The sequence below is a fragment of the Budorcas taxicolor genome, chromosome 5 (genome assembly GCF_023091745.1).
Source record: "Budorcas taxicolor isolate Tak-1 chromosome 5, Takin1.1, whole genome shotgun sequence".
NCBI classification, from domain to species: Eukaryota; Metazoa; Chordata; class Mammalia; order Artiodactyla; family Bovidae; genus Budorcas; species Budorcas taxicolor.
Window position 1 is genome coordinate 28893142 of NC_068914.1, and position 144179 is coordinate 29037320.

Here is a 144179-nt window from a genome sequence, read left to right on the forward strand (position 1 = left end):
GACCATACTGGGACCAGGCACCTCACCATTAGACCATTCTTCCAGACAGACACTGTTCACTCACTCCTATCCTCTGTGTGGGGCTATTCGACAGATTGCCAACATCCTTGACTTCTAGTTCCTATCTCCTCATCTTAGCCACAAGGAAGCTGTGTGATGCATTGGCAAATATCCTGTACAAAATCCAGATATACTTAATTATGCCAGGTGGCCAGTCCAGTCACCCTTTCACAGGAGAGGATGAACAGCTAGGTACATGGCCTGTTCCTTGGTGAAGCTTCTGGAGCCCAGCTGGGAGCCTCACCATAATTGATTTTAGGCTCCCTGATAACCACCTACCTCCCCCTTTTGCTGTTTTTTTTTCACCCATTATATTTTATTTTATTTATTTATTTATTTATTTTTAGTTTATTTTGCTTTACAGTACTGTATTGGTTTTGCCATACATGGACATGAATCAGCCACGGGCATACATGAGTTACCGCCCCCCTTTTGAAAATCAGGTCTCCATGTGCTGCTCCTGTGCGGTGTCTACACCTCTCCTGCTTCCCTCAGCACCTCAAAGACGGACAGACAGCAACGGTTTAGCAGATTTCATCTGCGGCAAGGATATCGGCTTACTCAGTGTCCCTAGAACCTACTACAGTAACTAGAACTTCAGAGGCATCCTATTTTTAGGAATCTAAACACTCAAAATTTGGTGTTTTGGTTGTTCTATTCATGCTTTAAAACTCTGAAATAAGAATTTTATACATATATATGTATATGCATATGTCTGAAGATAAATTCTTTTTATGCTGCATTAGAATCCTGAATTGACCAAAACAACACTCCTCCATCCGACCACATGCCACACCTGCTGAACACCCTTCTCAGTTTCCTTCTTGTGGCTGTAGATGGTATTTTCTGGAAATTCACCTGGAGACATAATGGGGTGCTAGTTTTCCTGCTGGGACTCAGATGGAGCCAAATTTGAATTGTTTGGTGCGAAGGAGGGAGAGCAAAAGTGTGAGGGCCTGAAGGACCATGAGAAGAAGGTGATTCGGGATATGGAGGAAGAGAAAGGGAGAGGGGTCTCCAGCTCAGTCCCTTGAGGGCCCCCCTTTCTGTGCCCCCACAACTGGAGTCCCTCTGTTCCCTCCTTTTCCCCTCTAGGGCCGAATTCTCTCAGAACCTGGCCCCTCTTCTGCTAGCATAATCTAACCTGCACCTCTCCCTTCATCAGCCCCTGAAATTTAAGCCAGAAGGAAAAGAGAATTTCAGGAGAAACAGCTTCTAAAGACAAAGCAGTAGATGATGACGGCCAAATCTCACATTTCAATAAAACCCTGGCCACTGAGATAATTCGAAAGAATTATAGGAATGCCAACATTATTTCTTTGCCCCAAGACTGCCATCATTTCTAAGGGATGAAGAAAAAGTAGGACAAAGTTCCCACCAGTGACAACCCTTGAAGGCATCTAGAATACATTCTCTTCTCTCATCTTTTCCCTCTTAGCAACAGTGTAGTCTATCATTTCCATTTCAAAGTCACAGACAAAGAAAACAGAAATCTTACAAGTCTGTTCTCTTTCTCATCTATCCACATAACCATCCCCTCTAAGCTGCGGGTTCATCTTTTACTGGAACATTCTGCTCCTTGAACTTAAAGAACAACGTGTGTGTCCTGAGTTTTTTTTAATTGACCTCAGATCATTTGGGGGTTTTCTTTTGTATCGATCACTCCCTTGCCCGCACGACTCATCACCAGAATCTTCCCCAATCCACTTCTTAGCGTTCCAGCCTCCCATCACTAGTTGTTCCCTTCTCAGAGGAACTGACTTCCCTAATCCGCACATCTGAAGCTATGACACCATGTTGCTCCGTCTCCTCTTACCATGCTTTATTTTTCTTAAAAGCCTGACTGCAGCCTAGAATTAAAGATGTGCTTAATTTGTTTTCTTTCTCCCCTACTAGAACATCAGCCCTATAAGAACAAGGATGTGCTTTGGTCCACATCTGTGTCCCAGGGCCTGGAACACTGCTGCTATTTGCGAGTTTCTCAGTAAACAGATGCTTAATGAACAAAGCAATAAATGGATTATTTAAAGTAGAGATGCAGAGACACTGGAAAGAATGTCATATAAAAACCACATCAGAATGATGTGCAACTGTATATGGTAGAAACTGCTTGTTTTAAAGTGACTTTTGTTTTATTTTTTAGATAATATAATCGGAGCTTCTCTGTTTACCTGAAAGCCATCTCATAGACAAGTTAAAAATGTGGAAAGGTAAAATTTTTAAGAAATTACTCATAATCCTAATACCATAAAAACTGACATTAAGAGCTTTGGGGTTTGTTTCGAATTTTTGCAACCTTTTCAATCTTTTTAAGATATTTTCCCTTTGAAATTTTTATGCTATAGAGTTCTTCTAATCTGTCCCCTGAATTTTTAAAAATCTGTTCTCATAAATTTGCCATATTTCTCTGATTTTTTTTCAGAATTTTTATCCCCATCAGTTTTTAAAACTCTTATTTCTATTGTTCTTTAAGATTCTTATTATTTCCTATGAGTTAGAACTTGATTCATTAACTTGATTCATTTTTTTTTAAATATCAGCTCCCCCATTCATTTCCTCAAATCTTTGGACAATGAAATTGCCAAGAAGGTACATCAGTGACCTATCTGATGTCCTGAGTTTAGCTGAAAATGAATTCCAGGACAGTTCGTTACAGACAACATCAACACATATTTCATGAAACATTCATTTCATTTAGTCTTAAAACATTATTCTACCATTGTGGATATACTGTAAGAATTAAGGTAATGGAAAAATACTGAAAAGAGACTTCCTAATAAATCTATATTCATTCATTCAACAATTTTGAGGCCCTATTATGTACCAAACACTGTTTGAAGCACCTGATACACCAAAATGGAAGCAAAGAATATACTACTTAGGAAAACCACACCAACTAATTCTTATTCAAATATTTATTGAACACCTATAATGTGCAGGCACTATGCTAGGCATATAAGCATGGAAATATCATAATATCAATGATCAGACACACTTGGGTTTAAATCTCAATTACATTCTAGCTTATAAACTGCTGAATAATTTACCCAGAAACTGGGAACAAAAACACACACTTAAAGGACTACTATTAGGCTTGAGAAATTAAATCATCCAAGATACTGGTGATACAAAGATGAGCAAAATAAATTCCCTTTTCTCTAGATACTTGAAGTCTAGTAGATAAGATACATAAAACATAAGCATCTTGATATTTTTTATTTGTTGAACAAAGTCAAATCTAATACAGGACAAAATGTGTTACTGTCATACAGTTCTTTTCTACAGAATGGTAAGTTTCTTTATACACCTCCTAAGATAATGTCTTTTGAGTAATGGAATACTCAACAAATGTTAAATGGATGAACAAACAGATGTTTTATAAGTGGCTCTTTCACAATATCATCCAAAACTCATGAAATTTTCTCAAGAATATCCACTTCCAAAAAACCTCATTTAGTATTATTTAAATTCTCCTTTAAGAGTTAGAAATGAAAGTATATTACTTTCTGCTTATAAAGTAGGATTACAAAAGATACTGTCCTTAATTTTTCAAGCTTTATATCGAGACGGTTGAAGGACCCAGGGGTACTTTAAGTTATATCTCCCATGTGGAAATCACAAGCTGATTTTTTGGTCTTCAAATCAGTGACGCTTCTTTTGTCTAGAAATAAGGATCTATTTGGCAACTTTGGAAATGTTTGCACATTTTCCTCCATACACACTGACTTTGTTAAAAAAGACGGAAGGAGCCGGGGTTGCAGGTTTCTGGAACACTGAAAGCTAAAAGTATAAACAGTGACTAACATGTTAGTCATAATAAGCAGCTGTTCCTTAACAGGACAAGAAAAAACAGGTTTAAAATTCCACAGGAACATCAGTATAGACAAAATACAGAACTTTTTATCAGCCGAGAGGGACTCTAAATTGGGTGACCATAAAAGAGCATGTGATGTAAAGATTTGGGGGGGGGGAATTATACAGCTATCCTTGAAGTAATTTTAATTAGCTTTTCATTAAGCTTTCCTTAATAAAAGTGAGGCAGACAAATGATTTTCCAAGGTCTTAACTTTCTAGCAGGTTTGAGACTTCGCTTATTTTCCATGTGTCCCCTAGGGGGCAGCAGTGGCCCAAAACACAGGAAAGGATTTTCTCTCTCAGCCTCTGGTGATAACCTCCACTCCAGTCTCTTAAACATCTGCCACTGATCTACCTGCTGTATGCAAGCTGGCAGTGGTATGTTTATTTCTGAATACCTAACTAGTAAAATCATTAAACACTACAAAAGGACACTGCATGAAGTATACTTTTAAAGAGACTGAAAGTACATTATATGAAGATTGTATTTCATGTTTGTGTGTATTACTTCACACATACACACACACACACACACCCTAGTTGGTCCTTTTTATGCATTTTTCGTGCATTTCTAGAGTAGAGAAGGGCATGAGACAGTTGGAGGAAAAATGAAATGGGCCAAGGCAAAGAAATCAAAGTTTTTTCTTTCAGCTGGTTTGAAACAATCCAGAGTTATTACTGAATGCCTATCCATCCATCCATTCATTCATTCAGGATTCACCTATTAGGTGCTGCATTTGGCAGTGTGTGGAACAAAGAAACTCCTATAAGGAGCTTATAATTAAGAAAGTGATGCTCAATCACATTATCCAGAGAAGGACAACACAGGAGTATACCCAGCTAGCAGCAATGTGCCATAAGAATCTGCTTCTCTGACACATGGATTTCTTTTGAATGCGTATGAACACCTTGCCTGGTCCAACAGAGCCCATAACTTTCTATTTAAAAGGTGACGACCAACCACCTGAAGCTACCTAAATGGGAAAGGAGAGCCTGAGTGTGCGTTTCTCTAATGCTGAGGTTTTCTCTTTTAGTTAATGCTGCTTGTTTAAATATTTTATTCTGCTCATAGACATTTTTATGCAAAGGGTGCAGCTTTCAAAAGAGCCTTTTTGCAAGACTGCCCTAAAAGCCTCTTGTCATGCTTGTGAATTTATCTTCTGGAAGATAAAAATCTTTTTTTTTTAATTGTATTCGGATTATTTGCTAATTAAACCTCTCTATTCACTTTCATTTTATAAAACTGGGAGCAAGATGTGTGTAAAGAAAAAGATTAACAAATGCCAGAATTGTAAATCAGTAAATATTTGCTGAGCCATTTGGGTTTTTTTGTATGGAGCAGTGGGTAACAAAAACGGTCTACCTGTATGACAGTGAGTGGCGGAGGACATTCCTGCCATTCAAGCCAAGTAGTGTGGTTTATGTGGTTGCTTGTTTACACAGGCTGCTTTGGCTGAAAACTACATGTATTTGCAATACTTTCTGGGGGACTTCTGCCATCACATTTGTATCCATGGTCTGCACTACAATCAAAGACCTTGAGACATTAGAAAATAGACTTCCAATCCTAACGATATGCCTGACGGTCTAACTAGCCATTTATGATGGTCCAATCCTAGATTAGGAATGATGTATTTGTTTAAATACACAGAAACTGGTGGGCAGTTTAAGTGATACTGCCCTGCAGAGGTCAAGTAACAGAATCATAGTATTGTCAGTATACAGGTTATGCTCAGGATGCCAGGACCAAGCCAGGAAGGGGACAAAATTGTTACAAGTGGACCAGAAACCATAGTGTATTTTAAATTATCTCTATTTGGCCATAATGGACCAAGCCATCTGTTATTTCCAGGGCTACAAAGAATAATATTAAATCTGTATCAAAGGACAGATAAGCATCTAAATATTTGTCAAGTGGAACAAAACAGAAAATTAGGATTGCAAAAGACCTAGACATTTACACTAGATATTTTATGAGGGGAAAAAAATACACTATGTAATTTGCTTCTTCCTGAGGATATGGAAATTTCCCCTGAAGGGTAGAAAACAATGTTTGTAGAAAGAGTATGTTTAAAAGCCAATTTGGCCTCCTGACTTTGTTTTGCATTTGTGGATTGAGATAAGCCTATGAAATTATGAAATGTCTGCTGTTAAATGTTAATCATTCTTCTATCCCCTACCACTTCTGTGTTCTTATATTTAAAAGGAAAATATAACCAGTGCGCATATTTTGATACATTATCTGTTATAGAAAAGTGCCTCTTTTTCTGTTGAGAAGGGTTATTTTGAAGGTCAGAGATAGGTGATTTTAATATCAGTTCCAACAAGAGCTGCAGAGATCACTAACTGCATATAATTCATCAGCAGATGTTTTCAACCACGTGGCTCATTTTGAAAGTTTCTACTCAGGACAGTCCTAGCACTGGGTCTCAGGAAGAGAAAAAAATGGCCACTTCCTTTAAAAATATAAACAACCATTACATTTAATAGCACTGTAATAACATAAATAGAATAACCTATCTGACTTAGAATTTATAGCTTTATTAAAAGCACTTCCGGGGGTTATGAACTGGGAGATTGGGCTTGACATATATACACCACTGATATATATAAAACAGATAACTAATAAGACTTCTATAGAGCTCAGGGAACTCTACTCAGTGCTCCGTGGTGACCTAAATGGGAAGGAAATACCCCAAAAAAGAGGGGATATATGTATACATACAGCTGATATACTTTGCTGTACAGTAAAAAATTAACATAATATTATAAAGCAACTACACTGTATAAATACAGACTCCACCGTCTGACTCTCAACACTGTGGCCATGATGAAGACCGCATCTTCCCAAGGCAATAATAATAATTTCAAAGGTATTAGAGGTGGGGAGTTGGGGGTAGCTAAGCTTCCAGCCCTTCCCAGGAGGCCACAGAGCACGCATTCCCGCTCTAGTCACTGGAAGTTCTTCATGACGTGGGCTGCAACCGCCCATAAATAAGAAAGTGTCTGATGGATGATGGGGACATGGTCCAAAATACTAACATCATATAAAGCTCTCTCATGAATATTTCCAGTTTGAATACTTGGTCTAACTGAATAGTTCAAACTCAGAAAGATTCTGTGAATATGACTTTCGGAAAAAAGCAGTCCTTTATTTGATACAATATGTTATGTTACAAATGCAGATCATTAAATTTCCTGTTCTCTAAGCAGGGTACTTTGTCCTCTGAACAGCTTATTTACAACCAGTGAAAGTCACATGCCTGACTGTAGACATCAGACTCTGTCTGGATTACTTACATAAACATACTATTTGATTAAATTCAGCACCATAATCAATAGGGGGTTCTGGTATCTCATTAATTACATTCTATGGAAACTGTATGGACGCATCATTTAATTAGATTTCTCACTTAGTACTTATCTGAGTATAGGAAATGTCATCATAGTTTTTTTACACATGGTAATGAAATCACTGGTACATTACCAAGATTAAATCATGAAAGAGTATCTATCCTTCTGTTCTCCTTTCTGCTAAAATTACCCAAGCTTTTTACAGTACCCTACCTGTGATGGGCAGGACATGCAGAATTTCAAAGCTTTCCACAACACTTACCAATCTCCCTGTCAGAAAAAAATTAGTATTTCCAGTCTGTTAATCATTACGGCATTTTAGAATCTAATAGCTAATTCTTAGAACATTAACAACATCTATCTTTATTTTGTATTCGGTATGTACAGTGAATGTGTTCAGTGTTCCACTTACATGATCTTATTTAATATTCAGAGAAACACATTGAGGTTTCTGTCCATTATACAGATGGAGAAAATGAGGCACAGGTCACACAGATGGTAAAGCTGGAGCTAGGACTGAAATCCAGATCTGATTCACACTGAGACCCATCAAGTCTAATACACTTATTTCACAGATGCAGAAACCACAAGCCCAGAGAGGTAATCTGTCTTTCCAAAGGGCACACAGCTGGGTAGTGGCAGACAAAACTAGGATTCAGGTTTCTACCTGTTACCTTTATTGCCAGGAGCCATCACTATAGGCCTGAGCTACTCAGCTTTTGATCTTGTTTCATTCCTATTGTGGCACAGAACAGCCAGGTTCAGACATGTAAGCAATATCCGTTAGCACTGCTGCCTGTGATGTATAGAGCAATCACATTTTTAATGGACTCTGTCTGAGTCCTTCCTTGTCTACATAGCTGTTAAAGAGGTCTGGAGTTAACTTATTCCTCACTTAAAGTCAGCATTTGGCACAGTTCCTCCAGTGGTAGAGCTGGATGTCTGTGGATTTCACATTCTCCTATATCCCTGAAAACTTTTCCTAGAGAAAGTCATACCGTAGCGCCCTGTTCCAGGACTGAGAACCCTGACTGCTTCACAAAGAGCCTTCGACTCGGAACAGCACAGATCTGGACAGGTTTTTTCCTTGCTTTAAATACTCAGATGGAATTTCGATCACGAGAGAGTGTTAAATTTCATCATTTGTCTTATCTGCATCTATTAGATATGGTTTGCTATTCTACTAATGTAGGTTACATTATTGAGTTTTAAATAGTAAACCAACCTTGCATTCCTGATCATTTGGTCTTGATGTATCATCCTTTGTTAAGTTGCTGGATTTGCTAATACTTCGTTCAGGATATATGGGTCTATGCTCATGACACCCTTGTCATGTTTTGTCATATTATGCTGGCCCGACCTTGGTCCAAGTGGTGGTCACATAGATATTTACATACATTAAAATTCACTGAACTTAGGATGTTAAGACTTCTTGCTGTGTGTTAATTGTACTTCATTTAAGTACAGTTTTTTTAAATTGTTAAGATGGCTTTACCTTGTCCTCAAGCCATGCTGATGAAAATGGCCTTCAAGGCTTCTGACTGCTTGGACAGGCAGGTAACCTTCGTTACTCCACTTTGCACCATGGCTACGTAAGACTATGCTTAGTTACTCTAAACTATCATATTCCTTAACACTGTCAGAATTTTGCTAACGTTCTTTCCTAAGCACAGAAGGACTCCTCCAGACTGCTCTTTCTCTACCTGGGAGAATTCCTTGCATCTTTCAATGCTTAACACAAATGCCATTCCTTGTAGGACACTTGCTAGAAAATTCTGACCCCTCCACAGTCACTGAAAGATGTTGATCCCTTCTCTATGCTGGTATTGTGCTAGGCACACATCATTCTAACACACAAAACCAATCCTGTGAGTGAGTGTTTGTCTCCTCCATTAGGCTAAGTGCTTTTCTGAGTCACTTCTCATCTTTGGGTACCCAGGGCCTAACAATCAACAGGAATACTTGGCAAATGCTGAAAGAATGAATGCTTCCTTCAACACACAGTTGGGGGAAGGGAAAGAATAGAACATGGTAAAGTTGTTACCATTTTACAAAACCAATAATCAAATCAAGGTATGTCCCCTCCAAAACAATTTTGGGAGAAATGGAAAAGATCTGGTATAATTATGTCAATGTATTGTTACATTAAAAATTAATTCAATGGAATTTCCCTGGTAGTCACTATATAAGACTCCCTTCTTCTACTGAAGGGGGCCCAGGGTTCAGTTTGTGGCAGGGATCCCTGGTTGGGAAGCTAAGCTCTCAGATGCCATGCAGCATGGTCCCCCCCAAAATTTAGCTCAAAACTTGGAGGCTTAAAACAACTGTCTCACTTATTGGCTCCCAGTGCTGCAGCTTAGGCAGGGCTCTGTGGAGACCCCTGCATGTTTGGGAGGTTGTTCAGCTGGTGATGAAGAATCCACTTCCAAGATGGCTTCATTCAGCTGGCTGGCAATATGCTGCTGGCTGTCAGCTGAGAGCTTAGCTGACGCTGTCTTCTGCTGCTGCTGCTAAGTCGCTTCAGTCATGTCCGACTCTGTGCGACCCCCCAGACAGCAGCCCACCAGGCTCCCCTGTCCCTGGGATTCTCCAGGCAAGAACACCGGAGTGGTTGCCATTTCTTTCTCCAATGCATCAAAGTGAAAAGTGAAGTCGCTCAGTCGTGTCCGACTCTTAGCGACCCCATGGACTTCAGCCTACCAGGCTCCTCCGTCCATGGGATCTTCCAGGCAAGAGTACTGGAGTGGGGTGCCATTGCCTTCTCCCGACGCTGTCTTCAAGGGCCTAGCTATTTATCCATGGGAACTCTCCACATGGCTAGGTTAGGCTTCTTTTAAGAATGGCAGTCCCAGTGTAGTCCAACTTTGTACATTCTAAGTACTTTCCTTCTAAGTACACAAGCAGAAGCTGCCAAGTTTTAAGACTTGGGCGCAGAAGAGGTACAGCTTCTCTTCAACCACATTCTATTGGCTAATACAGGTCACAAGGCCAGCCTCTTCCAGGAGGGACCTCCCCCAGGCAGAGAAGTGTGGTTCATCGGGGACCACCAAATTAACATGCTACCACTGTGAAGATGTTACCACATTAATTTTAAAAATGAAGTCACTTTTATTATAAATTCTTACTCTTTCCTGTTGATGATTGATCTTGTGGTTTTTTTTTTTACTTTAGAAGTTTGTATCTACACAACCTTTTAATCCAGTTATGCTTCAGTTCAGTTCAGTTGCTCAGTCATGTCTGACTCTTTGTGACCCCATGAATCACAGCACACCAGGCCTCCCTGTCCATCAGCAACTCCCGGAGTTCACTCAGACTCACGTCCATCGAGTCGGTGATGCCATCCAGCCATCTCATCCTCTGTCATCCCCTTCTCCTCCTGCCCCCAATCCCTCCCAGCATCAGAGTCTTTTCCAATGAGTCAACTCTTCCCATGAGGTGGCCAAAGTACTGGAGTTTCAGCTTTAGCATCATTCTTTCCAAAGAACACCCAGGACTGATCTCCTTTAGAATGGACTGGTTGGATCTCCTTGCAGTTCAAGGGACTCTGAACAGTCTTCTCCAACACCACAGTTCAAATGCATCAATTCTTCGGTGCTCAGCCTTCTTCACAGTCCACCTCTCACATCCATACATGACCACAGGAAAAACCATAGCCTTGACTAGACTGACCTTTGTTGGCAAAGTAATATCTCTGCTTCTCAATATGCTATCTATGTTGGTCATAACTTTCCTTCCAAGGAGTAAGCATCTTTTAATTTCATGGCTGCAGTCACCATCTGCAGTGATTCTGGAACCCCCAAAAATAAAGTCTGACACTGTTTCCACTGTTTCCCCATCTATCTGCCATGAAGTGATGGGACCAGATGCCATGATCTTCGTTTTCTGAATGTTGAGCTTTAAGCCAACTTTCTTACTCTCCTCTTTCATTAAGAGGCTTTTTAGTTCCTCTTCACTTTCTGCCATAAGGGTGGTGTCATCTGCATATCTGAGGTTATTGATATTTCTCCCAGCAATCTTGATTCCAGCTTGTGCTTCTTCCAGTCCAGCGTTTCTCATGATGTACTCTGCATATCAGTTAAATAAGCAGGGTGACAATATACAGCCTTGACATACTCCTTTTCCTCTTTGGAACCAGTCTGTTGTTCCATGTCCAGTTCTAACTGTTGCTTCCTGACCTGCATATAAGTTTCTCAAGAGGCAGGTCAGGTACTCTGGTATTCCCATCTCTTTCAGAATTTTCCACAGTTTATTGTGATCCACACAGTCAAAGGCTTTGGCATAGTCAATAAAACAGAAATAGACATTTTTCTGGAACTCTCTTGCTTTTTCCATGATCCAGTGGATGTTGGTAATTTGATCTCTGGTTCCTCTGCCTTTTCTAAAACCAGCTTGAACATCTGGAAGTTCACGGTTCATGTATTGCTGAAGCCTGGCTTGGAGACTTTTGAGCATTACTCTACTAGTGTGTGAGATGAGTGCAATTGTGCGGTAGTTTGAGCATTCTTTGGCATTGCCTTTCTCTCGAATAGGAATGAAAACTGACCTTTTCCAGTCCTATGACCACTGCTGAGTTTTCCAAATTTGCTGGCATATTGAGTGCAGCACTTTCACAGCATCATCTTTCAGGATTTGAAAGAGCTCCACTGGAATTCCATCACCTCCACTAGCTTTGTTCATAGTGATGCTTTCTAAGGCCCACTTGACTTCACATTCCAGGGTGTCAGTTATGCTTACTCATCAAATAAAAAGAAAAAATTTAGCTCCTCCGACCTATATAATATCAAGTTCCCAAACCCTTTTAAAACTAAAACCCTTTGGGTTTCTTTTGCAAGAGACTAGCTCAGAAACTTTGATTTCTGAGGGAAATAATTGTTATTATATAGTGGACAAATCTTCAGAAAATTTACAGTCATATCAGTGTTCTTTCTAACACACGGTGCTTAAAACTGAAATATTTGCGGCTTCAACTTGATCCTTACAAAAATGGTATCAAGTCAAGTTCCCTATGATTTCTTCATTTAGAGGTGCTTGACTTTCCCACCTCCCTAAATTTGGCATTAGCCTTCTTGTGCTTTTAACCACATGTTCTGAGGACCCAATTACTGACTTTATAATCTGATTAATGGTGGGGTCTGTGTCTGTCCTGACAGAGAAAATACACTCACAAGTAATGTCTGCTCACAGGAAGTCCTTCCCCTTTGCAGCAGTATTATATAGTGGTTATGAATTTGGATTTGAATTTAGACTTAGAATTTTAGTCCTTGAACTCCCCGTTCTAAGGATATGCTCTTACACAAATGACTTAACTCTCTATTCCTTGGCTTTCCCATTTGTACAATGGAGGGGACAATAGTATCTCACAGGGTTGCCACGAAGATGACATGATATGAGAAAGCTTGCAGAAGCACTGAACAGTGTGTTAGGCATGGAGGGAACATTCAGCACATGTTGTAATTGTTGTTATTATTATTACCAGTGGAAAAGTTGTTAATACTCTTTGAGGTTTCCAGAATAGACTGCAAAGTGTGAGATTATTCTAAAATCTTGGGTTCCCTCCCCACACCACGCTACATATTCTGTAGACCTGCTTTTTTAGTGTTCTCACTATTAATTAGCCTTTGATTCAGGTTAGTTTTTAGGATGGGAGAAAGAGCGAATGTGAGTTGACCCCTAAGGCTTAGTGGTGCTTACACCATTGCACCTAATTGTTTGGGAACAGTTGTAGTCACTCGGAAGAGGATTATCAGCCTACTAACAGATGAAGTCCAACGGAAAATTTGTAGACTCCCATGATAGTTATTTCAATGTGTTAATTGATCAAAATTAATGCCTAAAAATGGCTACAAATTTAATAACATGTTTAAACAAAAACAGTTTAACTTGTCAACCATGATAGTACATATTAATTTTCAAAATAGTCACATTCCTTTGCAAACAACCAATAAGCTCAGTGTAGACATGGGTTTCTGTTTTCTTTGCAGTCAAACACTGAACGCTTTAGAGTATCTGTCACTAACAAGTTATAGACAACAAATTTAGATGAAAATGCTTACTAATACTGGGTCAGCTGCCACCAAGCTACATTAACTAATTACAGTGTTTTGTAATCAGTATTGCTGGTATATACCAAACTGGCATTTTAAATGAATGCATTTGTGCTGTGTAATGATAGTTGGCAATTATCTATGGTTTGGAGTAACCCAGGACGGTTACTCCTTGAATAATTGACCACAGTGACCCACATGTCTACCCAATCAGGAAGAAGCCTCCGTGCTGTTTGGAATGACTGACCCATGCAGTACACTGTTGTGGTTTTATTAACTGTGATGTTCACAAGTGTGTTCAACAACACTGTGGATTGTTGATAGTATTCTAGGACCACAAGAAGAGATCCTGGTTAAATAAGCACAGGCAGCGCAACAGAGAGTATTTCCTTCTGAGAAAGGCACAACTAACTTTCACCTATAAATGCCCTGGGAAGTCTTGCAATAAGAAAAATAACTTCCCTTAAGGAGAAGATTAAATATAAAGTAGTTCTCCAACTTACTTTAACATTTATAAAGAAAGGACTATTTCCCTTTTTAACAGACTTTCATTTAGGGTTGGTCCAACAGAATAAACTTTGCAAAATGCTACTTGACTAATTCATTTATATCTCCTTCTGTTTATTTGTAAATTCACAACTGGATAATTCCAAAAATGCTTCTGTCAGTTTTCCTTCAATTTAGTTTTGCTCCCCTCTCCTCACCCTGTCTGATCCACTAAATTGCCAGATTTAGCAAATGGAAATACAGGATACCCAGCTACATGTGAATTTCAGACAATAAATACTTTTAAAATATGCCCTAAATTGCATGGGACAGGTGAATGTAACTGAGTGTCCTATATTTTATCTAGCAACCCTGACCCCCAAGCCAAATGAGAGCCATCAGTAACTAATGAAACTGTCAGCTTAATTTAGTAATAAGTAAATGGAAAGAATTCATTCAGTGTTTGTTGAATATTTTTTTTTTAATCTTTCATAATAAGAGAAGTGTAAAGTGCTTTTGGAGGTCACTAGGTCTCTGGTCTTTTTGTAATAATTTCAACATGCAAAGTGTATACACTCTGGACTGCCATGAACTTTGGTACTCCAGGCTGAGGCTTTCAATTCAGAGATAAGGAAACTGGCCCTGGGAGAAGTGACTTGACTTGCCCAAGGAAATTCTCCCATAAAGAGTTGTCAACAGCCAGTCTTGAGTCCTCATTACCTAACTCTCAAGCCAGGGGTCTGAACTCCCAACCAGGTTGTCTTCTCTGTTGAACACTCTAGTTGATAGGACTAGAAAATACCAATTCCAAAAATTAAAAAAAAAAAGGTGATGAACAGGTTAATAAGTGTTCTAAATAACAGAGTTAGCTAAGTTTACCATTTTAACTGATAAAAATCAAAATAAAACTGAATACATCAAAATACATTTAAAGCTTAAATTATACTGAACATAAATTTTTATCATTCAGAAGGCACTCAAGTATCTCTCAATATCTCAGCCCTCCATTTTTTGTATAATATGCCAAGAGTCCAAATATAAAGAAAATTTTCAGGCATCTTTTAGGTGCCTGTGTGTTTCTATTTGTAAACTATTGTTCAGGGTATATACGCTTTTTTCCCATCGATTTGCCACATAAAATGTATTACTAGGGAGAAACATCAAACCTAGCAAAAATCAAACAATACAAAACTCTTGCTAATAACAGCAAGTTGTGATGAGTTCATTTCCATAGAAAGCAGAAGAACTATTTACATGCACAGATGGTATATCATATTTAATATTAAAAAGAAGTATTACTCGGACTGAGGTATTAAAGCATGCTGCACCATGCCCAACACATAGTGGTTGCTACCTAAATATTAACTAGAATCATTACAGATTAAAAAGTCAGGTGGTCATCCCTAGAGAATGTCATACTGAGTGAGCTAAGTCAGACAGAAAAGGAGAAATATCATATGACATCCCTTCTATGTGGAATCTAAAAAGAAATGATACAAATAAACTTATAAAACAGAAAGAGACTCACAGACTTAGAAAATGACCTTAATGGTTGCCGCGGGGAAGGGAGAGTTAGGGACTTTGGGAAGGTCATGTACACACTGCTGTATTTACAATGGATAACAAACGAAGACCTACTGTATAGCTCGTGGAACTCTGCTCAATGTTACGTGCCAGCCTGAATGGGAAGGGGGTCTGGGGAGAATGGATACATACACATGTATGGCTGAGACCCTTGGCTGTTCACCTGGAAATGGCACAACATTCTTAACTGGCTGTGCCCTAATAAAAAATGCTTTGGTGTTAAAAAAAGGGAAAAAAAGTCATGTGGTCATGGATTCAACTAGAACTTATCATACTAAGGGAAGTAAGTCAGAAAAAACAGACAGATATCATATGGTGTCACTTATTTGTGGAATCTAAAATATGACACAGATGAATCTATCTATTAAACAGAAATAGAACCAGGGACATACAAGACAGACTAAGGGCTGCCAAGGGGGAGAGAGGCGGGAGAGCGATGGAATAGGAGGCCGGGGTTAGCAGACGCAAATGGCTACATATAGAATGGATAACAACAAGGCCCTGCTGAATAGCACAGGGACCTGTGTTCAATATCGTGTGATAAACCATAATGGAAGAGTATGAAAAAGAATGTAAATGTATACACGTGTATAATTGCCTTACTTTGCTGTACAGCAATAATTGACATCATAATTCAACTATATTCCATTAAAAAATAAATTTAACAAGATAATTATCAGTATCTCAGAAAACAAGCCAGGTGGTTATCACAGTACTTATGATTATTATTCATCCACCCTAGTACCTTACTTATTATACTTTACTCTTTACGAAACAGTTGTATGGTCTCAAAGTTCCCTTTTGTGAATGATCAATGTAATGTGGGCTGTGGTGACTGTGGAATAAATAAAGCCATAAAGGGTAATTTTCCCTTAAAACTGAGGTTTAGCCTTAAGTCACATACATGCTTTGCAGATAGGACTAACTAGAAGAAACGATAACTAAGGAACCTTGTGAACGTTTTATCATTCAGCTTTGTTACAAACCATTTACTATGGGCTTTCTCACCCACAGCGCTACTCAAAGACTGTGGGAACAAACACACTATACTTTCACCAAAACTCCAGGCTCCTTTAAAGTTGATCTGGTGAAAGGAAGTGAGATTTTTGTCTCTGACCCCAGGAGTTATCAGCTCATGTTTACAAGCTAAGGGACTGGTCTCCTTCAATGTCGATCCTGAACATCTTTAACTGCTTATATCACTTACATGTGATGCAGTTAACTACTTGTTCAAAAAGGCGAGTTTACCAAGTAGTAAATCATAGGTCCCGTTAAATATTACGATGAATATAAATATTGACCGAGCTAAGGAGAGACTGCAGTCGTGTGCATGGAGACACGTTCTTGACTTCAGAGGAAGGAGTCAGGTCCTCGGTGCTTTTAGATAAGGAACCATTATGAAAGTAGAGTACTGACAAGAAGAGAAAGCCTCACAATTCAGCTGTATTTCTGGGGACTGACTGGTAGGTCTCCTTCCAGGTCACTGGTGTTTCTAAAACAAAGAAACTGTATTCCTTTTAAAGTAGAATAAATCCATGATTTACATGGAGAAGGAAATAGCAACCCACTCCAGCATTCTTGCCTGGAGAATCCCATGGACAAGAGGAGCCTGGCAGGCTCCAGTCCATGGGGTTGCAAGAGTTGGACACGACTCAGCAACTAAACCACCACCACCATCACCCGTGATTTAAGTGTTCAGTTCAGTTCAGTCACTCAGTCGTGTCCGACTCTTTGCGACCCCATGAATCACAGCACACCAGGCCTCCCTGTCCATCACCAACTCCTGGAGTTCACCCAAACTCATGTGCATCAAGTCGGTGATGCCATCCAGCCATCTCATCCTCTGTCGTCCCCTTCTCCTCCTGCCCCTAATCCCTCCCAGCACCACAGTCTTTTCCAGTGAGTCAGCTCTTCGCATGAGGTAGTCAAAGTATTGGAGTTTCAGCTTCAGCATCAGTTCTTCCAATGAACACCCAGGACTGGTCTCCTTTAGGATGGACTGGTTGGATCTCCTTGCAGTCCAAGGGACTCTCAAGTCTTCTCCAACACCACAGTTCAAAAGCATCAATTCTTTGGCGCTCAGCTTTCTCCACAGTCCAACTCTCACATCCATACATGACCACAGGAAAAACCATAGCCATGACTAGACGGACCTTTGTTGGCAAAGTAATATCTCTGCTTTTAAATATGCTACCTAGGTTGGTCATAACTTTCCTTCCAAGGAGTAAGCATCTTTTAATTTCATGGCTACAGTCACCATCTGCAGTGATTTTGGAGCCCCAAACAATAAAGTCTGACACTGTTTCCACTGTTTCCCCATCTATTTCCCATGAAGTGATGGGACCAGATGCCATGATTTTCGTTTTGTGAATGTTGAGCTTTAAGCCAACTTTTTCACTCTCCTCTTTCACTTTTATCAAGAGGCTTTTCAGGTCCTCTTCACTTTCTGCCATAAGGGTGGTGTCATCTGCATATCTGAGGATATTGATATTTCTCTCAGCAATCTTGATTCCAGCTTGTGTACTTATATACTAAATTTCAAAGTATTTACTTTCATGTGGTCAGAAGGTCAGGGTTAGCATTCTGGGTTAGAATTCAGGTTCCTCATCTGCTAACAGAGAGCAAGTCACCCTCTAATAAACTTCACTTGTTTCCCTCATAGCTTAGTTGGTAAAGAATCTGCCTGCAATGCAGGATGACCCTGGTTTGATTCCTGGGTTGGTAAGATCCCCTGGAGAAGGGAAAGGCTACCCACTCCAGTGTTCTGGCCTGGAGAATTGCATGGACTGTATAGTCCTTGGGTCACAAAGAGTCGGACACGACTGAGCGACTTTCGCTCTCACTTTTCCCACCTCTCATATTTGAGATAATAATTCTCAAGGTGTCATGAAGATTAAATGACATGTATATTAGAGATGCTCAGTAAGAAGAAAAATGTGACAGGAACAAAGGCAGAATTAGTTTTCTGAAATGGGTTTTGTGTGTGCATGTGCAGTCCATCTATTTTTCTAGTTTCTGTATGTAGTTTAGCACACTTCTATCGTGCTGCGATTCATGGGGTCGCAAAGAGTCGGACACGACTGAGCGACTGAACTGAACTGATAGGGAGGATGGGGTGGGGAGGAAATGCAGCAAAGCAAAAAAACTCAAATCTCAAAAATTTTCTGCCTTATGGGGAGAAGTCGGTGGAGGCTATTCTGTATAATACTTACAGTCAGCCTTGGGGGCTGAGTTATGGGAATGATACAGTTCCTATATGACTGATCTTTGTACTCCCAAATGCAAGCATGCCCTGTGCTGCATAGGATTTTTAAATGGCTTCAGGATGAGTCATTTTACACTTACCAGCGTGTAGAGAGTTTCACATTTTACAAGACATTTTCCACAGACGTTATTTCATTTAGTCTCAACAACTCTTTAGAAAGTGATTATTCTCATCCTCATTTTACACATGGAAATTTGAAATGCAATAGGAGCTAGCACAGAATTATAGGACTAGTTAGTGGGATGGCAAAAATACAATTCCATTTTCCTACTCTCTCCCTGCTCTATGCTCCTCTTAATGTGTTTCGGTTTGAGGTTTTTTTCTTTTATTTTTTAACTAGTGTCATGAATAGAAACAGTTTTGTATTTTTGGCATGACACAGTTGGTCAGGCAAGATAGCCTTAAAAATGCCACGACACATAAATGTTGTCATTTACTTGTAATCAGGTAAAATTGAAGCCTGATATTAACACCTTTTGTAATATGAGGAACATAGCTTCTTCTGGACAAATGTCCATTTCACATGCAGATTTTTCCCCAGTACAGAATTCTATTTTTTTTAATCAAAAATAATGTGTATTAGACTGTTTTTCTTCTTTTAGAGGTGTGATATACATGTTTCACAATTAGCAGCTCTGTACTAAACAAAGCCAGACAGAGGCCCATAAAAGCTGTCTACCTCCTCTCACAGATGCTGAGCTAGACCGGTGAACAGTCGTCATCTTGGTAAGAGAGACTGTGACAAGAAGATGAATGCAGCAACAATTGCAGAGCTCACAAAAATCATGTTTTCATCAAACTTGACCCACCAACAGAAAACCTAATGAAGGAATCCCCACAGAAAGGATGTTATGCAAACCTGCACAAATACATTTAAGATGCTATAGGCAAAGAATACTTCTTTGTCTATTTCCAACACATGGCCTATATCCACTGTTGCCCAGTCACAAAAGGAACTCTAATGCAAAAAAATTTCCACCTTCAGAGAACTGACAACTAAAAGCACACTGTATTTAAAGCTTCTATCTTTAGATGGGTAACAAAGGAAATGCCAAGACTGGACCCACTAGAAACCGCATCAAGGTCAACAGCAATAACCAGACTACAAACTCAAGACTGGGAGTTAATTTACACTTGTAGCTTTCAGGTAAAGAACATTTCCTTTAGTTGATTCCCACAGCCAAGACTAACTCGGATTTCTCTAGAAGATAGGAACTTCGAAGACCATAAGAGCAGGTATGATTCACAGCGGAGATCAATTCCCAATTAGTCAAAACTCCATACAGCTGGGCTCTGAGGCTAAAGGGTCTGCTCCCTACCCAGCTGAAAGTGATTCGGGCAAAGCCTGCCTGCGGTACTGGGGAAAGGGATTCCCGATGCAAGGTTATTCCATGTGGATATCAAAGACAAGAGAAATGAGGAGGGGGCCCCGAATGGAATGCTGAACAGCGTCAGGCCCCAGAGGAGTCTGACATCTGGGAGAAGCCCCTACTCCAGCGGAAGTACTAGAGATCCAGAAAACAAGTTTCAGGAGAAACAAAGGGTCTTTGGAGGGTCAGGTCATTTACTTTCCCATTAATGAAGAGCCCCGAACAGGGTCTGTCTTACCTTTCTGCCACCAGTCGCTGAAGAGGCACACACCCTCCTGCCTGCTCCGTCAAGACTGACCCCACTGCCTGGAGGTGGGAGCCATAGCCGTGGTCGTTCCGGAAAAGCCAGCGTGCAAGACAATTTGGATAAAGTCATCCCTAAGCCAATGCTTAAGTCCAGTGCCCATGGGTCTTAGTTGGTTCTCTAGGCTAGATGCATTTCTTCAAAAGCCAGCATACCCCCTTTACTACATCTCCAGTCACCTGATCTGTACAGTACCACAAAGGTGTTGGCTGTTCCCCTGTTAACTCCGGGAATCTGCTCCGGCAACTGTTTTTCATTATCTTTCTACCAAACTCCTTAAAATAGGTGCATGTCTTCAAACACTGGTAGTGCTTGTCCATGAAATTTGCTGCCTAACACCTGGAACTTGCCATCCAGGATGACATCCTTTAAACAGCCAAGTACAACACCCCATTCTGCATCCAAGGAGAAGGCGATGGATGGTCCGCACAAATCAAGCCTCACTCAAGCTTCTTGCAGCCTTAGCTGCATCCCTGGCTCGGATTGCCGGAAGTGGCCTCTGCGCCTGCACGGAGGCGGGGCCTCGACTAGTTCGGCGGTGGCCACGTGCCAGCCAGATTCTGCAGGTCCGTTACGGACAGATGAGGCACAGGTTTATTAAATCATAGGGAAAGACCCTCTCTAAAGGAGTTTTATGTAAGTACTTCAGAATACTTAATGTAAATACCTGAGAAGATTCTCTAAAATGAATGGCAGTAGAAATGTTGGATGCTAGTGACTGGATTGAAAATGGTGTTATCTTGAAGGAGTATTTATTTTGCAGTTTGAAAGTTCTGTGATCCCAGAATATACTTTTGCGGGAAAAAAAAAAAAAAAAAAACCTCTTAAAACACAATAGTTTAAAAAATCCAGTTATAAAGTAGGCCAAAGAGATGAATAGATATTTCCGCAAAAAAAGATATAATGGCATATGAGAGGAGGTTCAGTATCATTCAGTTCAGTTCAGTCGCTCAGTCCTATCCGACTGTTTGCGACCCCATGGACTGCAGCACACCAGGCTTTCCTGTCCATCACCAACTCCCGGAGCTTGCTCAAACTCATGTCCATCCAGTCCATGATGCCATCCAACCATCTCATCCTCTATCCTCCCCTTCTCCTCCTGCCTTCAATCTTCCCAGCATCAAGGTCTTTTTCAATGAGTCAGTTCTTCAGTATCATTAGTCATTAGGGAAATCCAGATTAAAACCACCATAATTTGTCTGTAGAAAGCTATTGAACAAATGAAATTTTTTTAATAGTAATAATACCAAATACTGATGAGAACACGGAGGAACTAGATTTCTCATACATTACTAGTGGGAACATAAAATGGTACAGGCACACTGGAACACAGTTAGACAGTTTTTTAGCATATGACCCAGCAATGGCATTCTTGGGCATTCATCCCAAAGAAATAAAAACTTAAGTTCACACACATACCTACAAAACCATGTTTACAGAAGCATTACTCTTACTGGCAAAACTGAAGCTACTCAAAAAAGTCCTTCAACAGGACAACAGATGAACAAATTCTGGTATAGCTATCCAACAGAAATTTACTCAGCATTAAAATGAAGTACTGATATATGCTACACCCCGAATGAACCTCAACAGCATTTTGCCTAGTAAAAAAGAATTCATTCAATCTCAAAACATTATCTACTGTATGCTCTCATTAATACAAGCCTCAAAATGACAAAATTCTAGACATGGAGAACAGATTAGTGGTTGGTGGAAGAATGCAAATACCAAGACTTAGCATGATGCTGTTCTATGGTATGAAACATCTCTGTATCTTGACTGTGAGAATTTTTTTAATCCTGTGACTTTGGCAAATAATTACCATAAAAGGTAGTCAAAAGTTTTTATACCACTTTTGTGCAGTAGAAACCTGAATGTTTAAAGACATAGTGTTCATTTAATTATACTTAAGTACCAATTTTTACTGGAAAAGATCAGTTTTCATTCCAATCCCAAAGAAAGGCAATGACATAGAATGCTCAAACTACTGCACAATTGCACTCATCTCATACGCTAGTAAAGTAATGCTCCAAATTCTCCAAGCCACGCTTCAACAGTACGTGAACCGTGACCATCCATATGTTCAAGATGGTTTTAGAAAAGGCAGAGGAATCAGATCAAATTGCCAACATGCATTGGATTATCAAAAAAGCAAGAGTTCCAGAAAAACATCTATTTCTGCTTTATTGACCAAAGCCTTTGACTGTGTGATCACCGTCAACTGTGGAAAAGTCTGTGGAAAAGAGATGGGAATACCAGACCACCTAACCTGCCTATTGGGAAATCTGTATGCAGGTCAGGAAGCAACAGTTAGAACTGGACTTGGAACAGACTGGTTCCAAATAGGGAAAGGAGTAGGTCAAGGCTGTATATTGTCACCCTGCTTATTTAACTTATATGCAGAGTACATCATGAGAGATGCTGGCTGGGTGAAGCACAGGCTGGAATCAAGAGGGTGGGAGAAATATCAATAACTTCAGATATGCAGATGATACCACCCTGGCAGAAAGTGAAGAAGAACAAATGAGCCTCTTGATGAAAGTGAAAGTAGAGAGTGAAAAACTTGGTTTAAAGCTCAACATTCAGAAAACAAAGATCATGGCATCTGGTCCCATCACTTCATGGCAAATAGATGGGGAAACAATGGAAACAGTAAGAGACTTTATTTTGGGGGGCTCCAAAAGCACTGCAGATGGTGACTGCAGCCATGAAATTAAAAGATGCTTACTCCTTGGAAGAAAAGTTATGACCAGTCTAGACAGCATATTAAAAAACAGAGACATTACTTTGCCAACAAAGGTCAGTCTAGTCAAGGCTATGGTTTTTCCAGTGGTGATGTATGGATGTGAGAGTTGGATAAAGAAAGCTGAGTGCCGGAGAATTGATGCTTTTGAACTGTGGTGTTGGAGAAGATTCTTGAGAGTCCCTTGGACAGCAAGGAGATCCAACCAGTCCATCCTAAAGGAGACCAGTCCTGAATATTCATTGGAAGGACTGATGTTGAAGCTGAAACTCCAATATTTTAGCCACCTAATGCAAAGAACTGACTCATTTGAAAAGACCCTGATGCATGGGATCACAAAGAGTTGGATACAACTGAGTGTCTGAACTGACTGACTGACCTGCTGCTTAAACATGCCGTTTAACTGTTTAATTCATAACTGAGGAAATGAAAGAAATTAAGAAAAAGCAGGATGTCAAAAGGCCAGTTAGTGATATAATAATGCCTTAGCATAATCTGACCAAGGTGCAAATGCAACTGTCAAAATTTCAGAAAAGTACTTACTTCTATGTGCCTCAGTTTTATCATCTTTAAAATGGTTATGTTAATTATGGCATCTACCTCATCAACTAGTGTGAGGCTTAATTGAGAAAATGTGTTTGAAACCTGGCCTAGCCCATTGCCTGCCAGATGTAAAGGCCGTAATACATGTTGATTCCTATTTCTTTTGAGTTTCTATACTATTTCTCATCTCCCATTGCAGTCTGATGAGAAATGGCTTGCACTAAAGAAGAGTGATTGCTAGGAGTGAACAGGGTTAATTAAATTTTCCTAAGAAATATGTTACTGAAAAAAAAGGTATATTGATTAAACCTTTCAAAATAGTCACTTTTAAATAGATTAAGCAAAGTCTGTTTTGTGCCAAGTAAATGATCACCCCCTCATGGGTCTGTCTTGAGGTTCTTAGAGTAGACCCCCATAATCTGACTTTTCATTGTCCTCTCTTCTGGGTATTAAAGATTAGAGACTAATAATTCTATTTTCAAAGACAGTTCAGTGAGGATGGCTTAAAAAAGAAGGTTGCCCTTAATACCTTTCCTTGTAAAAACATTGAATGTCACTATATTCTAGGGTCTCTGGGGAATTCAGAGAGCACCAGGCAAGACTTGGTCTCCAAAGGGAATATAAACTAGTGGGGAAGATTAGGAACATCCAGTGTAGTAAAACTCATCCGGGGAGTCCATGGTTTCTTAGAGGAAACTGAGGTAGGAGAAGTGTCTTTGCATTTATAACCTTTTTGATGTTCTGTTTCTTGAGGGATAACACAGATACAGTCTTTGCAGCAGAATATGGGTCCTTCTTTCCCAGCTCTGTAAATCTATTACCTGAGAACTCCTTGAGGACTAAAAACACATTGTTGCCATCTTTGTATCCCCAGCCCTTAGGACACAGATAGCCTCCTCAATAAAGGTTTATCAAATGAATGAGGGCTTCCCAGGTGACACAGTGGTAAAGAATCCGCCTGCCAATGCAGGAGACACAGGAAACATAGGAAATGCAAGAGATTCAGGTTCGATCCCTGGGTCAGGAAATTCCCCTGGAGTAGGAAATGGCAACCCACTCCAGTATTCTTGCCTGAAAAATTCCAAGGACAGAGGAGCCTGGCTGGCTACAGTCCATGGGGTAGCAAAGAGTCTGACACGATTGAGCGCAGCACAGCACGAATGAATAAACCCTTTAACCTTAGCTGCACACATCAATACCTTTACCCCCTAATTGCTTCTTTAGAGGATGGGAATAAGATGGTTTAAAACACACTAATTTTAATAGCTGACTGAAAGAAAGTGCCCTGGGGACCAGCACCGGGTTGGTTGTGTTCATTGTCACCTCCTTAGAGCTTCACAGATCACCTGACATTCTGTAGGAAATAGACATCTTTTATGTGCACGCATGAAAGCTGCCCCTGGTCCGTCCTCAGAGCTCACAGCCTGGAAGAGTAAGAAGTTCAGCAGGGTATCCAAGAATTCTGACAACCCACAAGCGGTCAGAAGTCAATATCACTTCCTCACTCAGCCATTTGTAGAAGGTTGTAAATCTCCTCCTTACTCGGGTCCGGGGCAGCCGGTGCGACCTTACGCCCCTTGCGGGGTCCCCACGAGCCAAGTCACAGAGGAAGTCGAGCCGGGCAGCACGTGCAGCGCCCAGGGGAGGAGGAGGCTGGGCTAACGCAGCTCTTAGTCAGCAGCTGGGCTCGGTTTTGAAACAAAAGCCAATGTCCTCCCTTGGAGTCCGCGGCCGGTCAGCTCCTGGGGGGAAGAGAGCCATGCTGCCCAGCCGGTTAGTGGCCCAACTTACTTTTCCAGAGCCTGGGACAAAGGGCCAGCAGTTGTATGCGAATGGGTGGGGTGCTGGGGACAGAGGACGTGGGGAGGGCGGGGGCTACAGCTCGCTCTGCCCCTCCCCTCCCGGCCACTAGCAAGCAGGGCTGGGGTCTCCCAGGCTCGGCACACGTTAGCCCCCGGCAGGCCACCTCCGAGCCCGCCCCCACCCACCTCCACCCACCTCCACCCCCAGGGTCTGCGTAAAAACGAAGGCACCTCTTGCAACCCGCACCCTAGCGCACAGACACACCAGGCCCGGGTTTCATGAATGAAATCCAATCGTGCGGATATAAATAGCCGCGAAGGCTGCTAACGTCACAGAGCAAGCGGCGGTCGCCACCGCGGCGGAGCTGGGTGCCGAGCGCTCTCCATTCCGCCCGGCCGGCCAGCCTGGGAGCCGGGCGGGGGCGGGAGGAAAGGGGGAGGGCTGGGGGACGGAAAGGGGCGAGCCCCTCTGGTCCGGCACCGGGAAGAGCTGCCGCCGCGGCGCGGGGCGAGCCCAAGAGGCGAGGCAGAGCCATGCTGCCTTTGTGCAAAGTTGGGCGGCGGGCGGCGCGCCGCGCGCAGGGGCCCGGCACACCCGCGACCGCGCGCAGTCGTGGCTGCTGCTGAGTGGCGGGGACCACCCCCCACCCCAGCTCCCCCAGCCCTTGAAGGCGGAGAGAGCTCGCGTCTCGCTCGGCTTCAGGGTAGGTTCTGTGTCGTGAGTGCGCTATGCTGTGAAACTTCTCCGAGCAGCCGCCGCGGAGCCCCCCCCACCCCACCCCGCCCCGGCCCCGGCGGGTGGCCTATGGGGGCCCCGGGCCGCGCCACGCGGCCGGCCGCGTCCCGAGCAAGAGTCGTGGGACCGAGCTGCCCTGGGAGCCGCCCTCGCCTTCTCTGCGAGGCCGGGAACCCTCCCATCAGAGGCCAGCAGAAGCGATTTCTAGGAGCGCCTGCACAGCCGCACCCCTAACTTGGAGCTGAGAAAATGCACAACAGGGCACCCTTAGAAGGAGGGCTGCGCCAGGGAGGGGGTGGGGGACGTGCCGCGCCGACCACAAGGCTCTTTCCTTCGAAGGTGGTGGGGAGCCAGAGGAACCGCACAGGGGGAGACACTAACCCCTTTGGCGCTTGCACCCCCAAGAGTTGACCGGTCAGCCCACAGTTTGGCGCTCCCCACCCCCAGCCCGGTGTCTATGGAGTCTGTTGTGAGTTGCTGTGGCAACAGTAGGAACTGCCTTGAGGGGCTTGCAAAACACCTTACCTAGTCTCTGCGTGCTCAGGTTTTGGGGAGAAAAACAGGGTGGGGTGGAAGGGTGGGGTGGGAGGAAGCTGTGCAGACAAGGGAATCCAACCCCCTCGACAAAAAAAGAAGTGGAAGGAAGGCTCAACGACGTAAGAATGTATCATTTGATCCTGCTGTTAGTTCTGCCGTTTCTACCCTCAGCAGTATCAAACATCTCAACTGAGGAGCAATGTCAATATTTAGACTTGGACAAGCCAGAAAGTTAGAAGGGAGTGCCAAGCGCAGGGTTTTGACTTGGCTTTGCACGTCAGCACACAAGCTGTGCCTTTCTAGCTGACTGTACACATTTGCTGGGGGGTGGGGGGAATGCATGAAGATTAATATACACACAAAGGCGCTCAGACCTAGGAAGAGGAGAAGAGGCTCTTTGACTTTGAACTCCCTCTCCCCAGCCTGTGCTGTTCCCGAAGCTTTGTTGAACCCCAGCCAGATTCTCAACTAGAGGTTTCACTAGTTTGGGGCTCCCCCAGCACCCATGGGAGCAGTGCTGCGTATTTACACTGTACAGCATATCCCCTCTAAACTGCAAAAGTATGTTACCAGTAGTTTTCATCTCTGTGTAACTGTGTTCTCACTATCAGCAGATATAAATAGCCAATAGGCTGTGTTTGATTTCAGCAAACAGCTAGGCTTTATAACAAAACGCTGATAAGTTTGTTTTAAAACACTCTTCAGAAATTTGAAATTATATTTCATTTCTGATAACTCTGTGGACGCCTGAGAGAGTCACTGTTTGCTGAAAGAGAAACACAAGCTCTTTTCGATATAAATAATGTCTGCATACCACTCCACAGGTGGAGTAGGCAGCAAATTATTATTCAAGTAAGTTTTCTCTGAGATTCTTGGATAGCATTTGGACTTGTTAGTGGGAAAGGAATTTAACTTGTTCTTCACAGTGTGGAAGACTTTGAAAAATCATTAGGAAGCAATGCAATCATAGTATTCTAAGCTTGCACACTGTTCAACCAAATTTAGAAAGTAGTGTGACTTTAAGTACATAGGGTTGTATGTGGTTACAGAGGTAGAAACAGAAACACAGGCAGTTTGATGTTGGTACAACAGCATAGCTTATTAGCTATGCAAATACAATCAAATAGAAAAAAACAACAGAATCATTTGGACTTATGATAATATGGCCTAAAAATGCTATTTTGGAGGAATAGTAGATCCATTTCCTTTCCTTCTGTATTGTAAAATCCCTGAAAGGTTTTCCTTGTTTCTATTCATGGTTTTGTGGCTAACTGCTTTTTTTTTTTTTAGTATCATTGCCAAATGCTCAGAAATATATTTTCAGAAATGCTACAAAAAGTTCACCTAGCTATTTCAGGATGTATATGGCCCCAAGAAATGCCATTTTAACACTGACACTTGGAAAAAATAAAGCAGGTTCTGCTCTTTGGTGGGTGGGGTAGAGAGGAAAACAATGCATGTTCAAAATGTCAGTGGCGCCCCATGTGCTCCAAGCGAGCAAGTATTACAGAGCAATACTTTATAAGGCACTTCTCTCTTTTGTGTAGGTAAGTCCAGCTGTGAGCAGGGGGTTCTGTTCTTCACTTCCAGCAAGCCAGGTCAGTGTCTTTGTGCAAACCCGTGACCATAGATTGCTGACATATTCTGTCTGATTCTGAGCATGCATTTCAGAACAACTTACTTGGTCATTTGTCTTAGAATGAGTTGTCTTTGTCATATTTTTTTTTTTATTGACTCAGTTACGAATATCACAATTTCCATGATTATTAAAATTATTTTATTTACTCTGTGAGTAAAAATAGCACTAAAATGGGCCTTGAATCAGTTTGTTCTTTATAAGACTTTTCTCTTTCATGTTGGGGACCCAAGTCATGCCAGGAAAAGCTGAAGATACAGGGGATTTGCATGCTTGATCATTGCAATTTTATATCTGTCCTAATCTTAGCAGTCTAGAGCAGAAAGAAAATTGATACACTAATGACTGATATTTTTGAGCTTGAATCAAAATTCAGGTAATATGCTGCATTCCTTACACTTACGTTCTCATTCTGCAAAAAAAAAAAAAAAAATATTCCTGTGAGGTGTAACACTTCTCTTGGTCTCCAGAGGACAAGGTGAGGAATTGAAAGTTCAGAGAGGTCAGGTAATAGGTTCAGTTCCTGCTTCTAGTAAATGGAAGAAATTATATTTTTTAAAGTTATGTCTTAATCCAAAACCTAAATTCTCTAGTTGGAAAAATCTTGTCCAATAGAGAAACTGGGACCAAAGAAGTTTAAGTGACTTGCCTAAGATAACTTGGTAATTATAGCTTATGTAGTAAAATTCAATGACAAAGGTGTTACAAAAGTATAAATTCCATTCTCTTTAAGTAAAACAGCAAAATATTAAGTATTTGTGTGTACTTTATGGCATGGCCCTGTCAAAAATTTAAGATTTTTACTATGGGGGTCTCCAGTTTTAAGGATCTTACAAATAGATTTTAAAAGACAAGATATTAAACAATCATGCAGGAAAAGTGAGAACATAAATCAAGATAATGCATGCCTGAACTGAGGGTCAATGGTACATTCACAAATTCACCGTTTTCTATCCTGTGGGACTACTTTGCAATTCCATGTATGGATAGGGAAAATTTTCCAAGCACATTTTTGTCTAGATAGATAATAAAAGGGTAAGAGTTTAGAGAAAGATAGAGTGTAGAATTTCAAACCAACAGGGAGAGATTATGCATTCATCTAGAACTGCTAAATTACAGTATCTCAAACTTGAGGTGTTATTGCTTGAAAAGCATTGAAACAAAATTGTAAGCTGTCTGAATCTTCACAGCATCACTAAGAAAGCATTACAACATGACCTGGTGCTTAAGAGTACTGGATTCCTTCTGCAACCTCAGTTTGTCTGAAATGTGCCACATAGATATATTTGGATACCTAGTAAATAAATGCCAATGTAAGTCCTGAAAATGGCCAATATTTAAAGGTTAAACAGGACGTTTTCCATTTTTGCCAGGGTTGACAACCTTCTCTTTTCCCCTCTTTCTTCCTCCACCCTTACTTTTTGTAGAATAATGGGTAAGTTGTTAATCCTTCTCAGAGAGTATTATATAAAGGGATAATAAAAAGTAAAATGGGAATAAATTACCAAAGAAAACCTTACTGTATCTTCTTTTTTAATGTACTGATACCCCCAACCCAAGCTAATAACCCTAAAAGCTTAATTAGTTAAAAGATACTTTTAAGTGTTTAAAGGATTATTATAAGCTGTCCTATAACAGCTTTGTCCTATAAAAGTTGTTATATAATGTATCATTACGAAATAGATCATAATAGCTCTATTAGACTGGGAAGCCCCCTTATAGGTTAAGACCTCATTATCAACTGATATTTGCTTAGCTGTGACAATGGTATGTTGTAAATTATCCATATAACAACTATAAACCTATAATTGCTTAAAGAGTAAAATTATACTCTGAATCATATAATGTTAGCACCAAAAGAGGCCTTAGAATGAGTATGGTATCTCTAAGAGTAATTTAATTAGCAACCATTTGTTCGCTTTTTTGAACTTCAGAGGCTTTGATTACTATGCTTGACCTCTCTCAAAACACACCTGGAAATACATGAAATTCTGCTGTTTTTCACTCAAGAAATGTACCTGTAGAAAACAGGAATTTTTTTTTTTCTTTACTCTTCTTATTGGTCTTCCTTTTTCCTTTAAGAAAACAGGCAGCTCAGTCTCATTCTTTGAAGGCCTTACTCTGGCTTCACCTAATAGGGTTCAAAGAGTACAGATTATTTGAATCTGGTTCTTGTTTTCATCTTCTTTTCTCTACCCAGGCTCCCCACCAACATCTCGACACCGAAACAAAATTTGGAGAGGGAAGGAAAGATAAGTCACAAAAAGTGAGGTGTATATAGAAAGGGGAAGGGGGTGGGAGTGTGTGATTCATGGGGGAGGGGAGGAGAAAAGGAGAGCTTTGCCTGGAAAGGCAAGAGGCAGTCACCCAAACAGATGGGATGTGTATGGACAGGTTATTGATATGTCAGAATAAAAATTGTTTAGGGTTTTTTTGGGGCGTTGGGGGAGGCTGGAATTTATAAACAAAGTGAAGTCACCTCCTCCTAGAATCTTTTGTTCCTCGTACACATTGGACAGAAACTGAGAAATGGGCAAATAAAGACACTAAAATGTGAGTATGACAGCCACTCTTTGATGTCCCAGGACACACCTGCCCTCAGATACTGCCAGCAGCTGTCCCATCAAGCACATCAACATGTCTGATAAGGTTTAATCAACTAAGGATGAATTAGAAAGTTTTACAAAGAAGGAAACCAGATGGATGCCTTCAGGTCCACAAGTGTGATTACATTTCTCCTCTCTGCACCTGACGTTATTTATTGCATAGACACAGGTTAATGGCAAGTCCCCAGTGCTAATGGGGTTACAATCTCAGTCTCCATCCCTCTGTGGAGAAATTTCCGTGGAACTGTTTGTCACCCAACCTAGTCCAGACCCCTAAGGACTGCTGAAAAAACAATAACCAGTACTTCCATCATGCTGCTTCTAGACGCCAGACACTTGATTGTACTACAGATACTATTATTTATAAATTCCAATTTTATAGAAGCAAAAAGGAAACTCAGGTATATTAAGTCGAGAACTAATTGGAAGTAGAGCTTGGATTTGTACCGAGATCTAATAATCTGAATATATATTTGATTTAAGTATATAATGGGGGGGAAGCACTTTAAAATATTCAGTTCCAGGTTATTCTTGCAGATTGTAAAAGAAGTAATTATTCTTGTAGGGTTCTTTTTTTAATTGTATGTGTCTTGTTTTGTGTTTGGTAGCTTGAACCACACAGCAGCGTTGCCTGTACAGATTGTTAATTCTTCAGGGCATCTCTAATATATTTTGATGGAAGTCACACTAGTAAACAGTTGAGTCATGGAGGTTGAATCCTGAACCAGAGAGGTTCTTAAACAATCTACCATCCAGAGAAGCAGTGCAGCTCACCCACTCTTCCAGTTCGTAAGTGACGCAGCTGGGGCTGAACCCAGGTTTCCAAAGCCCAGTCCAGGGCTCAGTTCTTTTATGTAACACTGCCTGAAACATGGCACACTTTCTAAAGCCTCCAACTTAGCCAAAATTGCAGCTATCAAATTTGAAATATATCTGAAACCTAACATACATCCAGAAATGGGTTACAAGGGGATTCCAGCAGTGTAAAAGTATGGTGGGTCCTAGGAGAGACCTTTCCTATCTTCACGGACACCAATACAGACCAGTCTCCTTGTATTCAAAACTTAACTACCCCATACTCTGATCCCTTTCAAGCTGTTTTTGTTGAGATGCCTGTTTTCATCAACTATGGAGATTTTTAATTTTGTCTATGCATTTCTGGCTTTTTATTAATCATGGGACGTGGGTGACATATTTCTTTGGAGCTCATTTTGCTCATCTGTAAAATGGAGACAAAATCACCTCCATCAGAGGATTATGAGAATGCTATGAAATCACACATGTAAAACAGGTATTAGGGGGTCTTCCCTGATGGTCCAGTGGCTAAGACTCCGTGCTCCCCCAATGCAAGGTCTACCAGTTCTATCCCTGGTCAGGGAACTAGGTTTCACAGGCTGCAACTAAGAGTTCACAGGCTGCAAGTAAAGATCCCACATGCCACAACTCAGACCTGGTACAGCCAAACAAATAAATGATTAAAAAACACACAAAAAACAGGTGTTCAACAAGGGTGAGTTTTCTTCTTAGCCTTGCTAAAGTATGTCAAGAGAAAATGTTACAACACATTAGGGCATCCATATCATTTTGCTGCTAAATGTTCTGGAGTCATCTGAAGTCTGACACTGCAAGGGATCATTATAATGACCTTTTTTCTTGGGTGAAAACGGGCCCAGTTGTGTCCCTGAGTACCAGTAGCCTGGTCACAATTAAATTTGTCTTCTTCATACTCTAGGGTTGCTGAGGTTTGCATGAATTACTTTACTGCTTCAGTTTCTGCCTCAAGCTCCTCTGGGAGATACCTGGCTCTCATGTCCTTTCAGACATTTTTTTTTATCTACTAAGGTGTTTTCCATGTAGACCTTTGCATCTGAAAGCAGCTACTGTGTTTTCAGCCAAATAACTAAAATATTTTCGGAGATAAGTGTTGCCAGTAAAACATTTTTGCTTTCAATTTCAAAACAAGTGAGACTTTCCTCCCATCATTTCAATTAACTGTAGTAGTGAATCTTTCCTGGGCATTGACCGTCTTTTCTCTCTGTCGCAGGTTGCTAACTGATATGTTGATGGGAAAAACATGAGCACTGCAATGTCCCCCTTTCACCCTCAGCACTTGATAGCTACCGTGGCCTAAATTACATCTCTGGGAAATGTTTCATCACACTCCTCTCTCCAGCTGCCACACTTTGTCATGTGGCACTTGCTGCCCTGTTTTGGGTTTTTGGATCCAAGTCTTTGGCAACAGTTCTTATTATATATCCATGGAGGAAAGCTCCTGATAAGATTTTTTTTCTTACTTGTACTTTTTCCCCCTTTTCTAAAATGAATCATCCAAGTGGCCTAGAATAGCCTTTACTTTCCTAGTGGCTCAGTTTCCCTTTTCAGTGTTGGACAAATGTGTGTTGCAAGACATATGTCCTCTTCAGGTTAGTTATTGAGTCACTAAGTCGTGTCAGACTCTTTGTGACCCCATGGACTGTAGCACACCAGGATTCCCTGTTCTTCACTCTTCAAGTGTAGGGTTAGCCATTAGGTGTTTTCCCCAGTGCTGTCCTTCATTCGGTATGAGCTGCTTAGAGATCACCAACTGCTAGATTGCTACTAGTCTCAAACCAGTTATGTGAGTTTCCCTTCATAGCAGGGAGTTTATTGTTAAAGCAATGCTTCCCAAAATTTAATGTGCATAAAAATCACCTGGGCATCTTAATAAAATGCAGATTCTGATTCAGAAGTTCTAGAGTGAGGCCTAAGATTATGCGTTTCCCAGGGGTACCTCACTGATGCCAGTGCTACTGGTCTGAGGATCATATTTTAAGTAGGGAAATATACTGTACTTTGTAAAGTATAGTCATTATCTTATGCTGAAACTCCTTCCTTGGAGGCTCCCATCTTATTTTGTTTTCTTCTTTCTTAAATTATATTGAGTCATAGAATCTTAAACGTGAAAGGTTTGTGCTGGTAAATCAACCTGCACTCTGGAAGAGAAAAAGAGTGCATTTATGTGCAAACATAAGTTGATTATAAATTTTGCTGACATAAAGAATGGGTGTAGCATACTATTTATAAATAATAATAAAGAATACTCTCTGTTGTAAACTCCGTTTAGCTAATTGGGTCTCATAAAACACTGGTTTTGAGAACTCATCTATCCATGGTCTACCTATGGTACAGTTGATGAGCGCAATTCCCATGTAAATGTTGGCCAGTATTTTTCCTTATGTTAATGAATACGACAAAACTGGAGTAACAAAGGTATATGTCAGACTGTATTCATTCATCAAAGATATGAATGACTTCTTTGCTGAGCCAAATAATAGCTTTTAAATACTGTAAGGATATTTCCTTAAATGGATTATTCATAATATAACAGCTATATACATTACACCCTTTTAAGTTTAATCTGCATTATTAGCATTTTAAAGTCATTTTCTTACGTCACGGTGACAGAAAAGTAAAGCAAGACCTGATGTGGAGTGGTTGCCCGTTTCACTGGTGTAAATACTTCCACCATGGCCAATTTGAAACCACCACTGTGACTGAGTGTGGAGTTGGAAAGAGATGGCAGAGTAGCACATCGTTGTTGTTTAGTTACTAAGTCGTGTCAACTCATTTGTGACTCCATGGATCATAGCCTGCCAGGCTCATCTGTCCATGGGCTTTCCCAGGCAAGAATACTGGAGTGGGTTGCCATATCCTCCTCCAGGGGATCTTTCTGATCCAGGGATTGAACCCACATCTCTTGCAGCTCAGGCGAATTCTTTACTGCTAAACCAGCGGGGAAGCCCACAGTAGCACATGGTCATATAGTATTTCCATTATACAGAGAAAACTGGAATAAATAACCCCAAAATATACTTTGGCCACCTGATGCAAAAAGCTGACTCATTGGAAAAGACCCTGATGCTGGGAAAAATTGAGGGCAAGAGGAGAAGTGAGCAACAGAGGATGAGATTGTTGGCTGCCATCACTGACTTAACAGACATGAGTTTGAGCAAACTCTGGGGGATTGTGAAGGACAGGGAAGCCTGGCACGCTGCAGTCCATGGGGTCACAAAGAGTCTAACACGACTTAGGGACTGAACAACAGCAACAAACTTCAAAATACAGGTAGTAGTAAAATATAGTAGAATAAACACAAAGCGGTAAGTTTTGAGTATTTAGTTACCTTTGTTTTAATATAATTTATTTAATTGAAACTTTATATAATTAATATTCAGTACTGACCCTATCTTAACAGGCTTGCAAAAGTCCTGAAAATTTAACAGTTGGTTCATGGACCAGTAGAGACTGGCACAATATCAGAAGCAGATCATCTGGTCCAATGATTCTCAACCTTTGCTATACATTGAATACTCCCAGGAATTTTATAACCTGTAGTCTTAGTTATTCATGTTAGGGCCCAGGAATCTGAGTTTTAAACTTTTTTATTGAACTGTATCTTGTTTAAACAAAAATACATGAATCATAACTATATAACTTAAGGAATTCAGTTCAGTTCAGTTCAGTCGCTCAGTCGTGTCTGACTCTTTGCGACCCCATGAATCGCAGCACACCAGGCCTCCCTGTCCATCACCAACTCCCGGAGTTCACTCAGACTCACATCCATCGAGTCAGTGGTGCCATCCAGCCATTTCATCCTCTGTCGTCCCCTTCTCCTCCTGCCCCCAATCCCTCCCAGCATCAGTCTTTTCCAATGAGTCAGCTTTTCGCATGAGGTAGCCAAAGTAATGGAGTTTCAGCTTTAGCATCATTCCCTCCAAAGAAATCCCAGGGCTGATCTCCTTCAGAATGGACTGGTTGGATCTCCTTGCAGTCCAAGGGACTCTCAAGAGTCTTCTCCAACACCACAGTTCAAAAGCATCAATTCTTCGGCGCTCAGCCTTCTTCACAGTCCAACCTCACATCCATACATGACCACTGGAAAAACCATAGCCTTGACTAGACAGACCTTCGTTGGCAAAGTAATGTCTCCGCTTTTCAATATGCTATCTAGGTTGGTCATAATTTTCCTTCCAAAGAGTAAGCGTCTTTTAATTTCATGGCTACAATCACCATCTGCAGTGATTTTGGAGCCCAAAAAAGTAAAGTCTGACACTGTTTCCATTTAGCAGCACCCAAAATCCCATCTTAAGCCCCTGTTCAGTCACTGTCTAACTGAGGCAACCACTGTCTTCACTTCTAATGCCATGGATTAGTTTTGCCTGATTGTCAACTTTTATACAAATGAAATCTCTTTTGTGTCTGGCCTCTTTCAATATTGTGTTTGTAAGATTCATTATAATTGTATGCAGCTGTAGTTCATCCCTTTTTAACAGTGTATAATATTCCATTGTGTGGATAGACCTCAATTTATTATTTCTTTATCCATTGTACTGTCAGTGGTTTGTTTCCAGATGTTGGCTATTACGAGTAGTGCTGCCAAGGACATTCTTGTGCAGGCAGCAGTATTTGAAACAAAACAAATGCCCCCAGTCATTCTGATAAGCAGCTGATTTCTTGACTGCCTTCTCTACAATTCCCTCTTCTGCCTTTGATTTTTCATATGATGTGATTAAGTCTATTGGTTCTTTCCTGAGAATGTACTTTTAATACCTTAAGTCATGAAACTGTGTGCTTCCATTCATTATAGCATGTTTTCCTGGATCTTTTCAATGTAGATTCACCATCACCCCCCTTTCATCAAGACATCTGCTCTTGGGCGCTTTAAATAGGGATGAGATTTGGCCTCACATCAATAGCGTGGAGGAATAATAGACATGGTGGAGATGGAGCCAAGGCTAAATTTGGCAGCCAATCATTAAGGCTCCTGGAAAGAGGCTTCAAGGAAGGGAAATTGTTTCCCTTTGTGTGTATCAAACAAAAATCAACAGTAAACCTTTGGAATATTTCAGATTCTAGATTTTTTAAAAATTGGTTTATTTGAAGTGGACCAGGGACTCTCTTCTGACATGAGAACGGATATCTCTCAACGTCTCATGACTTGAGCTGGAAAGAGAACAGAAGGAGATTTTCCCATGGGCTTGTCCCCTGCACCTAGTGTGCAGCCGGGGTAGCTCTGCTGCATTGTTCTAGGCTGAGTGGCTGTGTATTTATGTGTTTGCATCTATTGAGATGTTAGTTCTTTTGACAGAAGTCAAGAGAGCTGAATGACCAGAAGCCCCAAGATGATACTGTTGATCAGCGGGATGGGTGCTTAGAATGGAAAGACAGGTGCTGGGAGCAGCAAGGCTGTTTCCTACCATATGAAAGGCACGTCACATACAGCTTTTACGATATATAGAGAGAAAGTAAAGAACAGACACTAATTTCACATAATGGAACAAGAGAGTGTATTCCCACACACATAAATATTGTAGTCCTTCATTTTCCTACCTCCCCACCCTCACATTTTCGTAAAATGACTGTTATAAAATAACAAACCTGTTCATTATTGAAAAGATGGGATGTGTAGATAAGAAAAAAGAAAATCAATTCTAATCCTCGTTGACATCAATATTTTAGTGTATCTATATCCCAAATATTTCTCTGTATATTTAGGTACATAATTTTTAAGGAAGGGTGTTACTCATGAGCCTCTAACTATAACAATAAATGTACTCCTATAATTTTACAGTTTTAACTACGCTATACTTTTCCGGTATGTGTACACTTTTTAAAAATTCCTCCCTTGTGGTCGGGTTTCTAAAATTGTTTCCAATATTTTGTTTCCACAGTAATATGATAAACACTCCTTGAATGGAATCTTATTGTAATCCTAAGTATTTTTCTAGGAAAAAAGTCTGATAATCAGATGAATGTTATGGACATTTAAAAGTTTTCTGAGCCATTATCCAAAAGTTATCATTATCTAAAATAATGGTACCGTCCTCCACTCCCACAAACAGCGCTTCATCCTGCTTTTAATAAATGTACAATCTTTCATGTCATCATTCCCACCAAGAGTTGGAGGATACGGGAACATGTCCTGAAAACATTGAATACTAGCGAGAATCTACACATTGCTGGCAGTCAATAACCCTGAATAAAAATAAGATATTTTAATAGTTTTTTGTCCACCAGCATTTTTGCATTTTATGGTCTAACTTTGTTAGGAATCCTGGTTTGGGGAGGGGGGAGGCTGGTGGAAAAAAAACTATTTTCTTCATTTGCCTGAATGAGCGCAGAAGCTAATCCTCACTGACATATTATAGTCTCATAAATGATTAAGTGCAATTGTTTGACTGTCATCATATCTGAAAGTGTTGCAGCAGGTGATCTCTCTGGCAGTACAGATGCTAACCCAAGTGACATCTTTAGAGAGCACTTTGAATGAACAACTTATGACAGCGGAGTGTACAGACTTCTTCTATGTGAGGATGGGTTTTTAAGCACATCTGGTCTGCAGACTGATACCAGCTTTCTCAAATAGCATTTGGTGTCTGTTGAAAGGCTTGAGCAATATTTTAATTATTCATTCTTGACAAAGCTTCCTCCAGCCCTTAGCTAAGGCTCACCCGGATGAGGACTACAGGCCCTCCAATGTGAAAACAATGTGTAGAGTCTTCTGTTGCTTTATTTCTTTTTAACTTTAAAAAAGGTAGATTGAAGTATCACATGCATAGAGAAATGTGTACAGATTACAAGTGTACAGTTTGATGAATTACCCTTACTTAATATGACCTAGCTGCAGTCAGCTTTGATCGAGCTATATCCCTTGTGACTGAAAATAAGTAGAATTTGCCTACAAGTAGAGATTATAACATTAAATTCACTCATTGAGTGTGCATCAGTATTTGTATGTTTGTGATTTGCAGGTACGCAAATATACAACATGCATACAAGCAAATTTGGAACTTCTTTTTCTTAATGAGTATTAAGCTCAGTTATGCTACATCTATACAAATTAAAATAACTGCAGTTGATTGCCACAGAATAGTTTACATGCTTAGTTTCTAAAAATTACTCATTTCAGTTACCATAAGTATTCCTTTGAACATTCAGAATTTAAAAGCCAAGAATTTTTCATCTTCTCTCTGAGATAGAATTGTATGTATTGGTCCTGGTTACCCACAGCTGTCTCTTTGGGTTCAATTTCTGTGTCTGATGTTCAGCAAGATATCATTTATATTCCTACGTTCTTCTTAGTTGAGAGCTTCAGTTAGAAAAAAAAAAAAAACAGGTTTAACAGGCTCACTGTGATTTTTATTTATTTTTATTTTTTTTGTCACTGTGATTTTTAAATGCATGATTTTGAAAAACAATTTATGCATCACCAAAAATCATTTTTTATTATGATTGGAGTGTACCGGGGTATTTTTAGTAGAATTAACAACCAGAAGTAGGATTTCCTGGTGGTCTGGTGGTTAAGACTCTGCACTCCCAATGCAGGGGGCCTGGGTTCGATCCCCGGTCAGGGAACTAGATTCTATATCCGCAACTAAAGATCCCACATGCAGCAAGAAAGATACTGTGTGCCACAATTAAGACCCAGTGCAGCCAATAATTTAAAACAAAAATAAAGTTATACATATGTAATCATTACCTTTTTAAAACCTAAAATAGTTTTTCCATTAAAGAATTAATACATCTAAGAATAATATTCAGTCACAAAAAGGAATGAAGTACTAGCACATGGATGAACTTGAAAACATGAAGCTGAATAGAAGACAGACACAGAAGGCCATATATTGTATGGTTCCATTTATAAGAAATGTCCAGAGTAGGAAAATCCATAGTGACAGGAAGTAAATTTCTGTTTTCCAGAGCTGGAGGGAGGAGGGAATGAGAATGTCTGCTAATTGGCACAAGGTGTCTTTTGGGGGTGATGAAAATGTTCTAAAATTAAATAGTGGGAAGAGCTGTACAACTTTGAGAATATAATAAAAACCTCTGAATTGCACACTTTCAAAGGGTGAATTTTATGGCACATCAATATTATCTCAGTTCAGTTCAGTTCAATTGCTCAGTAGTGTCCGACTCTTTGCGACCCCATGAATGGCAGCACACCAGGCCTCCCTGTCCATCGCCAACTCCTGGAGTTCACTCAAACTCATGTCAGTCGAGTCGGTGATGCCATCCAGCCATCTCATCCTCTGTCGTCCCCTTCTCATCCTGCCCTCAATCCCTCCAAGCATCAGAGTCTTTTCCAATGTGTCAACTCTTCGCATGAGGTGGCCAATGTACTGGAGTTTCAGCTTCAACATCATTCCTTCCAAAGAACACCCAGGACTGATCTCCTTTAGAATGGACTGGTTGGATCTCCATACAGTCCAAGGGACTCTGAAGAGTCTTCTCCAACACCACAGTTCAAAAGCATCAATTCTTTGGCGCTCAGCTTTCTTCACAGTCCAACTCTCACATCCATACATGACCACTGGAAAAACCATAGCCTTGACTAGATGGACCTTTGTTGGCAAAGTAATGTCTCTGCTTTTCAATATGCTATCTCAGTTTACCACAAAGAGGTAATACATATGCACTGTAGAAAATTTGGAAACTAGGAAATTAGAAAACTAGCAACAGGTTATAGCCCGATTCAGTTCAGTCACTCAGTTGTGTCCAGCTCTTTGCAACCCCATGGACTGCAGCACGCCAGGCTTCCCTGTCCATCACCAACTCCCAGAGTTTGCTCAAACTCATGTCCATCGAGTCGGTGATGCCATCCAACTATCTCATCCTCTGTCATCCCCTTCTCCTCTTGCCTTCAATCTTTCCCAGCATCAAGGTCTTTTTCCAGTTCTTCACACCACGTGGCCAAAGTATTGGAGCTTCAGCTTCAGCATCATTTCTTCCAATGAATATTCAGGACTGATTTTCTTTAGGATGGACTGGTTTGATCCCTTGCAGTCCAAGGGACTCTCAAGAGTCTTCTCCAGCACCACAGTTCAAAAGCATCAATTCTTCAGCACTCAGCTTTATAGCCCAACTCTCATATCCACACATGACTACTGGAAAAACCATAGATTGACTAGACAGACCTTTGTCAGCCAAGTTATGTCTCTGCTTTTTCATATGCTGTCTAGGTTGGTCATAGCTTTTCTTCCAAGGAGCAAGCGTTTTTTAATTTCATGGCTGCAGTCACCATCTGCAGGGATTTTGGAGCCCAAGAAATAAAGTCTGTCACTGTTTCTCCATCTATTTGCCATGAAGTGATGGGACCAAAAGCCACGATCTTAGTTTTCTGAATGTTGAATTTTAAGCCAAACTTTTCACTCTCCTCTTTCACTTTCGTCAAGAGGCTCTTTAGTTCTTCGCTTTCTGCCATAGGGGTGGTGTCATCTGCATTTATAAGGTTATTGATACTTCTCCTGGCAGTCTTGATTCCAGCTTGTGCTTCATCCAGCCCGGCATTTCACATGATGTACTCTGCATATAAGTTAAATAAGCAGGGTGACAATATACAGCCTCAACATAGTCCTTTCCAATTTGGAACCAGTCTGTTGTTCCATGTCCAGTTCTAACTGTTGCTTCTTGACCTGCATACAGATTTCTCAAGAGGCAGGTTAGGTGGTCTGGTATTCCCATCTCTTTAAGAATTTTCCGCAGGGACACAATTATTAAATTTTAAGTATTCACATATTAATATACAAAAGAAGGACGGGTCCCCAAGGAATATCCATTCCACTGGTTGAAAGGAATACACATGAGAGAAACAAAGAGCAATGATCAGCCCTGTGAGGGGGATGAAGCAACACCTGAAGGGACAAGATCTGAGGTCCCGAAAGGCAAAAAGATAGATTTGAGCTCTTCAGGGAAACAGTCCACAGAGACTTATTAGAAGTTTTGCTTCAAGATGCCTGATAAACTACATAAATCACAACTCTGTATTCCTAAATACCCCTATTGTTTTCCCAGCTTAGTGAAAGTCACATTTTTGTTTCTTTTAGATGTGTCAGTGTGCTTAGGGTGAGAGAATGATGAGCCTCAATTTTAATTGTTACACATATTTGTTTATTTTATGTAGTTTTCATCAACTGTATTTCAGATGATGACCTTGTACTTTCCCCTCAGTGGTGTAACATTAGCACTTCTATTATTGTAAACAGAATTTTAAATAATGACAGTCTTAATAGATAAGACTGACTGAGGGTTCTCTTGATGGCTGGCATAGTGATTAAAATATTTTACAAGCATTGTCTAATTTCATCTTTACAACAGTTCATTGAAGGAGGTAATTATCCCCAGTTTACAGATAAGGAAATAGAGACTTAGCTTAAGTACTTTGCCCAAGACCACATATGAAGAACCTGAACTAACTATTCCCCCTCTTGTCATAGATTTAGGTGGTTGGCAGTTTTTCCTTATTCTTAATAAAGATGTGATAGTCCTGTTTGCTTTTAAAACCTTTTTCCATTTATAAAGTTATTGCCTCAGATGGGTATTTTTTTTAATTTCCAAGTTTATTTTTTCTTATTGTCTTGCTGTCATAAAACCTTTCCTCTTAACTTTTCTATTTATTTCTTTGTGGCTAGAGAATTTGATTGATATAACATGTTTGGGGGAATATTTGTCCTTATGATCAGTCTCTACAGAGTCAGTTTTGTAAATGTGCTAAGAACACTTGAAAAGAAAGCACTCTCTCATAGATTTGTTAAAATGTGGGTTATCTGTTAACTCAGTCCCACTTTTTATGCTATTCAAGTCTTCCATTTATTACTTTTACTTTTGCTTTCTTCATATGATACCGATTCCGATTTGTCATCTCATGTGTCAGTTATTTGCATTGATTTCTTCTTATCATTACAGAGCTTATCTTGTTATTACATGCCTTTTAGTATATGAAGTTCATTATTGCTGCTGTGCTTTTACTATGCATTGCCCCTTTTAACCTTTTAATTATCTTTTACAGATAATTTTTCTATATAAGTTTGAAACCAAAATCTAAATAAGTGTAGACTGGGCTTATATTCCCATTTGGTTTTGGTTTCCACAGTTCTTTAAAACTGAAATGCCCATTAAAAAAATTTTTTTTTTAATTATCTCTGAGTGTTTTGGCAAGTATCTTTGAGCAGTTTAATTCCTTGAAGCATTTTGCCCCCTGAGTCTTTGCTGTCTAAAAATAACTATATGTTACCTTCACATCAGTATTAATTTGACCTGATTCAGAAATGTGTTAGTCTGTCCTTTTTCTTTGAAAGCTGTATATGTGTTTTCCTATTACGTTAAAATAACATTGGTGAAGTGTATGGTCATCTGTATTGTTACACCTTGATAGAAGTGTTTTTGGACATTAGTTTTAGAACTTGTTTTGCTAAGATATTTAGAGGATTCTTGTTGTTGTTCAGTCACCCAGTCGTGTCTGACTGTTTGCAACCCCGTGGACGGTAGCACTCCAGGCCTCCCTGTCCCTCAGTGTTTCCCGGAGTTTGTCCAAGTTCATGTTCATTGCATCGGTGATGCCGTCCAGCCATCTCTTTCTCTGACACCCTCTTCTTCCCTCAATCTTTCCCAGCATCAGGGACTTTTTCAGTGAATTGTCTGTTTTCATCAGATGACCAAAATACTGAAGCTGCAGCATCAGTCTTTCCAGTGAATATTCAGAGTTGATCTCCCTTAAGATTGACTGGTTTGATCTCCTTGCTGTCCAAGGGACTTTCAGGAGTCTTCTCCAGCACCATAGTCCAAAGGCATCAATTCTTTGATGCTCTGCCTTCTTTATCATCCAGCTCTCACAAACATATGTGACCACTGAGAAGACCGTAGCCTTGACTATACAGACCTTTGTCAGCAGAGTAAGGTCTCTGTATTTCAATACAATGTCTAGGTTTCTCATTGCTTTCCTGCCCAGAAGCAATGGTCTTCTGATTTCATGGCTGCAGTCACCATCCGCAGTGATTTGGGAGTTCAAGAAGAGGAAATCTGTCACTGCTTCCACCTTTTCCCCTTCTATTTGCCTTGCAGTACTGGGGCTGAATTCCATGATCTTAGTTTTTTTAATATTTAGTCTTAAGCCAGCTCTTTCACACTCTTCCTTCACCCTCATCAAGAGGCTCTTTAGTTCCTCTTCACTTTCTACTGTTAGAGTGGTATTATCCACGTATCTGAGGTTGTTGATGTACAATTGTATAGTAATCTGACAATTATTATACAGTTATTTTTTGCTGAAGAATGTATACACTTGGAGTCTTCTTTTAGTCTTCTTTTTCTCCTCTGTGTCCCCACTACACCCTCCTTTTAGTATTAGGAAAATTTTGTTCTACTAAGTCACATTTTGCAACCTTATTTCTTCAAGAACCCTACTGTCTAAGAGATTGCTTTTCAGCGGTTAACGTCTTATCTAATGTCTTCTGTTACAACATTTTCAGATGGCCTTCCATCTATATGTAGAGTTTCTTATGTTTACCCTCTACCTCACTAGTTCATTTTACCACCTTTTCAAGGCTGCTATTGACTGTTGCCAGTGGTTTGTGGAGAAGGAAATGGCACCCACTCCAGCACTCTTGCCTGGAGAATCCCATGGACAGAGGAGCCTGGTAGGCTACAGTCCATGGGGTCACTAAGAGTCGGACACGACTGAGCGACTTCCCTTTCACTTTTCACTTTCATGCATTGGAGAAGGAAATGGCAACCCATTCCGGTATTCTTGCCTGAAGAATCCCAGGGACAGAGGAGCCTGGTGGGCTGCTGTCCATGGGGTCGCACAGAGTCGGGCACGACTTGAAGCAACTTAGCAGCAGCAGCAGCAATGTGGTTTTGAATGTGGCTATCCTGTATTTCAGGCTTCCCAGGTAACTCAGTGGTAAAGACTTCCTGCCAATGCAAGAGATATAGATTCAATCCCTGGGTCAAGAAGATCCCCTGGAGAAGGAAATGGTGAGCCACTCCAGTATTCCTGCCTGGGAAATCCCATGGACAGAGGAGCCTGGGGGGCTACAGTCCATGGAATCACAAAAGAGTCGGACACAGCTTAGCGACTAAACAACAAATCCTGTATTTAATTTATGCACAGCCTTTACTTATCCTGTCCTATTGCCTACTTACAGCCTCATCTGCTGTTAGTATACCTGCATTGTCTTTTTTGGCATGATCAAATATATGGATAGGATTTTTTAAAATTTTTCTTCTGCTTCTTAGAACATATCTACTTCAGTAGACAACTTTTCTGTCTTTAGCTAATTACTTGCACCTTTCTATGTGTAGGCTTTTAATAGACCACACGTTGAATGATCTCTGTGTACTCCATATTAAAAAGGATTTGTGCTAGCCAAAGATTGAAGTATATTTGAACATTCCAAATGCTTGGATAAACTTAAATTTGTCAGAGACCAAAACAGAGCTCTATAGAGACCCAGGAACCCACCCAGCCCCTAGCAGACAAGTAAAGCTACTCAGTTTGGTTTGGGTTGAAAAAATTTAGTGGGGTGAGCTAGGACTTCGGTGAGGAATGTCACCACTGAAGGTACACCGACGTTCAGCCTTAGGGATGGTACCCCCTCACCCCACTCCCTCTGGCTTCAACCTCTCAAGATCAATCACTTCCATTTGCAGTGTCAAAACGGAAACTGCCTGGTTGAGCAGGCTGGAGGAAACAGAAACCAGTCTACCCCACGCTCAGTGCTGTCTCCCTGCCCATCCTCGGGAAGGGGCAGTGATATTGCAGCCTGCTGCTGCTGCTGCTAAGTTGCTTCAGTCGTGGCCGACTCTGTGTGACCCCATAGACAGCAGCCCACCAGGCTCCCCCATCCCTGGGATTCTCCAGGCAAGAACACTGGAGTGGGTTGCCATTTCCTTCTCCAATGCATGAAAGTGAAAACTGAAAGTGAAGTCGCTCAGTCGTGTCCGACTCCCAGTGACCCCATAGACTGCAGCCCACCAGGCTCCTCCATCCATGGGATTTTCCAGGCAAGAGTACTGGAGTGGGTTGCCATTGCCTTCTCCAATTGCAGCCCGCCGGTTTCACAATGACTCTCCAGCAGCTCTGCTATCTCCTCTTTCCACCCTGTCCCAGTGAGTCCAGCTTACGTCACTCCAGATCACAGGCATCTGTGGCAAAGAGCATCCTGCTTCCCTCCAGGCCGTAGAAATGGGCAATCTGTTGGTCTTCAGCGACCTTCTCATTTGGCTCCATGGAGGTGAATCAGGGCAGAGATCTTTCCAGTTTCTGGTGTATGGTTATTCCTTATTCTTAGTTTCTGGCACTGTTTTGGAGTCTGCTCTCTATACAGAATAAGGTTAATTCTAGTGGGACCTGGGTAAAGGGGGATCCAAAGCATCTGATCGTTCGTAGCTAACTTGTACTTGAAGTCCAGCTAATTGCCTTGTGTGACGTGGCTCTTGTAGACATAGATTGAACTCTGTCTTCCAGACTAATTTTCATATCAGTTCTAAATCTTTCTCCCTATGTAGCGGCTGCATATACCTCCCTTCTCTCCTTCTTTTCTAGCCCAGCCGTAACTCACCGAAAAGAGTTGATATTCCCTTGAATTAGGATGCCAAAGTCTAAAAATGGATGAGAACTTTATGAGACCCTTATATGTAAATATTACCAAGATTCACAAATTGACTCTAGGCACTAGAACACAGTGAAAGACCACATTCCTTTATTTTTCTAAATCAGATTCAGCCCTAAGCCACTCCTGTTTGCCTGTATTTGGGCTCCTCCCTACCCCCTGCCTTCCCATTTGGTGGAGGGGCCTAGACCTTGGCCCCTGGTGGTTCCCATGGTTACTGATGCTCTTCCTGCTGGGGTAGCCGTGGCTGGTGCAGTGCCATCTGTCAGAGGCTGCTCTCGTGATGGGCCTCACAGATGTCCCTCAACGTGTTCCTCTGCAGGCTTAGCCACACGCTGCAGCTTCCGAGGCCACAGGCTTAATGATCAGTCACCAGAGACAGCCAAGTGCCAGGTCTCTGCCAGCCCCATGTGGAGGGTTTCCTAAGGAAGCTGGAGTAAGTGTTTTTGTGTATATAACTGAACAAATATTTATGGCAGGCCATGTATGGCCCAGGCACCGTGAAAAGATCTGAGGATTCAAAGGTGATTAACAGTCTCTGTTGTCAAAGGTGCATAACCTTGATGAGATGGAAACGGGACACATATAAGGCTCATTGTCAATGCTGCAGAGGAAGTGAAGTGAACTCACTCAGTCGTGTCTGACTCTTTGTGACACCATGGACTGTAGCCCACCAGGCTCCTCTGTCCATAGGATTTTCCAGGCAAGAATACTAGAGTGGGCTGCCATTTCCTTCTCCAGGAGATATTCCTGACCCAGGGATTGAACCCGGGTCTCCCGCATTGTAGGCAGACGCTTTACTGTCTGAGCCACCAGGGAAGTCCCTAAGGAAAATTTGATAAATACCATAGGAGACAGGAGAAAAGGAGAATGTGCTAAGTGCAACTGTTTCCAAAATGGACTTCAATCTCTGCTTTGCTCCATCTCCACCGATTCCATCCTGGTCACAGCCACCATTTTTCCCTCTTGGAGAACACAGGAGCGTCCTGGCTGGGTGTCTGCCACTGTTCAGAACCCAACCCCATGCTCTCCACACGGCAGTTTCAATGATACTAGTGATACTTTTTATTTAGTTTTTCAACTATTTATTTATCTGTCTGTGCCAGGTCTTAGTTGCCCCATGTGGGACCTAGTTCCCCAACCAGGAGTCAGACTCGGACCCCCTGCATTGCGAGTCTTTGCCACTGGACCACCAGAGGAGTCCCTGGTGGTACTTTTTCAAAAAGCCAATAAGAACCTGTTACTCCTCTGCTGAAAACCCTTCGGTAGCTTCTCAGTGCACTGAGAATGAAATCCAAACTCCTGACTGTGGCCTCAAGGGTCATGTATCATCTGAGCCCTGCCCTGTCTGCCCAGCAGCCTTCCCTCTTCCCAGTTCCCTCCACTCAACTTCTCCACCCATTTGCTATTTTATGACCAGGCCCTTCTGATTGTTTAGAGAGGAGCAGGGGCCTCCTCCTGGAGGCCTCCCACCCATCGTTTTCTCCCATAACACCTTTTGTTTTCCCTGAAAGAGTTTTACCGAATGTACAGTGGTATCCCCCTATTCAGCGATCTCTCCCTACCTGATTGTGAGGTCCCTGCGGCCAGCACCCACCCTGGCCTGTCTACTGGTGTGCACCTGTAGACCTGGCACTCACTAAGTACAGCCTCTATTTCTTTAACCAAGACAGCCCAAGGCCTACAAAATATTTCAGTGGATGGATCAAGGGCACAAGAAATAATGGCATAATCAACATTGTCAAAGGCCATGCTACACGGCATATTTGTAGGCAAAAGTAGGCTGGAATGTCTCAGACATGGCACACACTTTACTTAGGGTGATTTTGAATCCTACCCTGGAATTTGTATGCATATTTTAAGCTGTTTTCAATCATTGCTTTTTTTTAATTGAGACAGTTGTTATTAAGGGCAGTCAGTAGAAGTAGTAGTTTATTTCTAATCCTGGCCCACTTCCTCACTGACATGGAGCTTCAAAAACTGAGAGCGTGATGTGGCATAGGTCATTACAGGGCTCTGCTGAGAAGGAGTGAATGTTTTAAAAAGTATCTCTGTATTATTTGTATTCCTAAAGTTCTCTGCAGTGCTCTTTTTGTTACTTAATCTCTTTTTTGTTTTGATCAAAACTTTCAATTGAATAAATATTGCTGACTGGAATGATGAAAGGCAATATTATCCTGGAGATATATTTTAGTGAACTTTTGATTTAAAGAAGCCCAGCCCAGCTCTGACTGTCTCTTTCCCAGGTCTGGACCTATTTTCTGTTCCAGCTGAGATGTTTATATAATGCATAAGGCTGCTCCTGCCTGACTAGGACTGGTGATTAAGAGCTCAGGATAATGAAATCTGCACAGTTGAAACTTGGCTGTTGGCTATAGCTATTATGCAACTCTTAACATTTCCCTTTTGTTTCTGCCAATAATATAAAATTCTCAATCTTTCTTTCAGAGCTAACTCTCCAAAGACGCTCAAATTTGTTCCACTAGGATTTTTAATGGACCAAGTTAAATTATTTCTTAAAGTTCAGAGTATATGCTTTTCTAAAGGACAAGAAAATTTAGTGGCTGTGCACTTGCCCTGTTCAAACTGTCAATAACAGATGAATGGAGCTTGAAGTACAAAGGCCCCGCTAAGGTCTTAGATTTCCGTCTTTAAGCAGACTGCTCATCCGGCCTTGATTGCAGTAGCAAATATAACAAGAGACACGGCAAAAGTGACAGTAAGAGGCAGCATATTCTAATAATGGGGTGACGTGGAGCAATTAGGAGATGCTTAGTGAGCATCTTGGACAAATGGTCAACCTTTCCCTGCCCATCCTCTCTAAGATCTGAATTTCTAGTGTTACAAGAGAATTGCACCCTTCAGTTCAGTTCAGTCGCTCAATCGTGTCCGACTCTTTGCGACTCCATGAATTGCAGCACGCCAGGCCTCCCTGTCCATCACCAACTCCCGGAGTTCACTCAAACTCACGTCCATTGAGTCAGTGATGCCATTGCACCCTTACCCGAATTCAAATAGTGACCCTATACTAATGTGCACCCATTTGGAACAAGAAGGACTATCTTGGGTTTTATGGGCCACAGCACCACAAATTACTCAGTTATGGAGACAAGATTCTGATAGTCATCTAGCTGTCATGTAATTGGGGAAGTGAATGTGCCTGACTCTTCCTGAGAACCTGTTTCTTAAGAATAGGACACTATGTAGACCATCATCTCAAGGACTCAAGGTGAGGGGTAGGGACACCCCCACAGGAAGGAAAACACTTTGAAAAGGAGCCTAGGGCAGCTAAGGTCATGTTAGGCTGCATCTCTCTTTCGCCTGTGGTTAGCCCTGGAAGAATCACAAGTATATTGGGGACCCATGGACCAGAGAAAGCAGACAGCTTTATAGAAGAGGGACATTGTATGCACATATATTGCAACCACTTCAGTGTATGGCATTGGGTTGGCCAAAAGTTTTGTTTGGGTTTTTCTATAAGATGTTATGGAAAAAATCTGAATGAACTTTTTGGCCAATCTATTAGTACCCCAAGAAACACCTGATGATTCATTCATTCAGTGCACAAGATGGGCACTTCGATGTTACAACCTCAGGAAAAAGATAAAAAGGTCACAAACCACCATTCAGTGATTTGCTAATATAAGAAAAAATGAGTGAAAGAGAAACAGAGTATTTGTGTTTTCGATTGCTTCTCCTAAAATCATTTATTGATACAGAGGAGAAAGAAATTTAGTCTGTGGGGAGGTGGGGCAATAGGAAAACTTTTTAGAGGAGGTAATATCTGAGTTGGGCTTCCCAAGTGGTGCTAGTGGTAAAGAACCTGCCTGCCAATGCAGGAGACATAAGAGATGTGGGTTGGATCCCTGGGTCGGGAAGAGCCCCTGGAGGAGGCCATGGCAACCGACTCTAGTATTCTTGCCTGAAGAATCCCATGGACAGAGGAGCCTGGAGGGCTACAGTCAGTAGGGTTGCAAAGGGTTGGGCACGACTGAAGTGACTTCGCACAATATCTGAGTAAGACTTGGGGGAATGAATAGAATTCACCAGGCAGATGAGGGAGAGTAGAGGTACAAACAGTGTGTAGAATTCTGAGAGTCATTTTGTGTAGCTAAAGCAAGCTGTGTTAGGTCCCTATTGCTGCTGTAACAAATTACTGAAGGTTAAATGTCTTAAACCAATAGATTTATTATCTTACAATCCTAGAGGTCAGAAGAGTGAAATGGGTCTCACGGTGGTTAAGTCAAAATGTTCCTGCTGGAGGCTCTAGGGAAAAATCTCTTTCCTTACCTGTTCCACCTTCTGAAGATTACCTGTATTTCTTGGCTTAAGGCCCTTCCCTCTATCTTCAAAGTCATCTTCTATTTCTCTCTGATTCTGACCTTTTGCCTCCTTATTTCACCTGTGAAGGAAGCTTGTGATTGCACTGGGCCTACCCAGCTAACCCAGGATAATCTCCTTATAGTAAGGTCAGCTGATTAGCAACCTTAATTCCATCTGCTACCCTGATCCCCACATGCCATGTAACAGAACATATTCATTCATAGCTCCCAGAGATGTCAACCATAGACATCTTTGATGAACCATTATTCTGCCTACTATGCACGTAGTACAGAAAGTTGAGGGTGATGGTGTAGGAAAGAGTTGCCTTGATTCATCAACCCTAGATAGAAAAGATCATCCCAAAGGGGCCTATAATTAAGTATATATTAATTATATATATAGGGTATATATATGGGCTTCCCTGGTGGCTCAGTGGTAAAGAATTCACCTGCCAATGCAGGAGATGTGGGTTTGATCCCTGGGTCAGGGAGATCCTCTAGAGAAGGAAATGGCAACCCATTCCAGTATTCTTGCCTGGAAAATCCCGTGGACAGAGGAGCCTTGTGGGCCACTGTCCAGGGGGTTACAAAAGAGTCAGACACAACTTAGCAACTAAACAACAACAAACAGCTCTATATGTGGTATCTTTTCAAGGGAGAAGTCAAGGTTCTGGAGGTCTTCCCAAAGTAGGATGTGCATCTTTCAGTTAACTAGTGCTATGTAACAAACCACCCCAAAACTTGGTGGCTTAAACAACAGTTTATTACTTGTTATGATTCTGTAGGCTGGCCAGGTGATTCATCAGTTGGTTTCACCCAGGTTCACTCATAAACCAACATTCAGCTGGAAGGTTGGCTGGCCTAGAAGGTCCAAGAGGACCTCACATTATGTGTCCTCTGGTGATGGCCAACAGCCAAACTGCCTCGGCCTTCCTCACTGAGTTCTTATCTTCTGCTAGGCAGGCCTCAAGACCTTGCCCCATCAGCATGCAGGACCTGTGGAGGCCTTGATTCCAAAACTCACACAGCATCCCATTCATCACGTTCTTTTGAGCTGGGCCAGGAAGTCACCTATTTAAGAGGTAGGGAAATAGATTCCAGCTCTTCATGGCAGTTGCTGCTGCAGCCATATTTCACACAGCACAGGCTGTAAAGATGGGGGGTTTTGCTCTGAGAGCAGAATCTCGAGATTGGAGACTTCGGAGGTAAAACGTTTCTGGATGATGACAGTATCCGGCACATGGCTAAAAGCTATGCATGGCTCAAGTACAGTGTGCTGAATATCTCTGTCACTGGAGAAGTGAAGAAGCTGTGAGGCTGGGTCTGGGCTGCATCCTCCTGTGCACACAAGAAGACCAAATTGCTGGTGAATGTGGAAGAGCGAGGTAAAGTCCAGTACATGACAGTGATAATGGCAAGGGGCAGATAGCCAAGCAAGGTGGGATAATCGATAGGCAGAAGATCAAGACCACGCTGTGCCAAGTCAGCCTCGTGGAGGGAGGCTCGTGTGCAGAGCAGTAGCTCACTGAGTCCTTCACTTCCCAACCTCCACAATGTCTTATTCATGGACCAGTTTTTTTAAAATGTTGAAATCGAGTTGATTTACAATGTTGTGTTAGTGTTATACAGCAAGTGATTCACTTATACATATATATATGTATTCTTCTTCAGATTATTTTCCATTTTAAGTTATTACAAGATATTGAATATAGTTCCCCGTGCTATACAGTAGGTCCTTGTTGTTTATCAGTTCTATATATAGTCATGTGTATCTGTTAATCCCAAACTCCTATCTTATCCCTTCCTCCCACCTTTCCCTTTGGGTTCCCATAAGTTTGTTTTGCATAGCTGTGAGTCTGTTTCAGTTTTGTAAAGAAGTTCATTTATATCATTTTTTTAGATTCTAGGTAGAAGTGGTATCGTGATACCTGTCCTCTCTGTTGACTGACTTCAGTTAGTACGATGATCTCTAGGTCCATCCATGTTGTTGCAAATGGCATTATATCATTCTTTTTGACAGCTAAGTAATATTCCATTGTGAGACTATGTGTGTGTGTGTGCATGCACCTATACACACACTTCGTTATACCCATTCATCTGCTGATAGACACAACTTACGTTGCTTCCACGTCTTGGCTACTGAAAATAGTGCTGCCATGAACATTGGGGGTGCCCATATCTTTTCAACTTAGAGTTTTCATCTTTTTGAGATATATGCCCAGAATTGGGATTGCTGGATCATATGATAACTCTGTTTTTAGTCTTTTTTAGGAAACTCCATACTGTTTTCCATAGGGATTGCATCAGTTTACATTCCCACCAGTAGTGTAGGAGGGTTCATCCTCTCTAGTATTTATTATATGTAGACTTTTGATGACGGCCATTCTGACTGGTGTGAGTTGATACCTCATTGTAGTTTGCATTTACATTTTTCTAATAATTAGTGACGTTGAACATCTTTTCATAGGCCTTTTGGTCACCTGTATATCTTCTTTGGAGAAGTGTCTGTTTAGATATTCTGCCCATTTTTTTTTATTTTTTTTAATATATATTGAGCTGTATGAGCTGTTTGTGTATTTTGGAAATTTGTCCCATGTCGATCACATCATTTGCAGATAATTTCTCTTAATCCATAGATTGTCTTTTTGGTTTGTTTATGGTTTCCTTTGCTGTGCAAAAGCTTGTAAGTTAGTTTAGACCTCATTTGTTTATTTTTGTTTTTATTTCTTTTGCCTTGGGAAACTGACCTAGGAAAACATTGCTATGATTTATGTCAGAGAATGTATTGCCTATGTTTTCTTCTAGAAGTTTTATGGTGTCCTGTCTTATATTTAAGTCTTTAAGCCATTTTGAGCTCATTTTAGCGTGTGGATGAGGGACTGTTCCTTTTTATTTATTTATTTTTGGCTGCCCTGGGTCTTCACTGCTGCATGGGCTTTCTCTAGTTGCAGCGAGTGGGAGCACCTCTTAACTGCAGTGCACAAGCTTCTCACTAAGATAGCTTCTCTTGTTGCAGATCAAGGCTCCAGGATGTGCCAGCTTTGCATGGGCTCAGTAGTTGTGGCACAGGGCTTAGTTGCTGCACAGCGTGTGGAATCTTCCTAGACCGGGGACTGGACCTGTGTCCCCTGTGTTGGCAGGTGGATTCTTCTTTTTATGGGGACTGTAGCAAATGTTTTATGTTTTCAAATTTTACTTTTAACTGGAAGCTAATTGCTTGACAATATTGTATCGGTTTCTGCCATACAACAAGGTAAATCAGTCATAAGTATACATATGTTCCCTCCCTCTTGAAAGTCCCTCCCAACCCCGACCCGATCCCACTCCTGTAGGTCATCACAGAACACCAGGTTGAGCTCTCTGTGTTATACAGCAACTTCCCACTAGCTATCTCCTTTACATATGGCAGCATATATGTTTCAATGCTATTCTCTCAATTCACTCCATCCCCTCCTTACCCCACTGTGTCCACAAGTCTGATCTTTATGTCTGCATCTCTGTTCCTGCCCTGAAAATAGGTTCATCAATAACCATTTTTCTAGATTCATACATATGTGTTAATATATGATATTTGTTTTTCTCTTTCTGACTTACTTCACTCTGTATAACAGGCTCTAGGTTCATCCACCTCAGTAGAACTGAATCAAATTCATTCCTTTTTATGGTTGAGTAATATTCCATTGTATATACATACCACAATTTCTTTATCCATTCCTCTGTCGATGGACATCTGGGTTATTTCTATGTCCTGCTGCTACTGCTGCTAAGTTGCTACAGTCGTGTCCGACTCCGTGTGACCCCAGAGACGGCAGCCCACCAGGCTCCTCCATCCCTGGGATTCTCTAGGCAAGAATACTGGAGTGGGTTGCCATTTCCTTCTCAAGTGCATGAAAGTGAAAAGTGAATGTGAAGTTGCTCAATTGTGTCCAACTCCTAGCGACCCCATGGACTGCAGCCTACCAGGCTCCTCCATCCATGGGATTTGCCAGGCAAGAGTACCAGAGTGGGTTGCCATTGCCTTACTGGTAGATGGATTCTGAACCACTGGATCACCAGGGAAGTCTGAGGGAGTATTCTAATTTCACTGACTTACATGTGGCTCTTGCAGCTTTCCCAACAGCACTTGCCAGAGAGACTGTCTTTTCTCCATTGTATATTTTTGCCTCCTTTGTCAAAGATTGACTGTAGGTTTGTGGGTTTATTACAAGGCTCTCTATTCTACAGAGAATAGAGCTTTTTGTGCCAGTACCACACTACTTTGATTACTGTAGCTTTGTAGTATTATCTAAAGTCTGGGAAGGATATGCCTCCATCTTTGTTCTTTTTCCTCAGTTGCTTTGGCAATTCTGGGTCTTTTGTGGCTCTGTATAAATGTTAGGATTATTTGCTCTAGTTATGTGAAAAATTTGATAGGGATTGCAATAAATCCATAGTTTGCTTTGGATGGTATGGCCATTTTAACAGTGTTAATTTTTTCAATGCCAAGTCCATGGGCTATCTTTCCATTTCTTTTCAGTCATCTTCAGGTTCCTTTATCAATATTTTACAGTTCTCAGAGTGTAAGTCTTTCACCTCCTTTGTCAGGTTTATTCCTAGGTTTTGTTTTGTTGTTTTGGGGGGCATTTTTTTTTTTTTTTTTGGACATGATGTTAAAAGTGATTTTTTTAAACTTTCTTTTATTTCATTGTTACTGTAAAGAAATGCAACAGATATATGTATATTAATCTTGTATCCTGCTACTTTGCTGAATTTGTTTATTAATTTTAATAGTTTTTGTGTGGAATCTTTTAGATTTTCATATAGAATGGCATGTTATTTACATATAATGACAATTTTACCGCTTCCCTTCCACTATGGACACTTCTTTCTTTCTTTCTTTCTTTTTGTTGCTGTTGTCTGATTACTATAGCTAGGACTTCTAATACTGTGTTAACTAAAAGTGGTGAGAGTTGGCATCCTTCTCTTGTTCCAAATTTTAGTGGGAAGGCTTTCAGTTCTTCACCATTGAGTATTATGTTGGCTGTGAGTTTGTCATAAATAGCTTTTGTTATGTTGAGATATACCCACTTTTCTGAGAGTTTTTATCACGAGTGGATATTGAATTTTATCAGTTGCTTTTTCTGCATCTATTGAGGTGATCTTTTGACTTTTGTCTTTTCTATTGTTGATGTGATATAACACATTGATTTTACATATGCTGAACCATCCTTGTGACCCTAGGATGAATCCAGCTTGGTCATGTTGTAAGTAAGATCCTTTTTTGTGCTTTTATATTCAGTTTGCTAATATTTTGTTGAGGATTTTTGCATCTGTATCCATCAAGGACATTGGCCTGTCATTTTTTGGTAGTGTCTTTGGTGATTGTGGCTTCATAGAATGACTTTGGGAGTGTTCCCTCCCCTTTAGTGTTTTGGAAGAGTTTGAGATGCTTTGGTGTAAGCTCTTCTCTATATGTTTGGTAGAATTCCCTAGTGAAGCCATCCAGTCCTGGACTTCTGTTTGCAAGGAATTTTTTTTAAATTACAGATTCTATTTCACTTTTGGTCAGTTCAGATTTTCTGTATCTTCTTGATTCAGTTTTGGTGGGCTGTATGTTTCTATAAACTTGTCCATTTCTTCTAGGTTCTCCAGTTTGTTGGCTTACAATTGTTTGTAGTAGTCTCTTATTTTTTTTGTATTTCTGTGGTAACATGTTATTTCTCCTCTCGCATTTATCACTTACTTGTTTTAAAATAAACTTTTTTAATTGAAAGGTAATTGCTTTACATAATTTTGTTGTTTTCTGTCAAACAGAAACATGAATCAGCCATAGGTATACATATGTCCCCTCCCTCTTGAAATAAACTTTTTACTTCAAAAAAGGGTATAAGTAGATTTTTCAGATAGCGTTGTAACTATCAGCCTTCATGCCCTGAAGAGTCGGTGAAAGTATGAAATCAGTTTCGAGTAGGTTTAATCTCACTCAAGACCTACTTGAAATTGATTTCATTCCTGGGTTGGGAAGATCCGCCGGAGAAGGGATAGGCTACCCGCTCCAGTATGCTTGGGCTTCCCTGGTGGCTCAGATGGTAAAGAATCTGCCTACAGTCCATGGGGTCACGAAGAATTGGACACTACTGAGCAACTTTAACTTTCCCTTTTTTACGGAGCTGCCATGGTATCAGTCTCAATTCTTCCCAGCTGTTCTTTTCCTTTTGATACCTTCCTAGCCTCCTCAGATATAGATCTAAAGACAAAAGAGACCAGCTGAATTTATGGTGGTGAGATTTATTAACAATGTTAAATGAATATTTATTACTCTCTTCCCAGGTAAATAAAAACCAGAAACCAGATAGTCATTATCCACATGGTCCTTAGAGCTCATTCAACCATAAGAGTGCTGGATATGGATAAATTTGAGCCCATAACAAGCAAAGAATGATACAATCACATATTTTTATAATTATAATATTTGTTTAGGTATAACAGATGAATAATTGGTTTACAAAAATAGCATGAGTTTACATCTTTGACTGTGATTTCATACTCTTAAAGTACTTTTTAGATTGCTGCTAAATAAATTCCTACCCAAGAGGAAAGACTTGAAACCTCAGATTTTGGAAATCCAGCATGCTCTTCCTGGAAATGCCCCATGTAGAGTGCGTGATCTGGGCTGAGAGCATTTAATGCCGCCTGCCTTTCACTTTCCTTACATGTTGTCCCCTTGGCGCAGAGTTCAGCACCTTTGGCAGTCACTTTGATTTTGTGCAGACTGTTAGAGATTAGAGGACCAACGGATGTTATTATCACCTTTGACCCAGAAATTCTTTTTAGGACCGTGCATGAGATGTGTCTATAAATAAGTAATGATATTTTTGTAACCATGGCCTTAATATAAAGCTAGGAGGGCTTCTGCCCCCCTCAAAGTCATCTTCTATAAAAGCTGTGCAGCTATTCCACCAGAGCTGCCATGATTCAAGTTATTTGGGGGACTCCTCTTTGGGGTTGCTATCAAAGGAAGTTTACAAGCCAACAAGAAAACCAGTTTTAGACTTTTTGTGTCATGTCCAAATTTTTACTAAATCTAAACATTCTTCCAAATTTAATGGTTTGGCTTTATTTGACTTTTATCTACCTAAAGAAAGTGAAAGTGTTGGTCGCTCAATCATGTCCAAATCTTTGAGACTCCCCATGGACTATAGCCCACCAGGCTCCTCTTGTGCATGGAATTTTCCAGGCAAGGATACTGTTGCCACTCCCTTCTCCAGAGAATTTTCCTTACTCAGGGATCAAACCCAGGTCTCCTGCATTGCAGGCAGATTCTTTACCATCTGAGCCCATTTTATCTGTCTAAAAGAGTAAAATTCACTCAAAAAAGTAAAGTTTGAGTGTCATATAGGACCTTCAAAATGATAGACCTTAGGTTTCAGAGTTGTGAGTCTCCAAATGGAACCTGTTTTTTTCTGACACAGGCTATCCCATGGTAATACCACTAGAAGCTTGTCCAAGACTGTTATGAAGTGCTACCATTTTTATTCTAGAATCTAGAAATGCTGCATGAGAAGATCTGTAACCTAGCTTTCCAACTCAATTACCCTTTAGCTACCTGTGACCGCCTCTCCTCCCCTTCCCCACCCAGAACTTTTACTGCCTTCTGTTTATCAGGTCAGCTGTGCTCCATTTTGTATTTAGGTTCTTAAGTTTTCAATAAATTATCTTTAATTGCTCTACTAAAGCGTATCCTTTTTATAGGTCTTAAGTTCATGATTTTTGCATCTAATTCTGGTCTTCCACCTGACTCAGTTTTGTTGTCATCTGTAAGTGTCCATTTCAGCATCATGATTGTAATTTGGGAAGCATCAGTGTGTCGGGTATTACACCAGCGGCTGAGAACCTCAGTTCACCTAATGCTCATGACATTAGGAAATCAGGGTTCTGTAATTCCCGCTTAACAGATGAGGAAGCTGAGGCACAGATGGTGCAGATAACTTGCCTAAAATCACATAAAATGGCCAGAAAGAGGGGAGACAAGGACTCAAACTCCCATGCACCCAAAGCAGGATTTCCCAGCTCCCCCACTGTAGTATTTGGGGCTGAATAATTCTTTGTTGCAGGGGCCGTCCTGTGCGTTGTAGTATGTTTAGCAGCATCTCTGGCCTCTGCCTACCTGAAGCCGATAGCACCTCCCTCCACCCCATTGGGATAACTAAAAATGCCTCCAGACATTGCCAGATGTTCTAGGGCCAGTATTTAAAAATCACTGGAAACATGGCAAGTCAGGCTTTTGCCATGTTATACTGATAAAAGTCACAGAATTTTAAGGCTGAATTTTAAAAAGATTGATTTTTGCAGTCATCACACCTGGATAATCATCAGAATTGGAGATGTTTAAAGACTTTCATTTCCCACCCAAGACCTTCAAAAAATCAGCATTTTACTGCTGGGGGACAGGTATCTATTTTAAGTCTCTTCACAGTGTAGGCTCAGACCTTAACCTCACCACACATCTTTTCCTTGAATCACTCCATTCTGTTCCTGCCAAATAATTCTCCATCCTCGGGTTTAACACCTCCTGTGATGCTGTTATCCATGTTCAGATGGTCCTAACTGTGTAAAAGCACTGTTCTTAACATTGTTCCTTCTATACCTTTTATCTAATATTATCCAAATTATCCTTTGTCCTCTCCTTCTATACCTTTATCTCATGTTATCTAAATTATCATTTTTCTTACATCAAATGAATTAAACATATACTGAGTCCCAGTTATGTATCAGGCCCCACTCTGAACATTTTTTTTAATTTATTTTTTATTGAAGGATAATTGCTTTACAGAATTTTGTTGTTTTCTATCAAACCTCAACATGAATCAGCCATAGGTGTACATATATTGCCTCCCTTTTGAACCTCCCTCCCATCTCCTGCCCCATGCCACCCCTCTAGATTGATACAGAGGCCCTGTTTGAGTTTCCTGAGCAATACAGTGAATTCCTATTTTACATATGGTAATATAAGTTTCCATCTTATTCTTTCCATATATCTCACCCTCTCCTCCCCTCTCCGCATGTCCATAATTCTATTTTCTATGTTTGTTTGTCCATTGTTGCCCGTAAATAAACTCTTCAGTACCATTTTTCTAGATTCCATAAATGTGCATTAGAATATGATATTTATCTTTCTCTTTCTAACTCACTTCACTCTGTATAACAGGTTCTAGGTTCATTCACCTCATTAGAACTGATTCAAATGCATTCCTTTTTATGGCTGAGTAATATTCCATTGTGTATATGTACCACAACTTCTTTATCCATTCATCTGTCAATGGACATCTAGGTTGCTTCCATCTTCTAGCTCTTGTAAATAGTGCTGCAGTGAACAATGGGATACATGTGTCTCTTTCAATTTTGGTTTCCTCAGGGTATATGCCTAGGAGTGGGATTGCTGGGTCATATGGTGGTTTTATTCCTAGTTTTTTAAGGAATCTCCATCCATATTCCATAGGGGCTGTATCAGTTTACATCCACACCAACAGTGCAAGAGTGTTCCCTTTTCTCCACACCCTCTATTGTTTGTAGACTTTTTGATGATGGCCATTCTGACCGGTGTGAGGTGATATCTCATTGTATTTTGATTTACATTTCTCTAATAATGAGTGATGTTGAACATCTTTTCATGCGTTTGTTAGCCATCTGTATGTCTTCTTTGGAGAAATGTCTGGTTAGGTCTTTTTGATTGGGTTGTTTGTTCTTCTGGCAGAATGGTATGAGCTGCTTGCATATTTTGGAAATTAATCCTTTGTCAGTTGTTTCATTTGCTATTATTTTCTCCCATTCTGAGGGTTGTCTTTTCACCTTGCTTATAGTTTCCTTTGCTGTGCAAAAGCTTTTACATTTAATCAGGTCCCACTTGTTTACTTTTGTTTTTATTTCCGTTACTCTGCGAGGTGGGTCATAGAAGATCTTGCTCTGATTGAGCATTTTTATAACCATGGCTGTTAAGACCATTATGAACTCATTTTTAAAAATTACCATCTAACTAGTTTTCTCAGTCTAACAACAGACTTACTCAAAAGAGCAATCACAGTACATTAACATCTTGCATGGTTGGCCACCCGTCCAGCTGATGCAGGGAAGCAGTCCACGCTGCAGTTTGTGGGGGCTCCTGTTTGGGGGAAGCAGGGCTGCCAGCAGCTTTCCCTCTGCCTCTTCACTCCTCACCCAGCAACCCTCTTTAAACCTTTTTTGATGGTTTCAGAACTATTACAAAATAGTGTGCATGCTAAGTCACTTCATTTGTGTCTGACTCTTTGAGACAGTATGGACTGGAGCCCACCAGACTCCTCTGTCCATGGGAATCTCCAGGCAAGAATACTGGAGCAGGTTGCCACACTCTCCTCCTGTCCCAAGGATCGGATCCGCGTCTCTTGCATCTCCTGCATTGGGAAGGAGGGTTCTTTACCCCTAGCACCACCTGGGAAGCTGTCTCCAAGGTAGCTCCTCATCTTAATAAAATCATCCTCTACCATATGCTCCAGATTCTTCTCAGGAAGAAAGAATTTTTTTTTTAATTCTGCTTTATAGTGCTTCTCTTAAGAAGATATTTTTAATGAATTTGATTAATAAAAATTCCTGAATGAATATAAATACAATTTCAATAAGATATCAAAATTCACACAGTTCACTCTTCTTTAAAGTCAGATAGTCTTTTCTGCTTGCACTTTAGATCCTCCCCTGAGTCACCAGGATAGTTTAGAACCTATAGGATTTTTTTTTAATTAATTTATTTTTTATTGAAGGATAATTGCTGTATAGAATTTTGCTGTTTACTGTCAAAAAGAGATCTTGGATCTTTGGAAGATTGTAATGGACATTATTGCAAAGGCTGGTTATGCCAGAATGTATAAGGTTAAACCTGCAGGTGCCCAGTTCTTTAGGGGGTCAACATGAGTAGCTAGTGAATTTAGATTATATGCCAGCAGCCCTGACTCGCCTGGATGGAGCTCCAGTAGTCAGATTGTGTTTAGAGAAAACCAAGGAGAAAATAACACGTTAACCGGGATAAACCGTTTGGGGTCAAAATAACAATCTGGTGTTTTTGTACTTGTGTGAGATATAAAAAGAAAAGTTGAGTTTCAGTTCGGCTTCGTAGGAACTTCCAAACTTCTGGCTTAGGCTCGGGCACCTCCATAAGAGCGCCTGGGCCAAGGGAAAACTGCCTGACTCCTTCCCATCTTTGATTGCTCTGGAGAACCCTGATGTCTCAAATGTGGTATCCCCTGTCTTCTTCCAGAGTTTTATAAATGGACGCTGACATGGACTACGAAAGACCCAACGTGGAAACCATCAAGTGCGTGGTTGTGGGAGACAATGCCGTGGGGAAGACACGCTTGATCTGTGCCAGAGCATGTAATACAACGCTGACACAGTACCAGCTGCTGGCTACCCACGTCCCCACCGTGTGGGCCATTGACCAGTACCGAGTCTGCCAGGAGGTGAGAGATGGGGTTTCTTTAGAGTCCTAAGGACACGTCAGTGCTGTCGCCAGTCTGATTTTGATTTATTTGGAAGATATGTTTATTTATTTGATTTTTTTTAATTGAAGTCTAGTTGATTTACAGTGTTGTGTTACTTCCTGCTATAGAGCAAAGAGATTCAGTTATATATATATATGTTGACATTTTTTATATTCTTTTCCATTATGGCTTGTTGTAGGCTATAGAATATACCCAGATTTTTAAAAAGCAGAGGAAGAACTTAACTTAAGGGTTCAAGACAGAACTCCCCTTTTTCATGCAGCAAGAGAAAACAAAAGGAGAAAGCTGATTTGGTGTATGGCTCTGGTATCCTGAGTGAGGGTTTTTAGGGCACATGGTTCCAGGAAGAAAAGTAGGACTTAGCTAAGTCCTGTTAGCTGGAAGGAGAAAACTAAATGCAAGTGAATCTCGGGGGCTTTGAGGGCTGATGGGCTAGGCATTCTTCCCCTGGGGAACTTCTGATTGACAGCAAATTGGTGCCCTCTCTCTCCTGCAGGTCTTGGAACGTTCCCGGGATGTCGTTGATGAAGTGAGCGTTTCTCTCAGGCTTTGGGACACTTTTGGAGATCATCACAAAGACAGGCGTTTTGCATATGGCAGGTAAACCAAGACCAGTGCAGTTCAGTCCAACTTGAATACAATTTCCTCTCCCCATCCCATCTCTGCTTCATGAATCAACAAAAACCACATCATATGGCCTTGAAATGTGTTGGTTTCTGCACTGTGTCTTAAAAAAGAAGGAAAAAAAAAAGGCATTGTTTCCTGATGTCAAGAAAAGCAGTCTTCATAGCCACTAGGTTCCTCCCAGGAAATACTTTATTTAAAACAACCAGTGCTAGTTAAATTGAATGTCTGCTTGATGAGGATTTTGTTGTATGTGCCAACCTTGGGCTGCTTTGATTGTTTCCCTGAATAATACTTTATTTGCCTGCTCTTAAAATGTTTTAAGTTTATTTAGCAGCTGGCCACCCCTCTTCAGAAGGTCTCTTTGGTCTTTTGATGACCATTCTACAGAGTCTGATGTTACTTGCTTTGGGCTTTGCTGTCTGAAAAGTCTGTTATCTTTATTTGAAGGTCATTTTTTAAAAGAAACAAAAATATCTCTGAAATCATTCACAAAGGTACATTTCCAAAATCAACTGAAGCATTAATGCCTATTTTTCATTAAAAAAAAAAAAATAAAGAGGAGGAAAAAATCCACTAAAGGAAAGATAAATCTAGAAGGACAGTAATATGAGTGGGGACAAGGTCAAAGAACCGTAAAATATTTAGCAACTTCTCCGTGTCACCATAACTCCGTCGGCATCTCCAGGGCTCCAGCTGTTTTAAAGTCCCTCTCAGTGCATCTGTTATAACTGTCAAAATCCAGATGAGGAAGAGATTTCCTTACCTCTTACTCATAAGTAAAGGCATGTCTTTTTAAGTTTAGAATTTAGATCTTTTTAAACATAAAACATCATGCTACCTTACAGGATTGCATTAGTTAGATATCCCCAAACACTGAGTTTACTCCTTGGTATTGAGATAAGCATTTCTGAAAGGACCTCTCTTTCTTCAAGCCTGTAGCTTTCATAAGCCTCTGAACTCATACTGGCACTTACCCAAGTGGTCTGGAATACTGAAAAAACTGCTAAAAGGGTTTGCCCTACTCCTTTCACTCATTCACCCACTGAAATAATCTGCAGTTTAGGCCAGTTTATTCAAGGGGAGAAAGAAGTATATAGAAGTAAAAGTTTGATTTTAATGTCCCCTTGAACAGAAACTTTTGAACTTAATATCCAGCATAGATAATACATTCCTTCTTGAGTTTCCTAGTTTGTTTTTCTTTGCTTTATGTGATGTTCTTGATTCTTATCTTAGTTGCCATTTGGGTTTTTGTCTGTTATCTCATTATTATACACACACAAAAATAATAATCAATGAACCTGCTTTATAAGTACTATGCTGTCAGATTTTATAATACCTGTGGTTTTAAGGAAGCATAATTAAATGATGACTGGAAGCAAAGTACGAATAAATACATAGATTTCAAAGGACTGTTTGTACCCCAGCTTCTAAAAAGGTATGGTGAATGAAAATGAACTTACTGAGATACTGGGTTTAGCTTCTATAGGCAATCTCGACAGCTCAGTGGCTTATTGCCACTTGAAATTTATGTATTTGAGGTGATGAATTTTAACTTCACTCCACCATGTAAAACTGGTCTTTTGGTAATATAAGGGCTACTTCATTACCATGTGAGGTTCCTGCTTAGGGTTGACTCAATGGCACAGTGACCTTCATAGATCTGATATCGACAAGCATCTACACTGGGCCTCATCCAGCTTCCTGATATATCTGGGGTCACTTTACATGTCATGCCTGTGCTTGGTCACTCCCAACAAAAATAAGCTGGTCTCCCATGTGACCCTGTCAGTACACAGTGCATTGTTCTGCTCCTTTATCTGTAGTGTTTAGTTCCATCAACTGTAACCCATCCACTGCCCCCTTTGCTGGAAACAGGACGTGCTTTCCAAGCCAAGTCTGATTCCTTGAGCAACACGGAGGGACTCAGGAAACCCTCCCATGCTTCTGGCTAAGCTCTTCATGGGCCTCACTTTATGTGCATGTTTGTGCCTTGTATCTCCTCTCTCTTTTCCTATTCTCCACAGCCTCTAGGCTTCCTGCCACAGACCCTGCCACTGGTCAAGAACAGAAAGCAGAGCTGTTCTGCCCCAGATTACAGAATCTCTGCGTAAACACTAAATATGTCGTACCATGTTGACGCAGCACCAAAAAATTGCATCTTATGGCCAGGTCTGACAGTAGAAGCCTCTTTTGCTCAGCACAGGGCCCTGACCACTGTATTTCGTTGCTGTGCAAGGGCTGTTTTAATTTCTGTGTAGCTTCCATTTTTAGCTCCCTATCATTTGCGCAGGAGAAAAATCATAATTACAGTTTCTGACATTCCATTTGGTTTGCAGACCTGTTTTTTGACTGGTGTTTCTACTATACTTAGTGTGAATTACACGTCGGTGGGATGTGATATATTCCTTAGACTTGGAAATGTATTTGGAGCCCTTTAAAAATAACTCATTTGATGCTTAGGGTGACGGTGAGAGAAAGCAGATTCATACCAAGATGCCTTAGGCCTCGCCTTTAGTTTCCTTTGCTTCTTGGCACCAAGCTGGTCAACAAGTTACCACTTCAAGCCTTCTTTGGCCTAAACAAGTTCTAGTTTGCAGAGTGGGCCTGGGTGGTGTCAGTCTGCTGACTTGAATTTGCAATTTTCCTAGTGTGGTATAACTACAACCAGAATGTCATAGCTCTTATTATGACTTCAAGGTAACTAGTCAACTAATTTTTTTAGCCAATTACATTAATAGCTCTAATTCATCAAAGCCCTACAGTGTGTCAGTCAAAATATTAGGTGCTTTGCCAGCACTAGTTTAGTTAATCCTTCCAGGAACTCTGGGAGGCAGAGATTATCTCCAGGTCACAGTTGAAGAGGGAGTTGAATTCTTTTCTCATAACCTGCCCAATTGTGAGTTTCAAAACCAGATTCAAATTCAGCTCTGCCTGAGTCCTGGCTCCCACTCTTTCCATTGTGATAAGCTACATCGACCTCATTTTAAACAGAATGAAACTGAAATCACCCCCCTCTCCAACACACACACACACGCTGATGGGCTGGGTATTCTTTTGCTCTTTGTATTTTTACAATGGCTAGAATGAGAAGAGATCTCAAAAAATCATCTGGCCGATCCCTTTTCTCCAGGAAGGGAGATCACCCATCCGAGAAAAAGGTAGTGATAGGAGTCCTTCTACTGGACGGACATGAAAGGCAGCAGAGTAGCATCAGTATCCTGACCCTTATCTAACATGTTTGAAAGCTTTCAAACCCTCCTTCTCTGGAGCGAATGACTCCATCCTCTAGTAGCCTTTCTTCTTCCCACTGTCTACTTTCTACCCACTTCTGGATGAACTTTGGAAGCTCTTTCCTGGATCTTTTAAAATGTCAAGATCAAAACTGTACATCATAACCATGACTGTAATCAGCTGCTCTTTTTTGGCAAGAAAAGAAAAAAGGCTCTTTTTAAAGGGATATCACTCAAGAGTTTTCCCTTAGAAATATTATAAGGAAGTACTCACACTTAGGTGCCTGGTACTGAAATGCAGGCAAGTAGGGTGGGCTCTACCTTCAACAGGATGCCTAGGCCCCCTCTATAGTCACACACACATAAATAATTACCAATATTATTGTTCTCTTTCCTTGAAAACCTTCACCATTGCTCTGTCTTGGGGTCAGATAACCTTTAAACACACAAAGCTTATGGGGCTGGAGGTGGTGATAACAGCAGGTACAATTTAATAAGAGCTCCCCACAAGCCAGGTCTGTGCTCTGCGTATCTTGTTGCCATGTCATTCTTGCGGTGACCCTGTAAAGTAGGCTCATTTCACAGCTGAGCTAGCAAGCACAGAAAGGGGCCAAGGTCAGAGGGGTAGGAAAGAGTGGTACTCAACTTTTCCTGGTAGTTCTGTCTGGCTCCAAACCCTGTTTCCTCCCTTTCCCCCAGGCTGTAGTGGCTGCTGCTGATGATTGATGACCAACTTTACATTTATTCTCAGTCCAGTCTAATTATCGCATTATTCTCTGTGGACATGGAAGACTAGTGTTCACCATCTCTCCCCAGCTGTAACTAATATTCTGTTGTTCCTCTTAAGTTCTTTAATATGTAGCTAATAACTTAATTCTCTTTATTACATCAGTGAGTGGCTAAACAGGAGTCCTTTCATTTCCAGGAAAAAGCCTACATCCAAGCACACTCTCCCAGAGTGAGTGGGACCCTTGAGTACTTTGTTTGGCATGCTTTCTCCCCACAGCTGAACACAGGCATGCAGAATCACTGTATTTGCCCTTACACCAAAGAGTTTCCAGGCATATTTTCAGTCCATTTGGAACTCATTTATTATACAGATTGTTCTTACACACTGATTTTTCTCAAGTGTTTTTTAGGCCCAGTGAGAAGTACAGTACGTGTTTTAAATAATAACATCAATCAGAGCGATGGTTTCTGTTTGTCTGTTGAGATAAGATGGCTCTAGTTTCACACTGAAGGCCAGGTAATGAGATACAGCATTAATGTATCCCATCTTGAATGCTTGGTTGAGGCCCTTTAAAAAAATTCAGAACTGTGGGTGACCAGTGTTTATGTCTTTGTCTGGGATTGTCTGTACTTGTGGTTAAAGGCAAGGGAAAAAGTAAGAAACAACTCATGTGCCTCGATAAAGTATTTTTGAAGTAGCTCTCATTGTCCGTGGCATATTCTAATTGCTGGGCCAGAACTAACATTCTAATGATGATTTCAGTATGGCAAACAGCCTGTTGGACAGAGAAACATATCCAGTCAAGGCAGACCGGGGCCAGGGCAAGGGTGAGGCATGTAAGGCACTCACCTTGGGTGTAAAATGTAAATAATAATAAAGGTCAGATCACTGTTAACTGATCTTCTCTTTCTGTCTCAGGCTCAGCATGGCAAATGTTACTGGTCCTGACTTTATTTAAAATTTTTGTATTTTGTTCATCATGGATTTTTTTTTAACCTTAATTTTTATTTTTGGAAAAATATGGGTCATCTGGATTACTGAGGTTTGGGGTACCTCTTCAAATTTTTCACCTGAGGCTAGTGCTTCACTCTTTACCCAAGTCCTGACCCTGAAGATGGACTTTATAAATGGATAACAAAGCAGCAAAGGGAGGAAAGTTACCGGTGTGTATACTTTATAGAAAAGTCATCTAAACCACACTTCTAAATGTGTGGTCTAGAGGGATCTCGGAAAATTACTGCAGCTTGTCTCCCAAAGAGAGTTAGTCCTGCTGTGAAATAAAGGACTAGACTAAGACTAGCCTGGGTTATAGAAAATGGTAGAAAGACATTAGAAGAGCAGCTAGTTGGACCAAGGGAGGGGAATAGTTATTCCCTAAGAGTTTAGACTAAAACTGCTAGTTCCTGTAGGCTTCCCAGGTGGCGCAGTAGTAAAGAATCCACCTGCCAGTACAGGAGACACAAGTGAAGCTGGCTTTATTCCAGGGTTGGGAAGACCCCCCAGGTGAGGAAATGGCTGCCCGCTCCAGCATTCTTGCCTGGAAAATTCCCTGGACAGAGGAGCCTGGCAGGCTACAGTCCACGGGGTCGCAGAAAATCGGGCACGAATGGACCACTGAGCACTCAGCACAGCTGGCACTCGCGCTTTAGTGTGCCGAAGCCGCTGGCTATCTGATGTCAGAGATCTGGGGAGAGGTGAGTCAGCAGGCTTTAGCCAGTACCTGAGTGATGAGAAGGAAGCTACGCTTTGGTAAACACTGCCACAGAAATATCATAATGCTCTTTACCTCAGCCAAATGGGAAGAATCTTACGAAGATTAGAGAGAGAAATTTTGAGTGAAGGAAACCAGGGGGAAAAGAGCACACATTGTGTGTGATTCCATTGCTGTAAAATTCCAGAAAATGGCGTGTAATCTATAGTGACAAAAAAATCAATCACTGGTTGCCTGGGAAAGAGGGGGCAGGGAAAAATGGATTACCAAAGGACACTTTGGGGGTGACAGAAATGTTTATTTTCTTGATGGAGATGACAGACTCAGGAGTGTATACCTATGTCAAAACTAATCACATTGAGCACTTTAAGTATACAAAGCTTCTGTGTGCTAAGTCACTTCATTTGTGTCCGAATATTTGTGACCCTATGGACTGTAGCCCACCAGTCTCCACTGTCCATGGGATTCTCCAAGCAGGAATCCTGGAGTTGGTTGCCATTTCCTCCTCCAGGAGGTCTTCCCAACCCAGGGATCAAACACATCTCTTATGACTGCTGCACCGGCAGGCGGATTATTTACCATGAGCACTCCCTGGTGGCTCAGACGGTAAAGCGTCTGCCTGCAATGCGGGAGCTGCTGCTAAGTCTCTTCAGTCGTGTCCAACTCTGCGCGACCCCAGAGAGGGCCGCCCACCAGGCTCCCCCATCCCTGGGACTCTCCAGGCAAGAGCACTGGAGTGGGTTGCCATTGCCTTCTCGAGCAATGCGGGAGACCCGGGTTCAATTCCTGGGTGGGGAAGATCCCCTGGAGAAGGAAATGGCAATCCACTCCAGCACTCTCCCTTGGAAAATCCCATGCACGGAGGAGCCTGATAGGCTACAGTCCATGGGGTCTCACAGTCAGACACGACTGAGCGACTTCACTTTCACTTTCACCAACCACCTGGGAAGCCCCATCCAGAGTTTAGTGTATTTCAATTGTAGCTCAGTAATTTTTTTCAGATAAAATATTTTTATGGGAATCGAAGTAGTCTATGGTATGTGAGGAAATTTTCATGGCTGACAATATATGTTTTGATTATTTATAGAACTTAAACTTAGTTCTCATTGAAAATATAAATGATTTGTATGAACTTTAGCGGGGAAAAATATAAGACCAGATTCTTAATAGCTGAATATAGGAAATGAGATAGTTCTGGCACCTCCAAGCTAATGTTGTCCCCAAACCAGGCCGGACCCCTTTTCCCAGGGATAGAACCGTCAACTGTGTGGATCATAATCCAACCAAGAGGTCTGTGTCTTTGACTTTGATTCTGTAGCTTTTTTCTGAGAAGGTACGTTTGTCCAGGTACCCTATAATAACCAAATAAAGTATACCACGTTCCCTGAAAGTTTTCCATTTCTCCATCAAATAGTAACAATTTTGTCTATCATGGTCAGTTCTTTCTGGAACCAGAGAATGGTGTAAGGCCAAGTGAAAAAGGAGGGGGTATAGTCAGCTGCACCTTCAGAACTCCCCCTTTCTGCCAGATCTGTGAATTTGTAAATTGGGCGGGGCGGGGGGGATGCCTTTTCTGAATGAGTATTCTTAAACAGAGAATTGCATGTATTAACACTAATGTTTTTCCAACTATAGTTTGTTTCTCCTCTGGGTATCATTTCCAAGCTCTTTATAAGAATTATTTTAAAATATAATTGTATACTTACCTTTTTAATCCATTTATCCATAGAGGAGGGCATTAAGTAAAACAATTGAAGGTGGATTATTACGGCTTTGTGCTAATCCAAAACAGAAAAATATGTTAGACTAAATGTATACAAGTAATTTAAAATTTTTAATGTAGTAGAAACATATGGATTCTGTACTGAAGCACTCAAGCACAGGATTGCAGTGATGCCAGATCACCCGGCACACAGAAGATACGTCTGTATCACCCCAACCGACTGTCCCCCACTGTCCTTCCTGCTCTGAGCTGGTACATCTTGTATTGTAACCAGAAGACAAAATATCAGAGGAGCTGGGATTCCTGTGCCCAACCCAGTACTGTGCCCAGGATGAAAATGTCCTTGGGAAACAGCAGTGCCAGATGAGATAGGAACAGGGCTTGACTGATGACTGGGGTCACTTGTGTTCCAGGACCTGGAAGGATGCTGGCTGCTGCCCAAACACTGGTCACATGGCTGGGAAAAATGGTCCTTTGTGGTTGAGCCCAGGAAAACATTTGTGGACCCAAAAGATCCCACAGACTTATGAATAATGAGGCTGCTGAGCTGGGTAAAGAGATGAGGAGCGTATGTGCTGTTCAACACATTAACGTCATGTGTTCTGCCTTCTTTTTACCTTTTCTCTGTTACTACTTAATAACTGCAAGCTCGACATGTTGGGTCAAATACAGCTAAGTGTGTTGCCTGCTCATCATGGACAAAGAGAAAACAAAAAGTTTGTGATGTTTCTAATACCAGAATCTTCCAATGAAAAAAATGTATTTCAGCCTGCACAGTTTTCCCACATAAAATAGGTGGTAAGAAGAAAGAGACTGCTGAGTAATTCTGCAGTATCTTCAGAGGATAATTCTATTACCATCTTTCAGCAGTTCCATATCAATGAGCTGATAAGCCAAAGGGAAAGATCTCTTCTTGAGAATGTCCTGCCATTCTTATTACAGGATAAGAGTGTCCTGCCATTCAATATACAGGATATATATTTGGTGACTTTTGAAACCATAAACCATATTTGTCTGACAATAATTGGGACTTTATGGTTTACAAACCACTTTCACAGATATTTTTCTTGGTGAATCTTAACAGCAGTCATTATCAGCAACTTTTAATATTGACCATTTATCAGATTTCTAAAATTATTCCACTACTTTGATCTTTCCCCAGAACAGTTACCCCCAGTCTAGAAAATACAGTTAGAAGGATAAAGTACTGAATTACCAAAAAATAAAAAAAATTAGCAAAAATCTCTTTTAAATTCATCACCTTGGTTATCTTTTTATTTCAGTGCTTTTGGAGATTGGGGGAGTTGGTGTGCCTTTTAAAAAAACAAGATGGCCTATGAAGTGGAGGATGTTATCCTAACCCTTAATTCTGTGAAAGTAAGCCAGAATTAATCCTGAAAATAACCTGCCCATTTCTTTATATTTCCTTTTTGCTTCTGGATATAATCTTAATTCCTAGAAGAGATCATTAATCCATTTTTATTCTGGAATTATGAAAGTATCCAATTAGGTGGGACAAATAGATTTTTAAGATAAATTCAAATAATTTAAAAATATATATTTAGTGGATAAGCTCTGCTATAGACCAGAGATGACGATATACAGCTGTTGCACGCTTGATCGTGTCTGACTCTTTGTGACCCTACAGACCGTAGCCCACCAGACTCCTTTGTCCATGGGATTTTCCTGGCAAGAATACTGGCATAGCATGGGATGCCATTTCCTCCTCTAGATTATACAGTTATCTTTCAGCAGTAATTGTCTAAAGAAATATAATAGCTCACATATCATTTTTTTATTAAAAGTTAAACATACCCTCTAACTGAATTATTTTAGGCCTAAATTTCTTTTAGATTTTGAGTCTGCAGACATACTTGCATCTACATCCTTCATAATCTGCAAGGCTTTTCTACTTGATAAGCAGTCACTGAGGGCCTCTTTTGTTACAAACACTGTGTTGTGTACCGTGAAAGAGACAAAACAGAATCCCTAAAGATGAAACTAAGAGCAGTGGGGAAAGCCAACAGCAGAAAGAGTTACAATACAGGGTTAAAATGCTGAACTAAAGATGTCAGTACCAGGAACAGGGAAGAAAGAATTGCTCAGAGCAAAAATTCCAGCATCATTCTCAACTCCTTTTGCTCATGTCCCATACCTGCTCCATCAGCAGACCCCAGTGACTCTACCTTCCACACATTTAACGAACGCGCCCACCTCTTTCCACCTGTACTGCTCCCAGGACAAAGTCACCATCCTCTCTCTCTGGATGATTATTTTTTTTAACTGTCCTCTCCTACTGTCTTGTGCCTTCTGACAACCCACTCTTCACCACTGTTTAGGAGTTATTACAGCAGTAGGGTGATCCTGTTAAAACATACATTTTTTCATTCAACTCAAAACCCCTAATCACCTACCAGTTCACTCAGAGTAACAGCCATACACCCATGAGGCCCTCCGTATCTCAGACAGCATTGCCTCTCTGCTCAGTTCCTGCTATTTTCCCCCCTCAGCTTGAGGGAAATACCACAGGAATGTCCTGCCTCAGGACCTTTGCCTTAGATGCTTTCTCTTCCAGTGTTCTTCCCTCAAGATATCAACATGTCAGCTCCTTCACTTCCTTCAGGTCTTTACTGAGACATCACCTTTTCAGTAAGGCCCTCCATCGCCACCTCATTTCAACAGCAACTTCTGCTTTCCGGTATTTCTGTCCCCAGTACCCTGCCCACTTTCCTGCAAGCACTGTCACTATCTAGCATACTAAACATTCTGCCTATGTTTCTTGCTCATTGTCTCTGTTCTCTGGTAGAATATAAGCGTGACACAGATAAGCATGCTGAGGACAGTGATTTGTGTCTTTAATCGCTGTGTCCCCAGTGTCTGGAAGGGCACCTGCCACGTAGGAGGATATCAGTTAATATTTCTGGGAGAAATGATTGAATGATTGCTTATTGATACTGGACAAGTGACTTGGCAGGTCCTGTGCCTTTATCATTTTACAGAGGCCTGGGGCGAGGCCTGGGTAAAAGTGGTGGGACAGTCTTGCTAGTTTACACAGTTTGGTTTCAGAAGTGTCAAGAAGTTTAATCCCAGAGCCCTCCCATCTGGCAGTCTGGCTGACATGTAGGTGCCATTAGGTGTGCAGCTAGCCTTGCTCTTAGGAGAAAATGTCCACCTTCGTGAAGGAAGGCAGCTCCTCAGTCATGCAGCTTCAGAGCAAGCCAGAGAGAAATGAGAATGAGGAGAAGTAGGCAAGGAATTTATTCCTGCAATTGCACCTTCTCCTTTAAGGAAGCCTTTTCTGTATCTGTTTCCTGCTTTCATTGACCAGGAGGTAAATGAGCTTGCTTACGCTGTTTCTTTTAATCACTTACTTGTGCTTCACACTGCTTCGTATGCATTCAGCTTGTTCTGATCATTGTGTGAGGTGTAAGAATGCAGACGGTCTCTAACTTACAATGGTCTAACTTATAATTTTTCTGTTTTATGATGGTGCAAGAGTAATACACATTCAGTAGAAAACATACTTTGAATTCTGATCTTTTCCCCAGGTTGGCTATTTCCAAGTACTAGCCCTGCTCCCAGTCAGCTACACAGTCAACAGGGTAAACAGTTGATACATTTACAACCATTCTGTACCCAGACAAGCATTCTTCACATTCAGCACAGTATTCAGTATACAATATTCGGCCTTTTTGTTCATTGATGTTCCCCAACTGTACGCTAATGTAAATGTTCTGAGCACATCTAGGGTAGGCTCAACAAAGCTATGGAGAAGGCGATGGCACCCCACTCCAGTACTCTTGCCTGGAAAATCCCATGGACGGAGAAGCCTGGTAGGCTGTAGTCCATGGGGTCGCGAAGAGTCGGACACGACTGAGCGACTTCACTTTCACTCTTCACTTTCATGCATTGGAGAAGGAAATGGCAACCCACTCCAGTGTTCTTGCCTTGAGAATCCCGGGGACTGGGGAGCCTGGTGGGCTGCTGTCTATGGGATCGCACAGAGTCTGACACGACTTAGCAGCAGCAGCAATGAAGCTATGATGTTTGGTAGGTTAGGTATATTAAATACATTTTTGATTTATGATATTTTCAATTTATGATGGATTTATCAGGACATAACCCCATCATAAGTCATAGAAAATATTTGTACACTAAAGGAAGCATAGATTGGAAAATGGGATATCAAGTTTAAAAAAATAGTTGGTTACATTGGATGATAACACAGGCTTTTATATGATTAAGTCATTGGCTTCTGTAATTTTTGCACTATAATGGCAGAACCAACCATTTTTAAGATCGGGTGTTATCTGTCTTAGGATTTGGTGGCATTGGTGGGATGTTGGTATGGCCTTCCTACACTTAAGAGGGTGCATCGCTTTAGTCCCATTTTTGGAGGGTGGGGGAAGGCTGATTTAAAATATTTGCTTCCTGCTAAACATACAATTATGGGCTTGGGAGAAATAGTTGTGCATGCTAATCACTCCCAAATCTGAATATATTTCAGGGTGTTTTCAGTTTTCCCCACATAACATCTGTACTTAAGAAGCCTCACTGCTCTTGGTAAAGTATTGACTTGATTTCTCTGCTCACATCCAGGGCGCTGCATGTTTCTGCCCTGCTCTTCCCAGATCCCCTGCCAGGCGCTCCCCTACAGGCCTTTCCATTTTCCATGAGTATGAGTTTACACAGCCATTCATCTCCAGGTGGTTATGTTCACCATCACTGACAACTCCCTCCACATCTCATACACACCGGGCTGCTCCCCTACTAAAACTTTCCACAGCCACATGTTACACATTCCTTTTTTCTGCCATGCTCCCAGCTGTTTTGTGATGTTTTGATCTGTCTGTTTGCACAGCGCTGTCAGACTATATGCATGAAAGGTGTATTGTTGACATGAATGGTTTTAAAAACGTTTCCGTAAAGAGCCTACCTCGGTTATTGGGGAGGGAGAAGGAGGTCAGGGACATCTACTTGAGTCTCTGCCAGAAGAAGACTTGTGTATGTTAACAAACAAACCCATTGAAATGTGATCATGATCTCTACCGATAAAGGATATGGGAGTCTCTACTTAGAAATAATAATAGGCAATAGTGACATAAAGATATGGAATCCTACCATAGAAAACGTATAAAGGTATATGTTAAGAAGGAGATACTTTCAAGAAGATTCAGGTAAACAGAACTGTTAGCTTATTCTTGGTCACCAAGTGTAAGGGTCTTAGCAAGAGACCCAACCAGAACTGGCACACTGGGAAGAGGCCAGTTGGATGGGAGCCTGTGGATGTCCTGCTCACAGCTATCTGGAGGACTAGATGGAGTCTACTGTCCTTTACATTGCCCATGCTGGCCTGGATAATTTAGCAATTTTTTTTTTCACTTAAGCAGATAAGAAAACCCAAGGCCCACAGCAAAGCAAGGAAGACAAACTAAGAAGATAGAAAGTACTTTTGTGACAGTAGAGAACATGGACAATTCGTTCCTAATAGAAAATATTTGTTTGCTTCCCTGATCTTTTTCCACTAAGTTTGCTGTATTTGAATCTAGATGATAAAGACTGGCCATGAGAATGGGTGGCATTTAGTGTTTAAAGTCCAGCTTTAAAGAGAAAAAAATGTATACACACACACACACCCACACACACACACACATTATTACCCTAAAAGGAAAAATCCACCTTATATTTAATAGCAATCTATTTTTTAAAAACTTCATGTAAAAAATTTCACTCTAGGCCCATAGAAATATACAATAAAGAATATAATAATATAGTGCATTCTTTAGAAGTCTGTCTTGGGCCAAGATATGTGGGTAAGTTGCATTTTTTCAGATTTTTTTTCTTTAATCCTCCAACAAAGACTGGCCCCAACTTTGCATACATTCCTTATGTTATCCAAATAATCTTTGCCAATCTTTCGCATGCTATCTTTGGTCAGTGTTCTCCTTGAAATGTAGCAAAAACATAATGTGTTTGCTTTGTTTTGTTTTTGTTTTTTATTACTTATTCTTATAGAAGAAGAACTGCTACAATTGACAGCTTTATCAGCTCAAGCATTCGGGGGATGACCAGGTCTCTCTCTGTCCTCCTCCCTACCTCCCACAGCTCCATTAAACTGTAGGTCTGCAATTGTTTCAACACATATTGATGAATTTACTTCGGATTGTTTCACAGGCATTATTTGATGTGTCAGTACCCTAGTGAAACTTTTATACTGACATATTCCCCTTAAAAACAATAAATCACAGTTTTCTCCAAAAAAAAAAAAATAAACATTCATAGGCAAGCAACCAAGACCAAACACTTAGATCCTTTGTGATCTCGACTTTCTTTGAAAGAATAAGACCCACGTAGCTCAGTCAAAAAAAAAAAAAAAAAAATCCAAACCTCTTCCCTACTCTTCTCAGTATTCAAGTTCTGGAGCTTGAGTTTTGTCTCCTATGTTCTTTTTGCCTCAGCATTCTCCAATTCTCATCCTTTCTATTCCAAATAGCTGTAAGACTCCATTTAAATCCTATCTAATTCTTTTTACGGCTGAAATTGAAACCCTGAGGTCATTTCTAGGCCAACTCTGCTGCCTAATAAGTACGAATGTCCTCATCACACCTCCCCCTCCCAATTATTTTTTAAAATTCAACTCAATTATTTTAAACACAACTCTTCAAAGTTAAAAAAAAATGTAACAGAGCCATGGAAGCAGAAATGCTAGAACTTGCCTTTTTATCTCTCACAGGAATGGCATTTTTAAACACAAACTCATGTCAGACATTGAATAGTCTCTACCCAGGAATGAATGTTTTGATTAAAAGTTATTTAATATCTCTAGCTCCTTGGAATTCTGCCTAAAGCTGGAGATATTCTTAGCTGCAGGTTTTGTGCCTTCTTCAACTAGATAGAAAAATGGCTCAAAATCTAGAGGGAATAAATGGCATTCTCAAAATAGTTACTTGGTTGTATAGGTGTTTATATCATAGAGGATACTGAGGTGTTGAAATTTAGGAATTAGAAAAGAATGCTGGGGGAGGAGGAATGTGTCAGTACAGCATCTTTCTACAGCCCTGTCCCTACATCCACTGATCCTCAGGCTTTCACTTAAAATCAGTTTTAGGACACTGCATTTATACAGCAGGTCTTAACACTAAGATTCTGTATAATCTGTATGTCATATTTCTTAACTTGAATTGGTATTTAAATCAAGAAGTGTTAAAGACATTTAAGCAGGTTGGTAGATCAAATATGATTTAATTTTTTGTCTGCTTCCAATGTAAAATCATGGGGACAGATTCTCATAGCATCTAAACGTTCATTTAAAAAATTTTTTAGAAGAAGGATAACTTCATTTCAAGGATGCAGATAGAATTTTGACTCAATAAGTTATTTTCGCTTCGGAGGTAGTGTTGCTCTCAGTACAACCTCTTCTCTTTAACCATCATCCTTTTGAAGCAAAATATTTACAGAGCATTGAATTATTTTTCCAGCTTTCCAACAGCATTTCATGCACTGAGATATTGATGTGACATGGTTAGAAATTGGGCCCTCCGGACCTGTATTGTGCAATGGCATTGTGCTGTTATCATCGGGAGATTCCATTTTTTCCAACCCCCGGGGTCCTGTCTGTACTTGTTTACAGGTCATCTGGATAGCAACTAGTATATGTTCAATGGCATGAGTGTTAGCACGGTAACCTTGGCAACCGAGCTAGCTCTGATTTCAAAACCTCACATGCTGTATCATAAAATTAGATAACAGAATTGACATTCTGCTACATGTCTGTCATATAAATTAAGCTCTGAGAATGATTTCCTTTATAGCAGTGTGCCTTAATATGGAAATAGAAGGTACGAATTAGAACAATTTTATTATATATGTATATGTACTATTCCACATTTACGTACTGGGTATAGTTCTTCAGTTCTTTCTCTATGATTTTGAACCTCAGATATTGCCATATTACTCTCACTGTGCTGGAATTCTTGGCTTCATTTTATGACTGGGATGAAGCTTATAGCAGAGCTGTATCAGATATCCTATAGAAATAGTATTATGAATAATAGAAGATTCTGCTCCTAAAAAAATGTAAAATTCAAAGCATTCTTGACTTTACTGGATACCGTTATTTATGCTGATTAGAAGTAAGACTGTGCACAGAATATTATACTAACTAAATCAGAATCCCAAAGACAAGACATGCTTCCCTTTCATTTATATAGTTATGCATATTTTTACACACATTATATTTTCCAGTGCCCAGGAATCTTTGATAAGATCTTTATTTCAAGGACATTTTAAACATGCAGATTAATACACTTCATCAGCTTTGAGTCCTAGGTCCTCCTTTATAATTTGTAAATATTTTAATGCCAGGATTTTTCTATTTCTTGGGGTCTGGTGCAGTTTTTCTTGGATATAAATTTAAAGACTCAACTTGTGAATTACATTTAATGTAAGCACCCTGCAGTTTGCTACATTGCAAATGATTATTTTTAGAAATTTTATGGTTGCCTGGATATATATATTTGTCTTCATTGATATGTAGAGAGAAAAGCTCATTAATGATTTAAAAAGAAGGTGTTTTGATTCATCAACTTCATTCTTCTCATTACATAAATAATAAAGGCAATAAATTAACATCTAATAAAGTTGTAAGTTTATTTCTGAATATAACTGCAAAACAGTCTTGAATCCTTGGGTATAACTTTTTCTATTCTTTATATTTTTCTGCCTCCATGTTTTCAATGTCATCATTCTGCATATTTTAACCTAGAAAGATGGTATATAATTCTTATTAAAGATGCCTTCTAGCAATTATCTATCAAACACCGTAATTGAACAACTGTTTTGTAAAACAGTTCTTTGGCTTCTAGAATGGTAAGTTATTATATAAAACATGGAAGATTCTTATGTCACAACTGACTACAAAACAATTTTCCTTTTTCCGTATACCTGCTATATGTCATACATAACATTTGATAAAGCTGCTTCCAACATTTTCTCATCTTATTAGCCATCCATCTAACTCTGGCTAGTGTTTTGTTAAATACTACCGTCTTACCTTATACCTAGCAAAAAGTGGAAATTCCTGCAAATTCAGGACTTTTTCTTTTCAGAAACAGATTAAGTGGTTGTGCTCTCTACATTTGTGCTTAAGGGTGAAGAAGGGCAGAAATCCTTCTGTGTATTTGCCGACCCTGTACAGCAAATACCTGTTACATTTTCTGCAGTGTTTAAACTGTTTGCTTTATCTCATTGAGTCATCATCACCTTTCTGTTTACACTGGTAAATGGTAGTTTTTATTATTTTCTTTTATCTTGAAACTATTTCTTGTGATGAACAGAAATAGTTCAGCATGTGGTGGTTCCAGGACTGAGTCCAGTTTGGGTAACCATCTATCCTGTGAAATAACCTCATCCAGAACTTTTCAATGCCTAGGCCTCCTACAGTGCAACATGGACATGAACTCAGGCTGTGTGGGGGCTGCAATGTGGGGGCTTAATGGGCTGTTTGCATGACTTAATATCTGGTTTTTTTTTTTTAATTGTGAAATGATATGCCATTCGATGGATGGGGAAGGGGAGGAATCCTAATGATAAAAGAGAAAATAAAAGTGAAAAAGCAATACAGCTTCTTTTGTGATTTCCTTGTAGGTCCGATGTTGTGGTCCTCTGTTTTTCGATTGCTAATCCCAATTCCCTAAATCATGTGAAAACCATGTGGTATCAAGAGATCAAGCACTTTTGCCCTCGCACACCTGTTGTTCTAGTTGGCTGCCAGCTAGATCTCCGCTATGCTGATCTTGAAGCTGTTAATAGAGCCAGACGCCCTTTAGCAAGGTAAGCCAGGGGACTCAGTGTGCCAGTTAAATTAAAATTTAGAGGTAGCAGATGTCTTTGTAGCCTTGGGTTCTGTTCTTTAGTGGCTCCAAGATCCCATCAATCAGTCTGAATGCTTTAAGTTAGCTGGTTAATCATGAGGAAGAGATATGTCCTGACCCCTCTCATGTTCACCATTACCTCTTTTTTTAAAAAATTGTACCTATTTTTTAATTGCTGGAAAATTGCTTGACAGTTTTGTGTTGGTTTCTGCCATACAACAATGCAAATGAATCATGTGTGTGTGTGTATATGTGTGTGTGTGTGTGTGTGTGTGTATCCCTTCCTTCCTGATCCTCCCTCCCCTTCCCACATCCCACCCCCTAGGTCATCACAGAGTGCCAGGCTGGGCTTCCAGTGTTATTTAGCAACTTCCCGTTATCTATTTTACACATGATAGTGTATATATGTTAATGCTACTTTCTCAATGCATCCTCCCTTCACCTTCTCCGGCTGTGTCCAAAAGTCTGTTCTCTACTAGGTTCATCAGTACTATTTTTATAGGTTCCATATATGTATGCATTAATATACAATAATTGTTTTTCTCTTTCTGACTTAATTCACTATGTATAAGAGGCTCTAGGGTCATCTACCTCACTACAACTGACTCAAATATGTTCCTTTTATGGCTGAGTAATATTCCATTGTATAAATATACACCAACTTCTTTATGCATTCATGTGGAGATAGACATCTAGGTTGTTTTCATGTCCTGGCTGTAAATGAAGCAACTGACAAAGGGTTAATCTCCAAAATCTATTAGCAGTTCATACAGCTCAATATCAGCCAAACAAATAACCCAATCAAAAAATGGGCAAACGACATAAACAAATGTTTCTCCAAAGAACACATCACTTCACTTCAGTCTCTCAGTCGTGTCAAACTCTTTGCAACCCCATGAACTGCAGCATGCCAGGCCTCCCTGTCTATCACCAACTCCCGGAGTTTACCCAAACTCATGCCACTGACTCAGTGATGCCATCCAACCATCTCATCCCCTGTCGTCCCCTTCTCCTCCCACCTTCAATCTTTCCCAACATCAGAGTCTTTTCAAATGAATTAGCTTTTTGCATCACATGGCCAAAATATTACAGTTTCAGCTTCAGCATCAGTCCTTCCAATGAATATTCAGGACTGATTTCCTTTAGGATGGACTGGTTGGATCTCCTTGCTCTCTAAGGGACTCTCAAGAGTCTTCTCCAGCACCACAGTTCAAAAGCATCAATTCTTCATCACTAAGCTTTCTTTATAGTCCAACTCTCACAACCATACATGACTACTGGAAAAACCATAGCTTTGACTAAACAGACCTTTGTTGGCAAAGTAATGTCTCTGCTTTTTAATATACTGTCTAGATTGGTCATAACTTTTCTTCCAAGGAGTAAGCATCTTTTAATTTCATGGCTGCAGTCACCATCTGCACTGATTTTGGAGCCCAAAAAAATAAAGTCAGCCACTGTTTCCACTGTTTCCCCACCTATTTCCCATGAAGTGATGGGACCAGATGCCATGATCTTCGTTTTCTGAATGTTGAGCTTTAAGCCAACTTTTTCACTCTCGTCTTTCACTTTCATCAAGAGGCTCTTTAGCTCCTCTTCACTTTCTGCCATAAGGGTAGTGTCATCTGCATATCTGAGGTTATTGATATTTCTCCCGGCAGTCTTGATTCCAGCTTGTGCTTCTTCCAGCCCAGCATTCCTCATGATGTACTCTGCACATGAGTTAAATAAGCACAGTGACAATATACAACCTTGACGTACTCCTTTTCCTATTTGGACCAGTCTGTTGTTCCCTGTCCAGTCCTAACTGCTGCTCCCTGACCTGCATGCAGATGAAAGAAGACATACCAGTGGCCAATAAACACATGAAAGGATGCTCCACATCGCTCATTATTAGAGAAATGCAAATCAAAACTACAGTGAGGTATCACCTCACACCAGTCAGAATGGTCATCCAAAAAAAAAATCTATAAACAATAAATGCTGGAGAGGATGTGAAGAAAAGGGAACCCACCTGCACTGTTGGTGGGAATGTAAACTGACAAAGCCATTACAGAAAACAGTATAGAGATTCCTTTAAAAAGTAGGAATAAATCATCTGACCCAGAAATCCTGCTTGGTCATATACCCTGGGAAAACCACAATTCTAAAAGACACATGTACCCCAATGTTCATTTCACCATCACCTCTTAGTCAGGAACCCATTTTTGTAAAATGGTTGGCCAGAGCTTAAAGTGAGTTCTCTAATTATGATATGGTGTATAAAAGTGCTTTGGGGCCTTCCCTGGTAGTCCAGTGGTGAAGACTCGGCTCCCAATGCAAGAGAGGCTCATTTGATTCCTGGTTGGGGATCTAAGATCCTGCATGTTGCCAAGTACAGCCAAAAAATAAATAAGCACTTTGAACTTGGTAAAGTGTTAAAATGTTAGTTACTCATAATAATGTCTTTCTGGAAATTAAGATTTATAATAAAGGTAGGTGAAATTCATGTCTGGATAGTCATGTATGGATGTGAGAGTTGGACTGTATAGAAAGCTGAGCGCCAAAGCATTGATGCTTTTGAACTGTGGTGTTGGAGAAGACTCTTGGGAGTTCCTTGGACTGCAAGGAGATCCAGCCAGTCCATCCTAAAGGAGATCAGTCCTGAATTACACTGGAAGGACTGATGCCGAAGCTGAAACCCCAATACTCTGGTCACCTGATGCGAAGAGCTGACTCATTTGAAAAGACCCTGATGCTGGGAAAGACTGAAGGTGGGAGGAGACGGGGAAGACAGAGGATGAGATGGTTGGATGGCATCACCGACTCAATGGACATGAGTTTGAGTAAGCTCTAGGAGTTGGTGATAGAGAGGGAAGCCTGAAGTGCTGCAGTCCATGGGGTCTCAAAGAATCGGACACGACTGAGCGACTGAACTGAACTGAACTGAAGTGAAATTCAGAGCCATCGTCTATGATTCTTGGCCCCAGAAACATCAAATTCATGCAAATACTCATATCCAAGTATTTTTAACCTTCTCATTTTCCTCCATCTTAGTATTTCATTCCTGAGGTGGCCGTGTCCGGTTTTTAAAGATTATATAGACCTATGGCTAAAAACAGCAATACTGCATTTTAAATGGCTCTCTGGTGGTGTTATTTTTAGAGTGTCACACATTTAAATTACAGCTTGAAGGAGAATTTGTTTCCATCTATATAAAATGTGGATACCAATCTTGGGAGGAATAAGAGTTTTTTTAAAACATGTACTCCTTCAATATTCTTTTTAAAAATAATTTATATGTGTTTTATTCTTAACTTTGTTTTTTGCTGGTAAACATAGGTTTTCCCAAAATGTTGATATTTCTACCTTCCTTCCAGGTAGTCGGCACTTTGCCTTAATAAGCTTATTATAAAATTTTATATGGACATAAGTTTTTATGCTCTTACAGCAAAAGCAAATGTACTTTGTCAAGATAATTTCTGATGTTCTAGGTACCTCTTGGATAAATGTCCTAAAAACATTTCATGTTCCTTCTATCCTTAAATACATGGACTAGGAACTGCATATTATAAGCCACGCAGAGGGAAAGAGGCCTCCTGGCAAGTGAGAGACTAGCCCCGGGCCTCAGAACTTTCTGTGTCAAAGGTTAGGATACTCAGGCCTCACACCCTGCATGTGTGGAGGCCTGAAGGAGAGTTACAGAGCTCCAGGGCACAGTCCTTTCCATAGACAATTCTGAGGTTTCATGAAGGAGTATCTGAGCTAAGTCTTAAAGAGATTCATCAATTAGTAATCCACCAAAAGCCCATAGGAGCAAAGCTTGAAGTTAACCCTTCTTTTCTGTGCTTCACTTCCACCTCTGCAACTCCGTGCAGTTTTCCCTCATTTCCATCTAGATCCCCAAATCCAAATTCTACCCAGTATTACCTTGTTTCTCCTAAGACCTGTCCCTGTCACACACACATCACCCTTGGTCCTGTACACCAGATATTTTATTTAGGAAGATCATCTCCTAAGAGTGCATTTCAGAATCAAGTATGTGTTTGTGAACAATGTAACGACAGAGCCTATCTTGCCTGCGTTTTGGAATTCATCTGTGTCTTGATCACGGTTATACTGTAATTACAGCACTATTCTGCCTGCCGATATTGATTCCAGAAGCTTGGCTTCTTGGGGGTTGATGAGACTGTAAATGGGCCTTGTGTGCTAGTCTAAAGGGTTTAGACTTTATTCCCTGGGCTCTATGGAACCAGAGGAAATTTTTCTTAAAGAATTGCAGCTAAATCATACTTGTGGTACATAAGAAATTTTTGTGTAACAGTGAATGCTGTGAGCTAAAATGTGGAAAAATTCTGAAGAAAGATGAGTTAAGAGGCTAATGTACTAATCCAGGCAAAAGATGATTGCCTGATTGAAGAGGGGAAAAGAGTGAGATATGAAAGAAGGTTCACAAAACTAATAGAGGAGACTTAGGTGAGCTGTTGGACATGGATCATTTAGCCTAGAACTAGGGAGTTCTGGATTCTGACTGCTTAGTAAAGTGCTCTCAGTGACTTTAAAATGTGACCTTAAGACATTTCCCAAGTGGAAAGGACCTTGAAACTTTCTGCCTGTTTCTTCAGGATACAGAATGAAAACAGCATCCATAGGGATACTGGGAGGCCCAAGTGAGAAAATGAACATGGATTCCTTTTTAAGTTATAAAGCAAAATGTAAGCATAAGGGGAAAATGATGAAAATGATGCTGATTGTGGCAATAATGATGGTTATCAGATAACACTGACCAAGCACTCACTGTGGAACAGGTATTATGCTGGGCTAATTATCTCATTTAAACCTTTCAGTCATCCTTTAAGATGCAAGTACTTACTATTATTCTTTCCATTTTACAGATGGGAAAACTGAGAAAAATGTTAAGTAACTTACCCAGGAACAAACAGCTAGTAAAATGGCTGATGCTTGAGTTATTGTTGTTACTACTGAAAGCATTTTTTCCGCTGCTGTCATAAGTCCTTTATATTTGAAAGATTTGAAGTTGGTAGGAGATTTTTCAAGAGTCTAGTAAAAAGTCTGAATAGGATTTAAAATGTATAATTCAATTAGGTGCTTAGATAGTCCCTGATTACTAATTTTTTCCTGAAATAAGACTGATTCTAATGTTAAAAATATTCTATTTCAGGCCCATAAAGAGAGGGGATATTCTGCCCCCAGAAAAAGGCCGAGAGGTTGCAAAGGAACTGGGTATACCCTACTATGAAACAAGTGTGTTTGACCAGTTTGGCATCAAAGACGTGTTTGACAACGCAATCCGAGCAGCACTCATTTCGCGACGGCACTTGCAGTTCTGGAAATCCCACCTGAAGAAAGTCCAGAAGCCTTTACTTCAGGCACCGTTCCTACCTCCAAAAGCCCCCCCACCGGTCATCAAAGTTCCAGAATGTCCCTCCACGGGGACGAACGAAGCTGCCTGTTTACTGGACAATCCTCTGTGTGCTGATGTCCTCTTCATCCTCCAGGACCAGGAGCAGATCTTTGCACACCGAATTTACCTCGCTACCTCCTCTTCCAAGTTTTATGATCTTTTTTTAATGGAATGTGAAGAAACCCCCCACTGGAGTGAAGGAGCTTGTGAGAGAGAGAAGCAAAGCAGGGATTCCCAGGAGTGGGCACAGAGTCTTGACCCAGATGAGGAAAGGGAAGAGGGCACCCCAAGGACGCCTCAGGCTGATCAGTGGACCCCCTCGAGCCAGAACCTGTCCCAGCAGGAGACCCTGGGGCTGGACGCCGAGGACCTGGTGGCAGAGACGCAGGCCCTGTCAGGCTGGAGTAAGGGGTTCATCGGCATGCACAAGGAGCTGCAGGTCAACCCCGTCTCGAAGCGGCTGGGCCCCATGACCGTGGTCAGGATGGACGCGTCCGTCCAGCCAGGCCCTTTCAGGACCCTGCTCCAGTTTCTCTATACGGGGCAACTGGATGAAAAGGAAAAAGATCTGGTGGGCCTGGCTCAGATCGCAGAGGTCCTGGAGATGTTTGATTTGCGGATGATGGTGGAAAACATCATGAACAAGGAAGCCTTCATGAACCAGGAGATCACGAAAGCGTTTCATGTCCGGAAAGCCAATCGGATAAAAGAGTGTCTCAGCAAGGGGACATTCTCAGGTGAGCAGGTCCCATGGCAAAGCCATCAGTACCTTTGGTTGTGTTTTATCAAACATTAGCCAAACATGAGGAGGGGGAGATAACGATCACTGACACGTGTAAGAACTTTTCCCCTGATGTACCTAAGTTATACGTATTCACCTATTTCATTCTTACCACACTTAAAGGTGAAATATGATGATCTCCATTTTGCAGATGGGGAAACTGAGGGGCAGGGAGATTAGGTAACTGGCCTATGGTTTATATCAGCAGTCAGTGGTGGAGCCAGGATTTGAATGCAGGCTGCCTCCTAGAGTCCCATGGTGTCATAGTGCTTCTTGAAGGTAGGTCAAGCTACCCCTGAGCCTGAGCCAGTCAGCTCAGTACTGATAGTTGCCCTTCAGGATTCCTTCCCTGACATTTTCTACTCGCCAATTAGCATGCACCGATGACAAAAAAACAGCAGCCTTTGGTCCCAGGGTCGCTGAAATCCTTGAGGCCATTTTGGTGACCCCCTGGAAAGGGTCCCATCTGGAAAGCCTCATCAGTTTCTCCCCCTTCTCCTTTGGGTTCTCACCATCCTGTGCCCTGCTCGTCTGGATGCTTTTTGTCCCTTCGTTGTCTTTGATAACTGTGCCAAGGGTTGCCCACAGCACCCTTACATAATTGCTTAAGCATCCTGATAACCTGTATCTAAGATGGGTGACTGGCCCACGCTTATCCTATCTCATCAGTTCAGTTCAGTTCAGTCGCTCAGTGGTGTCCGACTCTGCAACCCCATGAATCGCAGCATGCCAGGCCTCCCTGTCCACATAGGACTTGTGCTAATTTTGTTCTGTAATTGTCCTCTCTGTGTATGTTTCATTGTAAAAATTTGACTTCTGGACTTCCATTATTATATAGATATTTCTGTTTTTGTCTTCATCTTTCATATGCATTTAATAACTGGTCACTGAATCTGTTAATTAATTTTAAAACTTTGAATAATATTTACTCCAAACATTGACGATCATGGTAGAGAGTCTTGAAAGTTAATGAAAAGAAATGTTACAAAGATTTACCTGCAGTAAATGAAACAATGGACCTTAAGTGAAATTGATGAAATCTCCTTTTCCTTACTAGAGAGGAATAGTAACCAAACACAGAGTGGGAGCCTAAACTGGATTCTTTATATTAAAAACAAAAAAAGCCTATAAAATACAGTTGGGGGTAATTAGAAAAAATTGGACATGAACTAGATAATGGATGATATTAAGGAATTATTGCTGATTTTCTTAAGAGTTATAATGGTATGGTTATCTAGGAGAATCTTATTTTTAGAAAATTCTTGGCAAAGTAGTGTCCAACTCTTTGTGACCCCATGAACCACAGCATGCCAGGCCTCCCTGTCCATCACCAACTCCCGGAGTTTACTCAAACCCATGTCCATTGACTCAGTGATACCATCCAACCATCTCATCCTCTGTCATCCCCTTCTTCTCCCACCTTCAATCTTTGCCAGCGTCAGGGTCTTTTCTAGTGAGTCAGTTCTTCGCATCAGGTGGCCAAAGTATTGGAGTTTCAGCTTCAGCATCAGTCCTTCCAATGAATATTCAGGACTGATTTCCTTTAGGATGGACTGGTTGGATCTCCTTGCTCTCCAAGGGACTCCCAAAAGTCTTATCCAACACCACAGTTCAAAAGCATCAATTCTTCGGTGCTCAGCTTTCTTTATGGTCCAACTCTCACGTCCATACGTGACTACTGGAAAAACCATAGCTTTGCCTAGACGGACCTTTGGCAAAGTAATGTCTCTGCTTTTTAATATGCTGTCTAGGTTGGTCATAACTTTTCTTGAAGTACGCTGTTAAAAAATGTCTACACACGTTTTATATAGCTAAGGCAAACATGACAAAATTAAGCATGTGATAAACCAGTTACTGTTTTATTCTTCTTTCTACTGTTCTCCATGTTGAAACTTTTCTAAATAAGGAAAGACTATTCCTCTCCTTTATGTTACTTTATGGTTCACAGTATTTGTGTTGTGACTTTATGTATAATTTTAAATGTCCTTGGAGGACATGGAGAGAATTGGTGCCCGAGGTGGGGGTGGACACCACATCAGTGGTTCAGGGTATGGAAGAGAGATGAGACTAGGTGGATGGATGTGGATGGAACCCCTGGCAAGGCTGGCTCACAGGCTTGTGCTTCCTCCATCCTTGGGCAGATGTGACGTTTAAGTTGGACGATGGAGCCATCAGTGCCCACAAACCGCTGCTGATCTGTAGCTGCAAGTGGATGGCTGCTATGTTCGGGGGGTCATTTGTCGAAAGCGCCAACAGTGAGGTAGGTGCCTTCTGAGAAGCCCAAGCGGCATCTTAATGAATATGTATGTGTATTTGTATTAGAAAGTGTTGCCAGAGGACTTTGACTTCTTTAACTGCTAACTTGGAAGACTTTTTTAGGCAATACCTGAGTATCACGTCACCCTCTTTCCATAATTCTGCAATTACGAGAAGCCTGTTGTTCACTTGCTATGTGTGAACCCCCAAGTCCCCCCATATCCTTTCATCCTCACAGGGTTCCTCATCCCTGAAAACATGTACAGATATATTTTCTAACAAATGTCACCAGGCAAGGTTCTATCAAAATCCCCTCAAAGAAGGGGCACGCTGTCTTATAGAAGTTGGAGACAGTGAAAAGTGTCTTCAGTCACTTAAACCTGGGCTTGACTCTGCCAACAACAGATGAGGGACCTTAAAAAGCCACCTTCCTATGCCTCAGTCTCCTTATCCTAAAGGTGAGAGATGTACTGGGTCATGCTCAAGGTCCCCTTGATCTGTGATAGTCCCTGAGGCTCTCTGCCCTAACGGGCCTCAACTCTAGGGTTTGTCACCTCTAGGGAAACAGAGATGGAGCAAAGGGTCTCTCAGAGTGCTTGTTGCATCTAGTAGAAGCCACTGGGTCCCTTGTCAAATGCTGGCCCTATCTCCAACCAAGGGATATTATTGGAGCAGAGCAGCAGCTTGGAGACCTTGTATCTCCACCTCTTCACAAGCTGTTGGAAAAGAGAGAAAAATTCCCTTCAAGCATTTCTAACTTGTGTCTAGAGGTAAACATTTTTTGTTGAGTTTGGCAAATATTTCTTATCCATCTTTTAAAAATATATTTGGGGACACCGCATCAAGCTTATTGTCCTAATGGGCTTATTTTTGCTTATCTCAACATCTCTCCAAACTTCTAACAGAAACACAGAAAACAGTAACTAACTTCAAAGGGGAGCCCTCACACTAGAAATCTGAGCGCTCCCTTTGTGACCCAGGAGCCTGCATTTGCATCCCCAAGTAGGGAAACAGAATCCTGTAATCACAAGCCAGGACGGCTGGCTGTCAGTAGGCCACCCTCCTGCTTTCAGAACAGACTGCAGCTGCTCTTAAACCAACCTCCAGCCGAAGACTGTCTGCTGTCTGGGGAAAAGATGTTAGAATTATCCTGATGACCTCTTCTGATGTCTGCCAGCCTTCGTAAACCAGGAGGTCCTCACCTGCAGCTAAATGAAGTCTTTCCTCTACCACCAAAGGTGTCTGGGAGCATCATTACTAAGACCACAGCAACTGGTAGCGGCTACCCAGTGAAGGGACTGTGGGGCTCAGATCCCTGACTCCTCTGCATACGAGCTGTTTGGCCTTGGGCCAGTGATCACCTTTCTGAGCTCCAGCCTTCCTATCTGGAAAATGTGATCATAACCCGTAATGTGGTTGCGAGGTGTGAGTGTCAGTACCTGTGAAGCACCTCATAAGCACTAAATGCAAAATAACATCAGCCTTATGTGGATGCTGGCGGCATTGATGATATTCTTTCCCTCTTTGTCAAGAAAATTGGGGCACGCCGCCAATTAATAAAACCTCATCCAACTGGCACAGCACCACCTTCAGTAATCTCTCAAGATAAAAGAGCCCCAAGACTCGCTTCCCCTCTTTTTCCAGCTTGCCGAAGTATGTGCCCAAGGATACCTGCTTGTCACCTGGCAGCGAGCAGTTGATCGAGGTCCAGGGCCCAGGCATAAAGAGACACTGTCAGAGCTGACCTCACTGATGCTAATCCCCTTTATCCCTTCTCAGAATGGATTGTAATTGTCTCCAGATTAAAATGTGCAGGAGAGATGACCAAAACAGAAACTTGGCGGCCGATGTGAATGCACACGGGTCTGTTCGTGTGACAGCCTCTCTCTGGGGTGGCGTCTGTTTAGCATCACCCTGCCCACCCCCCTCCCCACCTCAAGGACTAGGTTGCTCACCACTTAGAACTACAGCTGAGCCTGATACAAATGTGTAGTTTCAACCCAGCTCAAAACACAAAGGCCATGGAACCGAGCTACCAGAAGTCTATACCAAGACACCTAGTATATGAAGAATGGTGTGAGCTGTGGATGTGTCCAGTCTTTCCTGCCCCTCCTCATGTCCAGGGTACATGGAAGTGTTCTGTTATGTAGTTATGAACTCTAATCTCAGCTTGAGACCTGCGTCCTCATCTCTAATATGGGGACCACAAGAGAACCATCTCCAAAGGGCATGTCAGTCATGAAAGTATGTGTATAAAGCATCAAATTCGGTGCCTAAAACATACAAAGGCTCAAGTGATGTCAATGACTATTTTCCTGGAGGATTCTTGTTAAATTGTTTCCATGAGGAGTTTAAGGTCTTTGTCCCCTGAAAGTCCTCAGGTAACAAACAAGCCACCTAGTCCCTTCCTAAACTAGCAGAGTGTGGTAGAGATGGTTATGGAGGTAAGAAGAGGTACTTGGGTGAAGTCTGAGTAAATGTACGATGGTTAATTCAGGCCTGTATATGCATGGGCCTGTGCTTTCTAGGCCACCTTTTTATTCTTTATTGTTTTGTGTAAATCTGATGTCCCCCACAAAATTCAACCTTTTTTTTTTGCATTAATAGAATTCACATGCATATCCAGAAAGGAATAAAATATGCCCACTGATGTTCTTTTAACTTTTTTGTGTCATTTAATATTTAAGACACTGTATTTTACTTCTATTTTTCTCATTACTTTTAACGTAGCAGTAAGCATAATTCTCTCCCCAGAGGTACTCAGCAAGTGGTTCATTAAAAATGCATGCCCATGTTGTGGTAAGCAATGCTCTGGATCTAGAATACTTTCTCATTCTCTATGAGACCATCTCTAATTATAAGCCTAATAGTCTGAGCTGATCTTTGCAATTAAAATTTTAAACCAGCTAAACTGGAATATGGGTCATTGTTTACGGTAGCATTGTATTCTTATTTTTTTTTAAAGCTACATTCAGCAGGTAGGGCACAACAGTTTTAATTCCATTTGTTTTATTTATATGATTTTTTAAAGTTCTATAAAAATGGTCTCTCTGTTGCTACTCAGTTTATTAGTAATGTTGAAATCTCAGGGGAAAAAATCAACAGCGAGGGAAAAAAAAGTGCATGTTCTAAAATGTTTATTTTCATTTGTTGGTTACTTCCGAGGATCCCTAACATTATTTGCCAAAAAGAGCCATTGCTTTTATAAATAAAAGTGTTAGTGTTATATTAAACATGAAGGAAACAGTAGGTCATAGATGCTTACAAATATCAGAATGCTCTGAAGACATTGGGAGTGTTGGGGCAGGGCTGCTTCCTGGAATCTATCATCTCCTGATGCCAAAAATAATTTCTTTTTATTTAGGATGTCCATTTTGCCATTACTGAGAACACAATCTTAGAAAAAATTGCTTAAGTTATCTGAGTATCTTCAGAGTCCATAATCTTAGTGAAGAAAAAGTTTTAGATGTCATCTATTCCAAATCTCTCCCCTGTCACAGATGAGGAAACTAAGGTTCAGAGATGGTGAATAATTTGTTAAAGGTGACACAGCATTTTAGCAACACATCTCTGGGCCTTCCCCAGCCCCTTACCCTGTCCTTCAAGCTAGTATTTTCAGAAACATCCCCATCCCTGAGAGTACAGGTATTCACAGGAAGCCCTGGGACTTTATTTATAATCACTAACACTTTACAGCACTTAGCACTTCATAAAATGTATATTTTTTATTATCACAATGGCCCCAATTTTAAAGTTTCACAATTTAATTAACTTCCAATTATTTAAAAATTGTGCTAATCCAAACACCATTCTAGAGAAATCAAATTTTGCCATATGTAATTTGCCATGTTTTCCATATGCTAAAAGTTCATGTCTATGTAAGATAAATGCATGTATACATAAATGTTTATCCATACAAATATAACTGTGTTAGATTTACTGGAATAGCAATTAATTACAATACAATGGCTTCTGTATTTTAAAATGATATCAGATATAGTTTCTACTTGCCAGGTTTTATTTATTATTGTAGAAGTTATGCTAAAAATTTGAAATTATCACACTTGTCAAGTCATTGATGGGTAGTAAACCACACACTTATTAATAGAATCACAATTGTTCTCACTGTGTCTGAGAGAGGAAGAGTAATTTTCATAATATTTCTAGGAATTTTTCTGGGCTCTCTCTTTCATACACCTAGGGAAAGCTCTGTCTGAGAGGATATTCCCTCTCTGAGATGGTTGGTGGCTATGCAGGAAAATTATATAGATGGTTGCTATAGCTAAACAATTGCAACCACACCATTAGAAGACTGAAGTGGCCACAAGCCCCTTGTAGATTGTGGAGACAATTTATAAACAATATATATATATATATATATATATATATATATATACACACACACACACACATATACATATACATACACATATATATACACACACTTATACATACAAATATAGAGAGATTAAAATATATAATATAGATGTAATCATATATAACATACAGATATAATCATGTCATACATAAATGTAATCATAAATATAATTTTTGTATGCTATACATAACAGAATTAAGTCTATAACTTTTATCCTTTTGAACTCAGAAATCTAATTCTTGAAAACTGTTAGTGAGATACAGTGCTGTATTATAGCTTTCTTCCTTACCATGAAGGGTTTCCAGTCCTGCACAGCAGTTCCAAACACGACTTAGAATCTTATTTCCTGGGTTCAAATATCAGTCCCGGCTTCCTAGCTCTGCAACCCTGGACACCAGACTTAACCTCCCTGAACCTCCATTCACTTATCTGTAAAATGGCAAAAACAATAGTCTCTCCTTCCTAGAGAGGATATAAGGATCAAAACATAATGCATGTGGAAAGCTTATTAGCACAGTACCTTGTGCATAGGAGGCCTTCTATTAGGTTAATTCTTATCATCATTCCAATAGCAAGTACTCGTGGCACCATTCTCTATGATGCCAGGGCACGTCTCGTGGAGTGAGAAACCTCAGATGAAGAACAGCTGCTATAACGTGTATATCCCTGTTGATCCAGGCCCAGCCATTCAGAACTCTACTTCCCAGGCAGTCCCTGGCTCCTCAGCAGACTCTAGCTTGGATGAATATGTGCAATAACTACAGGTGCTCAGGAGGAAGACTAGCAGGATCCTCCAGGGAACAATTCTCATACCCAGCCATTCCCCAAGATGTCCTAAGCCGAGCTCTCTCTAGATTCTCTGTGTCTACTGATACCTGATAACCTTCCAGTAGTTCCAAATCTATGTGGTTGTGCCACAGGAAAAATAAAGTGTGTCTATCATGCTAACACATTTTATTTTTATTTTTTTTTTAATTTTAAAATCTTTAATTCTTACATGTGTTCCCAAACATGAACCCCCCTCCCACCTCCCTCCCCATAACATCTCTGTGGGTCATCCCCATGCACCAGCCCCAAGCATGCTGTATCCTGCGTCAGACATAGACTGGCGATTCAATTCTTACATGATGGTATACATGATAGAATGCCATTCTCCCAAATCATCCCACCCTCTCCCTCTCCCTCTGAGTCCAAAAGTCCGTTATACACAGCTGTGTCTTTTTTCCTGTCTTGCATACAGGGTCGTCATTGCCATCTTTTAAATTTTTTATTGATGTATAGTTGATTTCATGCTAGTGTTTATTGATAGAACGTTGGGATCACGCCAGTCACTGTGGCAGCTAGGATGGTTGCTCATCGTCTTATTTTGACATCTTAGAGAGCTGGGCTCTATTGTGTCTCAGCAACAGTGCGGACTGCAGCTCCCCCCAACACCTGTCATGTTGCTAGGAGATTTCTTTCCCCACAATAGAGTATTATAAGGTACTTGGCAAGGAGGGCCTATAATGTCATCATACATTTGCAGCCCATTTGTCTGATTTATAAGCCCAAATAGCTATTTAAAAATTCCAAATCAGGCTTTGTCAGGCAGCCCCACTCTTTTGTCATCCACAAATCAAACTGTTATGTTTACAGCTGTAAATAGTGAGTGACTTCTCCGCACAGCCTCAGAGCAGGTGTCCCAGACTTGCTAATAATGAATCACACGGCGGGGATATTTACAAGCAGTATAGCCTGAAAATGTTCCCACTGTTTTCTTCAGCAGAACTTACCTTTTCAAATAACATTTCAGGTATATCTCCCAAACATAAACAAGATGTCAATGCAGGCAGTACTGGATTATCTCTATACTAAGCAGTTGTCACCTAACTTGGACCTGGACCCACTGGAACTAATTGCCTTGGCAAACAGATTTTGCCTGCCGCACTTGGTTGCACTTGCAGGTAAGGCTGATGACTCAGGGCCATGCGGTATCTGACTGTCATATTTATCAAAATGACATTTAAGCAAAAAATAATACTTCCAGGGAATAAAAATTAAATTTTTATCACCCAGCATAGGACTGTCTTGTACAGGGTGAAATGAACTGATCAAATGTATCAAACAGCCCCAGTTCGATTCAGCAACTGTTTTTTAAGTACCTACTTTGTATAGGTCCTGCTGATACATATAAAAGGCAGTAGTTAAGAACATAGGCTACAGATCCAGATCACTTGGGTTCAGGTCTTGGCTCCACTATTTACTGGCTGGATGACTTCATACTTGATTTAATTACTCTGTATCTCAGCTTTCTCTCTCTCTTTAAAATGAGGATAATGATATTCTACCATAGAGTTGTTATGAAGATTAAATGAGTTAGGAGATTATATATGTGTATATATATATATATATATATATAAAGAGAGCGAGTCCTGAGAACAGTGTCTGGCACCTAGTAAGCATTATGTAAGTGGTTTTCTTAAAGCTATTTTAGAAAATGTTCTGACATTGTCAAGATCATTTTGGGAAACAGAGAAAAAAGGGAGACTTGATTTAACTTCACAGAACCTTATGTATCATTTCTAGATTTGCTCAGTTGGTAAGCCAAAGCAGATCTAAATAAGATATATGCTTTCAAATACCCTTTTCTTGAATTTAAACCTTCTGTTTCATTTACCAGAGTTGTTGATTAGCAGTAAGGGTGCTACATTTAGTTGACTCTTGTTAACCAGGAAAGCAGGATAGTGCCTGTTTTGTTCACTGGCATATCCTCTGTACACAGAGAAATGCCTGAGCATAGGAGGTTCTCAGTAAAAGTCTGTTGAAGCATTAAATGAAAATGAAGGAATGAACAAACCAACCAGCCACCCCTGCCCTTGACTTCCTGACAGTATCTTTAGAAAAAAAAGTTTTATTTCTCTGCACTCCAAGTTTCTACCATGCTCAGCCAACTGGAGATCAAAGTTTTCTCCTCACCTTCCTTCTTCACCAGCTGGATAACAAGAAATAGTATTGCTATTCTTTTTTTTTTTTTTTTTTTGCCACACCGCACGGCAAGTGGGATCTTAGTTCCCTGACCAGGGATCTAACACGCAACCCCTGCACTGGAAGCATGGAGTACTAACCACTGGACAGCTAGGGGAGTTCCTGGTATTCATCCTTTAAACTGTTTTTAACCAATAAACCTGAAGTCATAGATTCAAATATGAGTATTGCTGCTTTTTCAATACTAATTCTAGGAGGCTACAGAAGGCAATTCTTTTTTGCATAACTAAGAATCTCAAGCCATTTGACTATCCAGTTTTTATAAGAATTTGTCCTTTGAGGATAAACTGAACTGTTCTACATAGTCAAAAGTAATTTGGAGCCAAATCTGTTGAATAGGATTTGTGATCAGTCTTGAAGGAGGGCCATTTTTGCTTAAATATTAAGGGTGGTGATGAAAACATGGGACTGCTCTCCAGGAAAGAAACTGACCCATTCTTGTGTTAACTACAGAATTCTATGTATGTTTATTTTTCTTAGTAAATGTTATTATTAATGGTTATGATTACTTAATATACATATTTCTAAGATGATTCCTTTAATCATTTCTATAGTATTTGCTGTTTAGTGTAAGTATAGAGTGTTTGGAACAGAGTGTTTAAAAATCAGTTTCTGGGGTGAAAATGCCCTGCAAGCCAAACTATCATTTAACACTTTGGAGTTACCTAAAATTTAAAACCCAGTGACTCCTCTGGAAGATTTAGTTACAAATAGTTCTTTGTCTGTCAATCCAGCTGAGGAAGGTTGTGTCAAAGAAACCATCCCAAACTTGAGACCATGTTGACTAGGTAAGAGACATATAGACTAACAAATAAGCACATAAAACCAGAGCAGAAAGTAAACATAGTTTGGACAGTATACTAAAAAATTAAATGTGATGCTAGAGATGAAAAAAAGCATCAAGGAGCTGGAAATGCTGGGCTAAGACTGTACCCACTCATGTCAAGGCCAGAGGCAGGCAGCAGCCTAACAGAGACAAAAGGCAGCTCAGTTGCAGAACCAGAGTCTGAATTCATCATAGAATCCTAGAACACAGCTCCCGAGCAGAAACGGCAGCCCCATCTAGACCTGTGTGACTTGAGGCTGAAGATCGCCCCAGTCTTTAGAATCTAAGAGGTTGAACAATATGTCCCTCGTCTGCTGCTGCTGAGACACACATACACATTAGCAGTTTTAATTCCCCATCTGGACTCATTACTGTTAGCCTCTCCACGGTCAGAGAGTGTTGAGAATTGGAGTGATATGAGTGAGGGAACCATCAAACAGGAAGATACAAGAGTCTAGAGGATTCTAGGCAGGTCCTAGCCTGCCCAGAGCAGCACTCTCAAGCAGAACTTGCAATGATAGAGACTTCCTGTGTCGGCGTTGGCCAGTACATGTGACCACTGAGCACTTAAACGTGGCTAGTGTGGGGCTGAGGACCTGAATTGTTTATTTTGTTTAATTGTAATTGTTTAAATAGTCCCTGGAGGCCAGTAGTTACCATACTGGACAGAGGTGGTCTGGAGGACTCTGGCTATTTCAGAAAGGCTAACGGATGTCCCCAGAGTCTGCAGTGCGCTGATCCAAGCCATGACTTGCCATACTGAAAGGCCACCCATCAGAGAGGGCCCTTGATTCAGTGCACATGGAGCTGTGTCCCCTACCTCCTCCCCCCTGAGGTGACCCCAGACGGCAGCCTCCAGGCACTAACATTCTCCTGCTCCCTCTTCTCCCCAGAACAGCACGCCGTTCAGGAGCTGACCAAGGCCGCCATGAGTGGTGTGGGCATTGATGGGGAAGTTCTCTCTTACTTGGAATTGGCCCAGGTTTGTAGCACTTTGCCTTTTACCTTTTCAGTGTATTCAACCAGTTCATTTAATGCTGATAAAACATTCCACTGTTGCATCTGAACAAATAAAGATGTCACCACTGAGTCACAGAAGCCCCCTGCTGTGTGCAGCAGAAAAGATCTGAGAGTTTTAAGTTTCATGCACTGTTCACCCTGCTGGGCTTCATTTGAAAAAACAACAAGGGCCCTGCCCCCCACACCAGCCCCTTTGTGCCCCGCCCCTCCAGAGGCAGCAGCTTCACATGTGGGAGAACAGCTCAGGGCATGGGAGGGGAAGGCTCTGTCTCCTTTTTGAATTCTCAGACACGCATTGGCTGAGATCAGACAGTTTCTAGAATTCCGTGAAGTCCCGGGTTGCCTCCAGTCTCACTGCAGCTCTCCTGGTTTTCCTTTTTTTTTTTTTTTTTTTTACATCAGCACTTGTTACTGTTGATGTTGTGATTCCATATCCCAACACACACTGCCCTCTTCTTCTAGAGAGGGTCAGAGATCAGTCTTGGCTTTGTCTCTGTGCATAATTTAAGGCACAAAGTTAAACGCTGCCTCTGTTTCCTCATCTGTTGGAAATGGGGATGGCAATTCACCCTCTGTCAACCTTACTGATTATTTTGAGAAAGAACTAGGAGAGAATGTTTCAGAAAGAGCATCAAAGAGGGGAAATCCTCTCATAATACAAGGCACATAGGCGGAGTTATCTAATCCCTGACCTAGACTTACGGGCCACGAGTTTACACTCTGAAGGAACTAAGAATAAATTCTTCAGACTTTTCTCTGACCTATTGCGTTTGGCTTTCTTTGTTCCCTGTCTTGGTTAGGGCAGTGGTTTACTAAATCTTACATCAGGCACTTCAAATCGGCATTTGTCAACCGAGGAAGCGAAGGAGGCAGGCCTACATCACATGTTCCTCAGGCCACTCTGACTGTGGCCCTGAGAGACCTTCAAGAGGGGAAAATGTGGATCAGGACTTCACAGCAACCTGCTCTTTCTGACTCAACATCCAACAAGGATTTGTTATTTCCTCTTCTTCTACCAGGCACCACCTTAGATAAGAGGACATGTAGCTTCTCTGCCCTTGGGGCCATCATGGGCCACTGAGAGGAACAGACACAAGCACACATTATTAAAATCCAGTGTGAAAAACAACCTCATAGAGGTTACAAGTTAAAACTGAGAGCAGACGTCAACTACAGTGAAGTCAACAAGCCCCCATCAACACTGACTCCACATTTGGAATTTGGGGGTGTTTTGAAACAGGACTAGGGGAGAACTTATGACTTGTACCCCTCCAGTAGGTATTCCTCCTGGAAAACAATCAAATGACCCAGAATCTCCTATAGGCCAGCCAATGGAGGTAATATAGCAGTTGTGTCTATCTTTTTACTTTCTGTTCCCACCCTGTCCCCTCCCCTGACCCACACATAACCCAGGAAGGAAATAAAATCATTCCTGCTAAGCTCTGAAAAGCCTTGGAGGAGGCATTTAGGATGGTGCCTCCAGTATCTTAGCTCATTCAGTAGACTCTAACCCAGGGATGCACTGGGAAGTATTTAACTGTCAGCTTGGGGATAGCAGAGACCGTGATCTGTTGCGTTTTCTGGTCTCCATGGTGTAAATACCCCACCTGCCCAACTGGTAACAACTCAAATTCACTGAGCTCAGAGTAGCAAGGAGCTGCACTCAGTGACGCTTTCAAGCAGGTACAAGCCAACTCCAATACAGCACTGCTCTAATCTGACTTTCAGGGAGAAATCGACTATCAAGAGAAGTTGGAAGCACTGGCTAAAATTGTCTGTCCTGCTGGGCTTGTGATCTGCAGAGAGTTTCTTGAATTAGTTTCCAGGGACGTTGGCTTTTCTCTTGGCCTCTGTTCAGGGCATTGACAGGGGCCTCAGAGGAAGCATGCTGTGGTTTCAGGGGTTCAGCTGCTCAAAGGAGCATCAAGAGTAACAGGCAATAGAACAGATGTCTGGAAGAGGCCTGGACAGAAAGACTGAGGGACGTGAGAGACCTTCCAAATTTGGGGACAAGATGGGGAGTCAACCCTGGATTTCTGTGCATCAGGTCTTTTGCAGACACAGCTACCTCAGCTGCCATGGTCCTGTGCATCTTCTCAGACAGGAGAGAGTGCATGGAGTGTCTGGCTCCCTCCTTCCCTGCCCACATTGCGTGCTCTTCTTATGTAACCAAAAGGACAGGTATAGGACAGTCACACATGCCGTAGTCTCCTCTTTCAGATCACTGGCCCCAGCCAGCTGAGCTCTGACATGTGACACGGAGGATTCTGTTGCCGAGGCTTCCTTAAACAGAGATGACATCGCAGCTTTCTGCTACAGGCTGGTGCCTTCCAGAGGCCATGACCACTTATCATTAGAGGGCAGGTGTGAGGGGAGGGGGAGAGAGGCAAGGCAGACTTTAAACTCCTGATACAGTGATTATTTTTAGTGCACATATCCCAGAGGTGAGAGGAGGATGTCAAACACTTGCATGTGGCTGGTGTGGAAACTGTGGCCAAAGTCAAAACACTAGTCAAAACAACCGGTTTCTGAATTAGTCATCTGGGCCTTTTATTTCTTTGACCCCTACCATGACTTTTTATTTCTTGTAGTCCCACTTGAGAAAGTAGAGGTCTGACCCCCTTTTGGTCACTTCCCTGCAGTTTCACAATGCCCACCAGTTGGCCGCCTGGTGTTTGCACCACATCTGTACCAACTACAACAGTGTGTGTTCCAAGTTCCGCAAGGAAATCAAATCGAAATCTGCAGGTGAGGCTGTGTGGTCCCCATCTGTCCAGTTCTCATCGCCTGTGCCTGAAGAGTTTCCCTTCATTGCCCTTGAGAAGGAACATGGACAGCCCCCGGCTCACGGAGAATTCCTTGTGGCCATATGGCAGTCACAGATTCGTGTGACGTGCGTGACCCAAGGAATTGTATGTTGGATATTCTCTCTGGAGAACTTCATGGCTGCGGGGCTTGGTGTGGAGACGGGTGGGAAAGGGGTTGTTCAGGGTGCCCTGCTGCGGAGCAAGCAGAGATTGTTGGTTCACTCTTGTCCGGGAAGGCAAAGGGACCTGGATTCAGGCTCTCTGTGTCCAGCTGTGTAATTTTAAACAAGTGATTCCACCTCTCAAAGCTTTCTGGTCATAATCTGCCACTGTCCCTACTCAGCGTCCCTGCTCACTGGCTAGTTGAGAGGATGCACGTGATAATCATCCCAGGCAAGCCTAAGCACAGAACCTAGCGGGTATCATCATCTGCACCTTTTCTTCCCCAGACAACCAGGAATACTTTGAGAGGCACCGCTGGCCTCCCGTGTGGTACCTGAAGGAAGAAGACCACTACCAGCGTGTGAAAAGGGAAAGAGAGAAGGAAGACATTGCACTAAATAAACATCACTCGAGAAGAAAGTGGTGCTTCTGGAATTCATCTCCAGCGGTCGCCTGAGGCGGAAGAGGAAAAAAATATCAGAAATCTGACACACCACTCTTAAAAGCACTACTGTAAAATGAGTCTTATTTTTAGAGATAACATGTAGTTCAGGTTTCAGGCACTGATCTTCCTCCACTTTTGTGCATTTATCTTTGTTGGGATCAAAGCACAAGCTCACCATCAATGAGCCTGGACACAAAGGGAAGCTGACGCTCACTGCATTCCTTAAACTTATATGTATATTTTTTGTTAGAAGGCTTAATAAACTTTAGTCTGTTATCTCATTTCTTTTTATACAAAGGAAAAAAAAAAATCCAGCTTTCATGTTTCGAATTCCAAATTGGAAAATATTTTTATACGGTCTCTTGTAAATGAAAATACTGTGTATTACTTTATTTTACAGGACACACATTAACCATGAAGTCGCCCTGCGATTCTCTTTGCCCACAAGCATTATTACTTAATTAGAGGGATATCCTTTTGTCGTGAAGTAAAGGGTTGGAATGAATTCCCCAAAGTACAAGTTAGGGAGTGTTTCATCTTTGTTCTGCCGAATAACATTGGTATAATTACCAAGTCAACTCCAAGAATGTGTATTTACAATATTTGCTGTGTGAGTGCTAGTAATTATATGGTTATATGTGCCATGTAAAATATAGTGATATCAAATCTTCTGTTGTTTAAAATGTCTAGATTTAAGAGGATAATCTTTATAATCATTGGAAGGGCTTATTAAATCCCAGCATTATCCAGGGCAAACTCTCTGGTGGACCTGAACACGAAAGATGCCAAGAGCGCTGGTGTGTGGATTGCTGTGTGAAGATGCCCGTCTCTCAGTGTTCCTGGACTTGCCATGTTTCTGCATGCAGTTTTGCCACTGACTTGAATTGAGATGGGCAAGGGTAAGGGTCCCCAGACTCTGTCCCCCTCATCTGCAGACATTTCCCCACCAGAAACAGGCTTCCTCAGGTCTCTCACCTGCGGCCAACTTCACTTTGTAAGACCCATGTTTTTAACTCTTCCCAGGGAAAATTCACGTTGCTGCAGAAGTAGACCAAGGCAGACCACCCACCCCTGCTGAAATTCAGTGGGAGGGCCTGTGAAGGCACAAAGCCGGAGGCTGGGTCGTCTAAGGTCACTGCATTCTCCAACGCAGACGGGAATTTTACTCCAAAAGTCTAGGAAATGGTGCTACTGTGAGTTAGTTCTGACCCTTTGTCATTCTGAGTTTTCAGTGGTAAAACAGAGAGTATTGAGCAGGGGGGCTTTTGAGAGGCCATCAGTCACTGCTTCTCGTAAATTAAAGTGTTACAGCACTCAGCGCATTTTAAGGCCACAGTGCCATGCCTGTTTTGGGATGTTGTGTGGTGGAGACTCAGGCTTACTCAATTCGGAGATCAATTTACTGATACTAAAAGCTCTTTATTTTTTTTGTTTTTTCTAGCTTTCAGAAGTTAGAAAAGAGACAGCTGAGTCCAAACTCCAGTGTTAACAACCAAATATATTTGAAAATCTATCCAGATGACAGATAAGCACTTATTACTGGCAGTGGATACATACCAGTTAGCAAAATTGGGAGAGGCCCAGACATGTTATCACTCTCTCATGACAAAGGACTGGGCAGTAGAGTAGGAAAGGATGGGATGATTGTAAATGCATCTACCTTAATTTTGGGTCAATAGTTTGTAAGTCATGAATGGAAGGAGAAAGGAGACAGAATGAGAGGAAGAATCAGCATATATCCCATCATAGAATGGTAGAAGTTGAGTTTTCGATGAATAGTCAGAGTTGAATTTATACAACCAAAGCTCCCATGTGATTGTAATCTTGCCAAAATATAATGGACATATAAATGAACCTGGGGTATAAGCAATAATATCCACTAGTGTTATCAGCTACTGTAACCAAGTGGCTGGTTCATTTGGTTGACGCTGATTATGGCCTTTAACCATGGTGGTTTGTTTTTTGTTTTGTTTTTTATTTCACAAAAAGCCAATAAAATTGTTTAGCTATAAAATGCCTCCAGTTTTTGTTGTTGTTGTTGTTGTTCTTTAAGGAATACCGTCATTATTGTGTGTGTAATTTTCATTGCTTTTTAAAAGAACTGTCAAAGCTTTAAGGGTGCTGGGTCATGGGGTATGTGTGCTTCAAGAACAAAGCAGCCTGAATGACTGTCATCTTTGTCTTTAGTATTGCCAGCAGATTGTAATACCATGATGTAAATGAGGGGTCTGGCTCTTTGATTTTGGCTAATATGGTTATGTCATTAGACATGGTACAGTTTTGGAAAAAAAACAAAACAAAAATGTCTCCAGCCTAATGGACTTGTTTTAATCTGATTTGAGGCGATTCTACCAGCAATTAAGTCAAAGTTTGCATTGAAGGGCTCATGAAGAACAGTCTTCTTCGAAAGCAGCTCTGAGAAAGCCTTTAGAAAAATTTATAATTAATCTCCAAACTTCTATGTAGTATATTTGCCCAAGCTGAGAAGGAAGAAGGGTCTTCAATGAGATCTCAAGGGGGATTTTCTGAGTAGCAAATGCCCCATGACTCTATGGAAAGGAGTTAACAACTATAAGACATAACTGCATGAAGAAGACAGTTTCCAATACATTTGCACACCCTTAAAGGTGGGTGGTCCAGACCAGGCACCTTTTATCTAATACATGCCAGTGAGGTCTTTCCTCTTGAAAGTCTTGGTCTAAGTTTCTGGCAAACCATGAAGGATTTCAGCAAACCTGTATCAGCATTCTAGGAACCACAAATTTTACTGGTTTAGCACTAACTCAAGTATTTTCATTGTAGACATTCACAAGCAAGAATTCTATGCTCCTAAGATTTTTTTCCCATTTGCTTCCATTGTATGGTATATCAGTTGTCAAAGCTCAGTTTTTCATCACTGTGACATTGGCTAAGCAGAATAAATTCTACTAGTCAGAGGGAAAAGAACAAAGTGAATTCTGAATTTGGAAATGTACAGTATTTGGGAGAGTGCAGTATTTCTGAAAGTAATTTGGAAAAGTGCAGTATTTCTGAAATGAATCCTTTTCTGCAAGCTGATTTATCAGGCTTTTTCTTAGAGAAATACATATGGTGTGTCTTTAATTGGATGTTAGGGGGCAAGTAGCAATAATTCCTCTTTTCTAGAGGAATGTAACTATTACATGAAAGATGTAGAGTTAAAAGTTAGCCAGGGAGAATGTATCTGTGTTGTTTGTGTATAAGTAATCAAGAAGTAACATAAAGGAAAAAAAGGCTAAAGATAATTTTTTAAAATTGAGAGGAGGAAGGAACTGATCAGATCCCTGGAAGCTGAATTAAGCATTATGAGCTTTGAATGCACCTCTTTCTTCCAAAGTGCTAATTTATGAAATTATTCAATATCTCATGATTTAATTTATTTTCAGATACACACTTTGCTCTACTGAATTTCCAGTTAGGAGGTAGATGATGTATGCACCATGGAAATGCATTGGTTTGTCAACCCTGCTGACCTGTCATGTTTCTCTAAACTTTTAGCTGCATTAAATCTCACCCTGTGCTGCTAGGGCCTTTAAGTTGGGTATTTTTACTTAAGCCGTTTAGATGCAAGATTTTTCACTGGGTTCATGTGCAGGTGCCTCATCAGTTAGACTTCTACAGACTATAGTCTACAAAATATGGAAATAATTTGGGAGCAGAGAACTCTTGGGTAGAAACAAATCAATCATAAGTTGCACATGCACAGACATGAAAGTGTTAGAAACAACATTAGGAGACAAGAAGCGACTTGCCAGCAACTCACTCCTGTTGCTCCAGGAACAGAACATCTTAGTGACATGTATTTCCGGTAGAATGTAGATGAAATGGGTGATTCACAAATGTGGCTCCATGGAAAGCAGAGGTAAATTCTTTGAGTCTGAATACATTTCTCAGACCCGAAGACAAGAATGCTTAGATGTTACTTACAGGCAATCAATGAGAAAGAACCTGATTCATATCCCTCTGCATGGATGCCAACCAAAGTTTGGGCATTTTTTTTGTTCCCTCCCAACCTGATAAACATCCTTTTGATTCAATGATTCATAATAGTCCCAGTTGGAGGGATAATACCTATGGAATGTTAAGATCAACTGTTGTGTGAAGAGACACACAACCTCTCTAAGCTGTAGTTGTCTAAAAAAAGTGGAAATGGATTTCATTGAGTTCTTGGTGCAGATTAAATGAGATGATTTAGGTAAAGCACTTGGCACAGTGCCTGGCACGTAGTTTTCACTTAGTACTCAGCATATCAAATACCCAGGCAAGAAATCCAAGAGAAAGGACAACTTTGCAAGTTACAAAATGGAACAAAGATGTCTTTTCCTGCATTTCTCTTAAACCAAATGCCAATTTTGCTGCTTAGTGCTCCATAACGGTGATGAAAGAATTAGAAAATAAGAGTCATGGCAAGAGAAAAAGCAGGTGGTAGGGGGATAGGGAAGAGTGTAGCTCTTTCCAAGACACTGTCCCCACCATTCTACCCTTCTCTCCATGGAATAAGGGCTAGACCACCCTAAGGTGGCTTCCCTAATGGCTCAGTTGGTAAAGAATCTGCCGGCAATGCAAGAGACCTGGGTTCAATCCCTAGGTCGGGAAGATCCCCTGGAGAAAAACGGCAACCCACTCCAGTGTTCTTGCCTGGGGAATCCCAGGGACAGTAGAGCCTGGTGGGCTGCTGTCTATGGGGTCGCACAGAGTTGGATACAACTGAAGCGACTTAGCAGCAGCAGTAGCCAGTACTCTTGCCTAGAAAACTCCATGGACAGAGGAGCGAGGCAGGCTACAGCCCATGGGATGGCAAAGAATTGGACTAACTAACTTTCACTTTTCACCCTAAGGTGAAACTTGACTGAGCCTCTGATTCACATCAAGCTTTTTCCTATTTATTGCTCTCAATCATTTTTTAAATTTTTCCTGAAGCTTGGAAAGGTTAAGAAGGAGTTAAGGAGTCTACTTAACCAGACGCCTCAGTGTTCTTCAGCACTTGGCATTATCATCTTCAGCAGTCTCTTCTTTATTTTGCATAATTTCTTTCATTTCTTCCGTAATGTCCACTCCCGTAATATGTTTGATATACGTCTTTGAAAGTGCAGATGTCCTTATACAGAGTGCTGTTTCATGGGTGTGGTTGTGACACGAATGGTGTTGCCTCATAAATTCCATTCTGTCTGCTTCGCAGACTCCACGCTGTTTTGGAAGCCTCGCCATGTGGAGATGTGTGCAGCAGCCTCATGGCTGCTCAGGTTTCTCCAGCATCCGTCACATTTCACTCTCCCATTCCACTGGCAATGGCACCACAGCAAATTCCATTTCCAGCCACTACCGTGGACCTCTTTGCATGTGCCTTGAGGTCAATACCGAAAACCAGATTCCCAATTTGGCTCCAGACATACAGAATCAATGTCTTCTGAGGTGAGGGACATGTGTAGGACATTGGAGTCAAAGATAAGAGTCCTTCCCTGCTCCAGCACTAAGTTGATATGATTCTGCAGAATTCAAGAGTCATAAAGAATCAGAAAGGCTCTGTTGTAGCCCAGAGACTGGCTGTCTTTTGAAAGAAAAAGTGAGCTTACCTCCCAAACCACCTGAGAAGCCACCTGAGGTTTTCCTGATGGTGAAAGTTGTCAGATGTCAGAATGAGTTAGTCAATCCCATCTGGCCGTGGCATTTTGTGTCATCTGACCCTCTTGAAATGCAAAAGGACAAGATAACTTCTCAAAAGCCCCTGGAATTAAAAAATATATACCTAGAAATTAAAAAAGGCTTTCCTCTAAAACCTCTGTATGTCTGGAGAGTTTGGGGGTTTCGAGCACAAGCCACCCATTCTACTTGCTTGGCCTGGCAATAAACTTTTCTCTGCTCCAAAAAAAAAAAAAAAAAAGTAAGTAAATAAATTCCTAGAGAGCTTGTGGATTTGCATAGATGCTTGCCTTCTAATTTTATTTCACATATGGAATCTAAAGAAAAAGTAACTTACCAGTACAAAAGCTACAGATTGTTCAAAGGGTCTCTGAGACTTTCAGATTCTTTGTGACTCTTGAATTCTATAGAATCATATGAACATGAATATAAAACTTAGTTTTTCACTCTGGGTGGTGAATCACTGAGCAACACTGCCTAATTCATAAGTTGAAGAGTATTCAGACCACTAGTCTCACCCGCACTGGGATGCTGGGACCTCATGACCACCACTACTAAGGTATCATTCAATTTATACCTTGGAAAGAATTCTTTTAAAGTAGATAGTCATAGTAAATGGTCAAGCATTTGAAATCTCCAGCCCTTAGCCTTACTAATCTTTTACAACATAATAAGGTGGACTCTCTCCTCAGCAAATTCTGTACTGCTGATTACCCTTGCTCCCATTTAGCCCACATTTGCACAGGAAGCCCAGGTGGTGGGACCTTGGGATGCTGAGATACACTCTCACATACTCTTTCAGTCTTATTTCAGTGTTTCCTCACTGTGCTCAAACCAATGAATTGATGTTCTAAGCTCGGCAGCAATCTATCAGAGACCAAAACTCTCTGATGTGAGAGCCATAATAATACTATTTGACATATCTTAGTATATATTGTAACCAAACAATAAGTGCTTTACATGCATTTGCTTCATTCAATTCTCACAACATTCTTCTCTTTTGGGGAAGGTAATGGGTTCCCCAAAAGCTGACACTGAGATGGAGATTTACAGGTGAGTGACTTATTTAGGAAGTGCCTTTAGGTTAGACCAACACTGGAGAGAGTAGGAAGCAGAAATCTAAGAAGTCAAGCAAAGGCCCGGATTCAGACATCCCACTCTCAGCCTGGTACACCCTGCAGTATAAAAAACAACTCAGAGTTGGCTTTCCTATTCCTGCACAGGTCAGCTCAGTTGAGCTCAGTTCAGTCACTCAGTCATGTCTGACTCCTTGTACCCCATGGACTGCAGCATGCCAGGCTTCTCTGTCCATCACCAGCTCCCAGAGTTTACTCAAACTCATTTGCATTGAGTCGGTGATGCCATCCAACCATCTCATCCTCTGTCATCCCCTTTTCCTCCTGCCTTCAATCTTTCCCAGCATCAGGGTCTTTTAAATGAGTCAGTTCTTCGCATCAGGTGGCCAAAGTGTTGGAGTTTCAGCTTCAACATTAGTCCTTGCAATGAATCATTTAGGACTGATTTCCTTTAGGATGGACCGGTTGGATCTCCTTGCAGTCCAAGGGACTCTCAAGAGTCTTCTCCAAAACTACAGTTCAAAAGCATCAATTCGTTGGAACTCTGCTTTCTTTATAGTCCAACTCTCACATCCATACATGACTACTGGAAAAACTGTAGTTTTGACTAGATGGACCTTTGTTGGCCAAGTAATGTCTCTGCTTTTTAATATGCTGTCTAAGTTAGTCATAACTTCTTCCAAGAGCAAGCGTCTTTTAATTTCATGGCTGCGGTCATCATCTGCAGTGATTTTGGAGCCCCTGAAAATAAAGTCTCTCACTGTTTCCATTATTTGCCCGTATTTGCCAGGAAGTGATGGGACCAGATGCCATCAGTCCAAATAATGAGTTCGAAGCCAACTTTTTCACTCTCCTTTTTCACTTTCATCAAGAGGCTCTTTAGTTCTTCTTTGCTTTCTGCCAGAAGGATGGTGTCATTTGCATATCTGAGGTTATTGATATTTCTCCCGGCAATCTTGATTTCAACTTGTACTTCATCCAGCCTGGCATTCTGCATGATGTATATAAGTTAAATAATCAGGGTGACAATATACAAGCTTGACATACTCCTTTCCCAATTTGGTACCAGTCTGTTGTTCCAGGTCCAGTTCTAACTGTTGCTTCTTGACCTGCATGCAGATTTCTCAGGAGAAGCTAGAAAAATGGTGTTCTGGTATTCCCATGTCTTGGAGAATTTTCTATAGTTCTTTGTGATCCACACAGTCAAAGGCTTTGGCATAGTCAATAAAACAGAAGTAGATGTTTTTCTGGAACTCTCATGCTTTTTTGATAATCCAGTGGATGTTGGCAATTTCATCTCTGGTTCCTCTGTCTTTTCTACATCCAGCTTGAACATCTGGAAGTTCACAGTTCACATACTGTTGAAACCTGGCTTGGAGAATTTTGAGCATTATTTTGCTAGCATGTGAGATGAGTGCAATTGTGCAGTAGTTTGAATATTCTTTGGCATTGGCTTTCTTTGGGATTGGAATGAAAACTGGCCACTGCTGAGTTTTCCAAATTTGCTGGCATATTGAGTGCAGCACTTTCACAGCATCATCTTTTAGGATTTGAAATAGCTCAACTGGAATTTTATCACCTCCACTAGCTTTGTTTGTAATGATGCTTCCTAAGGCCCACTTGATTTCGCATTCCAGGATGTCTGGCTCTAGGTGAGTGATCACACCATCATGGTTATCTGGGTCATTGAGATCTTTTTTGTATAGTTCTTCTGTGTATTCTTGCCACCTCTTCTTAGTATCTTGTGCTTCTGTTAGGTCCATACCATTTCTGTTCTTAATATCCTCAACTGATACGGTGCAAACCATCCACACCTTATCTTGGAAAGCCTTGTGATTATATGTTGACTTAGTCCTCCTTCTACCTTGCCAGCATACCAAGCCTCCTAGGACTATTGGAGTCAGTGTCCCTGACCCCTTGGAAGTCCACTGTCAACACACACTTCCGCCGGAGACTCCCGGACACTGGCAAGAAAAGATGAGCACACGTCCTTCTACTCCACCACCTTGACTGCCTTTTCTGATTGAGCGAAATTATGAGCCATGCTATGTAGGGCCAACCAAGATGGATTGGTCATGGTGGAGAGTTCTGACAAAACGTGGACCACTGGAGAAGGAAATGGCAAAGCACTTCAGTGTTCTTGTCTTGAGAACCCCATGAACAGTATGAAAAGGTAAAAAGATAGGACACTGAAGGATGAACTCTCAGGTCAGTAGGTGCCCAATATGCTACTGGAGAAGAGCAGAGACATAGCTCCAGATGGAATGAAATGGCTGAACCAAAGCAGAAACAACACCCAGTTATGGATGTGTCTGGTGGTGAAAGTAAAGACCAATGCTGTAAAGAACAATATTGCACAGGAATCTGGAATGCTAGGTCCATGAATGAATGTAAATTGGAAGTGGTTAAACAGGAGATAGCAAAAGCGAACATTGATATTTTAGGAATCAGTGAGCTAAAATGAATGGAAATGGGTCAATTTAATTCAGATGACCATTATACCTACCACTGTGAGCAAGAATCCCTTAGAAAAAATGGAGTAGCCCTCATATTCAGCGAAAGAGCTGACTCTTGTACAACAAAAAAAGTACAGAATGCTACTTGGATATAGTCTCAAAAATGACAGAATGATCTCAGTTTGTTTCCAAGGCAAACCATTCAACATCACAGTAATCCAAGTCTATGCCCCAGCCACTAATGCCAAAGAAGCTGAAGTTGAACAGTTTTATGAAGATCTACAAAAACTTCTGGAACTAACACCCCCAAAAGATATCCTTTTCATCATAGGGAACTGGAATGCAAAAGTAGGAAGTCAAGAGAACCCTGGAGCAACAGGCAAGTTTGGGCTTGGAGTACAAAATGAAGCAGGGCCAAGGTTAACATGTTTTGCCAAGAGAAAGCACTGGTCATAGCAAACATCCTTTTCCAACAACACAAGAGACGACTCTACACATGATATCACCAGATTGTCAATACCTAAATGAGATTGATTATATTCTTCATAGTCAAAGATGGAGAACCTCTATAGTCAGTGAAAATAAGACTGGGAGCAGACTGTGGCTCAGATCATGAACTCCTTATTGCAAAATTCAGACTTAAATTGAAGAAAGTAGGGAAAACCGCTAGACCATTCAGGTATGACCTAAATCAAATCCCTTATGATTATACAGTGGAAGTGACAAATAGATTAAAAGTATTATATCTAATAGACAGAGTGCCTGAAGAACTATGAATGGAGGTTAATAACATTGTATAGGAGGTGGTAATCAAGACCACCCTCAAGAAAGAGAAATGCAAAAAGGCAAAATGATTGTCTGAGGAGGCCTTACAAATAGCTGGGAAAAGAAGAGAACTCAAAGGCAAAGGAGAAAAGGAAAGATATGCTCATCTGAATGCAGAGTTCCAAAGAATAGCAAGGAGAGATAATAAAGCATTCCTAAGTGAACAATGCAAAGAAATTGAGGGAAACAATAGAATGGGAAAGACTAAAGATCTCTTCAAGAAAATTAGAGCTACCAAGGGAACATTTCATGCAAAGATGGGCACAATAAAGGACAGAAATGGTATGGACCTAACAGAAGCAGAAGATATTAAGAAGAGGTGACAAAAATATACAAAACTATACAAAAAAGATTTCAATGACCAGATAACACTCATGAGAGTGTGATCACTCACCTAGAGCCAGACATCCTGGAGTGCAAAGTCAAGTAGGCCTAAGGAAGCATCACTATGAACAAAGCTAGTGGAGGCGATGGAATTCCAGCTGAGCTATTTCAAATCCTAAAAGATGATGCTGTGAAAGTGCTGCATTCAACATGCCAGCATATTTAGAAAACTCAACAGTGGCCACAGGACTGGAAAAGGTCAGTTTTCATTATAATCCCAAAGAAGGAAAATGCCAAAGAATTTTCAAACTACCACACAATTGCACTCATTTTACATGCTAGCAAGATCATGCACAAAATTCTCCAAGTTAAGCTTCAACAGTATGTATGCCAAGAACTTCCATATGTACAAGCTGGATTTAGAAAAAGCAGAGGAACCAGAGATCAAATTTCCAACATCTGTTGGATCATAGAAAAAGCAAGAGAATTCCAGAAAAACATCAACTTTTGCCTCACTGAGTATGCTAAAGCCTTTGATTGCGTGGATCACAACAAACTGTGGAAAATTCTTAAAGAGATAAAACTACCAGACCACCTTAGCTGCCTCCTGACAAAACTGTATGCAGGTCAAGAAGCAACAGTTAGAATTGGACATCGAACAACAGACTAGGTCAAAATTGGGAAAGGACTGCATCAAAGCTGTATGTTGTCACCCTGCTTATTTAACTTATACACAGAGTACAGTGCTGTGCTTAGTCACTCAGTCTTACCCAACTCTTTGCAACCCTATGGACAGTAGCCTGCCAGGCTCCCTCATGTGAAATGCTGGGCTGGATGAAGCACAAGCTGGAATCAAGATTGCCAGGAGAAATATCAATAACCTCAGATATGCAGATGATATCACCATTATGGCAGAAAGTGAAGAAGAACTAAAGAGCTTCTTGATGAAAGAGAAAGAGGAGAGTGAAAAAGTTGGCTTAAAACTCAGCATTCAAAAAACTAAGATCATGATATCCAGTCTCATCACTTCAAGGCAAATAGATGGGGAAACAGTGAGGAACTTTATTTTCTTGGGCTCCAAAATCATTGCAGATGGTGACTGGCAGCCGTGAAATTAAAAGACGCTTGCTCCTTGGAAGAAAAGCTATGACCAATCTAGACAGCTTATTAATAGGCAGAGGCATTACTTTGCCAACAAAGGTCCATTTAGTCAAAAATATGCTTTTTGCAGCAGTCATGTATGGATGTGAGAGTCGGACCATAAAGAAGGCTGGGCACTGAAGAATTGATGCTTTTGAACTGTGGTGCTGGAGAAGATTCTTGAGAGTCCCTGGACCTGAAGGGAGATCAAATAAGTCAATCCTAAAGGACATCAGTCCTGAATATTCATTGGAAGGACTGATACTGAGGCTGAATCTCCAATACTTTGGCCACCTGATGCAAAGAGTTGACTCACTGGAAAAGACCCTGATACTGGGAAAGATTGAAGGCAGGAGAAGAAGGGGATGACAGAGCATGAGATGGTTGGATGGCATGACTGACTCAAAGGACATGGGTTTGAGCAAGCTCCAGGAGATGGTGAAAGACAGGGATGCCTGGTGTGCTGCAATCCATGGTATCACAAAGAGTGGGACATGACTGAGCGACTGAACAACAGCTACCTTGCCAAAACATCGATCTAAAGCTTATCACAATCAAAGACTTTTTGTTCTTCTACCATGTGCCAAAAATAGTATGAGAGTATTAGTCTATGACACAGGGGAGCACCTAGTATCTGGTTGGACACACCCAAATAATAACAACAGTAAGAATGAACATGCCAGAATTTTACTTAGTAAGGCATGATTATGTTGTGAGTTACTCCATAAGTGCTGGGATAGCTTAACATATCATGTCTGACATGATTCTGAAAGAATGAACTAGTGGTATAATTATCAAGTTTTATTCATTTCGTAAATAATTATTGCACAGATATCCAATATGTGCACTCGCTTTTCCAAGAACCAGTGTCCCTATCATTATGGAGTTTACATTCCAATATGGGAGGCATAGAAAAGCAACCATATATATTTTTATCAGATAATTGCTATGAAGGAAAAAGGAAGAAGATAGAAAATAATCAAAAAATACCATTTCAGACAAAGGTAGTGAGGGAAGTCCTCTCCAGGGAGGTATTATTGGAGTAGAGAGCCAAATTAAATGAATCAGAAATTCAGAGAAGCTACCAGACAGTGTGCTTATCTCTATTTCCCAACGTTTGAGCTGTAACCAAGAATTGGAGGTTAGGGGCTACTAAATGGCTTGGGGTTGAAATCACCTAAAAGTGTCTACTCTCACGTATTTGGTGGTTAATCCTGGTTCTTAGAGGACACCTCAGCCAGCTGTTGACTGCACCTCTATAGGGTCTCTCCATCTGGTCTCTCTGCACAGACCTATTTAAGCTTTCTTATAGAATAGCAGCTGGATTCTAAGATACTGAGTGTCCCCAAAGAAAAAAGCAGAGGGACATGGTATATATATATTGGTTTTTTGGTTTGGGTTTTTTTATTATTATTATTTTTTTTTTTTTTTTTTTGTCCATTTCTCACGGCGTGCAGGATCTTGGTTCTCTGAGCAGGCGTGGAACCCCCATCCCTTATACTGGGAGTCTCAACCACTGGACCACCAGGGAAGCCCCCCTACATGGTGTATTTTTCATCTAGTGTCAGGACTCACATGGTATCACTTCTACTATGCTCTGTTGTTTGAGGCAGCCAAAAAGATCCATGCAAGTTCAAGAGGAGAGGACACAGATGTTACCACTCAATGGGAGAAGCGTCAAGGAAACTTGTAAGAACATGAGGAATGTGAAGTACTGTTCTGTCTTCTGCCATGATAACTGAGAGTTCACTGGTTTTCCAGAGTTGGCTTTTGATTGGAGGAGAGAGAAAAAGGAGATTGAGAGACATGAAGGATACTCTATATCCAGAGGGAGAAAAGGACAGCCTTGGGTAGAGTCAGGGCTAAGAGCAAGGAAGAAAAGCTCTGCCACTGCTTTCTTTATTATTTCACATCTTCTTTTGCTTGAAAAACTACTGTCTGGATCATTCTCTGAACTTCCTTGCCCAGTTCCTACACTAACTCACATTCACATAACCCACACAAATTCCACATGCCTCACCCAAACTTTTGGTCATTAAAATGGTCACCTCCCCCAACATAGAGTTGCCATATGATTCAGTAATCCCACTCTTGGGCATATATTCAGACAAAACTATAATTTAAAAAGATACTTGTACCACTATGTTCATAGCAGCACTATTCACAACAGCCAAGAGATGGAAACAACCTAAATGTCTGTCGACAGATGAATAGATAAAGAAAATGTGACATATTCATTATATTATATATTGGTGCAAAATTCCATTATACATATATAATGGAATATTACTCAGCCATAATAAAGAATGAAATAATGCCATTTGCAGCAACATGGATGCAACTAGAGATTATCACACTAAGCAAAGTAAATCAGAAAGACAAATACCATATGCTATCACTTGTATGTGAAATCTAAAATATAATACAAATCAACACATCTATGAAACAAAAACAGACCACAAACATAGAGAACAGATTTGAGGTTGCCAAAGAGAAGGGTTGGTAGGGGAGGGAAGGACTGCCTGGGATTAGCAGTTGCAAACTAGATACATAAGTTGTATAAATAACAAGGTCCTACAGTATAGGGCAGGGAACTATATTCAATATTCTGTAACAAACCATAATGGAGAAGAATATGAAAAAGAATATATATATATATATATATAAACACATTCATATATAAATGACAACCCACTTCAGTATTCTTGCTTGGGAAATCCCAAGGACAGAGGAGCCTGGAAGGCTATAACCCATGGGGTCACAAAAGAGTTAGACATGATTTTGTGGCTAAACAACAAGGTGTGTGTGTGCACATGTGTGTGTGTGTGTGTGTGTGTGTGTGTGTGTGTGTGTATGTCTGAGTCATTTTGCTGTACAAAAGAAATGAACACAACCTTGTAAATCAACTATACTTCAATAAAATGTAAGGAAAAGAAAAAAAGATGGTTACCTCCCCAAGAGGAGCAGCTACTGTATTTCAGCAGCTTCAACTGTCCTAAAATTATTGACCAAAAGGAGGCCCAGCTATTTTCCTATTGGATCTCCCAGGAAAGAAACAACCTCTTTGAAGGGCATGTCTTCTCATTATCCTCACACAACCTCTTTGAGAGGGCCTGAACTTCTTGAGCTATGATCTTTGGTTCAGTAAAAGTTCAAAAAACAAATATTCCTTTATAAACAATAACAGCAACAATGATATTCTTATTGGTGGAGGAACCAAAGAGTCTAAAAGTCAATTCAGGGACTTCCCTGGTAGTCCATCGGTTAAGACCTCGCCTTCCAATGCAGGCAGTACAGTTCCATCTCTGGTCAGGAAGCTAGGGTCCCACATGGCTTGCAGCCAAAGAACCAAAACATAAGAAGAAGCAATATTGTAACAAATTCAATAAAGACTTCAAAAACAGTCCACAGCAAAAAATCTAAAAAGTAAGTAAGTAAAAGTCAATTCAAACTACCAAAACAATGGTGCCAGAATGTCTGGCTTTAAAGGCATCCTGGGAATTCTAATGTGCATGGGGGTTGAGAAGCACCGTCCATCTGATGTGTCCTGACTCCCTTCCTGCCTCTCCTCCCCTTGCCTATTGGGTTTCAGCACAACACGCCTTCTTTTTTAAATTAATTTTTATTGGAGTATAGTTTACTTACAGTGTTTTGTTAGTTTTACATATCTATGTATCTACTCTTTGCATTCTTTTCCCATATAGGTCATTACAGAGTATTGAGCAGAGTTGCCTGTGATGGACAGAAGGTTCTTATTAGTTTTCAGATAGGTCTTCTCGAAGAGACTTTACTAGGCCGTGTTCTTGTCCTGTGGTCTTCGTACACGCTATTCCCTCAGCCATCAGACGCTCTTTCCCCGATTATCTGACTCACTCCTCAATTCAAGGACCTGCCCCAAAGGACCGTAAAGCATCAAGAAGCAGCCCTCTTGCTCCTCTGAAGTCCCACCACATAAACCTCTTTGAGCTCCTATCTATTGTATAATCATCTTCAAGGAGGCCCAATGAGCTTGTTCAATAACTAGAAGCAAACATCTCAGCTTATGGTTGAAAAGAATTCTCCCTGGAAGTTCTGCAATTGCACACATCATGGGTGGTCCAGTGGTTAAGATTCTGTGCTTCCACAGGGCACAGGTTCGGTCCCTGGTAGGGAAACTAGGATCCTGTATAACACAAAGCAGAGCAAAATTAAAAATAATAATAATAATAATAATAACCATCATGGAGACCAGGAGTGTTAGGGAAGAAAAATTCCCCCATCTCCTAGGGTAACCTTTCCAGAAACAGGCATCCTGTTTTCTTCCACCAAAGTCACTAACTCATTATGTATTCTTGGGCATCTGGCACTATAGGCTCCAGCTGTTCTGCCCTCGGCTTTTACAAACTTCAACAGGAACTGATACTCATATCATTCAAGGTGGATGGACACGGAAAAAGGCATTGGGAAGGGTATTCATCCAACAGCTTTCCTGGAGCCACCCAACAACCAGACTTGCAAATACTTTGAGCCCAAGCTCTTCATCACCAGAGGCAGAACCATTTTTGTTTCAGCAGTTTTCACTGGGGACATCCTGGAGCAAAAGTCCCAGAGCCTCTCTGTACCCCTGTTGCTCCTCCCTTACAGAGCAATGGCCAACAGAACGGCTCTGTCTCTCTCTCCCTGGCCTAGAGGAAGTGCAGGAAGGGCCAAGACTCCATTCGCTGGCCCGACAGAACATCTGGGCCAGAATTTCAAGGGATAGCGTGGGGACCACCATTCCCTCAAGAGCCTTCCTTCTCTGCCAACAACGGATGTTTGAGCTGCTCCCAACCTCCCTGAAGCCAGCGCTCCTAACAAACAGGGACAAAGCCTTGGGCTTGAGAAGCAGCAGGAAGCCCTGGATTAGTCTCCATTCCAACTTCACCAAGAAACCCTGAAATTCAGGATTATTGCATACTTGATACCATATAGCTAACAATTATTGACTTCTGGCTGCTTATTTCTACACTGGCTAGAACCTGCAGACAGGAAGACACGACTAAATAATCCCCAAGCACACAGCTATCTTTCCCTCCCCAACCCCCCACTGGGTAAGAGCAACAGTTGTCCTCACAACCATTTATAGCACTCTGTAGTACTCTTTACTATTTGTTTTACAAATGGGAAAACAGACCAGAGAGCTGGAATAATTCACCAAGTTTCCACATTTAGTACCAGAGCAGGAATTTTAACTCACTTCAGTACATCATCTGCACCCTTCATTTGTTCATGTCCAACTCTTTGCGACCCCATGGACTGTAGCCTGCCAGGCTCCTCTGTTCATGGATTTCTCCAGGCAAGAATACTGGAGTGGGTAGTCATTCCCTTCTCCAAGGGATCTTCCCAACCCAGGAATCAAACCCAGGTCTTCTGTATTACAGGCAGATTCTTTACCATCTGAGCCACCAAGGATACCCGAAGAATCCTGGAGTGGGTAGCCATTTCCTACTCCAAGGGATCTTCCCAACCCAAGGATCAAAGTCAGGTCTTGCCACATTGCACACAAATTGTTTACCATCTGAACCACCAGGTATGCCAACTTATTTACTAGAGCTAGGTAAATTTATTTTAAAGTTCTTAGAGACAGATAATAATAGCCATGTGCTATAGATTGAATGTTTATGTCCCACCCCTAAATTCATATGTTAAAACCCAACCCCTAGTGTGAGGGTACTAAGAAGCAGGGCATTTGGAATATAAGGTCATAAGGGTGGAACCCTCATGAGTGATATTAGTGCCCTTGTAAAAAGAAATTCAGTGAGTTCCCTCCCTCCTTCTGTGAGGACACAGAGAAACACCCACCTATGAACCAGGGAGTGGACTCTCACCAGACACAGAATCTGCTGATGCCTTAATTTTAGACTTTCTAGCCTATAGAACTGTGAAAAACAAATTTTTGTTGTTTATAAGTCACCCAGTCTATGGTATTTTTCTTATAGCAGCCCAAACAACTAAAACTCAATGAAAGCTCTAAAAACAAGGAGAAAAAATAGGAGATGGATAGCCCCATTTATATGAAAATGTCTAAGGGACTTTATGATGAGCACAGCTAATGCCAGCACAAGAACAGACATAAGAATAGAATAGAATAGAAAGTCTAGAAATAAGCACATGCAGAGTATATTTATCCTATGATTAAAGCTGTACTTCACAGGACTGGAATTTTTAATACATGGTGTTGAGACACCTGGATAGGCACTTGCAAAGAAAAAATAAAAACTGTCCGAACTTCTACATCATTTTTAACTTTAGACATCTCAGTGTAAAAATAAAGCAAATGTAACTAGAGAGAACTAATACAAAACTGTGGGTGGATTTCCTGAGAGTGAGATGACATTTTTGAGTCTGATTCAAATCTTTAGGAAATAAAAGAAACAACGATAGATTCAACTATATAAAATCAAAATTCTATCCATGAAGATCTGAGAGCCAGAGAATGTGAGTGTGATAGCCCAGGCCACAGCGAGTTAGTGTAAGCTCCTGAGCGCTCCAGGTCCTTCGGTCCACTCTTGGTATTTCCATATTCTGTCCACCCTGACTCCCTCCTACTGCTCATAACTCTCCTGTTTTCCACTGGAGGCCACCTCTGCAAATTGTCTCTCACACCTACAAAGCCCTCTTATCACTATGCGCACAGAACCTGGTGTTAGGGTTTCAGGGTCCTTTGAATGCAATGTGCATCTCCTTTCCACCTCACTAGCTGGCTAAAGTTTAACCTGTAATGGGATCCTGAAGACATCCAAAGTTCACCAGAGCTGTTATCTGCAGGTATGGGTGGTATAGGCAACAGATGAGCCCCAAGTCTGCCAGACATGTGCTCTGTGGTTGCCTCTTTGTGCCCTGGAGAGGCAGGAGGCCAGCTGACACAGTATTTCTCCAGTAACCCCTGTTTAGGAGACACTTTGTTAGGAGAAATAAGGATGACATAAAGCCTCTTCTCTACCCTCAAGTTTCTTGGCAGAATATTTGGCAAGTAGGAGGATGGAAGGGACCTGTGAGGTCATGTAAACCAATCACTGTCTTTAAGGAGGCATCACTGTGAACCTAAGAAGCAATCCTAGGTCATCAACTCTCGTGTGTAGAGGACAGAACATGTTGGAGTTTAGAGAAGGTCCAGATCAGAGGCAGAAGGGCTGAGGTTTTTCTCAAAAGACAGATGATTAAAGAGTTTTACCCAGGTTCTATTCATGAGTTATCACCACCTGAAGCCCTAAGCCTAAGCCTTCTGCCTTTATTTTTTTTTTAAAGCCTTCTGCCTTTAAACAGCCTTGCTATTCTAATCCTCCTTGCTCATAGCAGGCTCTGTAGCCTGGGGTTGTCACTTTGGGTTCGGACTCTGAAATGTTTCAGACTCCCCTTTACCCCAGTCTCTTCCCACTACTTTGCTTTATTTTCTTTGCCCGTTTCTGAGATCATTCTCTCTTTGGCCAGGCTGGGAAGAAAGTTCCTCTGCTCTCTGGAGAATCCCAATATACAAGCTTTGCAGCAGGCCTGCAGGTGCAGAGGAAGACTTGAGGAGAGAGGATGAGGTAGGAGGGCAGGGTTAGCAGAACCTGAGGAATAGTCAAACCACAGCCAAGTGGCACTGGGTGATGGTCGCTGGAAACACATGGTTCATATGGATGGCCAATAGGCACATTAAAAGATGCTCAATAGCTCTAATTATTAGAGAAATGCAAATCAAAACTATGATGAGGTACCATCTCATACCAGTTAGAATGGCTGTCATTAAAAAGTCTACAGATAACAAATGCTAAAGAGGGTGTGGAGAAAAGGGAACCCTCCTACACTGTTGGTGGGAATGTATACTGATGCAGTCACTATGAAAAACAGCAAGAAGCCGCCTCAGAAAACTAAAAATAGAGTTGCCATATGATCCAGCAATCCTGCTCTTGGGCATATATCTGGAGAAAATTATAATTTGAAAAGGTATAATGATTCCTATGTTTGCAGCAGCACTATTTACTATAGCCAGGACATGGAAGCAATCTAAGTGTCCATCAGCAGATGAATAGATAAAAATGATCTGGTACATATATACAATGAAATATTACTCAGCCAAAAAAAGAATGAAATAATACCATTTGAAGCAACATGGATGAAACTAAGAATTATCATACTAAGTGAAGTAAGTCAGACAGAGAAGGACAAATATCATGGGATCACTTATATTTGAAGTCTAGAAGAATGATACAAACGAACTGACTTACAGATTCACAGACATAGAAAACAAACTTATGGTTACCAAAGGAGAAAGAGGTGGGGGAGGAAGGGACAAACTAGGAGTATAGGACTAGCAGATACACACTGTTGCATATAAAACAGGTAAATAACAAGGTCCTACTGTATAGCACAAGGAACTATATTTAATATCTGTAATAAACCATAATGGAAAAGAATATGAAAAATAATATACACATGTATAATCAAATCTCTGCTGTACAGCAGAAACTAACACAGCATTGTAAATCATCTATACTTCAACTTAAATCATGATTCAGAAGCATATTTATGGCTCTTACTCTTCTGAAAGGGCTAGTAAACATTCTGCTCTAACTAACCTCCTTCCCAAGGCAGTGGTGCCTGGTGACTTATGTACTTATCTTATGAGAATCATCCAGGGAACTTTAGAAAATCACAGATTTCCAGGCTCCATAACCTATCTACTAAATCTGAATCTCTGGAGTAAGGAGCAGCACAGGATTCTACATTTTTTAAGACTCTCCCTTAAATTCTGATGATTGGCTATTTTGCAGAAGCAGCTAAATTTAAACCGAGATTGAAGGATGATGATCGACAAGGTGAACTATTAGCACACGTGGGAAGATCTCTCCTGAAATGGTGAGTTTGTGTTCCAATTGTGCTGAGAGCCAGGAAAATATTGTGACATGGGAATGAGGAGGAAGTAAGGAAGTCACACCATCTTCCAGCCTGCCCCAGAACTTTGATCTGATCCCCTATGGAAAGGGTGCCTCTTGCAGAAGCCTAGTGACTTCTCTCACAGTGCATTCTGGCCACAAGAAGCAGGGGTTCTGAATGACAAAGACAAACAAATGGAAACTTCCTTTCACAGTGTGGTGAAAGTGTGTTTCACAGTGTGTTGACCTGCACCTGTTAACTTCTCAGGAATTCCGCAAGCCAGTTGGTAACAAGCTGGTAGCTTCCAATCCATGAAAGTATTTATATCACAGAAAGGAAAATACTATAAATCAGAAACATTATTTTTTTCTCTTCTGGAGAATGTGTGACTAAACATTTACCCAGGTCTCCCGCATTTCAGGTAGAGCCACAAGGGAAGCTCAAGAATACTGGAGTGGGTAGCCTATCCCTTCTCCAGCAGATCTTCCCAATCCAGGAATCAAAGCAGGATCTCCTGCATTGCAGGCGGATTCTTTACCAACTGAGCTATCAGGGAAGTCCCTCAGAAATATTCTTTTTTTTTTCTTCTGGAGAACCTATGACTAAACATTTACCTTCTTCTCCTTTGGGACTATAGTGCATTTGGTACATAAAGCATCTGGCAATCAACTGCATAGGTAGAGTGGAGCTGTGATGGGTGTAAGGGGCCTTCCTCAAGGAACTCACAGGCAGGTGATAGCAACAAGCAGGACAGGGACGTCCCTGGTTGTCCCGTGGCTAAGACTCCATGCTCCCAATGCAGAAGTTCTGGGTTGCATCCCTGGACAGGGAACTAGATCCCACATAACTAAGAGTTTACAGGCTCCAACTAAAGATCCCAAATACTGCAACTAAGACCCACACAGCAAAATAAATAACTGTTTTTATTTTATTTATTTATTTTAATTGAAGGTTAATTGTTTTAAAAAGCAAGACAATTCAAAAAATCATCAAAGGACTGATTTGAACATAAGTGAAATATTTGGGAACTCCCAGTAACAACCTAGAGACTTCTATAAGTGGAGGAGACCTTTCAAATATGGTCTTAGAGGCTAATGTCACCTTCTTTAAACCCACAAGCAAGGGTTTACAGTAGAAACTCCTTCTCCAGGCTTCCTAACAGATCTATGTGTGGCCTCTCCTTAAATAATTCTGAACACAGGGAGCTCACTGCTGTCTGCATTGGCTCATTCCCTCTTTGGGCAGCTCTAGTTGCTGGAAAGCTCTTTCTCTCAAGAAGCTGAAGTTTGCTTCTCTATCATTTCCCCTTTGAGCCCATTTGGTCCCTGGGATCTCCCAGAGCTTCTTCCAGTAGAAATCATTCAGGGATGCTCCCCAGTTCCTATGGAAGCAGCACACTCTCTGTCAGTACAAGAGTGCCTTCATCCCAGTCACTCCTGGGGCTCTTCCCCTCGCCCATCATCCCATCGGGGAGGGGCTTTGCCCAGCTTTGTATGGACTCTTGAATGTTTTGTCTCCGAAAAAACAGTACTTTCACCAAACCATGTTTCTCCCTCCTGCCATTTAGTACAACCTGCATTATTTATGAACTCTTCCAGTAGTCCTAGTGCCAAAAGCTTTGCTGCCAGAGGTGCAGAATTGATTTTGTGGAGTGGTTTGCACACTATGCATAATATCTTCTCATTTATTTATGTGAAAGGATCCTACCCTGGACGAAGCATCCAGCTAGGCCAGGCAGGGCAGGGCATTAGGTTTCTGGGCCAAACTGGCTTAGAAATTCTGGGGTTTTGAGATGATGCCCAAGAGGGGCCCATCACAAATGGGGGCCTCTTCCTTAAGGGGCTCCCCCAGTCCTCCCCCACCCTGGGTAATGAGACTCCAAAGGCTACTGCCAAACTCCACTCTGGCCATCTCCCAGCAGTAGAAATATTTAAGTAGCATTTGTAAAAATGGATTCCAGGGAGGACATTAAACCTGCTGAAAGAGCATGCCTCACTGGGCTTTATTTACTCTGAATAAAATCATGGCACAGTGGGAAGAGGATGGGCTTTGCACTAAGACATCAGCCCAGCCATCAGAGCAGGGACCCCTCTCTCTCAACCTGTTTCCTCATCTATAAATTGGGTGAGTATGCAAATTAAATGCTAAAAAAACACAGAAACACCTATAACAGGGCTTGGCATATATAAATGCCCAATAATGAGAGGGCCTTCTGATTATCAAGAGGTTCTTACCAACCTCACCTCAGTACTGACACAGGTTTTCTTCATATACTTAGCAAACTGCAGCTGAATCTTTTTGGTCCTTGTTGTGGGCAAAATAATACTTCTGTCTCAAAAAATATCCTTGCGCCAATCCCGAGGACCTATGGACACTCTCTTACATGGTAAAAGAGATTTTACAGATGTGATTAAGTTAAGGATTGTGAGATGAAGAGGGTGTGATCCTGGATGATCTAGGTGAGCCCAGTGTAATCACCAGGGTCCTATAGATGAAAGCAGAAGGCAGGGAAGTGAGAGACAATGGAGAGGTTAAAACCAGAGCAAAGGAATGATGTGAGGGAGAATGGCAAATGCTAGGCTGCTGGCTCTGAGGCTTGAGGAAGGGGTCACGAGCCAAGGAAAAAGGGAAAAGGCAAAGAGATGAATTCTCCCCTAGAGCCTCCTGAGGGCACTTTGCTGTAAGAATACTTTGATTTTAGCCTGATGAAATTCATTTCAGCCTTCTGACCTCCAGAATTGTAACTTGCTAAATTTTGTTTTTTTTAATTGTAAAACATTAGTGGTATTTACCAGTTTAGTGGTATTACCACTAAATTGTGGTAATCTGTTACAGTAGCAATGAAAAAGGAATACAGCCCCTAATCCTCCCCACCCGGGAAGAACTGTCAATCCCCTTCTCAAATTTTGGAGCATCCCTGGAATCCTCCAGCTTGGTCCTGGCCTCAGCTCAACTCTACTTGGTGAAGAAGAGAAATTAAGTCTGACTTTAAACAGAACCACCCCAACAATAGGTAACGTTAATCGAGTGCTTCTAAGTACATGATGTGTATTAATCCATTTAATTCTCACCACATGTCTATAAGGTAGGTACTTTATATCCCCATTTTACAGATGGGAAGCTGAGGCACAAATATGTTAAGTAATATATCCAAGGCCCACACCACTGGTAAGTGACAGGATGCAGATCTAAACTCAAACAGTCTTTCTTCAGAGTCCAATTTTAAACCACTGCTATATGCAGCCAAAAGTCCCCACTTTTGAGAGTGAGGAGCTGGAAGCAGCATCTCACGTTCTCCCCTTCCAGAGAATCACCCCATCAGTATGATCTGAGATTTTAAACAGCATCTTCCCCTCCCGCTAGGGGTTGTCAAGTGGTTGGAGAGAGGGTGGAAACCAGTCTACCAACCCCATTTCTGGACTGCAGTCACTGGCAGAATTCAGAAAGTTTACTATGATGCTCAGAAAAGACTAGTTCTGGTAGAGCACTCACACACGCACGTGCGCGCGCACACACACACACACACACACACAATCTCCCCTCTCTCACACTGCTGTATGCTAAGGCCCAGAGAGGCTCCAGTCATCCCTTTGCTGGCTACCTCAGTGTGGGGGCTAAACAGGATGGGGCAACTGCCACCCTATGGGACACTACAGGGTCGCCCTGATATGGTTATCCAGGTGAGAGAAGAGTACAATGGTGTGACTGATGGGTTCTCAGAAGAGCTAATTATTTGAAATGTGTTCAGAATGCTGCCTAGTCCACAGTATGGCTCTGCAGTAAGGCTATGCAAGCATGTGTTTAATGTATTCAGTTTCTTTCCCTGGACAGAAAGGTGCTGGGGAAGAGTCAAGTAAGGCTGTCCATGCTTCTCAAGCTTTGGTGGGCACACACATCACCCAGAAGTTGGCTAAAATGCAGACTCTGATTTAGAAGGTCTGAGACGGAGTTATTCTGTGTTTATAACAAGGTAATGCAGATCCCGCTGGGCCATGGGCCGGACTTTGAGTATGGAGGGTATAAAGCATGGATACTGTTACCTGGAAGCCAACTTCATTATGAGAAGAGGCTGGGAGGGTCCAGCCTCTGACCACAGCTAGAAGTCTGGCCTTTCAATCCTTTCTCCCTTTCTGGGCCAGTGACTCTGGGCAGGAAACATCCCTCAGCCTGGACAGGGTGATGCCAGCCATCCATTTCCACTGAAGACCTGGCCATGCCTCAAGCACGAAGGAGGCACTTAGCCAGGAAGTTAAGGAAGGAGTGGACCAGTAGAGAAATAAACCCTCAGAGCCTCCCCATTCCTCACAAGGTAAACACCAAGCTCCCCGAGATTCACATCAATGTCAATGAGATTCAAAAGACTAAGCTCCTTTCTACTACACAGCTTCCCAAATACTACTGACCATGGCAAGACAGCCTCTCACTTAATCAAACAATGTCCCCTGTCCCTCTGAAGTCTCAGTCAGTGACTGAGCTCAGTCAGTGAGGTCAAGCGCACCCCCTCCGGGCCCCTCAGAGGTCCTTGTTGGTCCCCTCTGCCTTCCAAGCCCTCACTTCTCAAAGTGGGGTCCACGGACCAGCAGCATAGGTACTACCTGGGAGCTTGATGGACCTGCAGACCCTCGGGCCCCACCCAGACTGACTGGATCAGAAGTTGCACTTTAACCAAAACCCCGGGGGGTGGTGGGGTGGCAGGGTGTGGGGTGGGGGTCAGGGCAGGGCAGATTTGTTTCCCTGTGAAAGCCAGAGCTGAACTGGCCAAGTCACTTCCAGTTCTCATGGTTCACACTCAGCCCAGATCTCAACTTCCCTCTCCTGAACAGGTCAGCCTGACCCAGATGCCGAGGATAAATTTAGCCTTGTCTCTGGCTCACCTTGGTTACTTCTCCTTTCAGAAGCTCCTAGTCCATTCCTCATCTTCCTCTATCAGGGCCAGTTCTCTAGCCCTACCCCTTCTTCAGGTCAGTCCCAGAATGTGTCCATAGTCCTCATTCAAGAATTCTTGCAATAATTTTTTTTTTTCTTTCTAAACAACTTATTTGTTGGAAGAGTTCAATCTCTGGCCAGTCGAGCTGCTCTGCACAGGAAGATGGCTACGCTATGTTTCCTTCTCTGGCCCCTGAGGCTGCAGGTGCACCTGGAGAAGGAGTCGGCTTCAGTGGGACAAAAGGAAGCGGCAAAGGTGGGACAAAGGGAAGGCCATCACTTGGGGACAGCCCTGTGTGGAGTTCTTGTCCTTGTGGCACCTTGGATTGCAACAAAGAAAACAGCAAGCAGCTGTTACGTCTCACATGGCACTGACCAGCCAGGCTGACCCAGGTCACCCCGGGGCAGGTGGGGTTATCCCAAGGAGTCAGTTTTAGAAGGGAAGCAGCAGAGGGTTTGTTTAAGACCCTAGATAAATTTTGAACTTATTCTTGGAGTGATGAATAAGAGGCCTGAGGATAAATTTTGAACTTATTCTTGGAGTGATGAATGATCATGTCCCTCTTTTTATTCCCTGTGAGAACAGCCTTCACAACTCTCCATGAAGGCTTCTTAGTTTGTGTTTTATTTTTTTAATCCAGCCCATCAATTTCTCCCAGAACATAAGAATACATGCAGAAAATTTGTAATATAAATGCAGACACTTTTATCAAAGAAAATAAAAACTAGTTCACGAAGCAGAGATGATCAGATATGTGAGTCTGTTTCCTTCCTTAGTCCTCTATGTCTAATATATACACATATTTATATTTTATATCCTTACCTACATATGCGCCAAGATATAGAACATCCTTTATAAAATGGTGATACCACAGAGTTTTATACACTGCTTTTTGACTTAAGTATGTACTATCTTATGTCAGTAAGCTTTCTTTGAAAACATACTTGTCTACATTATGAAGTCTGGTCATGTGGGCCTGATCAAAATGTATCTATTCTCTTCTCTAATGTTGACTATTAATACTTCTTTTGGTTTGTTTTTTTGCTAATTTTAATTTTTGATAATTTTCCCATATAGTTTAATAAAAAATGAGTTAAACCTTTCATTTATTTACTAAATATTTGTTGAGCACCTACTCAATGCCAAATACTCTGCCAAATGGTAAGAATATAAAGATGAATTACCGAGGAACTCACAATCTTGTAAAGAGGCGGGCAGAAAAGTAAATGATCAGAGTGTAGTAATACCTGTAATAAAGGGATGCACAGAGTAGGAAATGAGATTCTTAGTCATAAAGAGTAAGATTCTCCAGAGAGTCCTTAATGTGGAGGGTGATCTCAGAGAGTACTGAGTAATGAGTCCCCTCCAAGATAAAAATCATTGTTGCTTGTGTATCTTCCACCACCTCTGTGTTTATGGTGGTAATATATTTTCATGACATTCTCCATTTCTCTCTCATTTTCAATTATCAACACAGCTTCCCAAATCTCTGAAGACACCAAAAATCCTCTGCAGTTCCTCACTCCATGTAGCCACATTTTCCCCAATAGAAACCAGTGGCAGGATGACAAGGATAGGCTCCATCTCCCTGGAGAGCAAGTTCCACAAAGGCTAGGTGGATGACCTGAGTTCCCACCACAAGGGCAGTTTCAAAGAGGTCTCCAGACCCAGCTGCCAGCATGTCCTAACATCTGTTACTGGGATGAATTGTGTTCCTCCCAAAAGATCCTGAAGTCCTAACCCTGGCGCCTATGGACGTGATCTTATTTGGAAATGGGTTGTTTGCAGATGATCCAGTTAAGATGAGGCCTCATTAGAGTGAGGCTTACTTCAATATAAATGGGGTTCCTGTAAGAAGAGAAAATCTGGACACAGAGACAGGCACATATAGAAAGAAGGCCGTGTGAAGATGAAAACAGAGATAGAGATCCACAAGGAAGGGAACACCGAAGATTGCCAGCAAACTGCCAGAAGTGAGGAGAGAGGAATGATACATATTCTGCCTCAGAGTTTTCAGAAGAAACCAAACTTGCCCAAACCAAACTGAAATTATACATACTAATTTCAGACTTCTAGCCTCCAGAAAATAAATTTTGTTTAAGCCACTTGATCTGCAGCACCCTAACAAACTGATACATCATCACATAAACTCAAGTTGATATTGATCAACTGGACAATCATATAATATCAAACCTGTTAGTTAGACTAACTCTGAAGTGCACTCAGTTTTGCAAATCACAAATTTTAGAGTCAAGTGTATTGTACATCATATCTTAAGCAAAAGCATAATGAGAAAGAAGGCCAGGTAATAGCAGTCCCAAATTCTTAATGAGTCATTAGCTTCCATCATCATTTGGAGATGAACACATGCAGAAAGGAAACGGCAGGTAACCCTTTGCTCCAAATCCTAATATTCTATCCTAATAAGCCATATTCATTACCAGAACTTCTTTTGTCCCTGTGGCCTGAGTCAACAAGCTCTGTGAAGGTAGGGACACTTGTTTATTATAACATCCTCAGGGCCTAGTAGGTGTGACTGTCAATATTTGCTCAAGAAGTAGAATTTGGAATAAATGAAGGAGTGAATGAACAGCTTCTCTATTTGCTTTTAAGTTTACAACCTATTCTTAGCCATCTTAGATCACTAGTACCCAAATATGAGTGTGTACACCTAATACAGGTGTATTTATTATGAATATACACTGCTTTTCAGGATAAAACACATAGAGACATCCAAAAGATAAAGTGAAAAAATTAAATATAATTAGAGGTTCTATTACACGCCCCTGAAGCTCTAGCAGGTGTTCTCATGCACCCAAAGCATCCTCAACCACCACCATTTCTGCAGATCTTACCACTTAAAGATGACAAGGGCAAGAATATGAAGATCCAAGGCAGTGACATCTTCTTCCTCAGAGCCAGAGAGGCAACCCCTGCTCCTACGCCGCCTTCCTACTCATTTGGCTCTGGTAGGAAGGGGTGGAATCAAAGAAGCAAAAGGCCTCTTGTTGGAGAGTAGAAGGTCATAGGTACCTCTCCAGTTCATACCCCCCAAAAATGTAAATAATATGATCAAGTAATTTGTTAACAAGATTTATCACAGGACCTCCCAGAACTGTTACTGTGCTAATACTATTGCTTTGGAAAGCCCCCACCCCACCCTCCAAGGAGGCTGGAGCCTGGTTCCCATGGAAAAGATTGAGAACCCTACCAACTGGGAATATGGGATTATATGATCCAGTTTGTCTAAACTATTCAGAAAAAGTATTCTTTTTGCTCACCATCCCCCTTAGTGCTTTCTCCCAACTTATTTGACCATGGAACTCGTTTCTTCAGTGAATCCTTATTAACATTTTGAGAGAAATTAGTTTGAGATTGAGGTAACCAGAGAAAAGAATTATCTAGAGGTATTTAAATAAACTTCTCAAAAAACACTTTGTTTTTAATTCAAATATAACTAGAATTTTTTTCACTTAAGTTGGAAGTAAATTACTTTCTTCTAAAAATATTCAGAAACGTAATGGATTTGTCATCAATTAAGTTTAGGTTCTCATCTTAAAGCCCTAAACATAATGGACTTAAGAAAAAATATAAGCAAAAACATTTAGCTCTGCTCACAATTAGAGGAACACACATTTTAAAATGGCCAACTAAATTATTAATAGAAAGGAAAAGAGAAAGACAAAATGCTGATAAGTATAATGAATGTGCTGGTTTGATACATTGTAGCATTTTACTTCATTGGAAAAATCCTTTTGTAAAGTAATTTAACAATACATATTCAGAGCCAAGAAAATGTCCTATACACTTTTACCCATTAACCCCATTTCTTAGAAATAACTGAAAATCTGGAACCAGGACAAGAGATGAAGGAGGAACACTTTATACATTCACTGCATTTTTTTAATGGAAAAAATCTAAATGTTCCTTTCTAGAGAAAAGAGTGAATTTTGGCACATCTCCTAGAAGGAATATCACGTAACCATTAAAATTTTAAATTAAAATGTGGAATATGTAGCAACATAAGAAAAAAACTTATAGTAAGGAAAAAAAGAACATGATACAAAATTGCATAAAAATATGAAAACCATATGTCCAAAAAGGATTATAAAAAGATGAGTTCTTGTAGCAGACTGGTAAGATTATAGTCAAATTTTTTGTTTGTTTTTCTAAAACTTTGTAATGTTATTGTATTACTTTTACCTTTAAAAAATATTTTTAAGGACATAAAAATGGTTTGCTGCTAGCCTACCAATATTTCATGAAAGAAATAACCATATGCATTTTTAAACCCAAATGAATTTCTGATAGAGTACAAAGCACATTTTTCAAACATTCTCCCACTCATCTGTAGATGCATTAAAATTCTACTAAATTTTCAACGATACAAATTATCTTTCCACTTGAAAGGTGTGCTAAGGCCCTTAGATAAATATAACCATTTCTGGTGCCCAACATGATTATTAGAAGTAATTTAAAAAAATCTATTCCACTCTTGCTGCACCTGGTAATTAAGTTCAAACATCCTGAAGAAGGCCGCCTCATCTCCCTTAGGCCCAGAAAGAATTTCAATTGCCATTTAAAGCTTCCAATTAGTTCACAACATAAAATTACAATTCACTTTTGATATTTTTTCCTCTGGGTCTTTTTTTTTTTTTTTTTTTTTTTTACCATTTTTGTAACCCATATTGTAATTATGCCTGCTCAATCTGATGCAAAACATCCCCTCTTTTCATGCTAGGCTTATAAAATACAATCTGGCTAGTTGGTCACTGTAAACATATCTGTTCCTGGGAATTCCCAGTGGTTGGGACTCTGTGCTTTCACTGTCAAAGGTGCTAAGCGCACAGATTTAATCCCTGGTTGGGGAAAAAGATCCCTCAAGCTGCCAAAAAGGAAAAAACCCTGTTCCTGAAAACAAAATGTTACTCCATGCTTTGGGGAAAGTCTCCCACTGACTGAAGACTTCTAGACCTAGGCCCCACCATACCTCTTGTCAGCTCACCCTTGAAACTCTATCACTCTCAGGTGGTAGGACTTGAAGGTTTTATCTTTAATACCTGTTACCACTTCTATAACATGATTTCCAGAATGGCCTCCATTGCAATTCAGGGGCTAATAGTTGAAACTTCAGTTCAGTCCAGTCGCTCAGTCATGTCCGACTCTTTGTGACCCCATAAATCACAGCACGCCAGGCCTCCCTGTCCATCACCAACTCCCGGAGTTCACCCAAACTCATGTCCATCAAGTCAGTGATGCCATCCAGCCATCTCATCCTCTGTCATCCCCTTCTCCTCCTGCCCCCAATCCCTCCCAACATCAGGGTCTTTTCCAATGAGTCAACTCTTCGCATGAGGTAGCCAAAGTATTGGAGTTTCAGCTTTAGCATCAGTCTTTCCAAAGAACACCCAGGACTGATCTCCTTTAGAAGGGACTGGTTGGATCTTGCAGTCCAAGGGACTCTCAAGAGTCTTCTCCAACACCACAGTTCAAAAGCATCAATTCTTCGGCGCTCAGCTTTCTTCACAGTCCAACTTTCATATCCATACATGACCACTGGAAAAACCATAGCCTTGACTAGACGGACCTTTTTTGGCAAAGTAATGTCTCTGCTTTTGAATATGCTATCTAGGTTGATCATAACTTTCCTTCCAAGGAGTAAGCGTCTTTTAGTTTCATGGCTGCAATCACCATCTGCAATGATTTTGGAGCCCCCAAAAATAGTCTGACACTGTTTCCTCTGTTTCCCCATCTATTTCCCATGAAGTGATGGGACCAGAAACTTACCTTCCCACTAACCAGTTGGGAAGTAAATAGCCGTGCCAGTTACTGGCAGGATAATTCATTGAGATAATTTCTATTTGTTTTTCCTGTGACCGTCCCTCTTCCTATTTTAAGCAGCCAACCAGACCCTGCACAATCCCTTGCCCCAGGATTATCTCCTCTCCCTCAACAATCACCCAGAGGTCTGAGGTGAGCTGATATTAGTTTTTTAGAAATACTTAAGTCATTAGAGAGATTATACAAACAGTCCTTGAGAGAGATGGGAGAAAATAGATTTTGAGAGCAGAGAGAGTGAGGGGGATGATGGCCTCTTGTCACTCACAGCTCTCATCTCTACCTCCTCCACACCCAATACTGAGGAGAACTATATCCAGGAGACTAAGCCCCAGGAATTCTGGGAAGCAACAGAACGGTGGGCAGTTCTTCCCAGAGACAAGAGGTACCCCTCTCCTGGGCCCCATGATTTAGAGGACTTCACTTAATCACAAACATACATATCATTATATTTATATTCATTAAAGAACATGCTAAAAATCCACTCTAGTGAATATCAACTTTTAGGTCCCAGGGAAATAATTCTCCCCAACCTTTTTTTTTTTAACAGTTATGCTTTTTATTTTTTTAATTAATTAATTAATTTTAATTGAAGGCTAATTACTTTACAGTATTGTGGTGGTTTTTGCCATACATTCACATGAATCAGCCATGGGTGTACATGAGTTCCCCATCCTGAACCCCCCTCCCACCTCCTTCCCCATCCCATCCCTCAGGGTCATCCCAGTGCACTGGCCCTGAGCACCCTGTGTCATGCATCAAACCTGGACTGGCGATCTGTTTCACATATGATAATATACATATTTCAATGCCGTTCTCTCACCTCACTTGTTCTATTTCCCCAAACCAACTGCATCTGAATGCCATGGAATTTTGTACGTTGTCCTACTGACAATGTCAGAGATGGGAACGACTTGGAACTGTAGGGCCATTTGAGAGGAGGAAGAGTTAGGTAAGAGAAAAGACAAATGAATTCATTTGTCAAATCCTTTCAATTGGCATGAATGCAGTAAGTCTCAAAAATGAAGTATTAATTCCCACAAATGCCAAAGATTCTTTTTCCTTCCATTCTTCACGTCCCAATTTATCATTACAGAACAAGTCAACAGTCAGAGTGGCATTTGCAATATTTGCACAGGGTATCAAAGAAACATTTCACAACATTAAAAAAATCATCATTCAAGTATTTTACACATGGGTCTATATTTTGACACACATAAGTGAATCCTGATTTAATTCAGTAGCAACTAGAACAGTGGACACTAGAATTGTGAATAGCTTTTTAAAATTTAATAAGATTAAATTAAAATTTCAAAATTAATGTAAAATAAGCTATATATCTTTGATTTATAATTTTTAATATAAATCAACTATAATATGTATTTTTATTTTAATAATGTTAAAATATTAAGAGCCAAATAACTTTGTGAAAATGTACATATATCATTACTTTTAAAAATTTACATTTACCTTAATTCTATATTTCTCATGAAAATATATTCAAATTTGATTTTTAATTTGTTCAATCATTACTGTCAATGATCTTGATAATAAAATGGTGGGGTTTTTGCTGAAGCTTATGGAATAAATACATAATAATTTGTCATATATATATGTGTGTATATGTTTATTTTATTACTTATCTAATCATCCCTGGTCCTCTAACAGAATGTCGAATTATGCTCCATAAAAATTTAATTTGTCTTCGAGTATTTGACAATTTTCAATCATATAAAACCCATTGTTTTATAAGTTTTGATTCTGTCATATTTCAATTCAGTTCAGTTCAGTTGCTCAGTTGTGTCCAACTCTTTGCGACCCAATGGACTGCAACATACCAGGCCTCCCTGTCCATCACCAACTCCCAGAATTTACTCAAACTCAAGTCCATTGAGTCAGTGATGCCATCCAACCATCTCATCCTCTGTCGTCCTCTTCTCCTCCTGTCTTCAATCTTTCCCAGCATCAGGGTCTTTTCAAGTCAGTCAGTCCTTCGCATCAGGTGGCCAAAGTATTGGAGTTTCAGCTTCAGCATCAGTCTTTCTTCAGGACTGATTTCCTTTAGGATGACTGATTGGATCTCCTAGCAGTCCAAGGAATTCTCAAGAGTCTTCCCCGACATCATAGTTCAAAAGCATCAATTCTTTGGTGCTCAGCTTTCTTTATTTATAGTCCAACTCTCACATCCATACATGACTACTGGAAAAGTCATAGCTTTGACTAAATGGACCTTTGTTGGCAAAGTAATGTCTCTGCTTTTTAATATGCTGTCTAGGTTGGTAGTAGCTTTTCTTCCAAGGAGCAAGTGTCTTTTAATTTCATGGCTACAGTCACCAACCTGCAGTGATTCTGGAGCCCCAAAAATAAAGTCTGTCACTGTTTCCATTGTTTTCCCATCTATTTGCCATGAAGGGATGGGACCGGATGCCACGATCTTCATTTTCTGAATGCTGAGTTTTAAGCCATACTTAAATCTGTCATAATTAAGGTCTATTTATCGGGCAGGATATCTTGTTAACCAGCCTGGTACCTTGATTTATAACTCCGTCAACTTTAGACATGTGGCATGACCTTCATCTGTGCCCTTGCCACACTAGCTTTGCTGTTAGCCCTGCTTCCCAGCCTGCCAGCTTCCAGACACAAGCCAGAGCTGAGTCTCTCCGGCTCTGATTGGGCCACGTGACCCTGAACCCTGAACTGAATGCAAGGCGCCACTGACCAACCTAGAAAGACTTGCCCTTCTAGATTTTGGAACGGACTCGGCTCCACTTGAGTGTCATAAAGTGAGTGTGACAAGAAAGCAGATCAAGTTTTGTGAGTTCTAACACTTTTCCAATCAGGGGAAAGGGGAATGCTTTTTAAGAAAAAGAAGACAAAATTTAAAAATTTTTAATTTAAAATTAAATATTCAAAGAAAATATTTCAAAGAAGAAGAAAAAAATAAACCCCAAATTCCCCAAAACAAAGGAATGCCACCATTATCACAAAATCCTCCCCAGAATATCTGTTATTGTGTTTTTCTGTGAGTTTTGGCTGCATACCCTTCAATCACTTCTTCATACAACAATCACATCACAACAGCCACCTTTTAAAGGAGGCTGGAAAGATAATTCGGTCCTCTTCTACCATGGTTGAATAATGTTTTTTTAATCACTGATAGCTTTAAAATGTACTTGCAACTTCACAATATATTAGTAATTTTCTGTATGTTTTATGGCAACTTACTATTATATTATTATCACTGCCAAATTTAGGACTTTTTTCAAGTTCCTCTTATGAATGAGCTGGATGAGTTCAAGATATTTCAATTTTTCTTGACCAAATTTGACTCATAAATACTCTTCAAATTTTATCACTCATTTACTAGCTTGCTGTCAGTGCCCTCTTGTCATATAAGACCAGTGACCACGGTAGTAGTCTACTCTTCTCCTGACCATCAGTAGCCAGTAGTGAGTATGGCTGGAAATCAGGAATCACATTAGAATGTCAGCGAGCACCAAACAATAATCAAGTGACTATGAACCATATAAATATATCCACTGAACCACAAACTAAATGTATTCCCAACTCAACTTCCCCTTAGCTCCACTCAAAACTATTCCTTCAGCCCTTCGAATACTTAAAGGGGAAGTGTGAATGAGGAAGGTGAGGATGGAAAGGTATAGTTATCTAACCAAGAGGCTTAGAGATTTAGGCTTCAGTAGCTTCATAGTCGGAGAAGGCAATGGCACCTCATTCCAGTACTCTTGCCTGGAAAGTCCCATGGATGGCGGAGCCTGGTAGGCTGCAGTCCATGGGGTCTCGAAGAATAGGACACGACTGAGTGACTTCACTTTCACTTTTCACTTTCAGGCATTGGAGAAGGAAATGGCAACCCACTCCAGTGTTCTTGTCTGGAGAATCCCAGCGACAGGGGAGCCTGGTGGGCTGCCGTCTATGGGGTCACACAGAGTCGGATACTATTGAAGTGACTTAGCAGCAGCAGCAGCAGCAGTTTCATAGTAGGGACTTCCCTGGTGGCTCAGATAGTAAAGCGTCTGTCTACAATGAGGGAGACCCGGGTTCAATCTTTGGGTTGAGAAGATCCCCTGGATCTCTGGTGGTTCCCCAAAGAAAATTCTGAAGCTGTTTCCTGAAGAACAGGGAATAGATTCTGACAGGTCAAAATAGTAGCTGTCCATTACTATCATGCTGGCTTTTATTCCTTCCATCGCTAAGTCCATTTTACCCCATGAGTAAATATACCTTCTACAAAAGATTTTTGCTGCCATCAATTAAAATGACACTTTGTTTTTGCTTTTGCTTTTTTTCTCCCTAGAATATCCTATATCCCATCTTCACTTGACCTAGTCATTCCCATCTTACAAGGCTTAAGAGTGGCTTTTTTTTTTTTCTAACCTGTGATCTCCCCAGCCTAGGGTTTTCAAAATCTGTTCCTTTGAACATTAGCTCTTTGAGATGCTCTGTGTTTTTTTGTTGTTTTTTTTTTAAAGTATTCTATGGTCAAACAGATTTGGGAATAGTTGCATGATTTCTTTTTTTTATTTCTCACAGTTGAATTTTATTTTTTGTTTTAAAAAAAATTGAAGTACAGTTGGTTTACAATGTTGTGTACATCAACCTGATTCAGATATATATATTATATATATATATATGTATTCATTTTCAGATCCTTTTCCCTTACACCTTATTGCAAAGTGCTGAGTACAATTCCCTCTGCTATAGAGTAGGTCCTTGTTGATTATCTATTTTATATGCAGTAGTGTATATATACTGAAGAAGGCAATGGCACCCCACTCCAATACTCTTGCCTGGAAAATCCCATGGACGGAGGAGCCTGGTAGGCTGCAGTCCATGGGGTCACGAAGAGTCGGATACAACTGAGTGACTTCACTTTCACTTTGGAGAAGGAAATGTCAACCCACTCCAGTGTTCTTGCCTAGAGAATCCCAGGGACAGAGGAGCCTGTTGGGCTGCCATCTATGGGGTCACACAGAGTCGGACACAACTGAAGCGACTTAGCAGCAGCAGCAGCAGCAGCAGCAGCAGTGTGTATATGTTAATCTCAAACTCCTAACTTATCTCTCTTCCTTCCCCATCCCTTTTGGTAACCATGTGTGTTCTCTATCACATCTGTCAGTCTCTTTCTGCTTTGCTAAAAAGTTCATTTGTGTCATTTTTCTAGATTCCACCTAAGTGATATTATATGGTACTTGTCTTTGCCTGGCTCACTTCACTTAGTGTGATACTCTATGGCCATCCATGTTGCTGCAAAAGGCATTGCTTCCTTCTTTTTATGGCTGAGTAATATTTCATTCCATGTATATGCTGTTGTTGTTCAGCTGCTCAGTCATGTCCAACTCTTTATGAAATGGACTGCAGCATGCCAGGCTTCCCTGTCCTTCACCATCTCTCTGAGTTTGTTCAAATTCATGTCCATTGAGTTGGTGACGCCGTCCAACTGTCTCATCCTCTGTAATCCCCTTCTCCTCCTACCTTCAATCTTTCCTAGCATCAGTATATACCACATCTTTTTAATCTATTTATCTGTCAATATGCCTATTATTACTTCTGGAATTGGGAAGTTCCACTGTATGAAAATAATCATTATTACACTAGGCTGTTTAATTGCTATATGTATCTTATGTTTACCTTTGCTACAAACTCTACAGAATATATTGATTTTACAGATGAGGAAACTCTAAGTTAAATAATTCAACAAAAATTTCACTATAGATAAGAGAGAGAGTTTTGAGCTCAGACACTCTTACCTAGACCTCAGACACTCTTACCTAGATAAGAGAGAGAGTTTTGAGCTCAGATACTCTTACCTATCTAATTTTATTTAAACCAGAGCTTGCTAATATATTCCCAGGCCCAGGTCCAGGCCTCCTTTCTGCAAAACCCTTATGAGTTCAGTTCAGTTCAGTTGTTCAGTCATGTCCAGCTCTTGGTGACCCTGTGGACTGCAGCACGCCAGGCCCCCCTGTCCATCACGAACTCCCAGAGTTTACTCAAACTCATGTCCATTGAGTTCATGATGCCATCCAACCATCTCATCTTCTGTCATCCCCTTCTCCTCCCACCTTCAATCTTTCCCAGCATCAGGGTCTTTTCAAATAAGTCAGTTCTTTGCATCAGGTAGCCAAAGTATTGGAGTTTCAGCTTCAGCATCAATCTTTCTAATGAATATTCAGGACTGATTTCTTTTAGGATGGACTGGTTGGATCTCCTTGCAGTCCAAGCAACTCTCAAGAGTCTTCTCCAACACCACAGTTCAAAAGCATCAATTCTTCAGCGCTCAGCTTTCTTTATAGTCCAGCTCTCACCTGCATACATGACTACTGGAAAAACCATAGCTTTGACTAGACAGAACTTTGTTAACAAAGTAGTGTCTCTGCTTTTTAACATGCTGTCTAGGTTGGTCATAACTTTTCTTCCAAGGAGTAAGCATCTTTTAATTTCATGGCTGCAGTCACCATCTGCAGTGATTTTGGAGCCCCCAAAAATAAAGTCTGACACTGTTTCCACTGTTTCCCCATCTGTTTGGTATGCAGTGATGAGGCCAGATGCCATGAGCTTAGTTTTCTGAATTTTGAGTTTTAAGTCAACTTTTTCACTCTCCTCTTTCACTTTCATCAGAGGCTCTTTAGTTTTTCTTTGCTTTCTGCCATAACGGTGATGTCATCTGCATACCTGAGGTTATTGATATTTCTCCCGGCAATCTTGATTCCAGCTTGTGTTTCCTCCAGCCTAGTGTTTCTCATGATGTACTCTGCATATAAGTTAAATAAGCAGGGTGACAATATATAGTCTTGACGTACTCCTTTCCCAATTTGGAACCAGTCTGTTGTTCCATGTCCAGTTCTAACTGGTTTTTTGTTTGTTTGTTTGTTTTGTTTTCTGTTTTTTTCCAGAAAAACATCTATTTCTGCTTTATTGACTATGCCAAAGCCTTTGACTGTGTGGATCACAACAAATTGTGGAAAATTCTCTCTTTTTTTTTTAATTTTAAAATCTTTAATTCTTACATGCGTTCCCAAACATGAACCCCCCTCCCACCTCCCTCCCTATAACATCTCTCTGGGTCATCCCCATGCACCAGCTCCAGTTCTAACTGTTGCTTCTTGACTTGCATACAGATTTCTCAGGAGGCAGGTCAGGTGGTCTGGTATGCCCATCTCTTGAAGAATTTTCCATAGTTTGTTGTAATCAAAGGCTTTGTAGTCAAAGGCTTTGGCATAATCAATAAAACAGAAATAGATGTTTTTCTGGAACTCTCTTGCTTTTTCAATGATCCAGCGGATGTTGGCAATTTGATCTCTGGTTCCTCTGCCTTTTCTAAAACCAGCTTGAACATCAGGAAGTTCACGGTTCACGTATTGCTGAAGCCTGGCTTGGAGAATTTTGAGCATTACTTTACTAGTGTGAGATGAGTGCAATTGTGTGGTAGTTTGAGCATTCTTTGGCATGGCCTTTCTTTGGGATTGGAATGAAAACTGACCTTTTCCAGTCCTATGACCACTGCTGAGTTTTCCAAATTTGCTGGCATATTGAGTGCAGCATGTTCACAGCATCATCTTGTAGGATTTGAAATAGCTCCACTGGAATTCCATCACCTCCACTAGCTTTGTTTATAGTGATGCTTCCTAAGCCCCAGTTGGCTTTGCATTCTAGGATGTCTGGCTCTGGGTGACTGATCATACCAAATAGTTATCTGAGTCATGAGGATCTTTTTTGTATAGTTCTGTGTATTCTTGCCACCTCTTCTTAATATCTCTGCTTCTATTAGGTCCATACCATTTCTGTCCTTTACTGTGCCCATCCTTGCATGAAATGTTCCCCTGGTATCTCTAATTTTCTTGAAGAGATCTCTCGTCTTTCCCATTCTATTGTTTTCCTCTATTTCTTTGCATTCATCAAACCCTTATGAAATCACCCATATAAACAGCAAACTTCATGCACTTCAGTTGCCCCACTCCTGAGGCCTATTCCCTTCTGCCTCCTGGCAGAGCCATTTGTGTAGCTCTACCGTGTCTTGCAGTAGGTTGTAAACACCTCTAAAGAAATCTTTATCTTAGTCATCTTATCCCCCAAACCTGTCATGGTATCTGACACACAATAAGCATTCAATACGTATTTGTGGACTTAATACTTATTGATAGCATTTTAACCTTCCCCAACTTGCATTTAGTTTCAAAAAGGAGAAATCAAATCCAATAAATTAAATGCCAGAAAGCAGAAACTAGGAGGCTTTATACAACTTTTCCAAATTCTTCAGGTGTTTACCAAGTGAATAAGGAAATTAAAAAGCAGCTACAAGCTGTTTTAATAGTCAGACTTGAATTCAATTTGGAATCGGGACAGAGATATATTATTTTTGAAGATCCTTAACTGAAAAAGAATGGAAAATATGTTAAATAAAACTCAGAATCAATTACAGTCTGATATGTGCAGCTTTGAAAGAGAAAACAAACAACAGCATCTTAATAATGTCTAATGATTCCCACAGCACAGGGACATAAAAAAATATTCATTCTGATAGACAACATTTCAATTCAGGTTCTTGTCCTTCAACATGATAAACAAAGAGCACCCTCTGAATATCCTATTTTTAAGAGTGAACTGTGCAGAAGGGATCTTAATTTCAGAATACTCAAGTTCAAATCATGAGTCATCTTCTCCATTTCAATCACAATTCTGGTATACTTTTTGTTGGCTAAAATGAATATTTCTTACTGTAGGGAAAAAAAAAATAATCTAAGCAAATTGGCACACTCACTTTCAAAAATTTGAACCAAACACATTTTGGTACCAACATAAACAGGCCTTACCCAATTTTGCAGTGTCTTTCAAGACAACAAAATGGCTTTTCTTAAAACTTCCTTAACCATATTATGAATATATCACATATCACAAATCCATACTACATTATTTTGATTGTAAGAATCCAGTTCAAATATTTAATGTGGATAATTCTGAAGAGCAAAATTCTCTGCAGAGAGAAACATGATGACCATAGCTGCCTGCCAGGTAGGATCCCAGCTGTGAAACTAAATCCAATCCCCATGTGACCGCCAGAATGTCCTTGCCCCTTTCAGCTTCAGCGGCTCTCTAGTACCTTCAGAAGAAAGGACAGACCAACAAACCCTTTCAAGGCCTAAATTCCTCTTTTCTCATTAGCTTTATGTTTATCTCCATATAGAACTACTCCAAATTTCCTGTATATGCCTTTTTATTTTATATTGGGTTGAACAAAAAAATTCACGTTTCCTTGTGGAAAAACCTGAACCCAGTATTGCCATGGTTTTGGTCAAAATGCAAAATAGCCTCCCAATTCTCACCTATTCTTTCTCCTTCCTCTGATTCTCTCTGCCTCTTCAAAACAGGGTGTAGTCACACAATTCCGCTCTCAAGTATACACACCTGAATGTTTATAGCAGCTTTATTCATAATAGCCAAAAAGTGAAAACAAACCATTTCTACATAGGCTGATAAATAGATTGACTAAATGGGAAATGCCCATGCAAAGGAATATTACTTGATACTGAAAAGGAATGAAATCCTAACACATGCTACAACATGGATGAATCTTGAAAACACTACACAAAGCAAAAGAAGCCAGATACAAACATTGTAAGATTTCATTTACATTAAATAGTCAGAACAGGCAAACCTATCGAGATAGAAAGCATATCAGTGACTGCACAGGGATGGAGGAGTTGGGGGAAATAGGAAGTAACTGCTAATATTTACAGAATTGGGGGTAAGGGAACAAAAATATTCTAAAATTGATTGCAGCGATGGCTGCATATCTCTATGAGTATACTAAAAGCCGTTGAATTGTATAGTTTAAATGTGTGAATTGTGTGGTATATAAATTGCCTCTCAATAAAGCTGTTATTAAAACAATACTCACAGAAGGATAAACTAGGAGTTTGGAATTAACATATACACACTACTGTAATAAAAAACAGATAATTAACAAGAACTTACTGTATAGCACAGGGAACTCTACTCAATACTCTGTGATAACTTATATGGGAAAAGAATCTGAAAAAGAATAGATATGTGTATCTTGTTATTGTTGTTGTGGCTAAGTCATGTCTGACTCTTTGGTGACCCCATGGATTGTAGCCCACCAGGCTCCTCTGTCCATGGAATTTTCTAGGCAAGAATACTGGAGTGAGTTGCCATTTCCTTCTCTACGGCACCTTTCCAACCCAGGGACTGAACCCCTGCATTTCCTGCATTGGCAGGCAGAATTTTTACCACTGAGCCACCAGGAAAGCCCAGGTATATGGAGATGGATAATGAAATCACTTAGCTGTATTTCTGAAAATAACACAACATTGTAAATCAACTATCCTCCAAAATAAAATAAAAACTTTTTAAAATAAAACAATGTTCAAGGAAACTCCAACATTTCCCTGAACAATCTGTAACTCCATCCTCTGATTACCTATATCCCTGGCACATGAATTTTCATCACTAATTTATAACAACTAAGAGCTGTCATTTTTCCAAGCAATTCATAGCCAATATTTTATTTAGTATTTCTAATAAATCTAAGATAAGTATATTATCATATGACTTTACAATTAGACACATTTTTAAGTGCTATGTCATTCAGTAGAACTGTTTCTTAAAGACATAAGCTGCACATATGTGTCTCACTATGATCAAGTGGAATTTTTTTGTTTCGTCCAAAGTCACAATGTTCTTAAAAAGCTTTAAATTAGTTGATGACATTTAAAAAATCCGGATATTTTATATAAAAATCCATTTTGCTAACCTATCTTACAGAAATTCATACAGCCTAATTATGAGATTTGACCAAAGCCTTTAAATCTGGAGAGCCCTCTCCAACTTGCCACAGTCTTTAGCCCTCCTTATTGTCTTATATTTATCTCACTTTACTAATTAATGCTACCTGCATACGGTATCATAATGAATTTATAAACCACAACTACCACTGGGCACAGACTTTGCATTCCTTCTATTCATCTGTGCATTCCTGTGGTACCTGAACAGTACCAGATAAGTAGCATGGGCACAATAAATAACCCTGAAATGTTACCTCTCTAACATTATAAGTGAGTGGTGTTCTAGAGCATGATTCTGCACCTCCTCCGCTCTTTTTTCTTCATTTTACCAGCTAATAAATTCTCAGAGCACCGCCTTGCATTGGACTCTCGGTTGAAATCAGTTCTACCAAGTTCAAATTCTAGCCTTCCAGGGAAACAAAGAGAAGTAAGATCTTACTCACAAAACCATCAGCGAATGGTACCAAACACTATTAACAAAATGCAAGCATGGTATACAGATTATAGAGACAGATTTCTCTGCCCCCATCCCAAATAGATTCAAGCTGAATAAGCTTTAGAAAAAGTACATATATATGAACTCTTAAGATCTTACTAACTTTGATTACCTAACAAAGACTGGAATGGTCCAGTCTGAAACTGATATATGAATTTTCTAGGAGGGTATATTTTGCCAAGTAATTTAACAGTATAAACAAAACTTATAGTAGTTTGTTTAACCTACTTATCAGGAAAGAAAAAAAAATTAAAGGTTTATTAACGCTATTATTGTTTATATGCAAATTATACTGACTAAAATGAATGTTCAGTTACTTAAAATACTTCCAATAAGACCCCCTGAAGCATTTTATTAGCACCTGGTACTGACTACAGTGACAATATACTGAACTCTGAGTCAAGCTTTCACTGGTTCACTGGTGGTGCAGAAAAGTAGCCCACTTTTATATACAGAGTTATATTAATCATATACATATATTGAAGTACAATTAGTCATGTATGTACTATATATAAATATAAGCTAAATCTTTCATCTGCTAATAATGTAATAATGCTTTAT

At 40.9% G+C, this 144179-nt stretch overlaps 1 protein-coding gene and 1 non-coding gene across 3 annotated transcripts; both read left to right on the top strand.

The window, feature by feature from the left end:
- The first annotated feature begins 25897 nt into the window (after nucleotides 1–25897).
- Nucleotides 25898–103175, top strand: RHOBTB1 (Rho related BTB domain containing 1). Of its 2 annotated transcripts, XM_052639476.1 has the most exons (11): nucleotides 25898–26114; nucleotides 28231–28281; nucleotides 61939–62140; nucleotides 62679–62782; nucleotides 79849–80034; nucleotides 85234–86213; nucleotides 88399–88517; nucleotides 94684–94834; nucleotides 97635–97723; nucleotides 100404–100509; nucleotides 101018–103175. In XM_052639476.1, exons 3-11 carry the CDS (start codon nucleotides 61949–61951, stop codon nucleotides 101185–101187), a joined length of 2097 nt encoding a protein of 698 aa, XP_052495436.1. In that variant the 5' UTR covers nucleotides 25898–26114; nucleotides 28231–28281; nucleotides 61939–61948; the 3' UTR covers nucleotides 101188–103175. The 2 variants fall into 2 exon arrangements, with proteins under 2 accessions (XP_052495436.1, XP_052495437.1); XM_052639477.1 differs by lacking the exon at nucleotides 28231–28281.
- On the top strand, nucleotides 39247–39319 carry TRNAG-CCC (transfer RNA glycine (anticodon CCC)). Its single transcript has one exon. It is a non-coding gene; the product is annotated as a tRNA-Gly (tRNA).
- Nucleotides 103176–144179: the final 41004 nt, after the last annotated feature.

Coding starts and splice junctions, on each gene's coding strand:
- RHOBTB1 (XM_052639476.1), top strand. CDS start 61,949: ATGGACGCTGACATGGACTACGAAAGACCCAACGTGGAAACCATCAAG. Junction 62,141..62,678: donor AGTACCGAGTCTGCCAGGAG/GTGAGAGATGGG, acceptor TCTCTCCTGCAG/GTCTTGGAACGTTCCCGGGA. Junction 97,724..100,403: donor CTTACTTGGAATTGGCCCAG/GTTTGTAGCACT, acceptor ACTTCCCTGCAG/TTTCACAATGCCCACCAGTT.